The following is a 129,693-nucleotide window of genomic DNA, read 5'->3' on the forward strand; positions in this document are numbered from 1 at the left end:
CAGGAAATACAATTTCACAAAAAGCTAGCCACAGTGTTATGGTAATCTCACAACATAGCCATTTAGCCCAAGACAAGCGCAGATCCTTCCTAAGCATGTCCATTACTGCCTGCCAGGTACGTACTAAAATCACCTTATGCTGGATAACCCCTTTAAGTTCTACAACTCCTGTGGTATCCTCAGAGAACCCTCAGAGAACCTATTCTCTAATGGGTTTCTTATAAGCCCTTCTCTCCTCTAAAGGAACTTAAAGGGGTTATCCAGCATAAGGTGATTTTAGTACGTACCTGGCAGACAGTAATGGACATGCTTAGGAAAGATCTGCACTTGTCTTGGGGCTAAATGGCTATGCTGTGAGATTACAATAACACTGTGGCTAACTTTCTGTGAACTTGTATTTCCTGTTTTCAGTTTTCTTGTTTGCCTACAAATCCCATGATACCATTTTCCTCCTTCCCACACATCAGCTACCCCACCCATTGAAACATAAATGAGCTGCAGACCTGTGGTCTTCAATCAGGATGCCTACAGCTGTTACATTAGTTGTAGATTGATCCCTCCACCCATTGAAGCAGACAGGCTGCCTGTCATCAGCTGACTAGTGAGTCAGGTCTCGACCACATTGCAAGCTGGGAAAAATCCGAGACAGCAGTCATTCTGTATGCTGATAGAAATAAATACTGGGGTGAAAATCACAGAAGAATTGTGAGAAAACCATCACACACAGGTACAGACACTATATTATGAACTACACTAACTTTAAAGCCCCTGTAGCATAGTCAAATAAAAAAAATTCCCGAAATACCCCTTTTAGTAGTGTTGAGATCAAAGTTAAAAAACTTCTCTGGTGACATTGTATGAGGCTGTAAAAAAGAAAGTAAATACCAATTTAATAAAGCTTTATGGAGAAAATGTTTTGTACTATATAATACAGCGATCCATCAAGTAACATTGGCTTCACGTTAAATAATTTTCAGCATTGAATGATCTCTTGATAATTTCTTGACCTGTGTGATTTAACACCATACTCAACATACAATGGCAGAAACAGTCCAGATTGGAGGCTTGAGTGAATGGCTAGAAGATCTGACCAATCACAGTGGGCATTTCACTGGTAAAACCCCTGTATTAATGAACTGCATACACCGATTTACTGACTAGTAGCAACTCCTTAGAGGTGTTGAGCGCGAATATTCAAAATGCGAATTTTTACCACGAATATCGGCACTTTGAGATTTCGCGAATATTTAGGACATAGCGATGTATATTCGGAATGACGAATATTCGTTTTTTTTTCTTCACAGGACACATCACAACAATGATGTGTACTGTGTAAAAAAAAAAGTGATCATCCCTCCCTGCTTCCAGCTTGTGGTCCAAAGAAAGCTCCAATATTATTTACTGTGTGAGTCAGTGTGGAGCGCGAATATTTTGTTTATGCGAATACACAAATATTCGTGAATATCGGCACTTCCAGAGCACACTGATCCCTCCCTTCTTTTAGGTGAAAGATATAATCGCGCATGCGCACTATGCAAATTTCATTATGAATTTTCCCGTAGAAAAAAAAAGTTTACGAACATAGCGAATATGCGAACTTCAAGATCATAGGACAAATATTCCTCCATATATATATATATATATATATATATATATATATATATATATACGTGAAATATCGCAAATTCGAATATGGCCCCTGCTGCTCATCACTACTCCTTAGGATATGTTGACACTGCGTAATTTCAGCGGCAGAGAATTCCACCGCTGAAATTAATACGCAGAAAGAATGAACCTGTTGATTCTTCAAGCAAAATTCCGAGAGCACTGCATTGGCGTCAATGGTGACAGCACAGTGGCCGTCAGGTGGTATCTCTGCTTGCACTCACTGTGAACATACCCTTACAGTATAGAGAAATACTATACTACTCTTTACCTGTGCTAGGACTAGTTACTCCTTTGGACACCAGGTGAGGAGGTGGCTCCATTTTGTATCTGCAGTACACTGCATACTGTACAGGACACTGAAGGAGCTCCTATCCACTTTTGTATGTAAGGACTTCCTTCATATGTACAAGTTATCTTGTCATTTTTCTTTACTCTTCATTTTTTCTTATTGTGGAGGGCATTTTGGAGACTTTGGAACCAATTACAGTAGAATCTCCCAATAGCGGCACTCACAGGGAATAAAAAAGTGTCCACTATTGAGAGATATTCCTTATTGGAAAAAAGGCTCAAAAATCTTCCTGAATGACGGAATACTGTACTGTACTCACTCCAGAGTGTAATTCTCTTTAAAACACAATAAAAAGCAACATTACAGTAGAATCTCCCAGTGCTGTTTAATCACCCATTTTCACCCCCCCTTTATACCCTGTGCCACCTTATTATCCCTTATTATCCATAGCCATATTATCACCCCCTCACCCTCTGTGCCACATCATTTACCCTTGATCCCCCCTCTCCATGCCATTTCATTCCCCCTTCATTACCCTCTGTGCAAATTCATCATCCCCCTCTTAATAAAGTGGCACAGGGGAAAAAAGGGGGAATAAAATGGCACAGGGGGATCAAGAGGAAACAATGTGGCACAGATGGCAATAAAGGGTGGGGGATGATTTGGCACAGGGGAAATAAAGTGGCACAGGGGGCTCAGGGAAAGGGGGGGGGGTGAATTATATGGCCGGCGGCAGGGACGTGCACAGACATTTTGGAGGGCAGGGGCTCATATAAAAAAGGGCACTATAAAAAATAGCGTATAAAATAAAACCTATATAAATTAGGTATCCTTGTAACCGTATGGACCTACAGGATAAAAATAAAGTGTCATTTTTACTGAAAAGTGCACTGTGTAGAATCAGAAGCCCCCAAAAGTTACAAAATTGCTGTTTTGTTGTTTCAATTTTGCCCCGCAAATATTTTTCTGGTTTTGCCATAGAGTTTGTGGTGAAATGATTGAAGTCATTACAAAGTACGATTTCTGATGCAAAAAACAAGCCCTTATATGGGTATATAGGTGGAAAATTGAAAACTTTATGATTTTTAGAATGTGAAGAGGAAAACACGAACGTGAAAAAAATAACTTCTGTAGTTCTATTCTTCTTTTCTTTTCTTCTAGGAATGTTTGATTCAGAGTTTCCCAACCAGGGTGCCTTCAGCTGTTGCAAAATTCCAAGTATGCCCGAACAGCCAATGGTTGTCTGGGCATGCTGGGAGTTGTAGTTTTGCAACAGCTGGAGACACCCTGGTTGGGAAACACTGGTTTGGTTATAGGCCATTATATGCTTGATCTCCTCAAAATCAACCCCCTCCCTCCCCAGCTCCACCCAAAAATAGCTCAACTACAACCACCAGTATGTAAAGGAACATAACTCTACTACAACCACCAGTAAGTAAAGGAACATAGCACGACTCCAACCACCAGTATGTAAAGGAACATAGAACTACTACAACCACCAGTATGTAAAGGAACATAGCTCTACTACAACCACCAGTATATAAAAGAACATAGCTCTACTACAACCACCAGTATGTAAAGGAATGTAGCTCTACTACAACCACAAGTATGTAAAGGAACATAGCTCTACTACAACCACCAGTATGTAAAGGAACATAGAACTACTACAACCACCAGTATGTAAAGGAACATAGCTCTACTACAACCACCAGTTTATAAAAGAACATAGCTCTACTACAACCACCAGTATGTAAAGGAATGTAGCTCTACTACAACCACCAGTATGTAAAGGAACATAGCTCTACTACAACCACCAGTATGTAAAGGAACATAGCTCTACTACAACCACCAGTATGTAAAGGAACATAGCTCTACTACAACCACCAGTATGTAAAGGAACATAGCTCTACTACAACCACCAGTATGCAAAGGAACATAGCACTACTACAACCACCAGTATGTAAAGGAACATAGCTCTACTACAACCACCAGTATGTAAAGGAACATAGCACTACTACAACCACCAGTATGTTAAGGAACATAGCTCTACTACAACCAACAGTATGTAAAGGAACATAGCACGACTCCAACCACCAGTATGTAAAGGAACATAGCTCTACTACAACCACCAGTATATAAAGGAACATAGCTCTACTACAACCACCAGTACGTTAAGGAACATAGCTCTACTACAACCACCAGTATGTAAAGGAACATAGCTCTACTACAACCACCAGTATGTAAAGGAACATAGCTCTACTACAACCACCAGTATGTAAAGGAACATAGCTCTACTATAACCACCAGTATGTAAAGGAACATAGCTCTACTACAACCACCAGTATGTAAAGGAACATAGCACTACTACAACCACCAGTATATAAAGGAACATAGCTCTACTACAACCACCAGTATGTAAAGGAACATAGCTCTACTACAACCACCAGTATGTAAAGGAACATAGCTCTACTACAACCACCAGTATGTAAAGGAACATAGCTCTACTACAACCACCAGTATGTAAAGGAGCATAGCACGACTACAACCACCAGTATGTAAAGGAACATAGCTCTACTACAACCACCAGTATGTAAAGGTACATAGAACTACTACAACCACCAGTATGTAAAGGAACATAGCACTACTACAACCACCAGTATGTAAAGGAACATAGCTCTACTACAACCACCAGTATGTAAAGAAACATTGTAAAGGAACACAGCTCTACTACAACCACCAGTATGTAAAGGAACATAGCTCTACTACAACCACCAGTATGTAAAGGAACATTGTAAAGGAACATAGCTCTACTACAACCACCAGTATGTAAAGGAACATAGCTCTACTACAACCACCAGTATGTAAAGGAACATAGCTCTACTACAACCACCAGTATGTAAAGGAGCATAGCACGACTGCAACCACCAGTATGTAATGGAACATAGCTCTACTACAACCACCAGTATGTAAAGGAACATAGAACTACTACAACGACCAGTATGTAAAGGAACATAGCACTACTACAACCACCAGTATGTAAAGGAACATAGCTCTACTACAACCACCAGTATGTAAAGAAACATTGTAAAGGAACATAGCTCTACTACAACCACCAGTATGTAAAGGAACATAGCTCTACTACAACCACCAGTATGTAAAGGAACATTGTAAAGGAACATAGCTCTACTACAACCACCAGTATGTAAAGGAACATAGCTCTACTACAACCACCAGTATGTAAAGGAACATAGCACTACTACAACCACCAGTATGTAAAGGAACATAGCTCTACTACAACCACCAGTATGTAAAGGAACATAGCTCTACTACAACCACCAGTATGTAAAGGAACATAAAACTACTACAACCACCAGTATGTAAAGGAACATAGCTCTACTACAACCACCAGTATGTAAAGGAACATAGCTCTACTACAACCACCAGTATGTAAAGGAGCATAGCACGAATACAACCACCAGTATGTAAAGGAACATAGCTCTACTACAACCACCAGTATGTAAAGGAACATAGAACTACTACAACCACCAGTATGTAAAGGAACATAGCACTACTACAACCACCAGTATGTAAAGGAACATAGCTCTACTACAACCACCAGTATGTAAAGGAACATTGTAAAGGAACATAGCTCTACTACAACCACCAGTATGTAAAGGAACATAGCTCTACTAAAACCAACAGTATGTAAAGGAACATAGCACTACTACAACCACCAGTATGTAAAGGAACATAGCTCTACTACAACCACCAGTATGTAAAGGAACATAGCACGACTACAACCACCAGTATGCAAAGGAACATAGCACGACTACAACCACCAGTATGTAAAGGAACATAGCTCTACTACAACCACCAGTATGTAAAGGAACATAGCTCTTCTACAACCATCAGTATGTAAAGGAACATAGCTCTACTACAACCACCAGTATGTAAAGGAACATAGCTCTTCTACAACCATCAGTATGTAAAGGAACATAGCTCTTCTACAACCACCAGTATGTAAAGGAACATAGCACTACTACAACCACCAGTATGTTAAGGAACATAGCTCTACTACAACCAACAGTATGTAAAGGAACATAGCACGACTCCAACCACCAGTATGTAAAGGAACATAGCTCTACTACAACCACCAGTACGTTAAGGAACATAGCTCTACTACAACCACCAGTATGTAAAGGAACATAGCTCTACTACAACCACCAGTATGTAAAGGAACATAGCTCTACTACAACCACCAGTATGTAAAGGAACATAGCTCTACTATAACCACCAGTATGTAAAGGAACATAGCTCTACTACAACCACCAGTATGTAAAGGAACATAGCACTACTACAACCACCAGTATATAAAGGAACATAGCTCTACTACAACCACCAGTATGTAAAGGAACATAGCTCTACTACAACCACCAGTATGTAAAGGAACATAGCTCTACTACAACCACCAGTATGTAAAGGAACATAGCTCTACTACAACCACCAGTATGTAAAGGAGCATAGCACGACTACAACCACCAGTATGTAAAGGAACATAGCTCTACTACAACCACCAGTATGTAAAGGTACATAGAACTACTACAACCACCAGTATGTAAAGGAACATAGCACTACTACAACCACCAGTATGTAAAGGAACATAGCTCTACTACAACCACCAGTATGTAAAGAAACATTGTAAAGGAACACAGCTCTACTACAACCACCAGTATGTAAAGGAACATAGCTCTACTACAACCACCAGTATGTAAAGGAACATTGTAAAGGAACATAGCTCTACTACAACCACCAGTATGTAAAGGAACATAGCTCTACTACAACCACCAGTATGTAAAGGAACATAGCTCTACTACAACCACCAGTATGTAAAGGAGCATAGCACGACTGCAACCACCAGTATGTAATGGAACATAGCTCTACTACAACCACCAGTATGTAAAGGAACATAGAACTACTACAACGACCAGTATGTAAAGGAACATAGCACTACTACAACCACCAGTATGTAAAGGAACATAGCTCTACTACAACCACCAGTATGTAAAGAAACATTGTAAAGGAACATAGCTCTACTACAACCACCAGTATGTAAAGGAACATAGCTCTACTACAACCACCAGTATGTAAAGGAACATTGTAAAGGAACATAGCTCTACTACAACCACCAGTATGTAAAGGAACATAGCTCTACTACAACCACCAGTATGTAAAGGAACATAGCACTACTACAACCACCAGTATGTAAAGGAACATAGCTCTACTACAACCACCAGTATGTAAAGGAACATAGCTCTACTACAACCACCAGTATGTAAAGGAACATAGAACTACTACAACCACCAGTATGTAAAGGAACATAGCTCTACTACAACCACCAGTATGTAAAGGAACATAGCTCTACTACAACCACCAGTATGTAAAGGAGCATAGCACGAATACAACCACCAGTATGTAAAGGAACATAGCTCTACTACAACCACCAGTATGTAAAGGAACATAGAACTACTACAACCACCAGTATGTAAAGGAACATAGCACTACTACAACCACCAGTATGTAAAGGAACATAGCTCTACTACAACCACCAGTATGTAAAGGAACATTGTAAAGGAACATAGCTCTACTACAACCACCAGTATGTAAAGGAACATAGCTCTACTAAAACCAACAGTATGTAAAGGAACATAGCACTACTACAACCACCAGTATGTAAAGGAACATAGCTCTACTACAACCACCAGTATGTAAAGGAACATAGCACGACTACAACCACCAGTATGCAAAGGAACATAGCACGACTACAACCACCAGTATGTAAAGGAACATAGCTCTACTACAACCACCAGTATGTAAAGGAACATAGCTCTTCTACAACCATCAGTATGTAAAGGAACATAGCTCTACTACAACCACCAGTATGTAAAGGAACATAGCTCTTCTACAACCATCAGTATGTAAAGGAACATAGCTCTTCTACAACCACCAGTATGTAAAGGAACATATCTCTACTACAACCACCAGTATGTAAAGGAACATAGATCTACTACAACCACCAGTATGTAAAGGAACATAGCTCTACTACAACCACCAGTATGTAAAGGAACATAGCTCTACTACAACCACCAGTATGTAAAGGAAAATAGAACTACTTCAACCACCAGTATGTAAAGGAACATAGCTCTACTACAACCACCAGTATGTAAAGGAACATATCTCTACTACAACCACCAGTATGTAAAGGAACATAGCTCTACTACAACCACCAGTATGTAAAGGAACATAGCTCTACTACAACCACCAGTATGTAAAGGAACATAGCTCTACTACAACCACCAGTATGTAAAGGAACATAGCACTACTACAACCACCAGTATGTAAAGGAACATAGCTCTACTACAACCACCAGTATGTAAAGGAACATAGCTCTACTACAACCACCAGTATGTAAAGGAACATATCTCTACTACAACCACCAGTATGTAAAGGAACATATCTCTACTACAACCACCAGTGTGAAAAGGAACATAGCTCTACTAAAGGAACCGAGCATCTCCAAGAGTGCCAGCGCTATACCAGTGACCCCTGCAGAGAGGCTCACTTCTAAATGAAGGGCAGGGAGATGCTCGGTTAAAGGGCAGGGTCAGGGCAGAGGCTGAAGCCCCCTTTGTATCCTATGTGTGCACGTCCCTGGCCGGCGGACGTACAGAAGCAGGAGACCACTGTTTAAAGATTGGTCTTCTGCCTCTATGCTGGGGCTTCTGCAGGGGTCTGCAGTGGGGGCCCGAACCCCTTACTGGGGTATTGGCTGTACCCCCTGACGGCGGCCCTGTGTACAAGGTAGGGCCGGCACATAAGCCTGGTTGTCTCCTATTAAGAGTGTTTTGTCCCTTAATGGGAGTGTTTTGTTCCCTCTTGTCCCCTATTGGGAGTGTTTTGTCCTCTAATGGGAGTGTTTTGTTCCCTCTTGTCCCCTATTGGGAGTGTTTTGTCCCCTAATGGGAGTGTTTTGTTCCCTCTTGTCCCCTATTGGTAGTGTTTTGTCCCCTAATGGGAATGTTTTGTCCCCTATTGTCCCCTTTCAGGTGTGTCCACGACTGTTATTGGGAATGTCCCCTATCCGGAGGGTGCAAATACATTAAGTCTTATGGGACTCTGCTGGGGACTAAAAACTGTTTGCTATTAGGAGGTGTCCACAAAGGGAGATTTCACTGTAGCAGGTTTGCATAGAGTTCTGTCTCAAGATACAACGTTTTCAACATACAATGGTCGTTCTGGAATTAACTAATATTGTAGCTTAAGCGACCACTGTTACTGCACAGCCAGAATAAAAAATGCATTCAAACGTGCTTATAGCTTTTTATACATACACTATCGTCTGCTGCTGTGAAACTACTGTATTTCCTATCTTTTTCTTGTCAAGGTGTTTTGTTTTAGTCAAATGGTGCTAAGAAACTTCAAATCTAGATAGAAAATATAGCGATATGCAATATATTGTTGACATCCATTTTTTATATACTGTAGAACTTTCTTTTACCATTGGATATCACATAACAACTTCAAAGTGATATCAACATTTACATTTTGGTCTGTATTCAATTTATCCTGAGGAGCCAACAACATGCATGTGCCAAACCGAAGTATTCTTTAGGATAGACATACATTAAAAGCCCCTGATCACATGGTGCAAAAAAAAAGTGTCCTCTGGAAGTTAGGAGGTTAATATATGAATGTGACACTGTTGATAGTGTAGTGAAATAATTGACGTGATTTATTCATATGATGTAAGGGAACTGCTGTTGCTTTCACTTTTATCTATACAGTGATCCCTCAATTTACAACGGCCTCAACATACAATAGTTTCAACATACAATGGTCTGTTCTGGACCATTGTAACTTAAAACCAGACTCAACATACAATGCTATGGAATCTGCCAAACGTGTCAATGGCTGGAAGAACCGACCAATCGGAATGGGTATTTACTGGTAAAACCCCTGTATTACTGAAGTGTATGCACTGACTGGCTGTCTGGTAGCGCCCCCTACAGTACAGGGAGGTATTACATGTTCTGTACTACTTTTAACCTATGCTGCTTGGACACCAAGTAAGGGTGGCTCCATTTTACTTTTTTAGGACATTAGTTGTACTGTACAGGAAGAAGCTCCTGTCCTCTACATAGACCAGTGTTTCCCAACAAGGGTGCCTCCAGCTGTTGCAAAACTGCAACTCCCAGCATGTCCGGGCATGCTGGCAGTTGTAGTTTTGCAAAAGCTGGAGGCACCCTGGTTGGGAAACACTGAAATAGACAGTCGACAGCTCCCAGCAGCTCTTTCTTACTTTTATATGTAAGGATTTGCTTTATCTGTATTAGTTATCTACTTATTTTTCTTTAATCCTTACTTTTACCTATTTTTGGATGACATTTTGGTGGTTTCATAACCAATTACTAGGTTTCCATAGAGTTATGGGGGGGGGGGGGATATATCAAAACCTGTGCAGAGGAAAAGTTGCAGAGTTGCCCATAGCAACCAATCAGATCGCTTCTTTCATTTTTGAAAAGACCTCTGAAAAATGAAAGAAGCGATCTGATTGTTTGCTATGGGCAACTCAGCAACTTTTCCTCTGGACAGGTTTTGATAAATCTCCCCCCATGGTCTCTACATACAATGGTTTCAACATACAATGGTCGTCCTGGAACCAATTAATATTGTAACTTGAGGGACCACTGTACTTTTTGGTGAATGTATTGATCTTTATATAGGAATGCTGAATATCCATAAGCAGCCAGCCCCTTACTATAGTATAAACCTAGTGTTTACAGCACAAACCTTTAATCACAAAGCCACACATCTGCATTAAGAAAATGTTGTAATGTTTCTCACATAGCCATCCATTAAAATGTACATCACATAAATACAATATCCCAAGGTTGATTTCCTTCAGAGAAGCCTAAGCAGTTAAATGGCACAATGTGCCACCCCCATCTCTCGCCACTTCCCTTCTTTTCGCTGCCTCCCTATGTTACACTCTCCCTCTCCATCTATCCTTCTCTCACCAACACACAGAAGAGCACAGACTCTGTCTCTCTCCCTCTCAATCTCTCACACATATACGCAGCTCTGCTGCTGCTGGATCTGCTTGCTTTATCACAATCTCCAGGGTGAGAGACTGAGAGAGACAGACACATCACCACAAGAGACAGACACACCACCACAAGAGACAGACACACCATCACAAGAGACAGACACACCATCACAACAGACAGACACACCACCACAAGAGACAGACACACCACCACAAGAGACAGACACACCACCACAAGAGACAGACACACCACCACAAGAGACAAACACACCACAAGAGACAGACACACCACCACAAGAGACAGACACACCAGCAGAAGGGACAGACACTCCACCACAAGAGACAGACACACCACAAGAGACAGACACACCAACACAAGAGACAGACACACCACAAGAGACAGACACACCACCACAAGAGACAGACACACCACCAGAAGGGACAGACACACCACCACAGAAGCCAGCACAACACCAAATGGAATATCCAGGCAAGCAGGGAGGATAGCACACCCATTCCACATACACTGCATATGTTTTATATAGGGACATACATGGGGACTAACACATAACGGCTATATATATAGACTCTGCAATCCTCAAGGAGAGGACACACACCGACACATATTTAGAGAGAGATATATAACGCATTATAATATATACACCCTGTACACTACATAGAAAACTATACAGGATCGCTCACAGGGCTGCATGCAGCTGATGTTATGACAGAGCAAGAAATGCAGCAGCCATGAACCAGCTGTGTATGGAGCCCTGCAGAGCACTGCAAGGTGAGATTTATCTATCTATCTCCTATCTATCTATCTATCTATCTATCTCATATTTATCTATCTATCATCTATCTCATATCTATCTCTCTATTTATATATCTATCTCATATCTATCTATCTATTTATCTATCTATCTCATATCTATCTATCTATTTATCTATCATCTATCTCATATCTATCTATCTCGCTCCATCCTTTGTGCATTTATATTGTCATTATCTTATTTATTGTTTATTCTTATGTCGCTTAATAATCTTCTAGTATGTATGATTATCACTGTGTTCAATGCTTGTTATATGCTTAGATATATGTAGATTATTATTAACTTTAAAGATCCCAAAGGTTTTGAGCACTTTGTAAAATAATGAGCTAAATTTGACATTTAACGGTCATTTGGACATGTTGTAAATTGGAACTAGTTAGCATTATCCACACTTCTTTAAAGTGCCCTCTATCCTGTCTATCTGTCTGTCTATCTATCTATCTATCTGTCTATCATCTATCTATCTCTCTATCTATCTATCTATCTATCTATCTATCTATTTATCTATCTATTGTCTATCTATCTCTATCATCTATCTCTCTATCATCTATCTATCTATCATCTATCTTTATATCTTTCATCTATCCCATATATATCTCATATTTATCTATCTATCTATCTATCTCTATCATCTGTCTATCTATCTATCTTTATATCTATCATTTATCCCATATATATCTCATATCTATTTCTCTATCATCTATCTATCTCTCTATCATCTATCTATCTATCTATCTCTATGGTCTATCTCTCTATCATATATCTATCTATCTCTATCGTCTTTCTATCTCTATGGTCTATCTCTCTATCATCTGTCTATCTATCTATCTTTATATCTATCATTTATCCCATATATATCTCATATCTATTTCTCTATCATCTATCTGTCTATCTCTCTCTATAGTCTATCTATCTCTCTCTATCATCTATCTATCTCTATGGTCTATCTCTCTATCTATCTCTATGGTCTATCTATCTCTATGGTCTATCTCTCTATCATCTATCTATCTCTATCGTCTATCTATCTCTATCGTCTATCTCTCTATCATCTATCTCTCTATCATCTATCTATCTCTTTTGTCTATCTATCTCTATCGTCTATCTCTCTATCATCTATCTCTCTATCATCTGTCTATCTCTCTATCGTCTCTCTATCTATCTCACATAGCTATAAGGATTATGTTAGAGCATTGACCTCTGTAAGGTATATAATATGTAAATTGGGACAAGGTATAATATCTGCTTGTTTTATAATGTTTTAAATAACTATAAAATATATCAACGTGTCAACCGAGTGTTCACCCATTTTTGGAATTGCAACTGTTGCTGGTTAAAGTCAACATTAGCCATTTTTCCTCTAGCTGTAGCCTATACATTGTATTCCTTATGTGCATATACTGCTTTTCTGTGGCATTGGAATGCTTCCCAGTCCGAGGGAAAAAAACTAGCCCTACATTTTGCAGCTAGGCAGACATAAAATGATAGTTCAGATTTACTGCTGTTTTTCCCTTTTGGTATCTGAAATATCAATATGCTCACTGGATTGTCTCACATTGTCTCCCTAGACAGCATTAGACAGCTGCTGAGCCGAGCTGGAGGAGAGTTTCGTCTCCAGAGAGTGCAACTAGAGACCAGACCAAGAAAGCTAGAAGACAGGATACTGGTGAGTAGCAAATGTGTAGTCCCAGCACAGATGTACCTGTCATCTTTGGCTATGGCTTCATATTCTCACTTATAGAGGGATTGTTTACTTATTCTTATACTGGAATGTGTTTTAGTGCTGGGAAGCATTATCTGACTACTTTTAGAGCAGTATGGTTTACACTGTACACAAATAGATGTCTACTTGATCTATCAGAGTTTGTCTGCATATGTAACATAAGGATGTATTAGAAATGGGCATATTTTCCAATGCAAATAGCTTAGTTACATGCATTTTAGAATCATTAGACTTATTTGCTGCCAAAATGATGTATCTTGGTCTATACCTAGCTTTGTCCTAAAGGGCATTTGGCTCTAGGACCTACCCTCTTTATGTATATGATAAAAGTCCTAACCATACTGCTAAATCAGTTATTTAAGGAATGGTACTGTGTAGAAACAACTGGGTGCTTCATCTTGTAACCCCCAACTCAGGAGTCTAAAATGTATGTTTTGATGGCAGAAGTGTTTATTATTTATTATTGTATCATCTGTTTACAAATAGTATTTACTTTCTGAAAGTTGCTGAGGTTGGTTTTATACTGGATCTATAATGGAGCTCACTAATGTTTTACTTTTATTTAATATGTGTTGCATGGTATGCAGTTTGGTTCTGCACAATGTCTTTAATTTATTGTATTATTTTATGCCTGAAAAAAAGATAAAAAAAAAAATCATGATGGAATGGTGGAGATATTGCAATTTTTTAGCTGCCCCAGTTGTAGGGGGAAACATCTCTTAAAGTTTGTCACAGGCATGCGATGCTCTCAGTCTAGTAGAATACTGTAGCTTTGACATCATTCCTGATCCCTGTGACCACATGATCAGGAGCCGGGCCATTTTTAAATGTAAAACCATGTAAAAAGTGAAACCTTTGATAGCCTTTACGTCCTTTGAAAATGGGAAACATGTTTATTACCCAGTACAGTATTGGGTGTGCTTCAGTTGTCCCTTACACTACATGAATAAACATACACTCAAAACATGTATGAAAGGACATATATTCACATATTGACTCATGCATCCACATCACACACACAAGCTCAGACATATACCCCCTCACCACACTCGTGAGCACATAGAACCATGCTTACTATATTTCACAAATACAACATGGTAACTGGACACATACATGTATAGCTATATACCAAACAATGATTTACCTCTTACCTGATTCCTAGTCAACCATGAGTAAACGGCATCTGGGCAGAAGACAGAACATGGAAGGTGGTAGGAAATTGTAGCTGCTTTGGACCAGTCATCTGGGTTGGCACATAGCACATGCAAGTGACTTGTATGCAAATAATATTTCATAAATGGTGGATAGTAGACCATGGACAGGGATTAAATCGCACTTCTGCTTCTAGAACTATATACATTGCATAGGTGAAAATCAGTTTCTCCTTTACTAGGTATGCAGATGTCATTGTTATCTGCAATTGCACTGATTTTCACTCAGCCTTATTTCTGAAAGAAAAAAGAGACTTGCGTTTTTGCAGCATGATGGTACAGTATCCAGCCATATTTCTTCAGATGCCATTGTTTTGCTTGAATTTTCACTGTCGTTTGAAACCACTTTTTTCCAAGTGATAACTATGTGATTCCTAACATATTTGTAAATTACTTCATTAGCCAAAAATGATTCCTTACCCCAGAAAAAAAAGATCTAAAGTCTTGGTCACTAGGGGTCTACCTTCCTTTGAATATGCTGCCCATTGCTTGTTGCTAGGGGAAGTCTGTCTCTAGTAACAGACACAGCAAGACAGCACACAGAAAGTGAGGATGGAGCTTAGCATGTGATCTGTGAATGAGATAGAAAGAGAGAGGGCCTGAGAAAGCATGGGATGTATACTGGAGCCCTGAACAGAACAGTTTTTTTTTAATCCCTTCTGCTTGATTTCTGACCATTACCACCTACTCCCTCCATAGGTGTGTTTCACTCCCGCTTGCTCCTGAAACATATGTGTACAATCCCGCCTGCTCCTGCAAACATTTTGTAACAGCATTGAGAGATAGCCCTTGTGCCATTTCATCATCTCCCGTTGCCATCTCATCACCACTTGTGCCATTTTATCACTATCTTGTGCAATTTTATAACCCCCTGTGCCATTTCATCACCCCTTGTGCCTTTTTATCAACCCCATGTGCCCTTTCATCACCCCTGTGTCATTTCATCAGCCCCGTGTCATTTCATCAGCCCCCTGTGCCATTTCATCAGCCCCTTGTGCCATTTTAGAGGATGAAGGGAGTGTTCTGGATTTTGTGGTACCTGCTGTATTTTTGTGACCGCCTGCTTTGACCCGCTCTGAAAGCTGCCCTCTCCCACAAGTTATATATTGGGTCCCAAAGGATCCCAATCCCATTTCAGTTCTATTCATCCGATATACCAACCAGTAGAATACAATATTTCCATTTCCATTTTCCTAAAAGCGAATCACAAACTCATCAAATCTATTTAATGCGCACTAATGGGAACTGCCGGAAAGTCAGATGTAAATCTCAGATTAGTTGGATCTATTTGTAACAATTTTCTTTTCTTTCTTTTTCTATTCTTTTTTTTTGGGGGGGGGGGGGGGAAATAATCTTGAAGTCTTATAGTTTTCAATTTGGCCACTAAGCCTTTTTCTAAAATGACAATTATTTTTCTGTACAAATTACTTTTCAGCCTTCTCCTTACTATTGGTTACAGGCAGGATTATTTTGAAGAATGAGAAAAATTACACCTATAAATATATATCACAGGATTCAGCATTCACAATAGGTGTGGGTCACAGTTCTCCTACTAACTGCACAGTGACCACTGCAAAGGTCACAGAACATGCCTAGAAATCTTTTCCATAGAAGTCAATGAGGCAGGTCCAAATTATTTTGTCCTACAGTCCCTCTAGCGGCTTTAAAGGGGTACTCCGGTGGAAAACAATTATTTTTAAATCAACTGGTGCCAGAAAGTAAAACAGATTTGTAAATTACTTCTATTTAAAAATCTTAAACCTTCCAGTACTTATCAGCTTCTGTATGCTCCACAGGAAGTTCTTTTCTTTTTGAATTTATTTTCTGTCTGACCACAGTGCTCTCTGCTGACACCTCTGTCCATGTCATTAAATGTCCAGAGAAGGAGCAAATCCCCATAGAAAACCTCTCCTGCTCTGAACAGTTCCTGACATGGACAGAGGTGTCAGCAGAGAGCACTGTGGTCAGACTGGAAAGAAATTCAAAAAGCTGCCTCCATAAGGGTACGTTCAGACGAGCGGATTTCTGAAGGACTTCTGTATGCTGCCTTTACATGTGCCTGCTCAGAGCGGCAATACGCCACTGTGACCAGACACACTGCGATGTGCGAGTCGCCAAGTGCATGCGCAGTATACTCGCACATTGCGGCAGCTCTAGGCCTAGCTCAAAGAGCAGAGGGAGCGGCCGCCATGTGTGCGAGTACACCGCGCATGCGCCGCGACTCGCACATCGATTCAGTGTGTCTGCACGTAGCAGGGTATTGCCGCTCCGAGCAGGCACATGTAAAGACAGAGGTCCTTCAGCGGCAGATCCACAGCGTAAAATACGCAGTAAATCGGCTCGTCTGAACATACCCTAATAGAAGATTGCTGACCACCCAATCCATCTAGCCCACCCTTATATCATTTCCTTTTAATTTTTGTCTTAGGATTGGTTTACATTTATCCAAAAAATGTTTAAATTAGATAATTTAGAAAAAAGAAATAAAATTGAAAGTAAAAAATAATATAAGTGACACATTCCCTTAAGCAAACTGGCTATGGCAGGCTGTAAATGGAGATCTGTCCTGGCAGGGACTTCAGAAGGCTTTACGCTACCATGACAAAAGATCGGCTCCCTGTAATCCTATACCACCAATGATGTACGGTCATACTGTGTAAATGCATGATTTCAGTTTTGATAAACTCATCCTGGGTAATCAACAGGTTAAATAGGGTGAAAGTCTTGCTTGTGTGCTGCCGCTCCATTAGACTCTATGGGACTGACAGAGATAGCAGAGTATTTAATTTACAGTAATCATAAATTTCTAGGCGCAATAATGGCGCAGAGCAGAGTTCAAAGAGATGATGATGCGGAATTGTAATTTTAGCAGAAATTCAAGAATTTAATAAAATAGACATGTCAGAAGAGCTATAGGATATCAATTTCATAAGGCTGGATAACCTTTTTAAGGCTAAGTTTCGACTTGTTTTTTTTTTGTGCGGTTTGCCCCCCAAAAAAACAAAATGGCCCCATGGTGTTTTTTTCAGTAAAAAAAACACTGCGGACAGCTGTAAATCAATGAGAAATCACAAAATTCCTTTTCCACTTTGCGTTTTTCAGTTTGGCGTTTTTTGTTTTATCCTTTTTGACAAGAAAAACGCCATGTGGGTTTTAACTTTGGCATTTTTGCAGGAAGTTTTTATGTGGACGGGCAGGGAAGTAAAAATTTAGCCTGCAATTTAAAAAATTTAGAAAGGGGCCATTTGAATGTAAAAATAATATATTTTTAATAATTTATTTTGTTAAACTTTTTATCAGTAATGTATTTTAATAATGTGTTTAATAAAGTGTGTGTGTTTTTAACTACTTTATTTTTTTTAATTTTTTTAGGTAGTACTACCACTCCCAGCATGGACTGTTCCATGATGGGAGTAGTAGTACCTGTACTGATAGACAGATCGCCCCGGGTGTCTCCCTTCTGACACCCGTTGTGATCCTCCTATATAATGTATAGAAGCCGGCAGCACGGCCGCTTCTCCGCTCCTCTGCATTATATTCTGCGATATGAAGTTCTTTACATCACAGATTCATATTTCCCACAGAGAGCTGTGATTGGCCAGAGGGTTCAAGCCAATCACAACTCTTTGCGGAAAATATGAATATATATATATATATATATATATATATGTATATATATATATATATATATATATATATATATATATGGCATATAATACAGTGCAGTCCTTAACTGCAGGTACTACAGCTCCCAACATGGAGCACATTCTGCTCAATGCTGGGAGCTGTAGCACCTGCATTAATACACAGATCACAACAGGTGTCAGAAGTGACACCCGGGTGATCTGTCTATCAGTACAGGCACTACTACTCCCATCATTTAAAAAATAAAGAAAAAAGTGAAAAAAGTTAAATTTGTATTCTTGCCGGCTACATTTTTAGGTCCCTGCCCGCCCACATAAATTAATCCCTATTTAAAAATTAATAAAAATTTTGTTATGAAAAAATATAAATTTCATGAAATACATTTTTTTCCATCCCTAATGCATCTTTTATTTTTTTTGTATCCAACAAATTTTGAAAAAAAAAAACGCTAAATGGGCGAAAAATTTTATTTCCACTCATTTGTCATTTTTTCTTGCGTTTTTGTGGGCCAGAACAAAAAACAAGTTGAAACTTAGCCTAAGGCTGGCATCATCATTTTGCTATATAAGCTTTGGGGAGCGCCAAAAGTGTCCTAACCAATTTTTTGTGTTTCTTTATTCTTCTAGTTTCAGATGCGTGTATGCAGAGGATTCGGAGGACTATTAAAATGGCTAACAAGGGCTCTGGTGGAGTGTTTTTTAAAATAAAATAATTTTTCCAATGTGTTTTTTTTTTTTTTTAATGAATTTTCAGGCTTAGTAGTGGAAGCTGTCTCATTCATGGAATCCATTACTAAGCCGGGGCTTAGCATTAGCACCAAAAACAGGTAGTGCTAACCCCCAATTATTACTCTGGTACCCAATGCCACATGGGAGCAGGAAAGAGCCGGTACCAACAGGCCCGGAGTGTCATAAATGGCGCTTCTGGGCCTAGGCGGTAACAGGCTGGCTTTATTTAGGCTGGGGAGGACCAGTAGCAATGGTCCTAGCCCACCCTGGTAACCTCAGGCTGTTGCTGCTTGGTTGGTATCTGGCTGAGAATAAAAATACAGGGAATTATTTTTGGGCAAAAAAAAACAGGGTTCGCCGTATTTTTAGGGTTCGCCGTATTTTTATTCACAGCCAGATACCAACCAAGCAGCAACAACCTGAGGTTACCAGGGTGGGCGAGGACCATTGTTACTGGCACTCCCCAGCCTAAATAACGCCAGCCTGTTACCGCCTAGACCCAGAAGCGCCATTTTTGACGCTCCGGGCCTGTTGGTAACGGCTCTTCCCGACACCTCTGTGACGGAGGGTACCAGGGTAATAATTGGGGGTTAGCGCTAGCTGATTTTGGGGCTACCGCTAAGCCCCGGCTTAGTAATGGATTCCGTCAATAAGACGGCTTCCACTACTTAGCCTGAAAGTTCAATTTAAAAAAAAAAAACACGACACATTGGAAAAATTATGTTATTTTAAAAAATACTGCACCACAGTCCTCGTTAACCATTTTATTAAAAAAAATCCAGTTCATCCTCAGTAGTCCTCCGAATCTGCCGTAATCCCCTGCATACACGGATTTAAAACGAGAAGAAAAAAAAACACAAAAAATTTGTTAGGACATTTTTTTGGTACTCTCCGCTGGGGAGAGCGCCCATATTACAATGTCTTCCCAAACAGGCAGCTTCCAATTGTTGCAAAACTACAACTTCCAGCATCCCCAGGCATACTGGGAGTTGTAGTTTAGCAACAGCTGGAGTCTCCCTGTCTGGGAGGACACTGGCAGAAGGGTCTGTTCACATTATAGAAAACCTACAATGTGAACAGAGCCTAACACCTTTACCAGCCTGGTTCCCGTTTGTAGCTCCGCCCCCTAATGACATCATCACTAGGGGGCGGGGCTACACTGACCCAGCCTGGACTGGAGGGCGGTAGGGGGACTTCTTAATCTTCTGTATACACTATATACAGCTATCTATAGCTATCTATAGCTAGCTGTATATAGTGTATTTTGCCCAAAGGGTTAACCTACTGTGGTATGGGGTGTGATGCAGGGCAGATGGCATTAACCCCTTGTATTCATGACGCCAGGGCGTGGTTTATCCTCAATACCACCCGAAAGTATGCAGCTGGATCCTGGGCTAGGAACGGGGGCAATAAAGTCTATACAGTTCAGCCAGGCCCACAGAGGTGACCAGTGACTTTAGAGACCTTAAGGGCTTGCTGGGACTTGTAGTGGATGTGGACAATTTAGTGCAGGCCATGTTGACTAGACAGATGATTTTGACTTGACTTGTGACTGACAAGACTGTGACTGTGGCTTACTTGCAGGTTTGTAGCTTGTTGCTGCAGACTGGACTAGAGGCCTCCTATGACTCTGGACACACACTTAGGCACGACTTGACTGGACCTCAGCAAAGTCTAAGAGAGTGTGCAGAGGCTCCACCCAGGGCTTATATGGGGGAGGCTCTGGTGGGGTCCCATTAGTCACCCCTAGGTCACCTGGTCACTGATACTTCCTGGGTAACAATCACATGACAAATTACATGGTAAACAGTCTTAAAGATATAAAACTCTTACATATATAACATAGGGATTATTTACATATACAATAAACAGATGGGGGACAGGGGACACTGCAGGAGGCTACTTGACAGGGCAGCAAGGGTACGGGGTAACACCTCCCGTACTGGGCCACCATACTACACTGTCCAGCAGTGTAAGTTAACTCTTTCCTTTCAGGGCTGGTGCATAGCGCACAGCTCAGCAAGGGGTTAAGTGAACCAGCAATGTGTATACTGTATACACATTGCAGGCTCACTGTAAGTTCTTGCTAGGCAGTAGATATAGATAGTAGATGTAGCCGTGAGCACAGCTGAGTCCCAAAATTCACATCAGGATGATCGAAACAGGTGTCAGGAGTGACACTTTCTGTGATCTGTCCCTTACTGCAGGTACTACTGCTCTCAACATGGAGCACACTCTGCTCCATGCTGGGAGCTGTAGTATCTGTACGAATAGATGGCCCCGATGTCACTTCTGACATCCGTTGCGATCTGTCTATTAATGCAGGTAGTACAGCTGCCAGCATGGAGCAGAGTGTGTTCCCTGTTGGGACCAGTAGTACCTGCAGTTAAGGTCAGATCACAGCGGGTGTCACTCCTGACACTCGCTGCGATCCTCTGGTATAAGCTATAGAAGCAGACGGCAGCAGCACTTGTCTGGTCCCCTATACACTATACTCCTCTGTGATGTGAGGTTATCTTCACTTCACAGATTTGTATATGCCTCTGAGAGGTGTGAGTGGCCAACACTATCTGGCCAATCACAGCTCTCAGCAGGAAATATGAATCTGTGAAGTGAACTTCACATCACAGCGGAGTATAGTGTGGGCAGTGGAGCGGAGAAGTGCGGCCGGCTGCGGCTTCTAAAGCTCATACCGGAGGATCGCAGCAGGTGTCAGAAGTGACACCTGCTGCGATCTGTCTATTAGTACAGTTACTACTACTCCCTTCATGGAACAGTCTGTTCCATACTGGGAGTAGTAGTACTACCTAAAAAAATGTAATAAAAAAGTTAAACACACAATTTTATAAAACACATAATTAAAATACATTACTAATAAAATGTTTTACAAAATGAATTATAAAAAATATATTTTTATAATTAAATGGCCCCTTTCTAAAAATTTTTACAATGCTGGCTAGATTTTTTAGTTCTCGGCCTGCTCACATAAATTGATCTCTGTTTAAAAATGAATAAAATTTGGTTCAAAAAAATATAAATTTCGTTAAATACAATTTTTTGCATCACTACTGTATCTTTATTTATTTATTTTTTTAATGGTACCCTATGAAATTTAACAAAAAAAAAAAGGTATCTCTATCACTTTTTTCGAATCGCTAAAGTCCAAAAAAAGAATAAAAACCGCTTGCAAAAACGCTAAAGTTAAAACCCATATGGCGTTTTTCTTGCCGTTTTTACACTCCCATAGACTTCTATGGGAGGAAAAAGCGAAGATTATCCCCCAAAAAACACCATAAAACGTTTTTGAAAACCAGCCTCTGAACCCAAAAGAGCTCAAAAACATGCCAAAATGAAAAACTGGATCTGACCTTTTGCAGTTCACTATTGACTTACAGCTAACATCTGGCCTCGTTTTTATTGTCATTTTTGCATGGAAAAACCTCAGTGGAATTCTAGCCCCCCTTCCAGTACTTATCAGCTGCTGTATGCTCCACAGGAAGTTCTTTTTCTTTTTGAATTTCCTTTCTGTCTGACCACAGTGCTCTCTGCTGACACCTCTGTCCATTTTAGGAACTGTCCGGAGCAGGATAGGTTTGCTATGGGGATTTGCTCCTTCTCTGGACAGTTCCTAAAATGGACAGAGGTGTCGGCAGAGAGCACTGTGGTCATACAGTAGCTGATAAGTACTGGAAGGATTAAGATTTTTAAATAGAAGTAATTTACAAATCAGTTAAACTTTCTGCCACCAGTTGATAAAAAAAATGTTTTCAATTGGAATACACCTTTAAGGGGTAAAATCTGTAGTGAAAATTCAGAAAATGACGTGCTGCAGCAAAGCTGAATTCTGCCTCTATTCTGTCAATCACATAGCATTAATGAATATGCAAATGTTTCAGTAGAAGGAATATCCACCTATAGTTTCCTAGTGGCAAGCAGAGAAGGGAACTATTTATAGGATCTACCTGTTTGTCTTCTCTAAGATAAACAATTTAGTAGGGCACAACAAAACAAAGCATGGAAGTTTCCATAGCAATGGGTCCATTTAACCACTTTCGCTCTTTGCCATGGTTGCCTACATTCACATTCTCTTGGTATTGTGAATAGCATAAAACCTGTCATATTTATGTATTCCTTCTCAGGTCACAACATGCTGGAGATTTTACTTATTCTACATCAAATTGCCAGCAAAGGTGAGTAATCTATGGACTGAGGTTTTCCTAAATCACTGTAGTATTTTCTCTCAGGTTTTACAAAGGCTTTGGCTTTACATAAAATGCATTTTGCTTCATTATCTGTCTATTGAAGGCATTAGTTTTCCTTTTACAAATCATACATTTTCAATATAGGATTAAAATAATCCACAGAACCATACTCTCTAATAACTACATGAAAAGGCATAAAACAGATTTATTTCAGTGTGGAAGGTTATGAAAATTATCCCTGGTCTAGGACCCCCTAGTTTTTTTTTTTTTTTTTTACATACAGTACCATTCAGAGAGCAAACAACACACCAGGGGTCCAGCCAAACCAAGAGGCATAGCCATTCTAGCAAGCACAGGCAAAGGACACTTTACGATGACCCATCCAAAGGTCGAGATGCATTGCCATATACATTACAAAAATATGTCTGAACACACTGATTTCCACAGGACTGTCTGACTGTCCATTAGGTATGGGGGCCTCTTGACAGTCCAACGACAGATCATACCAGGAATTTTTTTTTTACTAATGTTAAATTTTAACTGCACAAATTTGGACATTTCTACTTAGGGGTGCACTCACTTTTGTTGCCGCGGTTTGGACAATAATAGTTTATTTTGAGAGGACACAACATTAAACACTGTTAGGCTGGGTTCACACTACGGTTTGTCATTACGGTTCCCGTATATGGCTGGGAGGAGGGGTGGGCGGGGCTTAATCGCGGCACCCGCACTCAGCCGTATTCGGGAACCGTAGTTAATGTATGTCTATGAGCCGACAGGAGTGAACCACAGCCTCCGGTCGGCTGCTTTTTCGGCCGTATGCGGTTTCCCGACCGCAAGCAAAAACGTGGTCGACCACGTTTTTGCTTGCGGTCGGGAAACCGCATGCGGCCGAAAAAACAGCCAACCGGAGGCTGCGGTTCACTCCTGTCGGCTCATAGACATACATTAACTACGGTTCCCTATACGGCTGAGTGCGGGTGCCGCGATTAAGCCCCGGCCACCCCTCCTCCCAGCCATATACGGGAACCGTAATGACAAACCGTAGTGTGAACCCAGCCTTATACAGGCTGTACACTCACTACTTTACATTGTAGCAGAAAGTCATTTCTTCAGTGTTGTCACATGAAAAAATATAATAAAATATTTACAAAAATGTGAGAGGTGGACTCATTTATGTGAGATACTGCATTACCACAGGTAAACCTGACACTGCACCATGTGTACTGCGGGGGGTCAAGGACTTTGACCTAGAACAAGACCCCCCCCCCATTGGCAAAAGTGTTTCATGGGCTCACAGGGGGTTCATCCAGTCAGTCAGACCACTCTACTCCACATGACATTACAAGACATTGCACCCGAGACTACTACCCCAGCTAGCCTGAACTACTAGTCTCATCCTTCATGTGGGCCCCACAGTACCTCCTACTTATTTCGTGTTCTTCCACTGTCTTCAATCTTTTACTATTTGCTTTTAAAAAATTGCTTTTAAAACTTGATAGCGCCTCAATGCTTTTCCCTTTTGTCTATATTATGTTCTGTTAGCTATTTTGATGCTTTTATATGGCTCATACTTTTTTTTTTTTAGATTGAAACCTCATTCAGTGTGCTGGAAATCCGAGCTCTTACAGCTATCAGTCTTAACCAGGTACTGAATATGTGTAACCTTGGTTAATATTAACGTATTATCAATAATGTTCTCTAAGATTTACCTTTTCTAATCGTTCACTCTAAGTATAGTGTATTATATGTATCAGAATCAAGGTTACACTGTCTCCTGTCTAGTTACTGATGAAAATTTGGGGTCCATGATATCTCAACTTCTATTCTACACTCAGAGATATCGGCCATTCAGGTACATATGGGCCTGTGCCTATGATGGCAGTGTGGAGAGGGGCAGTACTTCAGTGAGTTAAAAAAAGAAATAATAAATAAATACTTTTAATGCAGCTACTGTGGCCATGATCTTGAGAAGACAAAAATCTATTTCCTCCTTTGGTTGAATCCACATGGGTCAAAATCGGAGAAAATTCCTCTGCAAATTTGCAGCTGTAGCCGCTCATTTTGTTGTAGATTTGTGACTGATTTCACTGCTTTCTTTTAACTCTGACTTGTGCAGTTTTGGGACGGATCCACAAGTATAAATTCTTATATTATAAATTCTTATACTTGTGGAATCACCCCAATAAGGGTGTATTCAGTCCGGGTGTAAATCCAGCCCTCACTACACTGTTTGCCACTTTTCTCGGCATTTGTTGTTTCCATGCCACCATTAACTGGTGTTTTATCCATATGCAGATACTTATCGAAACAGAGAAAGGAAGCTTCCAGCTGACGTTGACTGCTCAGAATACAGATCAGCTGATAAGTGGGATCCAGGCCACACTGTCCAAGATATTTCCTACTCCAGATACAGTGTAAGTCCATATGAAATTCCATCAGACCATCGCTCTGTGACAAGAAATGTCTTAATAATTCCGCACAGTCGACTGGGAATTCTTTAGTTTCAGCCTGCAGGTTATTGTAGTAAGGAATCCATGAATAAGAATGAGCTTTTCCTAAGACTTCTAACACACAGCTAACATTATTGATTGGAACAGTATCCATCTATGGTTCTTCTGCAATTCCATATACTACAGATCCGTGCCACTCCATATATCAACTTATCTGTATCCTAGGGAAGAATAACTCCATAATACAACATCCGAGGGAGCATGTCACTATTTTTATTTCTGTTAGATTCATACAGTCCAAATACCTATGTATGAAAAACAGCATGTTTGGCCAATATTTATATCCAACACAGAGCTTGTCCTTCCTATATGTAGGCTCCAAAGATGTAGGAAAATGTAAAATAAGCGGGGATTCACAAGAACCAACAAATTCATATAAACACCTAAAGGTGTGTAAAACACACAAACATGTGAGACCCCAAAGAGTAAGACCAACTAATATGTATGGTTTAAAAATACTGCATTAAATAAAAAAAAAAGGTATGCATACAAAATCATCATTATTAGTATTAGAGATGAGCGAACTTACAGCAAATTCGATTCGTCACGAACTTCTCGGCTCGGCAGTTGATGACTTATCCTGAGTAAATTAGTTCAGCCTTCAGGTGCTCCGGTGGGCTGGAAAAGGGGGATACAGTCCTAGGAAAGAGTCTCCTAGTACTGTATCCACCTTTTCCAGCCCACCGGAGCACCGGAAAGCTGAACTAATTTATGCAGGAAAAGTCATCAACTGCCGAGCCGAGAAGTTTGTGACGAATCCAACTTACTGTAAGTTCGCTCATCTCTAATTAGTATTTATACATATATATAAATTAGATATCTTTAAGAAAAAAGAGGGGGTACTGGGGTGAGAAGACCTGTATGTATATATATATATATATATATATATATATATATATATATATGAGAGGGGACAAAGTAAAAAAGAAATATATATTGCTTAGAGGTATAACAGTGTAACAAAAGAGCCTGGTTCAACTGATTAAAGGGCTGGTGGTATCTAGGTGCAATAAAAAAGATAAAATGTTTAACAGCAGTGCTGAATGAATGAACAATTAACAATCATGTGGTATATGCATATAAAAACAAAGAATAAAGTGCAATATAGTGCTGGATTAATTCATAAAATTCATATAACACGTGCATAACGTCAAAAGACAAGTGACTAAGCAAAAAATAGCAGCTAAATATCGTGCAGATAGCAGCAGGTAAAGAACAGGCTCATGCAGAAGAGACAGGACTCACCCCAGCCCCACACCACAACTCTGACGCGTTTCGCCAGGAGCGTCTTTAACTTGGAATGGTGTGGACTGGAATGAGCATGGTATATATATGGTAAGTGTGCCAATGGAGGGGCAAGGAACACACCTGATCAGAAGAGAAATGTAAGAAAAAGACTGGACATATGCCACTAGTCATGTGATTGCAGCAATCGCGATCCCCTATGGGGATATCGTGAGAGCTGCAGTGTTAAAGGGGTACTCCGGTGGAAAACTGTTTTTTTTTTTTTTTTTTTTAAATCAACTGGTGCCAGAAAGTTAAACAGATTTGTAAATTACTTCTATTAAAAAATCTTAATCCTTCCAGTACTTATTAGCTGCTGAATACTACAGAGGAAATTATTTTCTTTTTGGAACACAGAGCTCTCTGCTGACATCATGAACACAGTGCTCTCTGCTGACATCTCTGTACATTTTAGGAACTGTCCAGAGTAGGAGAAAATCCCCATAGCAAACATATGCTGCTCTGGACAGTTCCTTAAATGGACAGAGATGTCAGCAGAGAGCACTGTGGTCATGATGTCATCAGAGAGCACTGTGTTCCAAAAAGAAAATAATTTCTTCTGTAGTATTCAGAAGCTAATAAGTAATAGAAGGATTAAGATTTTTTAATAGAAGTAATTTACAAATCTGTTTAACTTTCTGGCACCAGTTGATTTAAAAAAAAAAAGTTTTCCACCGGAGTACCTCTTTAATTGTGAGCCAGCGTGATGCTCGCGATCCCGCTGTTGCGATATCGCAAGAGCTGCAATGCTGGATATAAGCACAGCTTTCACGAGTGGGAATAAAGAAAAATGGCCGCTGCATGTTCAATTGCGCATGCGCGCATCATATATATATATATATATATATATATATATATAAATACAGCAGACAGGTGGAAACAGGGGAAGAATTTGACATGATGATATGGGTAGGTAAATAATAATGGAAAATACAAAACAATTATTATTATCTATAAGAAACGGAGAATTATAAAAAAAAAACTAATCTAAATATAAGAAATATTAATGGTGGTCAAAGAAGAAAAGTGGCTAGTGGAGGGGGGGGGTGTAATTGGTCATTAGCAATATAAATATGTCAGGGAAATATATACATGGAGTGATGACAGAGTATATAATGTGATATAGGTAATGCAAGTATAGTGTGCAACAAATTGTTAGAGTACAGACCAGGGGTCCTCAAACTTTTTAAACGGGGGGGCCAGTTCACGGTCCCTCAGACCGTTGGAGGGCCGGACTATAGATAACAAAACATGAACAAATTCCTATGCACACTTATATATCTTATTAGTGGACTACCACTTTAACCCCTTAAGGACCCAGGACGTATGGGTACATCCTGGGTCCCAGTCCTGCGATATAACGCGGGGTCACACGTTTGACCCCGCGTCATATCGCGGTGGGCACGGCGTCATAGTAAAGCCGGGACCCGCCTCTAATAGTGTGCGGCACTGATCGCGGCTAAAAACAAAAGTGAAAGTTGCCGGTTAGATCAGGGAGCTGTTCGGGATCGCCGCGGTTTAATCGCGGCATCCCGAACAGCTGTAGCACAGGAGGAAGGTCTCTTACCTTCCTTCCTGCAGTCCGATCGCCGATTGAATGCTTCAAGCCTGAGATCCAGGCTTGAGCAATCAATCGCCGAAAACACTGATTGATCCATTCCTATGGAGATGGATCAATCAGTATAAAAGATCAGTAAATGCAATGTTATAGCCCCCTATAGGAGCTATAATATTGCATAAGAAAACTGTAAAAAAAATCATTAACCCTTTCAATTATCCCTTCCCCTAATAAAAGTTTGAATCACCCGGCATTTCCAAGAATAAAAAAAAACACAGTGTAAATAAAAGTAAAAATAAACATATGTGGTATTGTCGCGTGCGGAAATGTCCGAATTATAAAAATATACCGCTTTTTAAACCGCACGTTCAATAGCGTACGCGCAAAAAAATTCCAAAGTTCAAAATAGCACATTTTTGATCACTTTTTTTACCACAAAAAAGTGAATAAAAAGTGATCAAAAAGTCTGATCAGAACAAAAATGGTACCGCTAAAAACTTCAGATCACTGTGCAAAAAGCACCCTGAACACAGAAAAATAAAAAAGTTATAGGGGTCAGAAGATGACCATTTTAAACGTATACATTTTCCTGCATGTATTCGTGATTTTTTTCTGAAGTGATACAAAATCAAACCTATACAAGTAGGGTATCATTTTAACCGTATGGACCTACAGAATAAAGATAAGGTATCATTTTTGCCGAAAAATGTACTGCGTAAAAACGGAAGCCCCAAAACTTACAAAATAGTGTTTTTTCATCAATTTTGTCGCACATTGATTTTTTTTCCCGTTTCACCGTAGATTTTTGGGTAAAATGACTAATGTCATTACAAAGTAGAATTAGTGATGCAAAAAATAAGCCAGCATATAGAATTTTAGGTGAAAATTTTAAAGAGTTATGATTTTTTAAAGTTAAGATGGAAAAATTGAAAATGAAAAAATGGAAAAAGCCCGGGTCCTTAAGGGGTTAAGTACGCAGCACAGTTCCCCCCACATTAGGTTGGCAGTATAGATCCCTCCACATTAGGTTGTAGTTCCCACACATTAGGGTTGGCAGTACAGTTCCCCCACATTAGGGTTGGCAGTACAGTTCCCCCACTTTTGGGTTGCAGTACAGTTCCCCCACATTAGGGTTGGCAGTACAGTTCCCCCACATTAGGGTTGGCAGTACAGTTCCCCCACATTAGGTGCAGTACAGTTCCCCCACATTAGGTGCAGTAAAATTCCCCCAGATTTGGTGCAGTACAATTCCCCCACATTTGGTGCAGTACAGTTCCCCCACATTAGGTGCAGTACAGTTCCCCCACATTAGGTGCAGTACAGTTCCCCCACATTAGGTGCAGTACAGTTCCCCAACATTAGGTGCAGTACAGTTCCCCCACATTAGGTGCAGTACAATTCCCCCACATTAGGTGCAGTACAATTCCCCCACATTAGGTGCAGTACAATTCCCCCACATTAGGTTCAGTACAGTTCCCCCACATTAGGTGCAGTACGATTCCCCCACATTAGGAGCAGTACAATTCCCCCACATTAGGTGCAGTACAATTCCCCCACATTAGGTGCAGTACAGTTCCCCCACATTAGGTGCAGTATAGTTCCCCCACATTAGGTGCAGTATAATGTTCCCCAACATTAGGTGCAGTATAATGTTCCCCCACATTAGGTGCAGTATAATGTTCCCCCACATTAAGTGCAGTATAATGTTCCCCCACATTAGGTGCAGTATAATGTTCCCCCACATTAGGTGCAGTATAATGTTCCCCCACATTAGGTGCAGTATAATGTTCCCCACATTAGGTGCAGTATAATGTTCCCCCACATTAGGTGCAGTGTAATGTTCCCCCACATTAGGTGCAGTATAATGTTCCCCCACATTAGGTGCAGTATAATGTTCCCCCACATTAGGTGCAGTATAATGTTTACCCACATTAGGTGCAGTATAATGTTCCCCCACATTAGGTGCAGTATAATGTTTACCCACATTAGGTGCAGTATAATGTTCCCCCACATTAGGTGCAGTATAATGTTCCCCCACATTAGGTGCAGTATAATGTTCCCCCACATTAGGTGCAGTATAATGTTCCCCCACATTAGGTGCAGGATAACGTTCCCCCACATTAGGTGCAGTATAGCTCCCACATTAGGTGCAGTATAGATCTCCAAAATTAGGTGCAGTATAGCTCCCCTACATTAGGTGCAGTATAGATCTCCCACGTTAGGTGCAGTATAGATCTCCCACAATAGGTGCAGTATAGCTCCCCTACATTAGGTGCAGTATAGATCTCCCACGTTAGGTGCAGTATAGATCTCCCACATTAGGTGCAGTATAGCTCCCCACATTAGGTGCAGTATAGCTCCCCACATTAGGTGCAGTGTTCCCCCACATTAGGTGCAGTATGTTCCCCCACAGACATACAGCCTCCAGTCATATACAGTGTATGGCTGGAGGCTGGATGCCTGTGTTCTGCTCCCTTCAGTGCTCCGACCACCGCTCCTCCGTTCCGGACATAGCAGTAGGTCCGGGACCGAAGGAGCGGTGGTCGGAGCACCGAAGCTGACGTGCCGCTGGTAACACTTACCTAGCTGGCCAGCGCACGTCCTCATCGCTGCCCTGCTCCTCCGCGCTCCGTAGTTTGAGGACCCCTGGTATAGACAGTAGGTAGTGTAATAACTAGTGATAATTCATGCATGATTTGATAAAGGTTAAGAAAGGTAAATATATACATGCAAAATAATGATACATTTAGATCATATAAATAGCTCATATACATGCACGAGTAAATTTAGAGTAATAAATAGAAATAAAATTGCATATATATGCACATAACATTGGGGTGGGGGGCCCTTATGATAATAATGGCGAATGTATATGTGACACATTCCACAAGGGTATGTACACCTATGTATATCCAATATACATATATATATACAGCCCAGGGGACAAATCAACAAGACATCATGAAAAAATATATATATTAAAAAACAGATAAGCCAAATGAAGTGAAGACTGAGGAAGCGGGGAAAAAAAAGGAAGGATGGAGGACAAAGAATTTTTGTAGGAAGTCAGTTCACATGTTCAAGTACCTAAAAGATGTATGTAAGAAATAACACATGAAAGAGAGAAAATGTCCAGTGCCAACTCATGGAAAAGGAACTTCTTTATTCTGTTGCCATGGGAAACAACAAGGACTCAGGTAACGTGACGAGTTTCGGCCCGCAGGGCTTCAGTCATACATATGACTAAGGCCCTGCGGGCCGAAATGCGTCAAGTTACCTGCGTCCTTGTTGTTTCCCATGGCAACTGAATAAAGAAGTTCCTTTTCCACGTGTTGACGCTGGACATTTTCTCTTTTTCATATGCTACATGGATGAGTCCTAGTCCAGTCCGGGCGCCTGTACAGGGGTAAGCTGGATACTACTGCTTCTATTTTCTAAGAAATAACACATTAATACCAAAGACGCACGAACACTACAAGAGACAATACATCGAGGACTAACTGAAAAATGGAAGAATGCATAGAAAATGCATACCTTCTCACAGACTGCAACAAGGAGATATAAATAATTAGAGAATTGAAGATAGGAGTAGTGGAATATATAAATTATTATCGACTTGAAAGCCCAATGTTTTATATATATATATATATATATATATATATATATATATATATATATATATGAAGAATGAGTGTGTGTAGGGAAAATGAATAAGAAATTATGAATAAAAAATAAAGAAAGTAAAAAATAAAAAGGTATATACATATATATGTAATAAAAGATGTAATTCAAAATATAGTTAAAAAAAGGGCGTTGTCCATAGGAGGTATGTGTATAAAATGGGTGGCCAGGATAAAAAATTAACTACTATGTAGGGAATAAAATGACAAAACGACGAAGGGAATCTGAAAACCAGAACAATTATATACTGTATATATCAAAAGACCAAAAGAAGAGAACCTGGATTAATCTGTACTTACAAGAAAGAGGCGAAGCAAATGATCTTGTTCAAGCCAGTAGGAATTTTTGTGCCCAATATTTCTATCCATTTGCATTCTTTTTGGGCCAAAAGATTTTTCCAATTCCTGCCCCATGCACCAGCATAGACTCGGTCGATACCCCGACCCTGTAACAAGGAAGAATCACTATTGTGGCACTGCTTGAAATGCCTGGCCAAAGTTTTCTGGCAAAATGGGTCATGGGCTTTAATGTCTAGCACGTGTTCTCTCACCCGTCTGCAAAGTTCGCAAGTTGTGAGACCCACATAAATTTTGTTGCATGGGCATTTAGCATAGTAAACGACATCTTTCGGTAACATGCCTGATGAAGGGACCTAAGAGGTCTTAAAAGCTTGCAATCTACATCTTCTCATCCAATAAAGGTATCATCGCTACTCCACTCATCTCCTATATTTCTAAGGCTAACACAGTACAAAGCCTCATCTATTATGTCATGTAGAAAAAGACAGTGTTTAAAGGGGAACTTAGACCATTATTGCTTTTTATGCCATCAAATGACTTTTTGGTTACGGTAAATACAAAATTACATGAATTAACATTTTTTTTTTTTTTTGCTGCCCTTGCTTATTTTTGTTGTTGATGTGTAACAGATGTCTGGTCAGGCGACAATATCCCGAGTCTGCGGACAGTTCACGAAATTCATCTCCGAATTCCGACACAGCTGGGCTTCCTGCTTCCACTGGGATCTGCGGTGAGGCTAGATAGCTTTGAGCTGACATTTTATTTGTATATGATAATGTATAATATAATATATAATTTACCCACTGAGTACAAGGCTTCCTTCCTAACTGATTTGTTACTATTGCACATGCACATTTTATTTAACTGTTTGTCATATAGCAAGACAATGTAGTTCATTGAGAATCAGGGTAACATTAGTAGTAGTAGTCAAGGAGAATGTTTTGGTTTAATTTAAAAAGCCAAAATGAAGAATAGCGGTTATCTGATGGTCAAGAGATATGTTTGTTATTAGATGTCATAGATGTTTACTGGTGGCATCTGTTATTTAATGTTAAAGGGGTATTCCAGGCAAAAACTTTTTTTTATCTATGAACTGGCTCCGGAAACTTAAACAGATTTGTAAATTACTTCTATTAAAAAATCTTAATCCTTCCAATAGTTATTAGCTTCTGAAGTTGAGTTGCTGTTTTCTGTCTAACTGCTTTCTGATGACTCACGTCCCGGGAGCTGTCCAGCTCCTATGGGGATATTTTCCCATCATGCAAGGGATATTCTCCCATCATGCACAGCTCCCGGGACGTGACATCAACATTGAGCAGTTAAGACAGAAAACTTCAGAAGCTAATAACTATTGGAAGGATTAAGATTTTTTAATAGAAGTAATTTACAAATCTGTTTAACTTTCCGGAGCCAGTTGATAGATAAAAAAAAGTTTTTGCCTGGAATACCCCTTTAATGTTAGTAATGTGTTTATGGATGTCAGATAGGGGTTGCCCTGCTTACAATTTTCCTCTATAAGTAGGAGCAGAGAGCCAATAAGTATTATCTTCGGCTCTAGTGGGCCTATTCCATTCATATATTAAATGGACAGCCATTCACCATCTACTAGATTGGGGATTGATGCGTCGGGCTGTCTAAAAGGGTCCTTAGCATTAACACCAGCTGTAAGGAGACATCTATGTTTAATCCAGATTGTAAAGAGTTAAGTCTTTAGATTTTGTGCCACTTTTAACTATGTGGGAGGAGGTGATGTATTCTGCAGTGCGGTGAAAGGCTGGCTTATGTAAAGACTTTTACTATTACATGAGCACACTATTTTTTGTCTTGGTCATCCAGACATTTTTTGCTCCATTGCTGCATATAAAGGAGACATGTTGAACAGAGTCGCCCCCTGTCTGTAAAAAGAAAAAAGGAAATAAGGTGTTTGTAATTTTACTGAAGTCAGAAGAGCTTGTGCATATTACCGTGGTTGTAATTGTCAGCATTTTACAATGTACAGGGCATGTTCATAGCAGGATAATATCATTGTCTTAAGCTTTATACACATAGGGGGAGATTTATAAAAACCTGTGCAAAGGAAAAGTTGCCCAGTTGCCCATAGCAACTAATCAGATCACTTCTTTCATTTTGCAGAGGCCTTGTTTAAAATGAAAGAAGTGATCTGATTGGTTGCTATGGGCAACTGGGCAACTTTTCCTCTGGACAGGTTTTGATAAATCTCCCTCATAGTCTTTATGGTCTTCCAATGTAGTGATCAGTGCTGACTATGTCATACCCTTTTGGCAGGGTAAATGGTAACATCCAAATTGTCAATTTATTCATAATTCATATTCAGAAGGAATGACCAAGGAATGGAACAACACACAGTTCTAAACAAAAATGCCCCAGAAGTATTTTATGAAGAAAACAAGTATTTAGTGAAATAGGCAAGCCTCTTTAACTCAAAATACAATGGCACAAAAATCATGTATTTGGGTACGTTCACACGTACAGGATCTTCTGCAGATTTGTGCTGCAGATTTTGTGCAGCTGATTTTGCTACCTATTGAAGTTAATGGGGCTAAAAATCAGCTTCACAAAATATGCAGCAGATCCTGTACGTGTGAACATACCCTTAATGTACATTCACAAACTCAAGTTAAAAAACAACAACATGTCAACATAGAAACAACCAAAGAGAGTATTGGCGTATCGGAGCCCTGAAATCTTTACCACTAGCAATGCAATTTATCCTTGCAGGAGTCCCATGTTAGGTGATATCACCAACATTCTTCTTCTTCTTCTTCTTCTTCTTCTTATTATTATTATTATTATTATTATGCTACATTCCAACCTTTAACATTTTTTGAAAAATGTATGTATTACATTTTTTGTTACATTATCAGGAATACTTACAATCTCCTTTTTTTTAGGTGGTTTTTCAGAGACGTATGCTGCTCTTTGTGACTATAATGGAGTGGGTTGCAGAGAAGAGGTACAGTGGGTAAGTAGTATACTGATATACTGGTTTTCAGGGAAGAAATAGCCAAGTAGAACTTATCAATTTTGCCAAAACTGTTGCAAAAATCGTGTGGGCTTGGACTGTGGCAATACACGCTGCCAGTTTCAGTAGTGAGCAGCAGTTGCCTTATCATAAACATATATTTTAATAGCTGATTTACCCCTCCAGCACAGAGATATCAGAGCTGAAAAATATATGCAAATTAGGCTTTGGAGCCCAGTGGACATTGCCCCAAAGTTAGGCCCCTTCACCAGTTAGCCACTCCCCTTTGTGCACTGGTCTCCTCCACTACCCCCCTGCTTGACAGCCACTAGGCTGTACTGTACTGTAGATAGAATTAATACAATGGCATATCGTTCAATAGAACTATAGTAGTTCCAGGTATTACATCAATATTATTGGCACTGACATTTCTAGAAATTTTAGTGATAAGTATGTGTGAATCTTACAGATGTTCACAGGTACTATAAATGCATGGTATTAAAAGGGCATTTTAAGGAGTATTTAATATGTATATTAATGCTCAGGCAATGGGAAAAAAAATAACTTATACTCACCTTCCCTACTCCCTTACTGCTGCCATTCTGACAGAGCTAAGTCACACTGCGTAAGACTTCCTGGTGTAGGTTTTGTCACAGGAATTGCCTGCTTACCTAATCAGTGGTGGAGGCAGGACACTGCTGCGACTAGTGATTGGCTGAGGGAACAATTTCCTGTGCTAACATTGACACCAGGAAGTCCTGCGCAGTTGGACTTGACTCTTTTAGACCAGCAGTGGGGGAGCAGGAAAGGTGAGTATAAGTTTTTTGAAACTTTTTTCTATGATTAATAAATTATGTTCCATTTTTCCGGTTAATGTTATATTTGCAAACTGATTTCTAGTACTTCAGAGCTTATGCTATTATATCTGATTTGCTCCTTTATGACATTTTATTGTGTCTCTTTTCAGGACGTGGATATGATTTATCACTCTCAGGACAGCCGGGAATTTAACTTGCAAGACTTCAGCCATCTGGAAAGCAGGTCAGGGAAAAGAGGTAAGAAAGTGCTGTCAGTACTCATTGGCCACTATATTGCTCACACGGTATCTTTCTGTTCCTCCATAGGGACCTGGCACTGGTTGTTGCAGCTCTGGCATATAATCAGTATTTTCTCAGGCTCCAGGCCATAAATATCAAACTGGTAAGTACTAAATTAACATTGTAAGCATTTCTATTGTGTTTGCGGGTTTTAAACGTATAAATATCTAAACATTCCTTCATTTAATGTTTTTTTCCCTACAGGGATCAGAGGTCACAGAGCAGATCCTACATTGCGTGGGCCGATCACAGCACCTAGAGGAGCTAATCCTAGAGGACTGCGGACTGAGAGCGTGAGAGAGGGAGACAGAGAAAGAGGGATATATAGATGGGATACCGAGATAAGGGTAGAGAGGGAGATAGGAGAATAATGGGAGATTATGAGACAGTCAAAGTTCTATATAGAGGGGGATGCTAAATAAATGGGTGATCAGGATGTGGGAGGCGGGTGGTTGATGAAGAAACACAACGGGAGTTACTGTGTTTGGACAGGGGTGTGCATGTGCTTATAAATGCTTGCAAATTATTTGTGTTAACAAAAAACTATCACATTACGAGACATTATATCTTACTGACTCAGTAAAGATGGGCAGGAATATAAAAAATAAAACAAAAACCAGGCAGCGACTGAGAAATTTATAATGGAGACTATGTTAGATCAGCTTTATTATCTCCAGCAGTACAGTGCCCCCTTCCCCTCACCTTCCCTCTCTCTCTCACCCCTTATCCCTCTCTCTCCGTTCCTCCTCTCTCTGTCCCTCTCTCTCCTGCAGTGATTTTGCTCTCCGCTTGGCCTCTGTTTTGTCAGATAATGCAGCCTCCTCTTTGCATTCGCTGAACCTGTCACACAACCCGCTGGAAGACCGAGGTAATCATCCACTACACTACCCGTATAATATATTCAGTTACTCTGTGTATATACAGCGCAGTATGTTATCATACATTAGTAATCCACTACACTACCCGTATAATATATTCAGTTACTCTGTGTATATACAGCGCAGTACATCATCATACATTAGTAATCCATCCACTACACTACCCGTATAATATATTCAGTTACTCTGTGTATATACAGCGCAGTACATCATCATACATTAGTAATCCACTACACTACCCGTATAATATATTCAGTTACTCTGTGTATATACAGCGCAGTACATCATCATACATTAGTAATCCACTACACTACCCGTATAATATATTCAGTTACTTTGTGTATATACAGCGCAGTACATCATCATACATTAGTAATCCATCCACTACACTACCCGTATAATATATTCAGTTACTCTGTGTATATACAGCGCAGTACATCATCATACATTAGTAATCCATCCACTACACTACCCGTATAATATATTCAGTTACTCTGTGTATATACAGCGCAGTACATCATCATACATTAGTAATCCATCCACTACACTACCCGTATAATATATTCAGTTACTCTGTGTATATACAGCGCAGTACATCATCATACATTAGTAATCCATCCACTACACTACCCGTATAATATATTCAGTTACTCTGTGTATATACAGCGCAGTACATCATCATACATTAGTAATCCATCCACTACACTACCCGTATAATATATTCAGTTACTCTGTGTATATACAGCGCAGTACATCATCATACATTAGTAATCCATCCACTACACTACCCGTATAATATATTCAGTTACTCTGTGTATATACAGCGCAGTACATCATCATACATTAGTAATCCACTACACTACCAGTATAATATATTCAGTTACTCTGTGTATATACAGCGCAGTATGTTATCATACATTAGTAATCCATCCACTACACTACCCGTATAATATATTCAGTTACTCTGTGTATATACAGCGCAGTACATCATCATACATTAGTAATCCACTACACTACCAGTATAATATATTCAGTTACTCTGTGTATATACAGCGCAGTATGTTATCATACATTAGTAATCCATCCACTACACTACCCGTATAATATATTCAGTTACTCTGTGTATATACAGCGCAGTACATCATCATACATTAGTAATCCATCCACTACACTACCCGTATAATATATTCAGTTACTCTGTGTATATACAGCGCAGTATGTTATCATACATTAGTAATCCATCTACTAAAGTACACATATACTGTAACACATTCAGTAACTGTGTATGTATACAGCCCAGTATGTCATCATACATTAGTAATCCATCCACTACACTACCCGTATAATATATTCAGTAACTGTGTATGTATACAGCCCAGTATGTCATCATACATTAGTAATCCATCCACTACAGTCATGTCAGACATGTCATCACAAATCTTAACATTATTACTCAGCCTCCAGCCCTGATTTTTCTTGGGATGCAGAGTTTTCTCTGTACCTGCTCCTCCAGTTAATGACATGAAATAAACTACTCAGCAATCTTTATTAACAAATACTGTCAAACCTTTCATACATGGCTGCACAGAATGACTACCAAGGACCAGAGGTCAGCACAAGTTAGGCTCATATTGCTATGGGTTATAATAATCTGCACTAAGATCATAGCAATGCTAACAAGGGGGAATAAGTAGAGGGTCATGCCACTTATATTCTCCAGGAAGAGGTGGGGAGAGCAAAACGTTTAGGGTGCTCCTGTTTTGGGAGGGAAAGATTTAAAGATTTCTCATAGATGAAAGCCCTAGTTACATAAGACATTTTTGCTGTTTTTAGGAATCTCTGCCCTCTCCCAGCAATTCCTGTATTTTCATGCCGGACTTCGCAGTCTCAATCTGAGCAAAACAAACATCACCGCTAGAGGTACAGTGATGTGGGATATTTTACTGCATGTCACTGTGGCACGATTTTATATTGTTACTGTGCTTGCCTAAACTGTGTTCTTGTTTGTGAGAAACTGGGAGATTGTTGCACTGTGGTGTGTGTGTGTGATAACCTGGCATGTGCAATGCTCTATATGTACGTATATTATTGTTGGGCTTTCTTTCTGTAGGAGCACTCTCTCTGTGTCAGTCTCTCTGCCAGAATGCTCTTTTCTCCTCCTCGTTGCACTCACTGACCCTCAGTAAGAACCCTGGACTTCTCGGGAGCGAGGAGACCAATGTGAGACTGACCCCTAACAACACAACCCAGATATTAGCATGCATTAATACCCCTCACTTAATCTGTTATTTATATTGTAATTCTGTACTGTCTCCACACTTTACCAGCATGCCGGTCATTCCCTACTTGTATCTAATATCATACTGCGTATATGCATCTTTCTATTACTCTTGTTTCTATTGGTCGATTATACATCGTATCACACGATAAATGCTGTTCACATCTCATTCACATCCACTACAACATCCTTATTTGTTCATTAGTATAGTTATCTCAGCATTTATATTTACACATATCCATATCCACAAGTATACATTTTTTATGTCCTTTTATGTAATGTCTGTGGTTTATCAACCCTTGTACACCTATATATAATTTAAGCGGGAAAAGGTTTTTGGGGCCCATTTGTCATATGTGCTGGGACATCATATTCACAAACCATTATTGGGTTTACATTTATAGCAAAAAAATGGAGTCTATGTATGACAGATGCAATTCTCATCATGCACACATCTGACAGACAAGGGACGATACAAAGGCACTTTTTTTACAGGCCAAATAGCGGGCAAATGGGTGTTCTAAGAAATTGGCCCTTAAAGGGGCCAACGATCAGCCAAAGAACAAGCAAACACTCATTCATCAGCTGGGTGGCCAACTATGATTTACCTGTCACTAAATAAACTTTCAGAGCTTATTTCACATAGTGAAATCTCTCAGGAGAAGAAAGTGGGCATTTCCTAGCAGGCATGACATCACTGAAGCCTGCTAGGGGACCACTTCCGCCCTCACATCGTTGCAGCGCTGTGATGAATAGAAGACCTCAAACTCTGTGCAGCAGCTTTCAGTCTGTGCTTCTTTCAGTGAGCCTCTGTTCAGCTTTTGTCTGTGCAGCTTAGTCTGTGCAGCTGTCAGTGAGGCTCTTTGCAGCTGTCAATCAAGCTCAGCGCAGAGAAACACTTCCTGAGTTTGGTCTACTGCCATTACAAGCAGGAGACCAAAATCTGAGATTTTGACCCCTGGTGGCCAGAAGTATACAGCAGAAAAACTAACATAAAATGTTTGTTTTTTTCTTTAATGGAAGCCAATTACAAAGGTTATTTATTTGGCATAAGGAATTAAATATTAAAAATCATATTTAATGACAGTGCCTATTTAATGGCCACACAAATGATCCAGTGATTGCTCATCCTGCTGCACTTATAACCAAGTTATGTAAAGGCTCAGTAAACAAGCGACATTCACAGAGATTGGCACTTGTTATCCTTCTGCCATCAGCCTGTCGAAAAGGGCCTATAGCTGAGGAGCCAACTCTAATGTGGACATTGGGGTTACCTGTTTACACCCTCCATTTCACAAGCATTTACTGTCTTCATATTTTACATTATAACTCACTTAGGGTGCTTTCACACCAGGTTTTCAGCCTATTGCTGTCGGATCCGGCTGGGGGAGGGGAAAACCGTGCACTCCTGTACCCCGGCTCTGAAATCCATTGACCTTAATGAGCCAACCGGAGTCACCGTTTGACTCAGGTCGGCTAATTTTCGACCCGTATCCAGTTTTGTGACCAGACCTAAGATCGTTGTATACTACGGTTTTAGGTCTGGTCACAAAACCGGATACGGGTCGAAAATGAGTTGACCGGAGTCAAACGATGACTCTGGTCAGCTCATTAAAGTCAATGGATTTCAGTGCCGATCCGGCTGGGGTACAAGAGCGCATGGTTTTCCCCTCCCCCAGCCGGATCCGACAGCCGTAGGCTGAAAACATGGTGTGAAAGCACCCTAAGTCTTTTCTGACAAGTACCACTGATATCTACTTTTTCATTTCCCTGCATGATTTCCCATCTTGACTATTTATATAGATATGGACTTTGCCTCCAGATCCCCACACTTAATATTCAGAAAACACATATTAAAAATCCCATTTTCTTGCTTTGTCCCACTGCTTAATAACCACTAAATCTCTGTTTTCTAGGCACTTTATACATTCTTGTCTCATCCAAATTCCTTGGTTTATTTGGATCTCTCAGGAACAGACTGTGCTGTGGACACTGTAAGAGAGCGATGGCAGTATATAAAGGATGTGAATGATCCTAGTGCGGGACTGGTGGGATATTAGTCGTGCATGATGTGACTGGGGATTTGTAAGAAAGTTGTTTGGAGAGAGTTAAATGAAGAGTATGAATTGTGTAGAGAAATGAATGCTATAGGTAAAACACTTAAGTGACTTGAGGATATTGCAGCTGTGCTTTCTCTTTCTTTAGATTTTTGGTGCATTAGCTCTTGGTTGTTGCTCCTGTCTTTCACATCTTGATCTCTCTAAGAATTCTCTATCGCATCGGTGAGTGTCCTAAGCATTTTTCAGTATCTCCTAGAGTACTATTAGGGAATCATAGGGATGGTCATTTTAGGACAATGAACCCTCCATGTAGTCATGCCTAAGACATTAAAGGGGTACTCCGCCCCTGGACATCTTACCCCCTATCCAAAGGATAGGAGATAAGATGTCTGATCGCAGGGGGGTCTGGCCAGCACCCTGGCAATCTTATCCCCGAGTGGGCACCCTGGCCACAGTCGGCCACCCGGTGTTCTGAACACAAATGTGGCCCAGGCATCAGGGGGGGGGGGGGGGGTCCCTGAGGTCGGAAGCCCTCCCCTCCTCCCCCGCGATTGGACATCTTATCCCCTGCACTGTTTGTATTCTGCACTGTTTGTTTTAGGTCAGCACTGGAATATTGAGCCATAATGTGTAATTTGATTTCCTTTCTAACAGGAGAACACCGGAGACACTGCCGTCGGTGGAGAAATTTTTTGGCAGCTCGTTGTCACTCTCCCATGTATCATTAAGTGGAACCAAAGTGCCCTCAGAACTATTGAGGTGAGGAACTAAGATTCAATTGGGGGTATTTATCAAAGGATTTATGTGTTTTTTTCACGTAACTTTGGCGCAATACTTTGGCGCAGTGTCTTTTTGCGCCAAAGTTTGGCGCATCTTCTCCACTGTCATTTTTACAACTTTCTCAAAATCACATGGTCCTGTGTGTGACTTCAACTTTAGTCAGTAATTCATCATTTGCGCCAATTGATCTTTTTGGCACAAATCCTGTTTTTTTTTGGTGCAAATCACCGCCAATAAATTTTGCACATGGAAAACACACTTACTAATGTCAGAAAATGTAAAGGCGTCAAAATACATTTAAAAAAATTATTTGTGAAAGCAGCGACGCCTCCAGGGCTGCTCAATACTATCCTGCGACCTTCACCCTCCGTTGAGCCAGCATTGGACATGGCCACACAGGTTCAGGAAAGGTAAGCACTAAAGCAGTGGTCTCCAACCTGCGGACCTCCAAATGTTGCAAAACTACAACTCCCAGCATGCTGGGAATTGTAGTTTTGCAATATCTGTAGGTCGGTAGTTTGAAGACCACTGCACTAAAGTAGCAAAAAAAAATAAAAAATACCCAAGTTGGAAATAAAATCCATTTCACATGGTGGCTATAAACCCCACAAAAGAAATAACTCATGTCGCTTGCTGATGTACTGCAGGAGGGACTCCGAAATGGCTGCTCTACAGGGTAAAATAAGCTGTCCTCTGTGGTGGTAAATTCTGTGTAAAAGGGGCTGTGAACAGCTGATTTCAACATTTGAGCCAAAATTACTAACAACTTGCACCAAATGATAAATTTGGTGCATGTCCACGAAAACCAAAGTAAAAAAAAAAGGGTAAAAAGAAACTGTCAACAGGCAAATTTGATAAATACCCCCCAATCTGTAGAAACTATACTTTAAAGGGGTACTCCGGTGAAAACCTTTTTTCTTTTAAATCAACTGGTGGCAGAAAGTTAAACATATTTGTAAATTACTTCTATTAAAAAAATCTTAATCCTTCCAGTACTTATTAGCTGCTGAATGCTACAGAGGAAATTCCTTTCTTTTTGGAACACTGATGACATCACGAGCAGAGTGCTCTCTGCTGACATCTCTGTCCATTTTAGCAGATGCATAGCAGAGGTATGCTAAGGGCAGCTTGGTGGCTCAGTGGTTAGCACTGCTGCCTTGCAGTGCTAGAGACTTGGGTTCAAATCCCACTAAGGACAACAATAAATAATTAAAGTATTATTATAATAATGTCAGCAGAGAGAACTGTGGTCGTGATGTCATCAGAGAGCATTCCAAAAAGAAAAGAATTTCCTCTGTAGTATTCTGCCTCTAATAAGTACAGGAAGGATTAAGATTATTTAATATAAGTAATTTACAAATATGTTTAACTTTCTGCCACCAGTTGATTTAAAAGAAAAAAGGTTTTCACCGAATACCCCTTTAAGTTTTGCCCATTGAAGGTGCTTAAATAGGAACTCAAGCGTTGTGGATATTACCTTGTAAAAAGGCAGACTAATATAAGAATAAGAAATCCTTTTGGTAAAGCATATGCTAAATCTACTTTTTTGATGCAGAGCCATGCTTCAGGGGTTGTGTTCGAACACTCACCTGCAGGATGTTCATCTTGACTTAAGCAGTTGTGAGGTAAGTGCGTCAAATAGTTCTAGAATGTTTTTGTGTGAGATATTTCCGTTATAGCACACCTGACAGTCAGATGACCGTGCTAAACACAACAAGTTGTCACTGAGACTTTCTATGAAACAGATAGACCCGAAGGTTGAAAAGAATGTTTTAGATTTTAATTTTTTTACTGTAAAAAAATGAAATGTTTCTGTTACTTTTCTGCTATTTTTCTAGCTGCGGTCTGCAGGTGCACAGATGTTACAGGAACTTTTTCCTCCAATCAGCAGTGTTGGGAGCCTTAACATATCTGATAATGGTGAGAAACAGATGCGCTCATGTTGCATTTAAAGGAAATGTATCATCAGGAAATCACCTATTGTTTAACCTTTTTCTGTGCCAAGCAGGTCATTCCTGTGAACCACTTTATTATGTCATGGTTATGGCATTGGCACAGGGGCTATGCTTTTGACATCACCAGCGTATGATGGCTGTGCCCAACAGCCGACATCCAGCTTTAAAGAGGTACTCCGGTGGAATTTTTTTTTTTTTTTAATCAACTGGTGCCAGAAAGTTAAACAGATTTGTAACTTACTTCTATTTAAAAATCTTAATCCTACCAGAACGTATCAGCTGCTGTATGCTCCAGAGGAAGTTATTTTCTTGTTGAATTTCTTATCTGTCTGACCACAGTGCTCTCTGCTGACACCTCTGTTCATGTCAGGAACTTTCCAGAGCAAGAATAAATCCCCATAGCAAACCTATCCTGCTCTGGACAGTTCCTGACACTGACAGTGGTGTCAGCAGAGAGCACATCCTGTAGTCCAGAGGAGTTCTGTGTGAGAAGCTGTCGGGTGTGTCTCTTTTGAGCTCCAGACATCCAGAGAAGCAGCATTTTACATCAAGGCTTTCCCAGGGGTGTGGCAGGCTCCCTGGGAGAACTTTCCTGCATGGAGCCTCAGGCCTCCATTCCCCGTTCTTCAAGGCTGGCGGGGGGTGGAGAGAAAACTGCTACAGCCATTGTTCCAGCCGGAGGCAGAAGATCCAGCAGAGTCTGCAGCAATGCAAGCTCTGCTCATCAAGCAACAGGTGCCAGCCAGAGATCTGGTGGTGGAAGGAAAACAAGGAGGAAGAGTTTGGAGATGTGGGCTGAAAGAGGCCCCAAAGAATCAAGTGAGACCTACTGCTCCCGCATGGCCGCACGCTTTGCGGAATACGACCGCTGCAGTAAAGAGCTCAGGCTTGCAAGAGAAGATCTGCGTGGGACTCAGAGTCTGGCAAACTCTGGGTCCAGGAGAAGCAAGCCTGAGCTGAAGAAAAGGATCACAGCCCTGAAAGCCCAGATTGCCAAGCTGGAGGAGAGGAAGGCAGAGATCCTGGAGGGCAGCGGTCTCCTAAGAGAGAAGCTGGCAAATGATGAAAGGTTTGCCGCCATGAAATCCCCAGGTAAGGTGGAGGTTGAGGTGGATGATGGGGAGAGTAGTGGCGGTGAAGATAGTGAGGATGGCAGTGAAGGAGTTAAGGAGAAGGTAGAGGAAGGAGCGCATGTGGTGGAGGATGCTGTGTCTGTTCCTATGCCCTGTGACACCCAGGACAGCTACATAGAGCCGGCCCAAGTGGCGCTCCCTGTGACTGACAGTGAGGAGGACGATGTGGAGAGTGAGGCTGGGGGTTTATTGAGGGCAATTGTCATGCAGGAATCCCCAGTCCACCTCCAGAATTTCACCTTCGGTGAAGATCAGTGCGAGGATGGAAAAGTCAGGCGTAAAGCAAAGAAGCAGAAGACCCAACAATCTGTGCAGTACATGTTCGTACCTTTCCAGCAGTCTGGGTCAGCTGCAAAGCTGGTTCAGGCTGCTGAGCCCCCCAAACTGCAAGACGCCGTTCCTGTGGTGGAGCGGGGCCAGCAAAGGGGGTATAGAATGGCGTCTGAAATGGCTATGGACGCAATAGATGTGAAGCCCACCCGTCCTGCCGGTAGGGAAGGGCAGGATGGGCTCATGTTGGGCAACTCTGGCGCTGCTGGGACGCCCCAGGGTGGCGGGGGGCATGTCCAAATGCCAGAGAAGAGCTATGCTGCCGTGTGCTTGGGGGGCGGTTCCCCGAGTGCTGTGGGCACTACCGACGCTGCTGGGTACTCTCCTGTGAGGGGGGGGAGTGTCCGGGCGTCGGAAGCAGAGAAAGGTCGGTCCGTGTGCTCGGGGGGCGGTCCCCCGAGTACTGTGGTTTCTGCGGGCGCTGCGGGGCACTCCTCTGTGAGGGGGGAGAGTGTCCGGGCGTCAGTGTCATCAGCAGAGCCTGAGCGGTCGGGCAAGCCTAGTGGTGGCATTATGGGAGGAGCTGGGGTGCGCCCGGTGGGGCAGCCCCAGACTCAGGTGGTAACATCGCCTATGAAGGAGGAGCCATCAGCGTTGACCCCAGCGGCAGCTAAGCCAGCAAGAAAACCTGTATTAAAACCGGCGGTACTACAAGTCCCAGCCAGCCCAGGATATGTTAGGCAGGAAGTGAGTGCAGGTTGTGAGAATGATGGGGGTGGTAGTGTTGTGATTGGGAGGAGTGCCAGTGGAGTGAATGATGGTGGGAGTAGTGGTGGTGTGAATGCAACATCTGGTATGGATGATGGGAGTTGTGGTGTGAATGGTGCTCCTGGGTCTGGGTCTGGTCCGGCTGCCCCCCCCGGCAGTGACTGCTCCTAGGAGCTATGCCAGTGTTGCTGCCGGGGATTCGGTGGGGTCCCCATCTCCGTCCAGCCCCGGGGGTTACTTGCAACAGCACCTCCTGGAGGCTCTGCGTAGGGGCGACAGGTCGATCCAGGTAGAGGGAAGGGGTGAGGTCGACCTGTCTTTCTGGATAGAGAGGCACGGTTTGGGGGCTTTCCGAGAGCAGAATGGGGAGGTGGTCTGGTCCCTCCCGACACCCGGGCAGGACAATAACCGTAGGAATGTGGTCCGTCTGATTTGGAGGGGCGAGGATGCGTGCCCGCCTCGCGCTAAAGTGGTTGAGCTCCTCCTCCAGATGGAATTCAGGGCGAGTGACATCTTTGCCCTGATCCACCCCTACGGTTCGTCTGAGTTTGACGTCAGTTTCGTTTGGCCGGAGGGTCTCGAACTCTTCTGGTCAAACTACGAAGTGGCGAACAACGAGCCCTACTGGCGGGATTTTGCTGTAAAGGCGATTTCCCGTCAGAACTCAGTCAAGAAAGTGACACTTTTGACCCGTAATGAGTCACTTTCTTGTTATGACATCATTACCTGGCTCGGTCGATATGGGGATGTGACGGACATGCCCAAGAAAAATTTGGATGAGCACGGGATCTGGTCCGGGGCCTGGACGTTTTCCGTCAAACTCAAACGTTCAGGTAGTACAGTTGCCCACATTCCGTCAGCCGCCTTCCTTGGATGTGACAGGATCCAGGTCTTCTACCAGGGGCAGCCTAAGGTCTGTCACAGGTGCGGCAGCCCCACCCATTTTAGCGCAGCCTGTACTGTACAGGTCTGTGCTTTGTGTGGTGGGGTGGGTCATCTGGCCGCATCCTGTAGGCAGATCCGGTGCCACCTGTGTGGTGTCCTCGGGCACCCTTTCAGCCGTTGTCCGAGTGCTTTCGCCCGTGTTGCGACTGCTCCGGCCGGGGAGAGCTGTGAAGTTGCCTCGGCTGGGGAGGGTACGAGCAGGGATGGGGGCACAACAGGGCTAGTGACGAGGATAAAGGGCCCCGCCAAACTAAGGCGGGAGGAAACTCGTAGGAGGAGTAGGGAGCTGGAGAGTGCCCAGGTGACTGGGGTAGCTCCGGCCCCTGGTCCTGAAGCTGGCCCTGTAACCACTGAAGCTCTGGGGGAGAATGTGCTGAATGAGGAGATCAGGAGGCTGCGCAGAGAGGAAGGCAATATGGCCGACCCTTCCGATTCCTCCCACTATGAAAGTGTGGATGAGGAGAGTGGGGAGAGGCCAAAAAAGAAAGACAAGGGCAAAAGGAAAGGGAGAAAGAAGAGGTCGGAGCCCTCTGTTAAGCCTTGTACTACGGGCCAGGTCCAAAACGGAAGCCTGACTGCCCCCCCCTCTGATTGACCTGTCAAACCGGTACCTCGTCCTCGATACCATCTCCTCCCCCTCCTTGGAGGGGGAAGGTGAGGGCGGGGTGCCTAGGGTGAGAGAGCCTCTGGGGGGAACTGGGCCCTGTCCTGCGGAGGCACCTTCCTCGGAGGGCAGGGCTAGACTGGGGCCGGACGGAGACGGGGACCCCATGGACCAATCAGAGTCTAAGAAAAGGTCGAAAAGTGGTCCTGCCCTTTCCTCTTCTTCAGGGGATGAGGGGGCAAAAAAGAAGGGGAAGCAGAAGTAAAGGTGTGGCCGTCTAACTCAATCACCAATGATGGCGGCACTCACCCCATTGACGCTGGCATCTATTAACTGTGCCAGTATAAAGTCGGATACGGCTAGATTCGCAGCCTTCGATTTTCTCGGCCGTGTTGAAGCCGACATTTTCCTTTTACAGGAGACCAGGTTGTCAGATCTAGCCTCTCTGGTGAAAGCCAGAAGAGAGTGGAGGCGCGGGCCCTCCCACTGGTCTCTTGCGGCTGAGCCGTATAGTGGGGTGGCGGTCCTTTTTACCGCTACGGTTGAATGCAGACGGGTTATTGAGTTAGAAATGGGGAGGTGCCTGATCTTAGATGTCCTCATGAAGGGACAAGAGCTCCGGCTCATAAACATCTATGCCCCACAAACAAAGCTGGGCCGTAAAAATCTCTTTATGAGGATTAAGCCCTTCCTTTTTACTAGCCGGCTGGTGATCTTTGGAGGGGACTTCAATAATGTCACAAGGTCCCAAGATAGGAGAGGCTCCAACGGTCCGCTGGATTGCGATAGTGTGGCCCTTAATAATATAGTTAGGGAAGCTCGCCTAGAGGATGCCCACATCCGGAGCCCCTCAGGCCACGCGGGTTTCACCTATCATCAAGGTAGTCGCAGGTCTAGGATAGACAGGTTTTATTTAAAGGAGGAAGCCTGCTCTTCCGCAGTGTCCGTGGTTGAGGTGGAGTTCTCTGATCACTGTATGATTTTGTTTTCCCTGAATGTTTCAGAGACCCCCCGGATGGGTAAAGGTTATTGGAAGCTGAATTCGTCCCTCCTGGAGGAAGCGGAGATAAGACAGTCCTTTGAGGATTTTCTTCAGAGTCAGGTACCTTTACTGGGCCTTTGTAGTAGTAAGTCAGAGTGGTGGGAGATATTCAAGAAGCGGGTTGCGGGGTTCTTCCGCCAGCTCTCGAGCCTCAGGTCCCTGAATAGGTATCGCCTGTATCAGGGTCTGAGGAGGAAACTCGAGTGTCTTGTCTCGACTGGAGGTAGTCGTGATGATATCTCCAGAGTGAAGTCCTTGCTGATGAGGTGTCAGTACGATAGGCACGCATCTTTGGTTTTTGAGAGGGATTACGGGAAGTACCGCTCACCCGACCCTTACAAGAACTGCAAGATGTCAGTGAGTAGTAAAGTAGTCTCAGGACTGGTTGATAGTACAGGATCTCTGAATCGGTCCAGATCAGGGATCCTGGAGGTCGTCAGATCCTTCTACTCACACCTCTTGGGGAGGAAGGATCTAGATCGAGACAGGATGTCGGTTTTCCTGGCTGAAACCATTCCTGAGCCAGGGGTAGACCCCTCTCTTGATGTTTTGGCAGAAGATATCAGGAAAGAGGAAGTGAGACTGGCGATCGAGGGGCTCGCCCCCAAGAAGTCGCCAGGTCCAGATGGCTTAACATCCGAGTGGTATAAGACCTTTAAGGAGTCTTTAGCTCCCCTCTTGACCAAGGTATTCAATGAGTGTCTCTCCTCGGGCACTCTGCCAAAGTCAATGAGGAGGTCAGCCCTGATTCTTCTCTCAAAAGGTAAAGATCCTAGCCGTGTTGAGAATTGGAGGCCCATATCTCTTCTAAATACGGACAGGAAGCTTCTGGCCAAGATACTGTTTAATCGGCTGGTGAAGTTTGCACCCCGGCTCCTTTCGGGGGCTCAGCACTGCTCTGTTCCAGGCCGAAGCACTTTAAGTGCTGTCCTTAGTGTCAGGGAGGCAGTGGAGCGGAGTAGTGCGGGTCTCTGGAAGGGGTACTTGCTGTCCTTGGATCAGGCCAAAGCATTTGATCGGGTGAACCACGAGTACCTCTGGTCCGTCCTCCTGAGATATGGCTTACCGAGTACTTTTGTGAATTGGCTTAAGATCTTGTATGCCGGGGCAGAGAGTTTCCCACTGGTGAACGGGTGGTCTGGCCGCTCTTTTGAGGTGGGGTCCGGAGTCCGTCAGGGTTGTCCTTTGAGCCCGCTTTTATACGTGTTCTCGATTGATCCCTTCGTCCGGAGAGTAGATCGTTGGCCGTTGGCGGGAGTCGGGATGAGTCTGGTGGAGCTGGATGTCACCCAGAGAGTGGTGGCGTACGCTGATGATGTCACTATTTTTGTCTCCTCGAGGGGGAGGTCGATGTGGTGATGTCAGAGGTGGAGCGCTACTCGGAGGCATCCGGGTCCAAGATCAACCGGGAAAAGTGTGAAAGTCTCTGGCTGGGAGGGGGGGATCCCACATTTGATCTCCCGGACACCCTCCCAGGGCCGCAAGACTCAGCAAAAATTCTGGGCATCACATTCGGCCAGGATGATTATCCCACCAAAAACTGGGACGGTAAGCTCCATGATGCCACTCAGAGGGTGAACCAGTGGAAGGGTTGGTCTATGACTCTCAGAGAAAGGGTACACCTGATCAAATCATACCTGCTCCCCTTGTTTATCTATCTGGGCAGTGTATGTATCTTGCCAGAGGCTTACTACACTAGGGTCTACAGCCTGTTTTTCCAACTGTTATGGGGGAACAGGTTGAACCTAGTCAAGAGGGAGGTTACGTACCGTACGAGGAGACTAGGGGGTTTATCTATGGTAAACCCTGTGGTGTTCTTAACAAACACCTTCTTGAAAGCTAACATCTCGAACCTCTGGAAAGAGAGGGCTTCTCCGTGTGTACTCTCCTGCAGGGAATGGTTTCGGCCTTTCTTCCAGGAATGGGAGAGAGGAGGGCAAGTGAAGGACCTCCGTACACCCCATGGATATCTTCCGGCTTACGCTACCCCGACTCTGAAGGCGTTACGTCGGTGGGGTCTGGGAGTGTGGGAGATCAGGACCCAGTCAAGGCAGTTCCTTGACAAACGGGTTCTGTTGACCCACTTCCAGAAGCCTCTGGCGCTCAGGGACTGCCCAGGTCGGGATCTGAGGGTGGGGTTGTATCTTTTAAACTTGAAAAGGATCCCCCAGAAGTTTTGGGACTTGGCCTGGCGCTGCTTTCAGGGGAAGCTAGGTGTAAGGGACAACCTGAAGTACAGGAACTCTGATGACCGGGGGTGTCCCCAAGAAGAGTGTGTGGACACGCTGGAAAGCATGGACCACTTCCTGCTTCATTGTCCCTTTAACGTAGGGGTCTACAACCGGGTGGGCGCTTCCATTGGCTGGAGTCAGCTTGCCGGCCTTACCTATCCGGAGTGGGCTTATGGGGCATTCAGGACCCTCGGTGGCCGAGATCGGGGCACTTTATTTTTAGTTAGCTTAGTGGTTAAGTATCACACGTGGAATGCACGGTGTTTAGTGTCAACCCAGCAGAAAGTCCTCTCCGAGGTGGAGGTCTGTAGGAACATCACCGGTGACCTCGGGAAGATCAGGTCTTTGGAGTATGGCAGTCTTGGCACCAGTAGGGCTTCTCTCCTATGGAGAGGGTTTTCTTTTGATGTGCCCTAGGTACTAGACCTTTTTGGTAGAGTACCTTTATTTTGGTTAAGGAAAGGCATACAGGGATAGAGATAGGGTGATAGTAGGGTCAGTTAGATAGAATTAGGGAGAATAGTAGGGGGAGTTAGGGAAAGAGCTTAAATTTCTTCAGTGTATCAGATCTGCCATCCTTCTCCCTGGTGGTGGACTGTTGCATGTGCACCATAGCTTTTTGTTTTGTTTTCAGCTGATATGGTATGAAGGGCTTACAGGCACTGAACTTGGGCCTAAATTGGGTTGTGGTCTTGTATGTAAGGTTGTATTTAGTTGGTTGGTTGGAGTGCTAGGTGGGGAGGGGGCATTTGTGGGTGTTGTTTTTTTTTTTTTTTTTTTAATAATATATATATATATATATATATATATATATATATATATATATATATATATTTTTTTTTTTTTCTCTTTCTTCCTTAAGGGATCTGACATGGGTCAGTTAAGGACTGGACTTAAGAACTGTACGAACGGTTATGGACTGGCCCATGTACAGGAGGGGTGGTGTGGGAGAGGGCACAGTTTTAGTGTAGGATTTATTTTTGGGTTTTTGTAGGTATTTTTGTGAGGCACATTTATTATATTTGTATGTATACTGTGCTATGTATATTGTTTTATATTATTGTTTTATTTTATTTATTTGTTGGTATATTGTGTCATGTATTTTGTTTTATATTGTTGCATTAGCCATAAGAAAAGGGCAGTCGGACCAGTTGTAGTTATGTAGTATTATTATTGTATATAGGTGTTTTTTGTCTGTGTATATATAACTTTTATTTAAAAAGCAGAGGTGTGCTTTTAATAATTTTTTTTTTGTTTTTTTTAATTTATTTATTTATTTTTTTTTTTTATTTATTTATTTATTTATTTATTTTTTTAATAAGCCAAGTTGTGCTGTTGTTATTTTCATTCTCAATATATGTGTGTGTGTGTGTGTGTGTGTCTTTCTTAGTTTTGGAGATTATGCGTGTGTTATGTTTTCTGTTGCTTTATTTATTTATTTATTTTACCAAGTATGGATGATTTTGAGTTATAGCCAGGTGGTGCTGAATTTTATGTTGGTTTATTTATTTCATTTAATTAGCCAAGTTGAGCAAATAATATTTATTTTTTATTTTTATTTATTTATTTATTTATTTTTTATTTTTTTTTTTGTTATGTTATGTGTGTGAGTGTGAATTTCATAGTTTGCTTAGGTGTATAAGTATAGTATAGTTGTAGTTTGGTATATTTTGGAATTTATTAAAGCTGGGCTGGCCGGTTAGGCAGGGTTTTATTTTATTTTACATTTCTGTTGTAGCTAGTTAAGCTTGTTTTGTGTTCTTGTTTTTTGGAATTGTTTTGTATTTTTACAATAAAAAAGAGTGTCAGCAGTGAGCACTGTGGTCAGACAGAAAAGAACAACTCCACTTCCTCTGTAGTATACAGCAGCTGATAAGTACTGGAAGGATTAAGATTTTTAAATAGAAGTAATTTACAAATCTGTTTAACTTTTTTGCCACCAGATGATTAAAAAATTTTTTCCACTGGAGTACCTCTTTCTCAGCTGAATCCTAAATCCTAAATACCATAGTCATCATTAGTCTATACCATAGTCAAGACATCACTAATAAATTAAATTTAAGCACCCCCACAATACAATCACATGGTGCTACATGTAGCTACCCTGTCTGCCATATGTATTAGTTTTTTAGGTCTTACTTAAAAAATTGTCCATCAGTAAAAAGCTAGAAGGCAAAAATGTACTGAATATTGTAAAATATGTAGAAAAATGTATAAAAGATAATAAATTATGTGAACATCAAAGTAGCACTATTGAAAAATATAACTTATCCCATAAAAAATGATTGGAAAATATATGTTGTCTAGCTCAAGCAATCATTCACATGGTTTAAAAAAAGGACTCTCTGTAAATTTTATAATGATTAATAATGGTTTTGGAATGCATAAATTTAAAATAGTTTTTCTGTATAGGGGTTAAATTAAGTGTTTATGTTAGTATCTACACTATATATTAAAGGGTACCTCTCATCAAAAAAACTTTTGATATATTATAGATTAATGTATGCAGAATAACTTTACAATTGCATGTTATTAAAAAATATGCTTCTTTCTATTTAATTTTTCCACTTTGAAGAAATGACCACTAGGGGTCTCCCTACCAGTCCTGGCAGCAAGCATTTCAGACTCATGCTGGAGTCCTAAACACTATGAGCTGCCAGTCTGCTTTGTTCACAAAGGAGAACACTCAGAGCTGCCAGCCTGCTTTGTTCACAGCCTGTTTGGCTGTGAACAAAGCAGGCTGGCAGCTCTGAGTGTTTAGGACTCCAGCATGAGTCAGAAATGCTTGCTGACAGGACTGATCGGGAAAAATACAATAGAAAGAAGCATATTTTTCATTAACATGCTATTGGAAAGTTATTCAACATTCATTAATCTAAAATATATCAAAAGTTTATTTGATGAGAGGTACCCTTTAAAAATAATTCTGACATCCTGCAGCTTTTACACTGGCCACTGAGCCTCGCAATATTCTGATATTTCTTCCTCCTGTTCTATTCAGTAGTGATCATATTAACACCACAGGCAGGATTACAATAATAGGAACACCTCCTATGAAGCAGGATGCAGATAACATAGGATCCACCACTGACATTAGGTAATGGTAATAATATAACTCCTCCCCCTTCCTGCACACTGATCTCTGCACAGGTCACAGAGCATGAGGAGCACACTCTCCCATAAAAGTCCATTCAATAATCATGTAAAGGGGGAAAAAATACCGTAAAAAACAGGTTAAGAAGAATATACATCAGTATGTGGTTTTTAATTAATACAATTTAAATCCAGATGATACATTCACTTTTATTACATGCTCTTTTCACTAGTCTTTATCTTCACCGTTGAATTGGTTTGATGTCTTTATTGTGTTCTATTAGGATTAGACTCTCATTTACTCTCCCTTGTCCCTGCTCTGGGCAGAAGTAGACATCTCAAACATCTTTCGATTGGCAGAAACTTCTCAGTTAAGTCACGGTGAGAATTTATCATATAGTGATGTATGACATTTGGGTTTAACAAATAATCATAGAATTGGGGACCTTCACGTCTTCCTATATTCAATATTGTGGCCAAAATGTTAAAAACAGGGCAAATTGTGACTAAAGAGGTAAAGTTTAGGTTTACTTGATAACAACGTAGTAGTCAAAGTAGAAGAAGAAGGATTCTACTACCTCCAAGTCACAGACAAAGCTGGCTAAGCTCCAACTCTTTCCCTAAATGTTTCCTTCTCATAGTCAAAGATTAGGAGGGGTAGAAGGAAGGGGACAAAAAAATTGTATAGTATGGAAAAATAGATAAGACTGTCTACCATCATTCGAATGATTGCCTTGACAACACATAGGGATGTACAGTACAGTGGCCTCTTAACACATCCACAAAATAGCATGTTATAGTGCAAGTAGACATTCTTTGGGGTATTGTTTCTGTTACAAGATAAATTAAAAAATACTCCCGGGACGGAAACAATTCATATGTTAAGGTAAAAACCCTTTGGGGTTAATTTGCGTTTAAATATTTTCCCTTCGTAGTCTATTGGGAATGTTTTAATAATATGAGAGAAAAATACATGGTAAGGGGAACCTTCTATGTTACAAGCTGTAGTATTTGTCATGATAGAAAAATGCAAGATAAAAATGCCAGATATATGCCATGTGGGAACATGCCAACAGAAAATTGGTGTTTTGTTATCACTGTGAAGTCTGTATCCCCTGAATATATTAATGAGAGGTTGTTGTATTCTCCAACCTTGCACATAGGGTCCTAGAGGAGATTCTTCAAAGAATTGTGAATGTTCTTCAGGATGAAGACTGTGTGAGTATCAAATGAAAATATGTATTATAAGTGGATAGAATCTTTAAAACAAGTGTGACATCTTGAGATTCCATCTATCAAGTTTTTATCACATCCCCTATGCTAGGGTATAAAAGCAAACTGATCACCTCTTCACTTCTCAGCCAAGTGTCAAGGGAGTGGAGCTCAGCTGCTCAGGTGCCACAGACTGGAATGTCTCCCTGCTTGCCCTCCTTGACTCATGTGATGACCTGTATATCAATCTAGAAGGGCTGGAAGGTACAGTAAGGTTGAGTAAGGAAAAATGCCAGGCTGTGGAACATTCTATAGCAACTTGGCTTCCCCTCCATGTCACTTGACTGAGAAATAAAAAGACAATTTTATAAGTTTGGCAACCACCATCTGCTCCTGGAAAGGAAGAGATTACTTTTATGCCCACTATCCAACAGTGTCTGGTGCTCTAAGCAGCAAATAGAGCTGACAGATTCCCTTTAAAGTTACTATTCATTAAAGTTATTTTAAGTGCAACATTATACATTTTAATGTCCTTGTTGAACATGATAAGAAAACAGAATCATATACTGATGTGTACGTTTACATACCCCAGGCAGGATTTGAAAAATCTTTACTAAATTGGCAATACTCCCACCATATACCAAGCATACACTACAGAAATGATGGGAATTCATCCTTGCCTCTACAGGATTATGTTGCTTTAAGTTTTCTATTTGAGTTTATGTTTTATACCTTTGTAGCAGTCTATTAAAAGGTACCTTTCATCAAATAAACTTTTGATATATTTTAGATTAATGAATGTTGAGTAACTTTCCAATAGCATGTTAATGAAAAATATACTTCTTTCTATTGTTTTTTTCCCGACCAGTCCTGTCAGCAAGCATTTCTGACTCATGCTGGAGTCCTAAACACTCAGAGCTGCCAGCCTGCTTTGTTCACAGCCAAACAGACTGTGAACAAAGCAGGCTGGCAGCTCTGAGTGTTCTCCTTTGTGAACAAAGCAGACTGGCAGCTCGTAGTGTTTAGGACTCCAGCATGAGTCTGAAATGCTTGCTGCCAGGACTGGTAGGGAGACCCCTAGTGGTCATTTCTTCAAAGTGGAAAATTAAATAGAAAGAAGCATATTTTTTAATAACATGCAATTGTGACGTTATTCTGCATACATTAATCTATAATATATCAAAAGTTTTTTTGATGAGAGGTACCCTTTAAGGATTTTAAGCAGTTTTATGCCAAGATTCCAGTTTCTTTTGCATACACATTTGCACAGATCATACGAAGACAAGGCTCTGACATCTGTATTGTAAGGCAGATTTCAGACAAGCATAATATGGGTGTATTTATGTGGCCATTTTATGACTGCAGATCTGAGACCACTGGGGATCTAATGACCTAAGAGAAGAGTATCAATTTGATCTAGGATGTTGCTAGATTAGGTACTTTATTATTCTACACAATTTGAAACCAGCTGTGGTACCCACAGGTATGTGAATATATGATGCCAAGAGAGGACTCAGTGGCAATGTCAGTAATGGATTGGTGATGAGGGTGGTAGTCCCTAATATGTCATGTGGCATGAGTGGTGCAACCATCTGTCTCCCTGTGGACCCACAATGTCCTTTTCAAAGAAGCTGTTCCCCTACACAAGACCCAGGCAAAGAACGACTTGTGTAGTGAGGCTTGTGTAAACTTTTTTTTTACTATTGAGGCAGATCAGTACAATATAAGTACACTGTAATGATGCATGAATTTGGCACAATACTTTGTAGTACAGCTTTTGGTTTCAGGATAATAAAGCATTTGGTCCCTGTCCCTCTTGAACAGTAGTTAAAAGCAAACTTGTAGTTTTGGGATATACTTGACTTGAGTGCGGTTCTGGCACTTGTAGTTCTACTTTGGTACTTTTTTGTAAATGTCTCTTGTAAATATCTACTCCAATACTTTTTCTGTGCATGGACTTCTAAATGTCCCTTAAAGGGGTGCTTCCATGAAAAACTATATTTTTTAAATCAACTGGTGCCAGAACGTTAAACAGATTTGTAAATTAACACAAGAGAAGAAATGAAAACAGGCCGAACTCACCAGGTAAGTCTTCAGTGCTTTATCTTCAGGTACGAATCATGGGGGTGCACAATAGCGGGTGCTGTCAAGAGGGGAGCGACACGTGTTTCGCGCTGCCTAGCGCATCCTTTGGCTCCTACAAGATTTGTAAATTACTTCTATTTAAAAATCTTAACGGTACAGAGCAGAATAGGTTTGTTATGGGGATTTGCTCCAGCTCCTGGCAGTTCCTGAGACAGACAGAGATGTCAGCAGAGAGCACGGTGGTCAGACAGAAAAGAAATTTAAAAAGAAAAGAACTTCCTCTGGAGCATACAGCAGCTGATAAGTACTTGTAGGGTTAAGATTTTTAAATAGAAGTAAATTACAAATCTACACAGTCTAATAGAGAGTAGCTGGGCACCACTAACTAATATCCTGAAAATGGAGGACCCATAGGAAACTGGTAATCCCCTCGCAACTGCTGGAGGTACTTCGTTGGTACTACCACACTTAAAGAGATAGTCGCAAATATGGTCTGGAGAAGCGCTTCGGCGCGCAACGGCCCGTCACCTAGAGGATACCCCCGCGTCTCACTGCCACACTCCCCTGTCTGTATCCCCCCGTTGTGTACCTGAGACCTGACGGTTGGTAACGGAACACTGAAATAAAAGCTGCTTGCAAGAGAGGATGCTGGTGAGTGCTCTGCTTTCTTTCTCTTCCGTGGAAATTTACAAATCTGATAAATGTTCTGGCACCAGTTTATTTAAAAAAAAAATATCGTTTTTCACCGAATTACCTATTTAAGGATGTAGACAGACTTAGTGTTGCAGTGGCTTATGTCCTATTAAACTGAGAAAAGGGACAAGGATCTTCATGGGTTGGGTCATGGCAAATGTGCAGAATTCCTCTTCACTAACTTATATGGACTATGCTGAAACACGACTCCTTTGGTGTATCCTGTAGGGACTCCCCGACTTATCAGTAAAGTTAACTGGACCAGGACTGGAGTCAAGCGTCACCCAGTTCTCTGTTGCAGTTGAGTCCACAAAATATATTTATCTTCAATGCTTCCTCTTTGGCTATCCTTGGAGCAGGACCTTTCACTAAGCAGATATGCTTGACTGTACACAAGACTAGGAAGGTTTTGACTTACTTGCATAAGGTATGCCTGACTCTAGCTACACCTAGGCTTAGTGTTTTGCAGTCTCATTATGAGGTGACAGAAGCTGCAAAGGATGTATGCTTACTGTTTCGAGCTACAGCTCATTCTAACTTGAGACTTGGTTTTCCACTTGGTATCCTGCGAATAGGGGTGGAGCTGGACTACTCTTAGCATTCATTAGCTAAAAGGTGAACACGTGACAGTATTTTTCTTAATTTGGTCTGCAGTACCACAGAAACAAAAAATATACATTTTCAATAAGAAACACAGAGATCTGTGTATAGGCCTTAGCACTCTAGACATATATTTAACTGTCAAGCAAACTTTATAAGACTACAGCCACCCGAACTAGATTCAGAGTAGCAACTAGTATAGCAGTGCTGGCCCACCACACAGCCTTACTCTAAAGAGCCAAACACCCGTGTGTCCATAACATGACTAGGGCAAATTATTATTCATTGGAAGTAAACTGATGAATGACAACAAATAGAAATAGTCTGAAAAAGTGGTAGCATGGGCAAACAGTCTGGAGCTGGATTAAGAAATAATCTGAAAACTGCAAGGAATAAGTACAGAAGTTATTCTGGAAATATAAAAGTAAAGCTTTTTATTACACAAAACATTTACTTGCTGAAACTGTAATACACCTTTTAAGATATAGCCGATTAATTAATATTTAAAATATTATGGTCGTATCTAAATATTCATAAGCAAAAATTATACCTTACTGAATATGTATGATTATTGTATTAATACAAGTATGGTCTCTGTGGTCATGTAATCATAGAAGTTCTGGTAATAACAGTGGGGCTCAGCGGATCATGTCATAAGTCTCATGCTGAGATTCTCAACTAAAACTGTAGTCCATGAATCATGATCCTTTGATGTGAAATCTGTGATCGGAATGAAGGAGACAGATGCAATTCCAGATTAGGAGATATTTATGCTTTTCTTTCCACTGTGCCTGTGGTCTCCCAGGGTGAGATTAGAAATATTCCACTTGCTACAAAGCATGTACATCAGAATTGCTGCTTGTAAATCCTGCTCTTATAGATCAAGTTACTTACTGAATCTTTTCCACCATTAGCTAAAGCATCAGAACCCATCCCATTGTAAAATGCCCAGATAGCTAAGGCTCGGATTGCTGGTCTAGCTTAACATATATTAGTAGTTAGCTGTGCATAATGAAATGTTATGCATTGTGTTTTAGTTTCTCACCATTTTCATCATTTTTGCTATCTGTCAATGAATGGAAATATTCAGTTTGTTATAAAGAATAATCATGTTATCAAGTAGGTGTTTAGATTGTATTAGTGGATATACTAAGTTAGTAAAAATAGAAATAAAATAAATAGAAAAATTGGTGGGTTATAATAATACGTAATATACAATATATACGTATAAACTTGTCTGAAGTGGGTATCAGCTTTGGGACACAAAAGTATTTAACATCTCACTAATATAAAAGATAAAAGAGCCTTTAAGTCCTGACAGTTTTTTTTTTTTTTTTTGTTTCTCTTAGTGCCTCCAGTCTCTGTCTCTCGCAGACTCTCGCCTGAAGTCTCGTACTTGTATTGTTCTAAATGCTCTGGGGAGTAACACATCTCTTCAGGAGTTGGATATCAGTGGTAATGGGATGTCTGACATTGGTGCCAAGATGCTAGGAAAAACCTTGCAGATAAATAGTACACTGCGGTAAGTACACAGGATGCATTTGTTGCATTACTATTACATTGCCTCCAATAAGCTGTATTTAAAGGAAAGAAAAAAATAAAGAGAATAATGCATTGGTTGGTTTGACGTATAAAAAGACTTAAAGGGGACCTGTAACCATGTAAACCTTATCTTATCTATTAGCATCTTGTTAGGCTGGGTTCACATATACTGTATCAGTTGTCTGGCACAGTTTCCCTCCGGTACACCAGAGGAAAACTAATGCTAGAACTGATCCTATTAATTTTAATGGGACAGTTCACAATCATCCATCGTCCCAAATTTGACGCCGGATGGTTGGACACACCGGACAGCATCGGACAGGAGACCGCAGCTTGCTGCACTCCCCCATCCGGTGCCAGAAACAAATGATGCCGGATGCCATACAACTGATTATAACTGATGCACGTTGTCATCAGTTGCGTCGAGATTTAGGCTGAGTTCACCTATGCCAGATGCCGGACGTATGTGAACCCAGCCTTATAGAGCAGGAAGAGATGAGCAGATTGATATATATATATATATATATATATATATATCAATCTTTTATGAAAAAGATTCAATTCAACTTGTAACTTATTGATTTTAATCCCTGCACTCTGTTCTTAGGAGTCCAGTGGACAGTGTCACTTATTGATAGGACCTCCCACTGGCCTACTAAGCATGGAAAGCTTAGAATTTTCAATCAATAATGTACAAGATATACTGAATATTTTTCCACAAAGATATATATCATTCTGCTCTCCTCCTCCTCCTTCTCTATAGCATGATGATAGATTAGATAGAAGTTTCATGGTCATAGATTCCATTTAAGGAAACTTACACTGAATGAAATAAAGACCTTTCCATAAACAATGGGGTAAATGTACTATTCCAAATTCGACAACATTTTGGATTGGTTTGTGCCAAAAAATACAACAACACTTTTTTCACCCTGTTCATAATAGGGCGTGGCTTGGTAGTAAGGGTGTGTGACTTAGCTAAAAAGGATGTGATTTATAATGCATACTGTGCATAAAAATTTCAACACAGTTTTAGCTCAAAATATTGTCAAAAGGAAAGCCAAACAATAGTTGGTACAAACTTAGACAACAGTGTGCATCAAAATAATCATATAGCATAACCCACTGTAATACATTTAGGGGATCTTTGGACTGGCAGTTTAAGTTAGAGATATAGCCTGCAGAAGAAAAAAAAACTGAAGAAGAAAATGCAGGATTTAAGTGTGGTTAAAGGAGTAGTGCAGTGAAATATAACTTATCCCCTATCCAAAGGATAAGGATAAGTTTTAGATTGCGGAGGGTCCAACCGCTGGGACCCCCCGCGATCTCCTGAACGGGGCCCCGGAAGTCTGCCAGAAGTGGCCGTTCCAACCCCATAGGAAACCACGACCGACACGCTCCCTCCATGTATCTCTATGGTAGCCACGGCTACTTGCGGGGGTTGGCATGCCCTCTTGCAGCAGACTGCCAGGGCCACGTTCAGGAAATCTATAACTTAACCTTTGGATAGGGGGTAAGTTATATTTCACTTTAGAGCTCCTTTAAGGCCACAACATATATATCCTAAGGCCAGGTTATAATGATTTATGGGAAAGACACAGGACACTCAAGTCTCTTAACAGTCTTTTTTCTCCTAAAGAATGATCTTGAAATATTCTTTGTTATCGTAAGCACTCACATAACTATGCCCACTTTTTCCCTCAGTATATATTCTTAGATGAGACTGGGTGGGTACTAGGTCCTCATTATCACATGGGGGCAAAGCCAGGCAATGTCCAATAGTGGTACAATGTCATCATAACACTGGCAACATTGGACATAGAATGTGGACTCAGAATACTTCTGAGATGTGCCAAGGGCAGAAGTGGAGCACCAGTCTGCCGAACAAGTAATATCTTTTCTGCTCCCCTGACAGCCCCTTTAAAGTCTAAAATCAGCTTCTCCCGGCTTCATTAGAATGTCAGTAAAGATGCACCCTAAGTTAGGCAATGAACTCTATATTAGAACAGCATAATACTGCACATTTGTGCTGTACATATAACATAGTTTCTTCCATTACTTTGCTTTTAGATCTGTTCTTTGGGACAGGAATGCTGTTTCAGCGTCTGGATTTATGGATGTAGCTCGAGCTCTTGAAAAGTAAGTAAAAAAAAAAAATATTGTCACTAACTTTTTATGCTTCCTCTTTTGAAATATTAATCACACAATGTAAATAATCACACAATGTAACTCTGATATCACACAGAAATAGGACCCTACGCTTTATGTCCTTCCCTGTTGGTGACATTTGCCAGGCTTACCAGAGACATCCTGAGAGAGCAGAAAGTGCCTGGAGGAAGGTAACAGACAGATACAGATTTAGACTTTTTCTGTGATATTGGTATTTAAAGACAATTGTGTGGACAAGTGTATATAACAAATGGTGAAATCTGAACACAATAAATAAGACTACAGTGGGGCATAAAAGTATTTAGTCAGCCAACAATTGTGCAATTTCTCCCACTTAAAAAGATGAGAGGCCTGTCATTTTCATCATAGGTATACCTCAACTATGAGAGACATAATAAGAAAAATCCATAAAATCACATTCTCTGATTTTTAAAGAATTTATATGCAAATTATGGTGGAAAATAAGTATTTGGTCAATAACAAAAGTTAATCTTGATACTTTGTTATATACCCTTTGTTGTCAATGACAGTGGTCAAACGTTTTCTGTAAGTCTTCACAAGGTTTTCACACACTGTTGCTGGTATTTTGTCCCATTCCTCCATGCATATCTCCTCTAGAGCAGTGATATTTTGGGGCTGTCGCTGGGCAACACAGACTTTCAACTCCCTCCAAAGATTTTTTATGGGGTTTAGATCTGGAGACTGTCTAGGCCACTCCAGGACCTTGAAATGCTTCGTTGCCCGAGTGGTGTGTTTGGGATCATTGTCATGCTGAAAGACCCAGCAACGTCTCATCTTCAATGCCCTTGCTGATGGAAGGAGGTTTTCACTCAAAATCTCACAATACATGGCCCCATTCATTCTTACCTTTACGCGGATCAGTCGTCCTGGTCCCTTAGCAGAAAAACAGCCCCAAAGCATGATGTTTCCACCCCCAAGCTTCACAGTAGGTATGGAGTTCTTTGGATGCAACTCAGCATTCTTTCTCCTTCAAACATGACGAGTTGAGTTTTTACCAAAAAGTTCTACTTTGGTTTCATCTGACCATATGACATTCTACTAATACTCTTCTAGATCATCCAAATGCTCTCTAGCAAACTTCAGACGGGCCCAGACATGTACTGGCTAAAGTAGGGGGACACGTCTGGCACTGCATGATTTGAGTCCCTGGCGGCGTAGTGTGTTACTGATTATAGCCTTTGTTACTTTGGTCCCAGCTTTCTGCAGGTCATTCACTAGGTCCCCCGTGGGGTTCTGGGATTTTTGCTCAAAGGTTCTTGTGATCATTTTGACACCACGCGGTGAGATCTTGTGTGGAGCCCCAGATCGAGGGAGATTATCAGTGGTCTTGTTTGTCTTCCATCTTCTAATAATTGCTCTTACAGTTGATTTATTTACACCAGGCTGTTTGCCTATTGCAAATTCAGTCTTCCCAGCCTGGTGCAGGTCTACAGTTTTTATTTGAACCTATAGATCACCTTAGTGATCCAACAAAACCCTTTTTTCCATATACCCAGTAAAATAGTGCTTTATTCACAATGGCACATAATAGGTGATTAAAAACCTAGTGCACATCTACTCCCAGTACATCATTGTACCATGCTGGTTACAGGATATAAACGCCTCATGCACTGCAGTTGCTGGGCTAATAACTGGGTAGATGTGACACTGTATTAAAACACACTACACCTCGGCCCCCCTCAACATGTTTTGCTGCTTCCGCAGCTTTGTCAAGAGGAACAGCGGGGCACCTTAACGTTTAATGCTTGTAGTTCAGCTAATGTCTAAACTTTGGATCCCCTAATAAAGGCAGTCCTAAAAGATATGGCAACATCTAAAACAGAATAACTTTAATGATCTGTTCAATGAGAAAGAATAACACCGGCACCTCCACTACTAGTAATCTCATGGGTCACCAGGATAAATTGCCGGACTTCACGCACCTCCCCAGGTTGCGGTGGTGCACAGTGCCAAACAAAGCAAGTAGTAACTATGCAGTAGAAGAAGAGTAGCCAACACTCACCATCCAGGGGTCTTTATTGTAGGATTCGGTGCAACAACATAAGTTGGCGGGCAGGGTGGAGAGAATAGGGTGTCTCGGGACAGCACTGTTTCAGGCGCCTCTTGTTTCGCGAGCCTATCGGCTTGTGTGACACATTGCTGTCCCGAGGCCCCTATCCTCTCCACCCTGCCCGCTGAACTTATGTTGTTATACCAAATCCTACAATAAAGACCCCTGGATGGTGAGTGCTGGCTACTGTTCTTCTTCTGCATGGTTACTTTAATGTTCTGTTACATAGAAGTAGCCAGAAATGTACAGAGTGTAAAAGATGTCGGTGAGATACAAAGGGTGAAAAAAATAGGTCAACCAACTGGCCACAAAACAATGGCTGGATTCACATATGTCTGGCAATCCAAAACTGTCTTGGATGGGAACACTAAATGTAACAAGTTGGATCTTTCCATCTAATATCCCATCTGTTGCCCCATACAATATAACTAGGGCCAGTCTTGGACTTTCATCACTGTTAACCCCTGGCGTGACTTAACTGGATTATAAAATGCTACATGCAATGTTTATGTAATCCAGCAACTGCAAGATACATAGCAACTATGCTGGATTACTGGAATAGAGGAAAAAGCTCTGAAATAGAACTTCATTAAATTATAGTTGGCACGAGCATGTGACATAGTACAAGCGGGCACGTTTTCAGTTTACTAAGGGCAGTGATTTCTATTTATCTGTGTTTGTCTTTTATAAAGGGGATATATATATGTTTATAGGTTATTTGATAATATAATAAAAATATGTCTATTCTCACAGATACATAGCTGTCTCCTTCGAAACTCTCAGACATTGGCTGTCTCTGACCAAAGAGCACTTCGGCTTCAACAGGGTGTGACAAGCAGTGCAGAACAGGTACAGTATGCTTGCTTTCGCCTTCCTCTGTGCTTACCAATATCCCTATATCTTCTTGACAACTCTTCCTACTCTCCTTCTTGAATCAATAGATGCTACAAACACTGTCCATGATGATACATGATCACATTAATGCTCTGCGCTCCTGTGACCTGGAAACTGTACAAGAAGACATCATATGTGCAAGACAGCTCCTCAGAGATGCCAAGAACTGTCGAGCTGTGAGTGTCTCAATTAGAAGTAACATGCCATAATATGTGCACATTCAGGCTGTATGTAAAATGGCAGTGCACAGCAATAACACAACAATGTGTAAATGTAGTGAAATGTCATATTCATTTTTGAGATCGTGAGAACCTTACGCTTTTTACACTAGTGGGAAATTGCGCTTTAGGATAATTAGCAAAAAAAAAGCAGATTAGCAGTTTATTGTCACATGCGCAGTAAATATGACCTTTATAAAATCTGCATACATAGCCTGATTTACATATTTTTCTTACTGAGCCAGCATTTCTGAATAAAATGCAGAAAACAACTACAAAGTGTAGGTGTTTTAAGTCCTTGAAAAAAAAAAAGAGTGCAATTATGAAAAATAGAGATAGTAATAGTAAAAACGATATCTCTTTTACCCAATATATATTACAAAATTTAGAAATTTCATGTCCATAAATTCATTTAGAATTTCCTTTGCATTTTCCCGAATAGAAACCCATATTTGTTCCTTATGCACTAATCTCCAGGGACCCATAAATACCTGGGGCTGACTCTGATCTATATCCCCAGACAGTCACTATATGGAACAATAATGCAGAATTTCCTGGCTCTTTTGTAACACTTGAGTATCTTTATGATTCATTGAATACCATTGTTTGTCCAGTAGCCGAACCATAAAATGATGTTGCTTTGTAAATGTAAGTGATGGATCACTTGTTTCCATTATGAAGTAACAAGTACTACTGCACTCAGATTGACATTACTGTCTAATATATAATACTCTATTGTATTACAATCTAAATTACCACTTCCCAAGAACTGCCAAATTCTTTATGACTAGTTTGCACATGAGGAGCATACTGAAAAAAGATGTCTTTAGCAGCTTCTGAATCCTCATGCTTGTCTGTATGGTTTACTAGACATAAAGGTGAAAACATGATCGGGTTATGGTGCAATTGTATTGTGTTTTGTATCTGCATCATGTCAATAACTAATGGAAGAATTTCGCAGCAGTATTGGAAACCAATACATCAATGCGTACTGAACTGTTTTCACCCTAAAACTATGTTTACACACAGTTTTTCTCCGTCGCTCTTCATTGGGGGACACAGAGACCATGGGTATATGCTCTTGCCACTAGGAGGCGCTGACACTAGAAAAAAAAGTCGGCTCCTACCTGGCAGGCTATACCCGCCTACTGGAAGTGAAGTAATCAGTTTTAGCTAGTGTCAGTAGGAGGCAAGGCACATGTCTGGTGCTCTCTACACCTGGTCTTTTTTTTTATTATTTCCTAGTAAGGGCTGTTTAGTTAGCTTTTTTCCTTCCATTTGTTTCTCATTTTCAGGTGTTTGTTCATGGCGCTATCTGTTCCCCCATATGCGACAAACGGGCACAGACATAGAGTATGTACTGTTAACCCCTTCTCGCCAACGGCCAGTGCCTGGAGGTTGTACCGTGGGTCCGGGTCCCCCACTGCCCCTGCTCGACCCACTATATTAGCCTGGTATGATGTAGCATGGCCATAAGCTGGTTGAAGCCGTCTGGGTGAGTGTATGAAGACCATGGGTGAGTATATCATCCCCTCCCCCCTCCACCCACCCGCCAGCCAGTGGACTCACAGTTACGGCAGCCATTTCTTTCTCAGGGCAGCCGCCGGTGTTTGCAGCGGCTCCCTGTACTTTCTGTGGACGTTGATTTTCTTTACTTCAGCTGGTCGGATCTCCTCCGGCGTTTGCTGGCTAGCGGGACCCATAATGGCAACGGGTAGCTCCGCCTTCCTTCTCCCTGTGCTCTGCACGGGAATCTAGAGACTAACTGAGGGAGGACTCTCTCCGGACAGAAAAGCCTTTCTGCGCCTCTCATGAACGGAGCTTGGCTCCGCCCCTCCTCCCGCAGAGAGTCCTACAGGCTTAGGGCACTGCAGTAGTTGTTCACACTACCAGGGATGTCAGAGGCTGTCTCCCTCCTCTGACTCCCTGGTTCAGGGCCATTTCTCCTCCAGCTCAGCGGGCATCACTGTCACCCCCCCACCCCTTGTCTCGGAGCGGCAAGCGCTCCTACAGCGCGCTGCATCACCGTTCCTGTTTAGTTTGCAGCTCCTTGTGCTTACAGTTAGAGATGAGCGAACTTACAGTAAATTTGATTCGTCACGAACTTCTCGGCTCTGCAGTTGATGACTTATCCTGCGTCAATTAGTTCAGCCTTCAGGTGCTCCAGTGGGCTGGAAAAGGTGGATACATTCCTAGGAAAGAGTCTCCTAGGACTGTATCCACCTTTTCTAGCCCACCAGAGCACCTGAAAGTTGAACTCATTTATGCAGGAAAAGTCATCAACTGCCGAGCCGAGAAGTTCGTGACGAATCAAATTTACTGTAAGTTCGCTCATCTCTACTTACAGTCACTGCTGGCTGTACACAGCTGCTATACTTAGTGCAGCTGTGCGGCGACTTGCCAGGGCACACGATTTACTGCTTAGGCACCGGCACAGAGTGCCGTTGGTGCTTGTCGAACCCACAGTTCCTCCCTTCTTCTGTCCTGACAGGCAAGGATTGGCGCAATTTTGCACCTCTCTCAGACAGAGTTTAGCTCCGCCCCTTTCCTTCCCCCGTAGCGCGTCCAGGCTTGGGCTCGGGGGTTAATGCCGGGAATTCGCCGGGCGCCTTGCGTCCCACGCCAGGCTCATTTAAAAAAATGTATAAAAAATTGTCTTCCCCTGGTCTCTTTGACTGGAAAATGCCCTCTAGCGGCTGTTAGGCTAGGTTCAGACTACGGAATCTCCGGGCAGAAAATTTCCGGCCGGAGATTCCGAGTTCCACCTGCACCAACTGAATTAGTCGGCGCTACGACTACGCGGACACTGCAGTCTCCTATAGACTGCTATGTGTTCCGCTAGGATTTCCGCCTGAAGAAAGAGCAACCCCTTTCTTCCGGTGGAAATTTTCTAGCGGATTTTTCATCCGGATTTTCCGCTTAACAAATTCCGAAGTGTGAATTTCTGAACGGAAAACCATTCACTACACTATGCATTATAGTAAGCGGAATTTCTGCCGGAAATTTCAAAGCGAAAATTCCGGCGGAAAATTCCGTAGTCTGAACCTAGCCTAAATGGTATTGTGTTTTTTGTGGCTCCCTCTGTGGCAGCTCATAGCTATAACAGTTTTTTGCCCGTAATATCTTTTTTTTCATCAGATTAATATCTGCTTTGACTGTATATGGGGTCCGCCTTTTTTTCCAGATAGCACAATCGGCACAATGCTTTTTGCCCTATTCCTCTGCCATACTTAATTCTGCAGAGTTCTCACTCTTTGTGGGAGCATATGCGAACCGCAGTGGCAGGCCGTTACGCGGTCCCTGAAGATTGCGGGGTTACATTCTGTTCCTGGTTTCCCCTTACACTGTCTACGATGCCATGTTTACTGTGCCCACGGCCGCTCCTAGTCCCTCCCTATCGGGGAACGGCTCTGGTCCGGTGACCTTACAGGGCTGTTGCGTTCCTGCCAGACGCCACGCGAGGGGTACCCACGGACAAAAGGAGTGTTCTTACCTTTATACTAATGCGATACTTAATCCCCTTGTGCTATTATTCCCCCCTCCATCTTAATCCCCTTGTGCTATTATTCCCTCCTCCATCTTAATCCCCTTGTGCTATTATTCCCCCTTCATCTTAATCCCCTTGTGCTATTATTCCCCCCCCTCCATCTTAATCCCCTTGTGCTATTATTCCCCCTCCATCTTAATCCCCTTGTGCTATTATTCCCCCTCCATCTTAATCCCTTTATGCTATTATTCCCCCTCCATCTTAATCCCTTTGTGTTATTATTCCCCCTCCATCTTAATCCCCTTGTGCTATTATTCCCCCTTCATTTTAATCCCCTTGTGCTATTATTCCCCCTCCTTCTTAGTCCCCTTGTGCTATTATTCCCCCTCCATCTTAATCCCATTGTGCTATTATTATCCGATATGGCAAAAGGGAATAAAATGGAGGGGAGAATAATAGCACAAGGGAATTAAGATGGAGGCGGAATAATAGCACAAGGGGATTAAAATGGAGGGGGAATAATGGCGCAAGGGGATTAAGATGAAGGGGGAATAATAGCACAAGGGGATTAAGATAGAGGGGGAATAATAGCACAAGGGGATTAAAATGGAGGGGGGAATAATAGCACAAAGGGATTAAACTGGAGGAGGAATAATAGCACAAAGGGATTAAAATGGAGGGGGGAATAATCAACCCCCTCCCATATTAATCCTTTTATGCCATTATTCCCCCCTCCATCTTAATCCACTTGTGCCATTATTATCCGATATGGCAAAAGGGGATCAGAGGAAGGGAGAATGGCACAAGGGGATCAATATGGAGGGGAGAAAATGGCGCAAGAGGATCAGAGGGAGGGAGGAATAATGTCACAAGAGATTAAGATGGAGGGGGGGGGGGTAATCATTACTCCCCCCACCTCCATATTAATCCCCTTGTGCCAATATTCCCCCCTCCATCTTAATTCCCTTGTGCTATTATTATCGGATATGGCAAAAGGTGATCAGAGGGAGGGGGGATAATGGCACAATTGGATTAAGATGGAGGGGGGATAATCACCCCCCCCCCTCCATATTAATCCCCTTGTGCCATCATCCCCCCTCCCTCTGATCCCCTTTTGCCATTATCCCTCCCCCCCTCCATCTTAATGCTCTTGTGCTATTATTTCTCCCCCCTCCCCCCGATCCCACTCGGCTAAGATATATATATATATATATATATATATATATATATACACACAACATACAAAAACCCTCCCTCCGTCCCATACACATATTTTCCCTTTTTTTTTTACTTTACCAGGCCTCCTGCGGTCCAGTGTGGCCTGTCCTTGCTTGTATCACGTCCCGTTCAGCGGGCCACACTGACGTGTGACGTCCTCCTGCGCTGTGCGGCACCTCCGCTCAACGTCAGGGGAGGTCACACGTCTCCCCGGCAACCACGCAGCTCCCTTACAGTAGCTTGTAAGGCCGCGCTACTGTACAGAGAGCTGCCGCGGCCATTCTCCGCTATGTGCTCATAAATACTGGCCAATGCATGGCCGGTATTTGTCAGCACATTGCGTACCCCCGAACAACCGGTGGCGTACCCCTAGGGGTATGCGTACCACCGGTTCAGAACCCCTGCTATACAGGGAGACGGGGATACCATCCATGGCTCCTCAGCATCCCCCGATCTCCCAGGGTGGCGGGGATTCTATCCCTGGCTCCTAGGCCTCCTGTCCTCCCACCTGCAACCAAGGGGGCACAGTGATCGACGATATGACTGTTGTTCCTTTTTTGCCAGCAACTGGAGGTGTACTCGTTCAGCCAGGCTGTTGTCTGCACGGTTTCCGATGCAGTCAGTCTCCCATCCCTGGGCGTGCATGGCTGGGGTTTCCAGTACCTCACTGCTGGTGGGAGAAATCTGGAAGAGGGTCCCCTGCAGGTGCACGGGTCTGACATCAGTCAGTCTGACTTTCTTCTGCTTGAGGGTCGCCCATCAGATCGTCCGCAGTACCCCACTTTCGGTGGGAGGGTTCACAGAAGTGACTCTGTGCATTCAGGAACCCTATACCAGTCAACCAGGCAGTGGTCTGCGTGGTTTACTACTACGTCGGGTCACCTACCATACACTTCCCACACCTTGGCGGAAGTTCAGGTATCCCACTGCTGAGGTGTAATTCTGAGCGAGGGACCCCATGTTGTTCCATGAGCCTTTCACAATGCACCACGTAGTGGTTCGACGGGTTCCCTACTTTCCCAGGTCCCTCTCCACAGGCTTGCTGCTATCACGGATAAGGGCTGGTAAACCACTTTCAGTGTGTGGTTCAAAGGGCGGGGAAGGTGTGTCCACAGTTCCTATGCCAATTAGCCAGACTGTCTGCATGGTTTTTGCATCCACTAGGTCACCTTCCCCATTCCTGCCGCTCCAGCGGCAGATGTCTGGTGACTCACTTTCAGTGTGAAGTTCTGAAGAAGTGGCTCTGTGGATTCATTGGACCTTTCTACTGGTAAGTCAGACTGTGTCTGCATATTTCCTGCACCTCATTCGTCCTTTATCTCTTTAGTCTGCAACTGCAGTTCTGGTGTGTAGCACCATTAAGAGATGGGGTGTGGGTGTTTCCTGCAGGGTCTATGAACTTCGCAGCAGCAGAACTCTTGGTTCCCCTTTCTAACAGCGTAACATTAGTCTTCTCAGGGCATGGTTGTGGCACGCTGTTGAGTGCTGAGACTAGTTGCCATGCTTCCAAACATTAGGATGTCTGTGGTGCCCTTCGTGATGGCAGTCTTAGTACCCCTCAACTATCATGAGGTACCCATGCCTGTGCCCCTACATATGCTCTGGACACCCTGCTCATGTAGAGCCTCCCCTCCTTTTCAGACCTTCCTGTGTAATTGTTTCCACAGGTCTGTAGTGGTTGAGCACCTCTGTTCGGGCATGGGGCTTGCTGGGGCGATGGCCTGTTCAGTCAGAAACCCCGCCCCTCCATGCCTCCTGGTATCTTCCTGGGTTCCTGTACGGGGTGGCTCAGGTGCTGCTCTGTTGCCTTATTCATCGGCCAGGATGGCTCCATGGCCGCACCATCTGCCCCCCCCCCTTTTTTCACAGGGTCCAAGGTTTCGCCACAATGGGGTGTTTGCTCCCAACGCTGTACATTGCTACGTGTGCTTCTTACTTGGATTCGTAGTTATGTCTTTGTATCTCCCAGCTCCAGTATACAGGATTCAAATCCCTCTGGGGACACAACATGGCTCCTCCGTGCATCAGCATGTTTTTGCAGGATCCCTGGGGGCTACATCCACCCAGTGCTTTGATACGTTACCGTAGAGCAGCATTTCCTTGCTCCTACAGTACATGGCGCTCTTTGGAAATTCCCTTCCACAGGGGGTACTGGGATCAGGAAGCTTAGCACGGTCAGTGCCTGGGTTTCGTCTCCACATCCCTTTGTTTTCCCCTCCACTAGGGGGACTATTTCACTGAGCATTTTCTTCTGCCAAGATGGAGCCATCTCGCACTTCCCCCTACATGGTGGGGTACCCTGCTGGGCCTTTGTTTTTTTGCTGGGAGTGATGGGAAGTGCTTTTCGCCGGCTCTGCTTGTGTGCTTACTGCTCACTATTGCAGCCTGGCTCTCCTCCTGTTTCTGGTTGTCTACTGCTGCTTATGCAGCTAGGGCATTTTCCTCTGTAGGAGGGGTTTATGCAATCGTGTACAGCTCAGCGACAGACAGTCTGCCATTGCACTCTTCCTTCCTTGGCGCAATATCCGGGAAGGGTGTGCTCATCCTTCCTTTTGCCAGTGTCAGTGGCGCTACACTGCCACTCCGATCTTTTGGAGTAACCTTCTTGTGCCCAGAGCCTGGGAGTCCCAGCTGGGTCCCCTTTCGCTTTTCCCTCCATTTCCGTCCTGACGAGAAGTTGCTGGGAGTTGCTCCTGGTTCGCTCCAACTGCTGGGTCTAAGACCAATTAATCCTTGTTTTGGGCTCTCTCTAGACTGCTGTGCTGTACCTTGTTTTCTGGGTCCTTCCTCCTGGTCCTTCAGGCCTTCGTGATGATTGCGTTCCCGGGCAACATGTAGTGCTCCTGCCCAGGCTTCTTCACAATTCCATTGTGGGGCGGTCGTTCTGTACCGCTCTTCTTCTTGTCCCGACTTAGCAGTATGTTTCCCGGAGCGTTTTGTGGTTTTTTGTCTTGCTCCTCCTACAGGTGGGGCACCTCCCGGTGTCTCGAGAGTCTCCAGTTCCATGTCGTAGTTCCGGTTTTCCAGGTCACTCCTTACTTTCCTTTTCCTCCTTCGGGGTCCATTTACTCCGGGGTTGGACGGCAAGTCTGTCTACTGAGTTGTTCCAGTCGGGCCATTTTTCAGCTGCAGCATTGCTGTGGTTTCTTCCCGCTGTTCAGCCTGTGTGGTGTCCTCTCTGAGTCCGCTCTTCTCCCCAGGTGTTCACGCTGTGCCCCTGGGACAGTGTTTTTTGGCGCCTACATCTTTTTGGATCTTCTGCACTATGCCTCTCCGGAGATAGTTCCCATCTCTCTTTTCCAGAAGTTTATGGTCTTCATCTTGACTGACTCGCCTTCGGCTCTCCCTGGTGTTTTCTCACCAGGTTCTCTGGTTTCGGTTGGTCCTCTGTATGGGTTCTCTTTTTGTTCCCTTTTCCTTTTTTGTTCCCAACCGGGCTCTCCCTCCGCCTGGTTCTGTGTTTCTTGGAGTTGGATTCCTACCTCCTTCCAGGTTGGTTCGGCCCATCGGGTCTCTGCATCGCCCCTTCTTGTCTCTCTCTGTGGCTTGTTGGTTTAGAGTCTCTTCTAAGGACGGTCCCTTCCTTGGTGTCCAGTGGGAACTGCTGGAAGCTCAGTTCCAGGCCTCAGTTGCCTTTTAGCCCAGGGTCTCATCCGTGAGTGTTACGGCCGGCTGTGGTTCAGTCTCCGTACTGACTCCCTTCCTCTGGTGTTTTTCTTCCACCCCAGGGACTGTTTTGGTATGTCTCTGTGTCCCCCAATGAAGAGCAACAGAGAAAAGGAGATTTTTTTGTACTCACCATAAAATCTCTTTCTCGTAGCCTTCATTGGGGGACACAGCACCCACCTATGTCTTCATTCTTGTCAGGATAGCCTTTTCCGGTTCTTAAGTGTTTCTCCAGGATTCCTTTGGACTTGTCTCTTGGTTTGCTCCTCCTACTGCTTTGTAACAAAACTGATTACCTCACTTCCAATGGGTGGGTATATCCTGCCAGGGAGGAGCCGACTTTTTTTTCCTAGTGTCAGCGCCTCCTAGTGGAAAGAGGATATACCCATGGACTCTGTGTCCCCCAATGAAGGCTACGAGAAAGAGATTTTACGGTGATTACAAAAAAATCTCCTTTTTTTGGATTTTTCTAGCTGTACAAAAATTGTCCATTTTTGTAATAAAACAGAAAACAAAACAATGTTATAGCTATTGGTTTTAAAAAAATAGAATTTTTTTTTTAACCTCTTAAGGATGTAGGGCATACCTGTACGCCCTGCGCCCGGTCCCGGTGTTTAAAATGGAGTCACGCCGTGACCCTGCATCACACCGGGTCGGTCCCGGCTGCTAATGATAGCCGGGACCCTGGCCTAATAGCATGCACGCTATTAACCCTTCAGACGCCGCAATCAAAGTTGATCGCCGCGTCCAAAACGAAAGTAAAAGCTTCCCGGCAGCTCAGTCGTGCTGATCGGGACTATCGTGATAAAATCGCAATGTTCTGATCAGCTAGGACGTGAGCGGAGGTCCCCTCACTTGTCTCCGTCGCGCCCGATTGGCGTTTGATTGCTCCAAGCCTGTGTTAGCTCCAATTATTAAAACTATAGCTTAAGGTTATATGTTAACACACCAGAATTTCTGCATGGAATTCTGCATGAAAATTCTGCATGAATTAATAGCCAATAGAGGGATTCCGCTGTCCCATTCACAAAACAGAATTTCTGCTGCAGAATTTTCACTGCAGGAATTCCATTGAAGTAAATGGGCAATTAATTTCTGCGGAATTTACTGCAGATTTTTCATGCAGAATTCAGTGCACAAATTCTGCTGTGTGAACATAGCCTTAGGGTGCATTCACGCCATGTTTAGTCAATACGGGGACTAGATACGGATGGGGGAGTGAAAACCGGACACTTCCGTACCCCAGTCAGACCCGTAGTATACCACGGTTTTAAGTCCGGTTACAAAACCAGATACAGGGCAAGAATGAGCCGACCGGAGTCACTATCTGACTCCGGTTGGCTGATTCAAATGAATGAGATGGGAACTGGGTCCTGGGGTACGGGAGCGTCCGGTTTTACTCCCCCCAGCAGGATCTGGTCCCCGTATTAACAAAACGTGGTGTGAACAAAGCCTAAGATTTTTTTTCCTGTCTAGGTTAGAGTGGGTTAACACTTTGCTTTTGTCTCTGTTTAACTGTTTCCTTTACAGTAGTTCTATTTTATGTATATAAAAACTTTGCTATATAATAAGCTATTGCGTATTTGTTTTTTTTCTTTTTTCTTCTTTATAATGTAAGTAAATGGAGAATGGATTCTGCTGTATGACATACAGCAACATTAACTTTCCGTTAATGTAGTATTGTTTTTACTTGCCAATTGTATAAAACATATATGTTATATGGAAACAATACTGCTGTGTGAACCCACTCTTATTCTGCTTCACTTTAATTCTACACTTGCTATTGTTTCCTTTAGTTATTACCACGTCTCCTAGAAGCAGGCAGCTGGCTGTCTCCTTCAGGCCCTGCTCAGAGGCTTCTTGATACAGTCTCATATGAACTCTCTCGAGCAGTGGACAGGGAATTGCAGGTATTTCCTTTTTTAAGCTTTATTAGTTTTTTATGTTATTAGTATTTATTATGCTGGTGTGATATTGCCTTCTTTAATACTTTTGTGGCAGAGCTGAATTCAAATTGCTCATAGATTTAGAAGACGTGGTACATCTGTGTCTAGCACACCTGATAGAAAACTCTCAATATTCTTGTCTACATGGTCCAATCGATAGGACAAGCAATTCAATAAGCCATGTGGACAGTGCTCTTGGCAGGGAGTTGATGGTTTCTGAATTTGCTGACTCTTTATCCACAAATAGTGTGTGTTGGCCAGAGGTCAGAATTATTGTACACAATAAATCATTTATTTTTTATTATGTAAAAGGAATGCTTTCACATGTTATAATAATACATTTTTTATATGTTATAATAATAAATGTTTTCTTATCCTGCCTTATACTAATAAATAGAGGTTTTGCAAGCCTCCTGTAAAGGGGGGATTGAAAAATTGTTACACATGTCTGATAAACGTTTCCATCAGTGCAAACATTGTAAGCATAGCATACAGCCATTTTCTAATGCAAGTATGATAAAACCTATTATGTATTGTAAATGTGGAAAAAAACATTTAGTGGTAACAGTAATAATAATAATAATAATAATATATATATATATATATATATATATACATATATTATTTTATTTTTATTTTTAAAATTTATTTATTTTTGGATACAAGATGAACTTTGATCCAAAATAAAGTAAAGAATTATTAGCTTTCAGCATCATGGATATTTTCTGTCTTCTACTCAGAACATTGCAGACACCATGTGGGAGGCTACTCAGGATCTTTTCCCTGGAGCAGCACGAGATGCACAGCGTGGAGGAGCAATGCTCTGCAGACTTCGAGAACAACATGGACTTAGCCCACCACATATACGTGATATGCTTAGGCAGGTGGGGAGTGAAATACATAGTAAGCTGAGGTAAGTGATTGACAGTACTTACTACAGATTGGAAAGGAAGACAAAAAAAAAAAAAGTGAATTGGAAATGCTGGATTGGAAATGCTGCCGTAACTGTGATTATAACTTATTTAAAGAATTATAAATTCTTGACAAATGCATGAACATTAGTGGTCAGAATAAACATTAATAATTAAAACTTCTAGCAGAATGGGTATTGTGTATCACAGATTGACCATTAAAGATTTACAGTAAGTTAAAGAACATTACCATAAAAATTAAATGACCCCGGTTAAAAATAAGAAAAGACGAGAAAGTGATTCCAATAACTGGACAAGGAAAAATGGAAATATGATTTGTTTCTAGGGCTCTTAGCAGTCATTTAAGGTCACACACAATGGGGTTTATTTACTAACGTGATGCCGACTCTTTTTTGTCGGATTTTGCCCCCAAATTGTGTTGCACGTTCCATGCGACACAATTTGCGACCAGAAAAAAACAAAACCCTCCATTTTACAAGAAAAACTCGAAAAGGGGGCATGGCTACGGGAGAAAGTGGGTGTGGCCCTGACAACAGGGGTGTGGCCCCAACAGTTTTGAAAAATCCCAACATATTTACTAAGGTTTCCACAGAAAATGTGGTGGATTTGAGCTGGGAAAAACCAACAGATCAGAACAGTTGTAAAAAAAAAAGCAAAACGTAGGGAAAAGTGCAAAATGTAGGGAAACCTTAGTAAATATCTTGGGAAAATACCTGTCGGAAATCAAAACCCAAAAAGAAAACTACACTCCACTCTTAGTAAATAAACCCCAATGTGCGAATAGTTATTACAACTATCTCTCTACTAACTTCATTCAGACAATACTGGCCCTGTAGATGCACTCTGCTCATGATGTTGGGTGGGTAGCGACAAGGAATTGGAATTCCCCCCCATCAGCCCTGCTCTAACACAGTTTGAGATATATATATATATATGTATACACCGTATTTATCGGCATATAACAAGCATTTTTTAGGCTAAAATCTTTAGCCTAAAGTCTATCTACGTGTTATACGCCGATAAACTGTTTCTGACCCTGCAGAAGCCGCTCTGCCGCTGCCTGCTTCTCTGCCCCTGCCTATCCTGGGGTCCAGAGACCGCCGCCGCCACTGCCCCATTGCCTCCCCCATCCCCGCTTTTATAATTACCTGTTCCCGGGGTCCACGCTGCTTCTGGCTCCGGTGTAATGAAGAAAACTGTGTCTTGAAGCGTTGTTGCTATGCGCTGCGCAATGATGAGTGACGTCTTCAACGCGACGTCACCGTCAGTGGCCCAGTGCACAGTGACAGCTAAGAACGCCTCCGGAGCCAGAAGCAGCGTGGACCCCGGGAACAGGTAATTATAAAACCGGGGATGGGGGAGGTAATGGGGCAGCGGCGGTGGCAGTCTCTGGATAGCCAGGGGGAGAGAAGCGGCGGCAGCAGGGCTCTAGACCCCAGGAAAGACAGGAGGAGAGAAGCGGGCAGCAACGGCCTCTCTCCCCTGCCTTTCCTGGGGGCTTCTGCGGGTTCAGAAACAGTCTATCAGGGTATACACATGCACACACACACCCTCATTTTACCAAGGATATTTGGGTAAAAAACTTTTTTTATCCAAATATCCTTGGAAAAATGAGGGTGCGTGTTATAGGCCGGTTATAGGTGGTATACCCCGATAAATAAGGTATATATAAATATATTTATTTATTTAAGGTTTTATAGTTGCTTCAGAGGAAAGCTTTACAGTTCTTAAACATCTCAGGATATTAACTATGACATATTTTTAATAATTACTAACAGATTGTCACTAGCAATGTTTCCTTAAAGGGGTACTCCGCTGGAAAACATTTTCTTTAAAATCAATTGGTGCTAATCAACTTCTATTAAAAAAAATCCCAATCCTTCCAGTACTTATAATACACAGGAAGTACTTCAGTTCTTTTCTTTTTGAATTTCCTTTCTCCTTGACCACAAGTGCTCTCTGCTGACACCTCTGTCAATTTTAGGAACTTACCACATAGCAAACCTCTCTTGCTCTGGAAAGTTCCTGAAACTGAGGTGTCAGCAGAGAGCACTTGTGGTCAGGCAGAAAGGAAATTCGAAAAGAACTTCCTGTGGAGCATACAGCAGCTGATAAGTACTGGAAGGGTTGGGATTTTTTAATAGAGGTAATTTACAAATCTGTTTAACTTTCTTGCACCAGTTGATTTAAAAGAAAATGTTTTCCAGTGGAGTACCCCTTTAAACAGATCAAGAATGTAGCAGGTGTCAATCAGATCTGCAAATTATCAACGTTTTTATCACCCAGCTCTAATGTGTGGCATGTGGGAGGGGCTTCAATGGCATAGGAGCCAGAATGGAAGCAAATTTTTTCAGCCACATGAGACCTCAGAAAGTAAACACGTCAGTACAGTATGATTGTGTGATGCCTCCTGATCGTCAAAGTGCTAATTACTGCCCCTTGTCGCAAACTGAGAGGAACTGTATACTCGAACTGAGAGACCTTGGTTTATCCCTACGGCAGATCACTGTTCAATTTTGAATATCTAAATGGTTGGAAGACCTATGAAAGAGCTGGAATTACAGAGGTAAACCTCTGCATGGCCAGATATTCAGATTAGAAGAATAGCGCGTATTGATCAATTCTATACTGTGAGTGAAATGGGGCATCACATACCAAGCCGAGGGTATCGAACACTGTCTACACAAACCATCAGAAGGAGCTTGCACTAAATTGGGCTATGAGCCAGGGGTTTAGTTACAGGTGTTTCATTGACTTACCAACACTGCTCTCAAAGGCTTTCATCCGGACCCCTCTAGCCTTCATTTCAGGTACACTAACAGCTCTGCATTACATTGACTTGGTTGTGGAACCAGTGACATAGCCATTTTATTGAACTGTCTGAGGAGCAGTTTTTCAACACAATGCCAGTGTAATGACTCGTCCATGTTTGGCCTAAAGGGTTAAACTATCTTGAGGTTTGGCTTGACCTGGATGCTTGGCTATGCTCTAGCCAATCTGGGCTGTTAGCAGCTTATCAGGCTGAGCCTGCACCTGTGGGAATAGCTACTTAAGTCCAGCTCACTCTGTTTGGAGTTGCCAGTAAAAGAACTTAGTTTGCGTAACCAGCATTGTTTGTTCTCTGTAATCTGGATATTGATCTTTGGGTTTTCCCTTGACTCTTTTCTTGCTTTGCGTTCCTTTACTCTGTTATTTCCTGGTACCGACCTTGGCTAGTTTGACTACGATTTGACTGTGTGTGTGTCTTAGTGTATCCCTGTTAGTTTGTGTGCCTTGAGCAGTTCTCCGACTGCGACTGTTTCGTCTTTTATTATTTTGACAACGCTGCCCCAGCACTTAGCAGGGAGGGGTTCTCATCATGGTTGTCAATCCGTCACTTATAGAGGATAGGCAATAGGTAGGGACAGTGTCTGTGGGTGAGTTAGGGATTCACTGTTCCCTGCCCATATGTGACAGCCAGGTTGCATGTTGTGCATGCTACTATGAGCAACCTGAGTGGCCTAAGCATGTTACCATGGCCTGCAGTATCTTTTGGCTCACATCGAGAACATCTGATACATCCTTGGTAGGCAATTGCAAAGGTGGATCTTGATAATTTGCATGCTCAAGTGCAATTACAGTGGCAGAAAATTCCTCAGACAACCATTAATGACCCCCTTATAAAGGATACTGAATAAATCAAGATGTTTTTAATATTTTGTTTTCATTTTTTTTTTTTCATTTGCATTTCATGAATATGTCTATCAATCCTGTAATTTTCATAGTTCCACAAATTTTTCTTTTTGGCATTGTAGTTTCAATGTTAAAGGGGCATTCCAGGAAAAAACATTTTTTTTATATGTCAACTGGCTCCAGAAAGTGAAACAGATTTTAAATTACTTCTATTAAAAAATCTTAATCCTTCCAATAATTATCAGCTGCTGAAGTTAACTTGTTCTTTTCTGTCTGACAACAGTGCTCTCTGCTGACACCTCTGTCTGTCTTGGCAACTGCACAGAGTTGGAGAGGTTTGCTATGGGGATTTGCTTCTACTCTGGACAGTTTCCGAGATAGGTGTCATCAGAGAGCACTTAGAAAAGAACAACTCAACTTCAGCAGCTCATAAGTACTGAAAGGAGTAAAAAAAATTTAATAGAAGTAATTTACAAAACTGTTTAACTTTCTAGAGACAGTTGATACATAATTTTTGTTTTCCTGGATAATCCCCTTAACCACTTAGGGACCCAGGGTGTACAGGTATGCCCTGACACCCTGGTACTTAACCCCTTAACGACCACGGACATAAATGTACGTCCTGGTTTGGCAGTACCTCACGCACCAGGACGTACATTTACATCCTGTGTATGACCGCGAGCATCGGAGCTGTGCCCGCGTCATGCACGGCAGGTTCCGGCTGCTATCAGCAGCCGGGGACCCGCCGTAATGGCCGACATCGACGATAGCGCGGATGTCCGCCATTAACCCCTCAAATGCCGTGATCTGTATAGATCATGGCATCTGCGACAATGCGCATGATAAAATAGATGATCGCCCGCAGTGCTGCCGCGGCAATCCAATAATCTGTAATGGCGGACGGAGGTCCCCTCACCTGCCTCTGGCCATCTCCCGGCATCTCCTGCTCTGCTCTGAGATCGAGTAGACCAGAGCAGGAGATAGGTGATAATACTGATCAGTGCTATGTCCTATGCATAGCACTGAACAGTATTAGCAATCAAATGATTCCTATAGATAGTCCCCTATGGGGACATAAAAAGTGTAAAAAAAAAAAAGTAGAAAAATGTAAAAAAAAAAAATAATTGAAAAATCCCCTCCCCCAATTAAAATGAAAATGATCAGTTTTTCCCATTTTACCCATAAAAAGCGTAACATTTTTTTTCTACAAATATATTTGGCATCGCCGCATGCGTAAATGTCCGAACTATCAAAATATAATGTTAATGATACCGTACGGTGAACAGCGTAAACGTAAACATTTTTAAAAAGTCCAAAAAATTTTTGTCACATTTTATTCAAAAAAAATGTATAAAAAATTATGTAAAAGTTTTATATCTGCAAATGTGGTATTGATAAAAAGTACAGATGACGGTGCAGAAAATGAGCCCTCATACCACCCTATATATGGAAAAATGAAAAAGTTATAGGTGGTCAAAATAGGGCGATTTTAGATGGCTGATTTTGTACAAGAAGTTTTAGATTTTTTTTAAGCTGTACAAAAATATACAGTGGTCCCTCAACATACGATGGTAATTTGTTCCAAACGACCCATCGTTTGTCAAATTTATCATATGTTGAGGGATTCGTGCAATGTAAAGTATAGGAAGTTATACTCCCCTGTCCCCGCCGCTCCAGACCGCGTCCTCACCGCTCCTGATGCTGTCCCAGGGGCTTCGGTGTCTTCTTCGGGATCCTCCGGCTTCTTCCGCCTCGCTTTCTGGTGACGTTATTACGTTGGTGCGCCAGGACGGCGTGCGCACGACGTAATAACGACGCCGGAAAGCGAGGCCCGGACCCCGGAGAAGATGCAGAATACGCTGGAAGATCGCGAAGTGGACCCTAAGCAGCGGGGATAGGTAAGTGAACCTGTCCGGGATGCTTAAACTGCTATCCGACAGCAGCTTAAGCATTTTGCGCTGTCGGATAGCAGTTAAAGTGATGGCCCCAACATATAAAAGCATCGTATATCGATGATGACATCGACATGCGATGGCCTCTGAGAGGCCATCGTATGTCAATTTGATCATATGTCGGGGCCATCGCATGTCGGGGGGTTACTGTAAATGTATCCAGCCATGGGTATCATTTTAATCGTATTGACCCACAGAATAAAGAACACATATCATTTTTACCGTAAATTGTACAGTGTGAAAATGAATCCAAAATGTGCAAAATTGTGGTTTTCATTCAAATTTTCTCCCTACAAAAATATTTTTTGGGGTTCGCCGTACATTTTATTGTAAAATGAGAGGTTTCATTACTAAGTACAATTGGTCACGCAAAAAACAAGCCCTTATATGGGTCTGTAGATGGAAATATAAAAGAGTTATGGATTTTAGAAGGTGAGGAGGAAAAAACGAAAATGCAAAAATAAAATTGGCCTGCTCCTTAACCCCTTAAGGACGCAGGACGTAAATGTACGTCCTGGTGAGGTGGTACTTAACGCACCAGGACGTACATTTACGTCCTAAGCATAACCGCGGGCATCGGAGCGATGCCCGTGTCATGCGCGGCTGATTCCGGCTGCTGATCGCAGCCAGGGACCCGCCGGCAATGGCCGACGCCCGCGATCTCGCGGGCGTCCGCCATTAACCCCTCAGGTGCCGGGATCAATACAGATCCCGGCATCTGCGGGAGTTCGCGATTTAAATGAACGATCGGATCGCCCGCAGCGCTGCTGCGGGGATCCGATCATTCATAACGCCGCACGGAGGTCCCCTCTCCTTCCTCCGTGCGGCTCCCGGCGTCTCCTGCTCTGGTCTGTGATCGAGCAGACCAGAGCAGGAGATGACCGATAATACTGATCTGTTCTATGTCCTATACATAGAATAGATCAGTATTAGCAATCATGGTATTGCTATGAATAGTCCCCTATGGGGACTATTCAAGTGTAAAAAAAAATGTAAAAAAATGTAAAAGTAAAAGTAAAAAAAAAGTGAAAAATCCCCTCCCCCAATAAAAAAGTAAAACGTCCGTTTTTTCCTATTTTACCCCCAAAAAGCGTAAAAAACATTTTTTATAGACATATTTGGTATCGCCGCGTGCGTAAATGTCTGAACTATTAAAATAAAATGTTAATGATCCGGTACGGTGAACGGCGTGAACGAAAAAAAATTTAAAAAGTCCAAAAGTCCTACTTTTTTAATACATTTTATTAAAAAAAAAATTATAAAAAGTGTATTAAAAGTTTTTTATATGCAAATGTGGTAGCAAAAAAAAGTACAGATCATGGCGCAAAAAATGAGCCCCCATACCGCCACTTATACGGAAAAATAAAAAAGTTAGAGGTCATCAAAATAAAGGGATTATAAACGTACTAATTTGGTTAAAAAGTTTGTGATTTTTTTTAAGCGCAACAATAATATAAAAGTATATAATAATGGGTATCATTTTAATCGTATTGACCCTTAGAATAAAGAACACATGTCATTTTTACCATAAATTGTACGGCGTGAAAACAAAACCTTCCAAAATTAGCAAAATTGCGTTTTTCGTTTTAATTTCCCCACAAAAATAGTGTTTTTTGGTTGCGCCATACATTTTATGATATAATGAGTGATGTCATTACAAAGGACAACTGGTCACGCAAAAAATAAGCCCTCATACTAGTCTGTGGATGAAAATATAAAAGAGTTATGATTTTTAGAAGGCGAGGAGGAAAAAATGAAAACGTAAAAATTAAATTGTCTGAGTCCTTAAGGCCAAAATGGGCTGAGTCCTTAAGGGGTTAAGGGGAAAATGGGCTTGGTCCTTAAGGGGTTAAGGACCCAGGGTGTACCTGTACCGAGGACTGGACGGGGATGCCTGGTGAAATCGTTCAGCAGACACCTGTGCAAACCCCTAGGGGGCTCCTGAGACCCCTACATGTCGTCGATCACTGCAAATCATCAGTCAATTCAGACTGGCGATTAGCGGCGATTCCAGGTCAATCAGCAGGAGTGAGGTGGCATGGGTTCCACCTCACAATCGCTTGATTGATCAGTCTGGACAACCGATCAATAACCAAGCCTGCTGGGAGATGATCAGGCGGCGATTGGGTAAGTCGGAGGTCCCTTACCTGTCCATCGGGGCAGGCGAGGGTCCCTGGCATCGACGTGAAGGGTGGGGACCAGACCAGGATGCCTGCTGAAATCGTCCTTAGTGGTGTCGGCAGGATACAGAGTCCTCAGTGGCGGCGGCAGGATAGAGCACGAGGTGAGTTGTTCTTGCTGTTGCTAAGCAACAACTCCCAGCTTGCACAGCCAAAGGGCATGCTGGGGGTTGTAGTTTTGCAGCAGCTGGTGGCAAAACTACAACTCCCAGCATGCCCATTGGCTGTTTGTGCATGCTAGGGCTTGTAATTATGCAACAGCTGGAGGCACTTTTTTCTATGAAAAAGTGTGCCCCAGTTGTTGCATAACTGCAACAACCAGCATGCACAAATAGCCAAAGGGCATGCTGGGCGATGTAGTAGTGTGCCTCCAGCTGTTGCATAACTACAGCTTCCAGCATGCCCTTCGGCTGTCAGTGCATGCTGAGAGTTGTAGTTTTATAACAGCTGATGGCACACTGGTTGCGAAGCACACAGTTTGTTACCTAACTCAGTGTTTTGCAACCAGTGTGCCTCCAGCTGTTGCAAACTACAACTCCCAGCCTGCACTGACAGACCGTACATGCTGGGAATTGTAGTTGTAGGCACACTGGTTGAGGCACACTGGTTGAGACACACTGAGTTAAGTAACAAACTGTGTTTTGCAGCCAGTGTGCCTCCAGCTGTTGCATAACTGCAACTCCCAGCATGCACGAACAGCCAAAGGACATGCGGAAAGTTGTACTTTTGCAACAGCTGGAGGTTCAGGGTACATTCACACGGGCGGGGGTTTACAGTGAGTTTCCGGCTGCAAGTTTGAGATGCAGCAAATTTTCCACCGCAGCTCAAAATCCCAGAGGGAAACTCACTGTAAACCCCCGTTCATGTGAATGTACTCTAGAAACACTACACTACACTACACCTACACAAAATAAGTAAAACACTACATATACACATACCCCTACACAGTTACCCCCCCCCCCCCCCCAATAAAAAAAAAAAGTCTCTTACGGCACTGCTTCCAAAACGGAGCCTCCAGCTGTTGAAAATCAACAGCTCCCAGTATTGCTGGACAGCCACTAATTGTCGAGGGATGCTGGGAGTTTTGCAACAGCTGGAGACACCCTGTTTGGGAAAAACTGCCGTAGAGTATTTTGGTGGCGGATGCAAATCCCCAATTTAGGTTTCAAATGCGCATGGTGCTCTCTCGCTTTGGAGCCCTGTCGTATTTCGACGCAATAGTTTAGTGCTTTTGGGTACTTTTTCTCTTTTTACCCCTTATGAAAAGGTAAAGTTGGGGTCTACACATTTTTATTTATTTTTTTACACTAACATTCTGGTGTTGCCCCATACTTTTAATTTTCACAAGCTGTAAAAGGAAAAAAAAGACCCCCAAAATTTGTAACACAATTTCTTCTCAGTGCAGAAATACCCCATATATGGACGCAAAGAGCTCTCCGGGCGCACAACATGGCTCAGAAGTGAGAGCGCACCATGTACATTTGAAGCCTAAATTGGTGATTTGCACAGGGGTGGCTGATTTTACAGCGGTTCTGACATAAACACAAAACAATAAATACCCACATGTGACCCCATTTTGGAAACTACAACTCTCACGGACCGTAACAAGGGGTATAATTTTTGTTAAATTTGGATGTGAAAATGAAATAAAAAATTCTTCTCACTAAAATGTTGGTGTTACCCTACATTTTTCATTTTCACAAGGGAAAATAGGAGAAAAAGACCCAAAAATTTGTTTCTTCTTTTCTTCTGAGTATGGAAATACCCCATATGTGGATGTTAAGTGCTCTGCGGGCGCACTACAATGCTCAGAAGAGAAGGAGCGCCATTGGGCTTTTGGAGAAAGAATGTGTCAGAAATTGAAGGCCATATGTTTTTACAAAGCCCCCATGGTGCCAGAACAGTGCCCCCCCCCACACACACACACACACATGTGACCCTATTTTAAAAACTACACCCCTCACAGAATTTAATAAGGGGGCAGTGAGCATTTACACCCCACTGGTGTCTGACAGATTTTTGGAACAGTGGTTCTTGAAAATGTAAAATATTATTTTTCATTTGCACAGTCCACTATTCCGAAGATTTGTCAAACACCAGTGGGGTGTAAATGCTCACTGCATCCCTTATTAAATTCTGTCAGGGGTGCAGTTTCCAAATGGGGTCACATGTGGGGGGGGAGGTCCACTGTTCTGGCACCACGGGTGGCTTTGTAAATGCACATGGCCCCCGACTTCTATTCCAACCAAATTCTCTCTCTAAAAGCTCAATGGCGCTCCCTCTCTTCTGAGCAATGTAGTTCACCCGCAGAGCACTTTACATCCACATATGGGGTATTTCCTTACTCAGAAGAAATGGTGTTACAAATTTTGGGAGGCTTTTTTGCCTATTACCCCTTGAGAAAATGAAAAATTTGGGGGAACACCAGCATTTTTAGTGAAAAAAATCTAATTTTTAATTTTCACGTCCAACTTTAGAGGAAATTTGGCAAACACCTGTGGGGTGTAAAGGCTCACTGTACCCCTTGTTACTTTCCTTGAGGGGTTTAGTTTCCGAAAAGTATTCCATGTGGGTTTTTATTTTTGCTGTTCTGGCACCATAGGGGCTTCCTAAATGTGACATGCCCCCCAAAAACCATTTCAGAAAAACTCACTCTCCAAAATCCCATTGTCGCTCCTTTCCTTCTGAGCCCTCTAGTGCACCCACAGAGCACTTAACATCCACATATTAGGCATTTCTTTACTTGAGAGAAATTGGGTTACAAATTTTAAGGTGATTTTTTTTCCTTTTAACCCTTGTAAAAATAAAAATCTGGGTCTACAAGAACATGCGAGTGCAAAAAAATTTTCTCCTTCACTTTGCTGCTATTCCTGTGAAACACCTAAAGGGTTACTGAATGTCATTTTGAATACTTTGGGGGGTGCAGTTTTTATAATGGGGGTCATTCATGGGGTATTTCTAATATGAAGGTCCTTCAAATCCACTTCAAAACTGAACTGGTCCCTGAAAAATTCCGATTTAGAAAATTTTGTGAAAAATTGGAAAATTGCTGCTGAACTTTGAAGCCCTCTAATGTCTTCCAAAAGTAGAATATGTCATGAAAAAAAAAATCTCGGAATCAGAATAAAAAGTAAAATCATCCCAGAGTTCTTAATGCTTAAAGACACAGTGGTCAGATGTGCAAAAAATGCTCGGGTACTTAAGGTGAAAATGGGCTGGGTCCTTAAAGGGGTACTCCGGTAGAAAACTTTTTTTTTTTTTTTATCAACTGGTGCCAGAAAGTTAAACAGATTTGTAAATTACTTCTATTAAAAAATCTTAATCCTTCCAGAACTTATTAGCTGCTGAATACTGCAGAGGAAATTATTTTCTTTTTGGAACACAGAGCTCTCTGCTGACATCATCACCACAGTGCTCTCTGCTCACATCTCTGTCCAATTTAAGAACTGTCCAGAGTAGGAGAAAATCCCCATAGCAAACATATGCGGCTCTGAACAGTTCCTAAAATGGACAGAGATGTCAGCAGAGAGCACTGTGTTCCAAAAAGAAAATAATTTCCTCAGTGGTATTCATCAGCTAATAAGTACTGGAAGGATTAAGATTTTTTAATAGAAGTAATTTGCAAATCTGTTTAACTTTCTGGCACCAGTTGATAAAAAAAAAAAGTTTTCCACCAGAGTACCCCTTTAACCCCTTAAGGACCAGCCCATTTTACACCTTAAGGACCAGAGCGTTTTTTGCAATTCTGACCACTGTCACTTTAAACATTAACCCCTTCAGGACCAAGCCCATTTTGGCCTTAAGGACCAGAGCGTTTTTTGCACATCTGACCACTGTCACTTTAAACATTAATAACTCTGGAATGCTTTTAGTTATCATTCTGATTCCGAGATAGTTTTTTCGTGACATATTCTACTTTAACATGGTGGTAAATTTTTGTGTTAACTTGCATCCTTTCCTTGTGAAAAATCCTAAAATTTGATGAAAAATGTGAAAATTTTGCATTTTTCTAACTTTGAAGCTCTCTGCTTGTAAGGAAAATGTATATTACAAATAAAAAAAAAATTTATTCACATATACAATATGTCTACTTTATGTCTGCATCATAAAAGTGACGAGTTTTTACTTTTGGAAGACACCAGAGGGCTTCAAAATTCAGCAGCACCCAAAGTATTCAAAATGACATTCAGTCATCATTTTAACCCTTTAGGTGTTTCACAGGAATAGCAAAGTGAAGTGAAGGAGAAAATTCACAATCTTCATTTTTTACACTCGCATGTTCTTGTAGACCCAATTTTTGAATTTTTACAAGGGGTAAAAGGAGAAAATGTATACTTATATTTGTAGCCCGATTTCTCTCGAGTAAGCACATACCTCATATGTCTATGTAAATTGTTCGGCGGGCGCAGTAGAGGGCTCAGAAGGGAAAGAGCGATAAGGGAATTTTGGAGAGTACGTTTTTCTGAAATGGTTTTTGGGGGGCATGTTGCATTTAGGAAGCCCCTATGGTGCCAGAACAGCAAAAAACCCTCACATGGCATACCATTTTGGAAACTAGACCCCTTGAGGAACATAACAAGGAATAAAGTGAGCCTTAATACCCCACATGTGTTTCACGACTTTTGCATATGTAAAAAAAAATATATATTTTTTCACTAAAATGTGTGTTTCCCCCCAAATTTCACATTTTTCCAAGGGTTAATAGCAGGAAATACCCCCCAATATTTGTAACCCCTTCTCTTCTGAGTATGGAGGTATCCCATAAGTTGACCTGAAGTGCACTATGGGCGAACTACAATGCTCAGAAGAGAAGGAGTCATATTTGGCTTTTTGAGAGCAAATTTTGCTCGGGGGGCATGTTGCATTTAGGAAGCCCCTATGGTGCCAGAACAGCAAAAAAAAAACACATGGCATACCATTTTGGAAACTAGACCCCTTGAGGAATGTAATAAGGAATAAAGTGAGCCTTATTACCCCACAGGTGTTTCACGACTTTTGCATATGTAAAAAAAAAAAAAAAAAAAAAAAAGATTTCCACTAAAATATGTGTTTCCCCCCAAATTTCACATTTTTGCAAGGGTTAATAGCAGGAAATACCCCCCAATATTTGTAACCCCTTCTCTTCTGAGTATGGAGGTACCCCATAAGTTGACCTGAAGTGCATTATGGGCGAACTACAATGCTCAGAAGAGAAGGAGTCATATTTGGCTTTTTGAGAGCAAATTTTGCTCGGGGGGCATATCGCATTTAGGAAGCCCCTCTGGTGCCAGAACAGCAAAAAAAAACACATGGCATACCATTTTGGAAACGAGACCCCTTGAGGAACGTAACAAGGGGTACAGTGAGCATTTGCCCCCCACTGGTGTCTGACAGATCTTTGGAACAGTGGGCTGTACAAGTTTTCATTTTCACGGGCCACTGTTCCAAAGATCCGTCAGACACCTGTGGGGGGTAAATTCTCACTGCACCCCTCATTACATTTCGTGAGGGGTGTCGTTTCCAAAATGGGGTCACATGTGGGGTTTTGTTTTTTTTGCGTTTGTCAAAACCGCTGTAACAATCAGCCACCCCTGTGCAAATCACCTCAAATGTACATGGTGCGCTCTCCCTTCTGGGCCTTGTTGTGCGCCCCCAGAGCACTTTGCGCTCACATATGGGGTATCTCTGTAGTCGGGAGAAATTGCGTTACAAATTTTGGGGGGCTTTTTTCCCTTTTACCTCTTGTGAAAATGTAAAGTATAGGGCAACATCAGCATGTTAGTGTAAAAAATTTAATTTTTTTACACTAACATTCTGGTGTAGACCCCAACATTTCCTTTTCATGAAGGGTTAAAGAAGAGAAAGCCCCCCAAACCTTGTAACGCAATTTCTCCCGAGCACGGCGATACCCCATATGTCGCCCTAAACTGTTGCCTTGAAATACGACTGGGCTCCAAAGTGAGAGCGCCGTGCGCATTTGAGGCCTAAATTAGGGATTTGCATAGGGGTGGACATAGGGGTATTCTACGTCAGTGATTCCCAAACAGGGTGCCTCCAGCTGTTGCAAAACTCCCAGCATGCGTGGACAGTCAACGGCTGTCCGGCAATACTGGGAGTTGTTGTTTTTCAGCAGCTGGAGGCTCTGCTTTGGAAACAGTGGCGTACCGGACGTTCTTATGGGGGAGGGGGGCTGTGTAGGGGTATGTGTATATGTAGTGTTTTTAACTTTTTATTTTATTTTGTGTTAGTGTAGTGTAGTGTTTTTAGGGTACAGTCACATGGGCGGGGGGTTACAGCGAGTTTCCCGGCGCAAAATTTGCTGCATCTCAAGATGCGAGAAACCCACTGTAAAAGCCTCGCCCATGTGAATGTACCCTGTACATTCACAGGGGGGGGTGCACCAGCTGTTGCAAAACCACAACTCCCAGCGTGCATGGTCTGTTAGTGCATGCTGGGAGTTATAGTTTTGCAACAGCTGGAGGCACACAGGTTAGGAAACACTGAGTTAGAAACTGCCTATGTTTCCCAACCAGTGTGTCTCCAGTTGTTGCAAAACTACAACTCCCAGCATGCCCAGACAGCTGAAGGGCATGCTGGGAGTTGTAGTTCGGCAACATCTGAAGGGCCAGATGTTGCTGAACTAAAACTCCCAGCATGCCTGGACAGTCAGTGCATGCTGGGAGTTGTAGTTTTGCAACAGCTGGAAGAGCCCAGATTGGAGACCATTATACAATGGTCTCCAAACTGGGGCCCTCCAGATGTTGCAAAACTACAACTCCCAGCATGCCCAGACAGCCAAAGGCTGTCTAGGCATGCTGGGAGTTGTAGTTTTCAGACTCCTAGAAGCAGCAGTGAAGATCTTCACTGCTACTTCTGAGGACCATATACTTACCTGCCGGTCCCGTCGCTGCTCGTCCACGTGGCCGGTCCTGCCACTACTCCTCGGTCCCGCCAGATAAGGCCGCCGGTCCCCTGATGTTCCCCCCCTATGCCGCAGGTCCCCGCGAGCCCCCGCAGCCATCGTCCCCCGTTCTGCCCGACTTCCAGGGGCGGGCAGTGCGGGGGATCTGAACTTTCACCCCAGATCACTGTGATTGGTCCACAGGGACCAATCACAGTGATCGCTGACCAGGACCATCAATGGATGGTCCTGGGGGTAAAGCAGAAGTTGTCCCCTGCTGGAAACAGCGGGACTTCTGCCAGTTAACCCGTGCGATGCTGCACATCGCCGGGTTAACTGAATGTCATTTATGGACGCCGGGATGCGCGAACGCACTGCACAACCCGGCGTTTATATATGCCATTCTGCGGGAAGGGGTTAATAACTCTGGAATGCTTTTAGTTATCATTCTGATTCCGAGATTGTTTTTTCGTGACATATTCTACTTTATGTTATTCTAACTTTTCTAACTTTGAAGCTCTCTGCTTGTAAGGAAAATGGATATTCAAAATAAAAAAAAATTCGGTTCACATATACAATATGTCTACTTTATGTTTGCATCATAAAATTTATGAGTTTTTACTTTTGGAAGACACCAGAGGGCTTCAAAGTTCAGCAGCAATTTTGACATTTTTCACAAAATTTTCAAACTCACTATTTTTCATGGACCAGTTCAGGTTTGAAGTGGATTTGAAGGGTCTTCATATTAGAAATACCCCATAAAAGACCCTATTATAAAAACTACACCCCCAAAGTATTCAAAATGACATTCAGTAAGTGTATTAACCCTTTAGATATTTCAAAGGAATAGCAGCAAAGTGAAGGAGAAAATTCAAAATCTTCATTTTATACACTCGCATGTTCTTGTAGACCCAATTTTTGAATTTTTGCAAGGGGTAAAAAGGAGAAAATTTTTACTTGTATTTGAAACCCAATTTCTCTCGAGTAAGGACATACCTCATATGTCTATGTAAAGTGTTCGGCGGGCGCAGTAGAGGGCTCAGAAGGGAAGGAGCAACAAATGGTTTTTGGGGGGCATGTCACCTTTAGGAAGCCCCTATGGTGCCAGGACAGCACAAAAAAAACACATGGCATACCATTTTGGAAACTAGACCCCTCGGGGAACGTAACAAGGGGTAAAGTGAACCTTAATACCCCACAGGTGATTCGCGACTTTTGCATATTTAAAAAATATATATATATTTTTTTTACCTAAAATGCTTGGTTTCCCAAAAATTTTACATTTTTAAAAAGGGTAATAGCAGAAAATACCCCCCAAAATTTGAAGCCCAATTTCTCCTGATTCAGAAAACACCCCGTATGGGGGTGAAAATTGCTCTGCTGGCGCACTACAGGTCTCAGAAGAGAAGGAGTCACATCTGGCTTTTTGAAAGCAAATTTTGCTCTGGGGGCATGCCGCAATTAGGAAGCCCCTATGGTGTCAGAACAGCAAAAAAAAAAAAAAACACATGGCATACCATTTTGGAAACTAGACCCCTCTGGGAACGTAACAAGAGGTAAAGTGAACCTTAATACCCCACAGGTGATTCACGACTTTTGCATATGTAAAAAAAATAAAAAATGTTTTTTACCTAAAATGCTTGGTTTCCCAAAAATTTTACATTTTTAAAAAGGATAATAGCAGAAAATACCCCCCAAAATTTGAAGCCCAATTTCTCCCGATTCAGAAAACACCCCATATAGGGGTGAAAAGAGCTCTGCTGGTGCACTACAGGTCTCAGAAGAGAAGGAGTCACATTTGGCTTTTTGAAAGCAAATTTTGCTCTGGGGGCATACCGCTTTTAGGAAGCCCCTATGGTGCCAGAACAGCAAAAAAATAACCACATGGCTTACCATTTTGGAAAGTAGACCCCTCGGGGAACGTAACAAGGGGTAATGTGAACCTTAATACCCTACAGGTGTTTCACGACTTTTGCATATGTAAAAAAAAATATTTTTTTTTACCTAAAATGCTTGGTTTCACAAAATGTTAACATTTTTAAAAAGGGTAATAGCAGAAAATACCCCACAAAATTTACAGCCCAATTTCTCCCGATTCAGAAAACACCCCATATGGGGGTGAAAAGTGCTCTGCTGGCGCACTACAGGTCTCAGAAGAGAAGGAGTCACATTTGGCTTTTTGAAAGCAAATTTTGCTCTGGGGGCATACCGCATTTAGGAAGCCCCTATGGTGCCAAAACAGCAAAAAAAAATAAACACATGGCATATCATTTTGGAAACTAGACCCCTTGGGGAACATAACAAGGGGTAATGTGAACCTTTACACCCCACAGGTGTTTCACGACTTTTGCATATGTAAAAATATTTTTTTTTTTTTACCTAAAATGCTTGTTTTCCCAAAAATTTTTAAAAAGGGTAATAGCAGAAAATACCCCTCAAAATTTGTAACACAATTTCTCCCGAGTACGGCGATACCCCATATGTGACCCTAAACTGTTGCCTTGAAATACGACAGGGCTCCAAAGTGAGAGAGCGCCATGCGCATTTGAGGCCTAAATTAGGGACTTGCATAGGGGTGGACATAGGGGTATTCTACGCCAGTGATTTCCAAACAGGGTGCCTCCAGCTGTTGTAAAACTTCCAGCATGCCTAGACAGTCAGTGGCTATCTGGCAATACTGGGAGTAGCTGTTTTGCAACAGCTGGAGGCTCCGTTTTGGAAACAGTGGCGTACCAGACATTTTTCATTTTTATTGGGGAAGGGAGGGGGGCTGTGTAGGGGTATGTGTATATGTAGTGTTTTTTACTTTTTATTTTATTTTGTGTTAGTGTAGTGTTTTTAGGGTACAGTCACACGGGCGGGGGTTCACAGCAGTTTCTCGCTGGCAGTTTGAGCTGCGGCAGAAAATTTGCCGCAGCTCAAACTTGCAGCCGAATACTTACTGTAAACCTCCGCCCATGTGAGTGTACCCTGCACGTTCACATTGAGGGGGGGGGGGAATTACCTCCAGCTGTTGCAAAACTACAACCCCCAGCATGTACGGTCTATCAGTGCATGCTGGGAGTTGTAGTTTTGCAACAGCTGGAGGCTCCATTTTGGAAACAGTGGCGTACCAGACGTTTTACATTTTTATTGGGGAGGGGGGCTGTAGAGGGGTATGTGTATATGTAGTGTTTTTTACTTTTTATTTTATTGTGTGTTAGTGTAGTGTAGTGTTTTTAGGGTACAGTAGCACGGGCGGGGGTTCACAGTAGTTTCTCGCTGGCAGTTTGAGCTGCGGCAGAAAATTTGCCGCAGCTCAAACTTGCAGCCGGATACTTACTGTAAACCTCTGCCCATGTGAGTGTACCCTGTACATTCAAATTGGGGGGGGGGGGGGAACATCCAGCTGTTGCAAAACTACAACTCCCAGCATGTACGGTCTATCAGTGCATGCTGGGAGTTGTAGTTTTGCAACAGCTGGAGGCACACTGGTTGTGAAACACTGAGTTTGGTAACAAACTCAGTGTTTTGCAACCAGTGTGCCTTCAGCTGTTGCAAAAGCTACAACCCCCAGCATGTACGGACAGCGGAAGGGCATGCTGGGTCTTGTAGTTATGCAACAGCTGGAGGTATACTTCTTTGGCTGAAGATGCTGGGGATTGTAGTTATGCAACAGCTGGAGACACACTGGTTTGCTACTTAACTCAGTGTGCCTTCAGCTGTTGCAAAACTACAACTCGCAGCAGTCACCGACAGCCAACGGGCATGCTGGGAGTTGTAGTTATACAGCCAGCAGATGCACCACTACAACTCCCAGCATGCACTTTAGCTGATTGTGCAAGCTGGGAGTTGTAGTTATACAACAGCTGAAGGTACACTTTTCCATAGAAAAAATGTGCCTCCAGCTGTTGCAAAACTACAAGTCCCAGCATGCCCATAAGGGAATGCTGGGAGTTGTGGTGGTCTGCCTCCTGCTGTTGCATAACTACAGCTCCCAGCATGCCCTTTTTGCATGCTGGGAGCTGTTGCTAAGGAACAGCAGGAGGCTGTCACTCACCTCCTGCTGCTGCTCCGCTGCAGGTCAGTCCCTCGCCGCCGCCTCTGCTCCTGGGGCCCCGATCCCAACATTGACGCCGGGGATCGAGGTCCCCAGCTCCCGGGGTCTTCTTACCGCACCCGCTCACGTCCTCCGGAAGAGGGGCGGAGCGGTTGCGGGAGTGACACACGCAGCGGGCGCCCTAATTGGTCGGCCGGTAAACTGGCCGACGAATCAGGGCGATCGTGAGGTGGCACCAGTGCCACCTCACCCCTGGTCAGAGACGACCCCTGGTCAGAGACGGCCCCGATCAGCCAGTAATTCCGGGTCACTGGGTCACTGGAAACCCGATTGACCCGTAATCGCCGCAGATCGCTGGACTGAATTGTCCAGCGATCTGCGGCCATCGCCGACATGGGGGGGCATAATGACCCCCCTGGGCGATATGCCGCGATGCCTGCTAAACGATTTCAGCAGGCACCGGCTCCCTTCTGGCTAGCGGCAGGGGGCCGGGAATGGACAGGACGTACTCCTACGTCCTCGGTCCTTAAGGACTCGGAAATGGGGGCGTAGGAGTACATCCATTGTCCTTAAGGGGTTAAAGGGGTTATCCACCATGAGGTGATTTTAGTACTTACCTGCCACACAGTAATGGACATGCTTAGGAAGGATTTGTGCTTGTCTTGGGGCTAAATGGCTATGTTGTGAGATAACACTTGGCTAGCTTTTTGTGAACTGGTATCTCCTGTTTCAGTTTTATAATTATTTTTTTTTTACTACAAATCCCATAATTCCATTTTCCTCCCTCCCACACATCAGCCACCCCACCCACTGAAACAAAAATGAGCTGCATCCATTCAAAAGACCTGTGGTTTTCAATTAGGGTGGCCACAGCTGTTGCATTAGTTGCAGATTGATCTCTCTCCCATCAAGCGATCCCTCCACCCATTGAAGCTGACCTGTCATCAGCTGACTAGTGAGTCAGGTCTCGGCTGCATTGCAACCTGGGAAAAATCTGAGACAACAGTGATTTTGTATGCTGTTAAAAATAAATATTGGGGTGAAAATCACAGAAGAATTGTGAGAAAACCATCACACACAAGTACAGACACTATATTACATAGTTACATAGTTAGTATGGTTGAAAAAAGACATACGTCCATCAAGTCCAACCAGGGGATTGAAGGGAAGGATGTAAGGGGATAAGGGAAAGGGATGTAGTTTTATAATTCTGCATAAGCATTAATGTTATTTTGTTCCAGGAATGTATCTAACCCTGCTTTAAAGCTGTTAATTGTTCCTGCTGTGACCAGTTCCTGAGGTAGACCGTTCCATAAATTCACAGTCCTCACGGTAAAGAAGGCGTGCCGCCCCTTTAGACTAAACCTTTTCTTCTCCAGACGGAGGGAGTGCCCCCTCGTCCTTTGGGGGGGTTTAACCTGGAACAGTTTTTCTCCATATTTTTTGTATGGGCCATTTATATACTTATATACGTTTATCATATCCCCCCTTAAACGTCTCTTCTCAAGACTAAACAATTGTAACTCCTTTAATCGCTCCTCATAGCTAAGATGTTCCATGCCCCATATTAGTTTAGTCGTGCGTCTCTGCACCCTTTCCAACTCCGCAGTGTCCCTTTTATGAACAGGCGACCAAAACTGAACAGCATATTCCAGGTGAGGCCGTACCAATGCTTTATAAAGGGGGAGTATTATGTCCCTGCCCCTCGAGTCCATGCCTCTTTTTATACATGACAATATACTGCCGGCTTTGGAAGCAGCAGCCTGACATTGCATGCTATTTTGTAGTCTGTGATCTACAAGTACACCCAGATCCTTCTCTACCAGTGACTCTGCCAGTTTAATCCCCCCTAAGACATACGATGCATGCAGGTTATTAGTACCCAGATGCATAACTTTACATTTATCCACATTGAACCTCATTTGCCAAATGGATGCCCAAACACTTAGTCTATCCAAGTCATCTTGTAACTTATGCACATCCTCTATAGACTGTACCGTGCTACAAAGCTTGGTGTCATCTGCAAAGATAGAAACAGAGCTGTTAATACCATCCTCTATATCATTGATAAATAAATTAAACAGCAGCGGGCCCAGTACTGAACCTTGGGGTACACCACTAATAACCGGGGACCAATCAGAGTACGAATCATTTACCACCACTCTCTGGGTACGATCCATGAGCCAGTGTTCAATCCAGTTACAAACTAAAGTTTCCAAGCCCAAGGACCTTAACTTACCTGTCAGATGTCTGTGAGGGACAGTATCAAACGCTTTGGCAAAATCCAGAAACACTATATCCACAGCCATTCCTCTGTCAAGGCTTCTACTCACCTCTTCATAAAAGCAAATTAGATTGGTTTGACAACTTCTATCCTTAGTAAACCCATGCTGGCTATCACTTATAATACAATTATCCCCTATGTATTCCTGTATGTAATCCCTTATAAGTCCTTCAAACAATTTACCCACAATGCACGTTAGACTTACCGGTCTATACTTGCCTGGCGAAGACCTAGAGCCCTTCTTGAAGAATGGTACCACATTAGCCTTGCGCCAGTCCCTTGGCACAATACCAGACACCAGAGAATCTCTAAATATCATGAACAGGGGTACAGATATTACTGAACTTACCTCTCTAAGAACTCTTGGGTGTAGTCCATCCGGCCCTGGAGATTTGCTTACATTTACTTTACTTAACTTACCTTGTACCATCTCTACATTAAGCCAGTTCAATACATTATATGATGTGTTACCAGCACTGACCTGACCAATGTCAGCTCCTTCTTCCATAGTATATACAGAACTAAAGAACCCATTCAGTAGCTCCGCCTTCTCTTGATCGCCCGTGACAACCTCCCCATTATCATTATTAAGGGGTCCTACATGCACTGTCCTTGGTTTTTTTGTATTTATATATCTAAAAAAATATTTAGGATTAGTTTTGCTTTCTTTGGCCACCTGTCTCTCATTTTGAATTTTTGCTGTTTTTATTACATTTTTACAGATTTTATTAAGCTCCTTGTACTGTTTAAATGTTATAGCTGACCCATCAGATTTGTATTTTTTGAAGGCTATTTTTTTGTTGTTTATTGCTCTTTTAACCTCATTTGTCAGCCATGTAGGATTTAGTTTTAATCGTTTATATTTGTTCCCCTTTGGTATATATTTAGCTGTATAGTTATTTACAGTTGATTTAAAGATGTCCCATTTACCTTCTGTATCAGTATTTGAGAACACCTCCCCCCAGTCTATGTCCTGTAGTGCAGCTCTCAGCCCAGGGAAATTTGCCTTTTTAAAGTTATATGTTTTTGCCTTCCCCGCCTGTCTTTGTTTTCTACATTTTAAGTCAAAAGTAACTATATTGTGGTCGCTATTACCAAGGTTTTCCCGCACAGTTACATTACCAACCAGCTCTGCGTTGTTGGAAATGATCAGATCCAACAAGGCATCACTTCTTGTTGGGTCCTCCACAAACTGGCCCATAAAATTATCCTGCAATAAATTTAGGAATTTTCTCCCCTTTGTAGTTTTAGCCAGCCCCCGGCCCCAATCTATATCTGGATAGTTAAAATCTCCCATTATTACCACTGTACCTGCCCGGGCGGCCCTCTCTATTTGTTTATGCAGCCGACCTTCTATCTCTTCAGTGATATTAGGGGGTCTGTAGATTACACCAAATATTATTTTTTCAGTATTTCCCTCCTTTTGTAATTCTACCCACAATGATTCCACATCCTCAGAATCATCACACACTATGGCATCGTTCACACTGACTTTCATACCACTTCTTACATACAGACAGACTCCACCACCTTTTCTGTTCATTCTATCCTTGCGAAACAATGTAAACCCCTGCAGATTAACAGCCCAGTCATGCGAGGAGTCCAGCCATGTCTCAGTGACCCCAACTATATCAATATGTTCCTCCAGTATCAAGGCCTCAAGCTCCCCCATTTTATTTGCTAGGCTTCTGGCATTTGTGAACATACACTTTACATTTCCATTAAGTTTTACACATATAGTCTCACTAATGGGATTTTCAGAGTTATTGGGGTTAATGTCATTTTTTGAGTTATAAGGGCTAATTGTACTATTTAAGTTATTGGGGCTAATGGGATTTTTTGAGTTATTGGGTCTAACGTTATTATTTAAGTTATTGGGGCTAATGGTATTTTTTGCGTTATTGCGTCTAACGTTGTTATTTAAGTTATTGGGGCTAACGGTATTTTTTGAGTTAATGGGGCTTATTGTAGTTATTGAGTTATTGGGGCTAATGGAATTTTTTGAATTATTGGGATTACAATTTTTCGGGCTACATTTATTTTTACAGCTGGTTTGTAACGCATGAATCTCCTTATCCACTGTTCTTAACCTCCCCCCACAGGACTCCTCTCCACCCGACATTATGTCCTGACCCCTCTCTAACCTATCCATCCCACTGTCTGCTTTCTTTGCTTTATTATCCTCCCCCCACTCACCTAGTTTAAATACTCAGCCACCCCTTCCAGGATTCTCTCCCCCAGCACAGCAGACCCCCTTCCATTCAGGTGCAAATTATCCGTAGAATAGAGTTTGTACCCCAATGAAAAGTCAGCCCAGTGCTCTAAAAACCCAAACCCTTCCCCCTCACACCACGACTTAAGCCATGCATTTAACTCCCTAAGCTCCCGCTGTCTTTCCTGCGATGCGCATGGCACAGGAAGTATTCCAGAGAACACAACCTTAGAGGTCCTTCCCTTCAGCTTGGCACCTAGTTCCTTGTAATTATTCTTCAAGGACCTCCACCTACCATGTATTCTGTCGTTGGTTCCCACATGGACCACGACAGCTGGGTCATCCCCAGCCCCCCCTAGTAATTTGTCCACCCTTTCCACCACATGCCGAACCCTGGCACCAGGGAGACAGCAAACCATTCGGTTGAGGTGGTCTTGGCGACAAATTATTCTATCCGTCTTCCTGATTATAGAGTCCCCTACCACAACTAACTGTCTTGGCCTACCTGCGTTACCATCCCCCACACTACTAGTTGAGCTGTTCCCCCGGCTGTTAGGGAGACCAGTATCCACTAGGGTTGCCATCTCTGATACTGAGGCCCTCGCCTCATCACCCAACTTGGCAATTTTACTTGGGAGATCAGAAGCAGAAGTGACCTTCCTTTTCCTTGCCCCCTTTCCAGTCCCTCTAACTACATTAACCCAGCTCCCTACTTGGGCCTCCTGGCTAGTTTCTCCAACCTCCATTTCTACCCCACTAACTGCTTGCTCTGTAAGATTGTCAATCGCCCTCAATGTTGCATTTTGCTCCTCTAGATCTCTAATACGAGCTTCCAGGTGGGCAACATGCTCACATTTGTCACAGCGGTATTCACCCTGAAGCTGCTGCTCCAGAGATGTATACATGTGGCACAATGTGCACTGAAGAAAACCTCCAATCCTGCTGTCCATATCCTTGGTGACAAACAGCTGTTATTAACTATTAAGAAAAACTACTTTTATCAAGGGAGTGTAATACTTACAGTTACAGTGGGTCCTGCTTACACTTCCTGCTTTTTAAACTTCTGCTTATAAAACTTCTCAAATGTAACACTTAATAATACCACACTTTAGAATACAGACCCAGCTTCAGCTAGACTACACTAACTTTACAGCCCCTGTAGCATAGTCAAATAAAAAAAAAATCCTAGAATACCCCTTTTACCCCTTAAGGACAATGGACGTACTCCTACGCCCCCGTTTCCGAGTCCTTAAGGACCGAGGACGTAGGAGCATGTCCTGTCCATTCCCGGCCCCCCACCGCTAGCCATTCTCGGCCGACCAATCAGGGCGCCTGCTGCGGGTGTCACTCCCGCAACCCGCTCCGCCCCTCTTCCGGAGGACGTGAGCGGGACGTGCACCCCGGGTGCTGGGGACCCCGATCCCCAGCGTTAATGTTGGGATCGGGGCCCCAGGAGCGACGGCGGCGGGACTGACCTGCGCGGCGTGGATCAGTAGGAGGTGAGTGACAGCCTCCTGCTGTTGCTTAGCAACAGCTCCCAGCATGCAAAAAGGGCATGCTGGGAGCTGTAGTTATGCAACAGGAGGAGGCAGACCACCACAACTCCCAGCATTCCCTTATGGGCATGCTGGGACTTGTGGTTTTGCAACAGCTGGAGGCACATTTTTTCTATGGAAAAGTGTACCTTCTTCTGTTGTATTACTACAACTCCCAGCTTGCACAATCAGCTAAAGTGCATGCTGGGAGTTGTAGTGGTGCATCTGCTGGTTGCATAACTACAACTCCCAGCATGCCCGTTGGCTGTCGGTGACTGCTGAGAGTTGTAGTTTTGCAACAGCTGAAGGCACACTGAGTTAAGTAGCAAACCAGTGTGTCTCCAGCTGTTGCATAACTACAATCCCCAGCATCTCCAGCCAAAGTAGTATGCCTCCAGCTGTTGCATAACTACAAGACCCTACATGCTGGGAGTTGTAGTTTTGCAACAGCTGGATGTTCCCCCCTCCCCAATGTGAACGTACAGGGTACACTCACATGGGCGGAGGTTTACAGTAAGTATCCGGCTGTAAGTTTGAGCTGCAGCAAATTTTCTGCCGCAGCTCAAACTGCCAGCGAGAAACTACTGTGAACCCCCGCCCGTGCGACTGTACCCTAAAAACACTACACTACCAAAAAATAAAATAAAAAGTAAAAAACACTACATATACACATACCCCTACACATCCCCCCTCCCCAAGAAAAATTAAAAACGTCTGGTACTGTTTCCAAAACGGAGCCTCCAGCTGTTGCAAAACAACTACTCCCAGTATTGCCAGATACCCGTTGACTGTCCAGGCATGCTGGGAGTTTTACAACAGCTGGAGGCACCCTGTTTGGGAATCACTGGCGTAGAATACCCCTATGTCCACCCCTATGCAATCCCTAATTTAGGCCTCAAATGCGCATGGCGCTCTCACTTTGGAGCCCTGTCGTCTTTCAAGGCAACAGTTTAGGGCCACATATGGGGTATCGCCGTACTCGGGAGAAATTGTGTTACAAATTTTGGGGGGTATTTTCTGCTATTACCCTTTTTAAAAATGTAAAATTTTTGGGAAACCAGAGCAAAATTTGCTTTCAAAAAGCCAAATGTGACTCCTTCTCTTCTGAGACCTGTAGTGCACCAGCAGAGCACTTTTCATCCCCATATGGGGTGTTTTCTGAATCGAGAGTAATTGGGCTTCAAATTTTGGGGGGTATTTTCTGCTATTACCCTTTTAAAAAATTTAAAAATTTTGGGAAACCAAGCATTTTAGGTAAAAAAAAAATTTTTTTTTTACATATGCAAAAGTCGTGAATCACCTGTGGGGTATTAAGGTTCACTTTACCCCTTGTTACGTTCCCCGAGGGGTATAGTTTCCAAAATGGTATGCCATGTGTTTTTTTTTTTTTTGCTGTTCTGGCACCATAGGGGCTTCCTAAATGCGGCATGCACCCAGAGCAAAATTTGCTTTCAAAAAGCCAAATGTGACTCCTTCTATTCTGAGACCTGTAGTGTGCCAGCAGAGCACTTTTCACCCCCATATGGGGTGTTTTCCGAATCGGGAGAAATTGGGCTTCAAATTTTGGGGGGTATTTTCTGCTATTTTCCTTTTTAAAATTGTAACATTTTTGGGAAACCAAGCATTTTAGGTAAAAATTTTATTTTATTTTTTACATATGCAAAAGTCGTGAATCACCTGTGGGATATTAAGCTTCACTTTACCCCTTGTTACGTTCCCCGAGCGGTCTAGTTTCCAAAATGGTATGCCATGTGTTCTTTCCTGGCACCATAGGGGCATCCTAAAGGTGACATGCCCCCCAAAAACCATTTGTCGCTCCTTCCCTTCTGAGCCCTATACTGCGCCCGCCGAACAATTAACATAGACATAGGAGGTATGTCCTTACTCGAGAGAAATTGGGTTTCAAATACAAGTAAAAATTTTCTCCTTTTTACCCCTTGCAAAAATTCAAAAATTGGGTCTACAAGAACATGCGAGTGTAAAAAATGAAGATTGTGAATCTTCTCCTTCACTTTGCTGCTATTACTGTGAAACACCTAAAGGGTTAATACACTTATTGAATGTCATTTTGAATACTTTGGGGGGTGTAGTTTTTATAATGGGGTCATTTATGGGGTATTTCTAATATGAAGACCCTTCAAATCCACTTCAAACCTGAACTGGTCCATGAAAAATAGCAAGTTTGAAAATTTTGTGAAAAATTTCAAAATTGCTGCTGAACTTTGAAGCCCTCTGGTGTCTTTCAAAAGTAAAAACTCATAAATTTTATGATGCAAACATAAAGTAGACATATTGTATAAATGAACCAAAAAAAATTATTTTGAATATCCATTTTCCTTACAAGCAGAGAGCTTCAAAGTTAGAAAAATGCAAAATTTTAATTTTTTTCATCAAATTTGGGGATTTTTCACCAAGAAAGGATGCAAGTTACCATAAAATTTTACCACTAAGTTAAAGTAGAATATGTCACGAAAAAACAATCTCGGAATCAGATTGATAACTAAAAGCATTCCAGAGTTATTAATGTTTAAAGTGACAGTGGTCAGAATTGCAAAAAACGCTCTGGTCCTTAAGGTGTAAAATGGCCTGGTCCTTAAGGGGTTAAGAGTTTAAGGTGTGTATTTTTACACACAAAAAATATGTTCTATTTGTTAACATATATATATATATATATATATATATATATATATATATATATATATATATATATATGATGAGCCACACAGGACATTACTCATAGGCTTATGTGATACAGAAATGTATACCATTTTTTTAAGTATAGTTGACTATATGTTTTGTATTGAGAAAAAGTGCAAAGAAGACAACATTTTATTTTATATTGTAAAATGTTATAAAATGTACATATGTTCTCATTCCAGGGCTGCACAACTCTCCCTTATGACACGTCTCAGTAATTCTGTTTTGGAGCAAGTTCTGCAGGAAATGCAAAGAACACATAGAAAGCTGGTAATAAGACATAATAAGAGGGTCGTTATGGGAATGGGGAAGAATAGTGGACCACAATATGGACTGCCATTAATCATTGCAAACCTGTAGGCTATATCCACTGTTACAATTTTCTTTTCACCAATGCATCCTAAATGAAGAATTAAGCAATTTTGCTAATGATCATAGTTAAAATCTTCTTTTTTTCATAGAAGACCTGCTGCACCTATGCAAACCATTGCACCTCCATGATAGCAGACTACAAACAGACCCTGTGTAGTCAGATCCTGCAGTCATCTTGCTCCCACTTCTTGCTATCCAACTAAATGTATGTCAGGAACAAGTAGGGGACAGAAGGAACTGCAGGATCAGACTACCATGAAGCTGCGAATGTCTGCTACTCAAACTCAAACCCTACTGCATGATCGCATCATTTGACATGCATTGGGACAGCTACACAATGCAATGGACTATACTCTGGACTGCATTAGGAGAACAGTGCACTTGTTTTTGACAGATAACACAAGGACAAGACACAAAATCCATCCATGTGGTACCCTTGTGACATACAAAAAAAGTAAACCATGTCCTTAATCTGACCCGTTACTCACATACATTATTCAAGGGTAAAATGTCCAGTGTTATGTGTTTGCATGGATCACCAAAAATATCTACTTGTTTATATACTAGTTGTCTCTTTATTTCCTAAACTTGACAGGCCCGTCATAGATCTCAGTTGCAGGCTCTTATGGAGGAGGAGCAGAGAATTATGGGATACCTTCCACAGACACCACCCAGGAATAAACAGGAAACGCATGAGGGAGAGATGTATTCTAGCATTGTAAGTCATAAATATTAAGACTTTAGTTACGCAGGATTTATTTCACTTATGTACTCGAGTGTACATGTATGGTTTAGTATTTTATTATTACACCCATAGTTGGGCTAGGCCCAAGTAACCAGGCATTAAGACTATTATATGTCAACAGTACTGTGTAAACAGGAGATCTGCTGCCATGAATAAAGCAGTATAGGTGCACACACGATCATATGTTACGGAAAATCCTTTAGGCAGCTGTAAACCTTCAAGCAACCTCACTGTGTGAAGGTTCCATTTAATGACCATTCATGAGCCTGCTATATCATCGATTGGCACTCATAACAGGCAACTGTCTGCCCATGTAAAATAGTCCTAATTTCTTCTCAACTTATCTCATAAAGACATAAAAGATTGCATGCAGAAATAAGACTGTATCAGATGTATAATTTAGTATCCGAAAGTTTACTAACTTAAAAAAGTATTTAAAAAATCAGGTTGCACATCTGAGAATATTGTCAGTGATACAATGTTTCAGAAAATGACCTAATCTACTTCTAGATACTTGTTTTATGACTTTGTCAAATAATCCTTTATTCATACCGATTACTATCCAAAATATAAATTTTATTTTATTTTCACTTGCTTGGTTAGATCTAAACACTGGTTTAACACTATTTTTTCTTATTTTGTAATGTTGTTTTCTGCCTACAGGATACCATGGTAATAAAGAAACGTCTTCAAGGCAGGAAAATCCGACCTGTGTCTGCGTTTATCAGTGAGATCTCTCATATGTACTATTTTCTCAAATTCATGCACAACTTCAACCTAAACTTCTTCATTCTGTATGCTTTGTGGAAAACATCCCTTTACTTTTCTCTTATGGCTTAAAAATACTAACTTATTAATACATTATTATGATATTATAATATTAACTAAAACCATATGCCCCTCATTTGGTAGGTGTGAGTGAGCAGGAATTAAGCCCCAAGACCCTAGATTTGGGTTCCCCTGGCTCCCGTGAACTCAGTTCTCCACCCGCGCTCTCCTCATCTGCTAGCAGTCAGCTCTCTCGCTCTCTAAGCGTATCTCTAGAAGGTCTTTCTGAACTACCCACAGAAGGGAGTAAACTGCAGCACCAGACCCGGGACAGGCCGAAACAACAGTCACGCAGAGCACCAGGAGGAGGCAAGGTGAGTATGGTGATGAATATACATAAATTACATTGGATAGTCATTAACAGGGTACATGACAATTTGTATATATTCCTGAGGTCCGAGGTCCAGTGTCTGACTCAGAGCGCCCTGATCCTGCTATAGATGAAGGCTTGGATGAATTTTTCCATCGGACAGTGTTAACACAATCAAACAGGTATGTAAATATAAATACAATAAAATATTTCATACAAATTCTTTAAAGCAATGTGATGTGACTTAACCCACCATATGTTCATCAGTGTATCTTCAGCTCCACAAAGTGATACTGATGCACCACCAAAAAGAAGGCGTAGGAGCTTGTTTCATTTCAGAAGAAGTCGAACCCCAAAGAGAGAGCGAGACAGAGGGAGACCTGTTCCTCCACCGTCCCCCGGCCCAGAACCTTCAGATCACATAAAACTGGAGAACTTTCCAATTGCTAATGGAACACCAGTGAGCAATGGTGCTGAAATCCACAGTATGGGAGGAGTGCGGGGGTTGCCAGGCAGAGGGACACCGGTACGTGCTTAAAATTATCCTGCATACAGGATCAATAAACAGTCCAAAACTGTAGAGACATAACAAAATCAAAACTAGACAATAACTAGTTCTGACAATAATCCATAAAATTATAGATTGCTTTTATTTTTTTTTGTCTTCAGTCTTGTGAGCAGCCACTGGAAGAAGTGCAGCCTGCAAGAGTACGAGGAGTACCCCTTCCTGGAATGGATGGAGTTCGTACATGGAAGGAGGTATGTAGTAGAGTAGTCATGGACAGTACTAGGAAAAGAAACATCCTATTAAATGTAATAATTGGCCTGATTAGAATACGGTGATCTGGTGAAAGTTATCTACCTTGATTTCAGATGGAATCGGCAGGAGGAACTAATTGTGTTCCAGATGACAGGAGGCGCTCCTCTGGGGATGGGGGTAAGTATTTACTTAGTGCCATCTTTTCCATCCCTTCTTTTTTCTATTTCTTACATTTCACATGTTACACGCCATATCTCTGACCTCTCTTAATCTCATAAGCAGTTCAATCCATGCTGGCTCTTTGTCTTTTTCTGATACTCCTCCCAATTTTTTCCCTACTCTGTGTGCTTTCTATGTGTATCGGCTTTGTCCCTCCTATTCCCTACACCTTGCTGTCCCTTCTCTCTCTGTCTCTCGCTCTCTCTCTCTGTCTCTCAGAGGAGGGTGCTACGTTTGAGGACAGACAGCCTTGTTTCTCCAACGGAGACAGAAACAGTCAGAAGAATTTATCAAGAGAAGAGGTAATAACACCATTCATAGCTTTTAAGAACCAGACTCACTAGGGGATGCTATAGTTACAGTAACAATAAATATATAGTAACATATAAATCGGGATTTATGCACATTACACTATAAAAAAAATGACACTAAAATAGGACTGTTTATCCATATTTACTGACTCATCGCTGTGGGAAAAAGATCCATAGAAGAACATTTGGCCAGACACAACTGAAGACTTGTACTATACAAACTATGACACTTATACATTGAGAGTATTGTATAATGTTCTGCCTATTAAACCATTGCAGTATATCTCACATATGATACATTTTGTTTGTTTGTTGGGATGCATATGGAAAAGCTTGTTTCATTTGGTGGTGAATTAGGTTTGCTGCTGTTGTTATAGGAGATATGGCATACTGGGTTATTTAGTTTGTATGTTGAGCTGGATTATGGTAACACTGGTTATGGTGAAGGAAGGAATTACATGCGTAGTATAATGACTTTAGTTTTGGTGTATTAAAAATTATTTATTTGACCAGTTTATGTATTGTCCAGTTTGTCCAGATTGTCCAGATGATGTTGTCTTACCTGAAATTAATAAGGTTGTTTAAACCATATGTCTTGAAAGCTTTCTTAGTAAATCTGGTGGGTGGGAAGAAAGAACTTATTGATAGAAAAAATATCAAGATGTACATTTTACATGTAAAACTGAGCTGCCAACGTTGGGTTCAAATGTCAGTAGAAGGCTAGGCAATTAAATATGTTGCCACCAGTACTTCTGTACCTCCTCGCTGTTGATAAATGAAATATTTTCCAATACATATATATGTTATTTCTACCACAATTTAGCACAAATCAATTTTCCTCCATGGACTGTTTACCTCCAATTCACTGCACCTTCCCCTCCCTTGTTTTTCCAGGGGGGTCTTACTGATTCCTGCCCCCCTTCTGCAGAACTACGGCCAGTTGCTGCCCCACGAGGTAGGAAAGTGTCTTGTGGGGGAGGGCACAGCGAGACCGAATATTCAGAAGAGACGAGGAAGGAAATCCCAGTGCCCAAACCTCGAATCAGAGAACCTGGGAAAGAGGCGGCCCCCCCAGTGGGAGGTGGGAACTGCCCAGTGCTCACTGCAAACACTACACACCATACACTGCACCCTCTCACTCACCATAAAGACCCAAGAGTCTCTAGCTGCATCTGTTTTCGCTTTTTCACATTTCAGTTAATAACTGCATGCTTTGTTCTACCTGACGTTCCTAATGTTTATTTCTCCATTCTGCATGTGTTTTAATCCTAATGTTCTCAAACCATTTATTCAGTATACTCTTTACTGTTTGCTGTCAATAATCACTCCTCAGGTCCTTCTTGCCCCCATCTCTCTATTCTACCTAGTTAAATAACTTAACATTCCTATAATTCCCAGATGGTGCACCCCCAGTCCGGCGGCCTCCTTTAAAGCCACAACGCTCTCGGAGGATGCAGTCATGTGATTCAACAGAAACAACAAACTCTGGTAAGAGCTATTTTCAATGTAGTATAGCATAGTAAAAAAAAGTCCCTGCTGGCCAAAAAGCTGAAACTAACCTAAATATTAAAGGAGTACTCCGGCGTGCACTTTTTTCCTTTTATCCCGTCCGGGCTGCAAAATAAAAGAAAACACACTTTCTCTTACCTGCCAACGAGCCCCCGGAGCTCCGGTACACTCCGATACAGGTGTTCGGTCCCTGGGCTGTATTCTTCTTACTTCCTGTTAGCCCGGCCCGTCACACGGAGCTTCAGCCTATCACCGGCCGCAGCGATGTCCCGCCTCGGCCGGTGATAGGCTGAAGCTCCGTGTGACGTGCCGGGCTAACAGGAAGTAAGAATACAGCCAGGGACCAAACACCTGTACTGGAGTTTACCGGAGCTCCGGGGGCTCGTTGGCAGGTAAGAGAAAGTGTGTTTTCTTTTATTTTGCAGCCCGGACGGGATAAAAGGAAAAAAAAAGTGCGCACCGGAGTACTCCTTTAAGACAAGAAATCAACACTTTTGGCTTAAAGGGGTACTCCGCCGTACACATCTTATCCCCTATCCGGGGGCTCCGCTGCTAGGGACCCTACAATCTCCAGGCCAGCAGCTGCGGCATCCAGAACACAGAAGGTTGCAGCTTCCACGTTTGTGACGCCACACCTCCTCCATTCATGTCTATGGGAGGGGGCGTGACAGCTAGTACACAGACTTGAGTACCTCCCATAGACTTGAGGGAGGGGGCGTGGTGGCCTGCATCGCCAGTCATCAGGCACGGAATGGAGTTCGCTCCATGCCCCAAAGACAGGGGTCTTTGGATAGGGGATAAGATGTGTGTGGCGGAGTACCCCTTTAACATTGTACATATACCTAGAGAGTTCTTACATAGATTGAGCGAAATAGTCATCAGTTGCTATTTTGTTTTGTAGTGGCTGGCACCAATTTAACACTTCATACAAATGAACAGAAAATGCCTCAGACAGGGGATGCCTTGCACCGCGGAATGCGACACACGGCTGGTAAGAGAAAGAACCACAGCAGACAGAGTAAAGAGTATTTCTGTTAGCTACACAACACATGTATGTTTTATATCATGGTATTCTGTTACAAATTTCTTGAGGAAGGAGGGTTTCATTATACACTGCTCAAAAAAATAAAGGGAACAATTAAACAACACAATGTTACTCCAAGTCAATCCACTCAACACTGATTGACAATCAATTTCACATGCTGTTGTGCAAATGGAACAGACAACAGGTGTAAATTATAGGCAATTAGCAAGACACCCCCAATAACGGAATGGTTCTGCAGGTGGTTACCACGGACCACTTCTCAGTTCCTATGCTTCCTGGCTGATGTTTTTGTCACTTTTGAATGCTGGCGGTGCTTTCACTCTAGTGATAGCATGAGACGGAGTCTACAACCCACACAAGTGGCTCAGGTGGTGCAGTACATCCAGGATGGCACATCAATGCGAGCTGTGGCACGAAGTTTTTCTGTGTCAGCGTAGTGTCCAGAGCATGGAGGCGCTACCAGGAGACAGGCCAGTACATCAGGAGACACAGAGGAGGCCGGAGGAGGGCAAATACCCAGCAGCAGGACCGCTACCTCTGCCATTGTGCAAGTAGAAGCAGTGCCAGAGCCCTGCAAAATGACCTCCAGCAGACCACAAATGTGCATGTGTCCACTCAAACGGTCAGAAACAGACTCCATGAGGGTGGTATGAGGGCCCGACATCCACAGGTGGGGGTTGTGTTTACAACTCAACACCGTGCAGGACGTTTGGTATTTTTACAGAGAACACCAAGATTGGCAAATTCGCCACTGGCGCCCTGTGCTCTTCACAGATCAAAGCAGGTTCACACTGAGCACATGTGACAGACGTAACAGTCTGGAGACACCATGGAGAATGTTCTACTGCCGGCAACATCCTCCAGCATGACCAATTTGACGGTGGGTCAGTAATAGTGTGGGGTGGCATTTCTTTGGGGGGCCGCACAGCCCTCCATGTGCTTGCCAGAGGTAGCCTGACTGCCATTAGTTACAGAGATGAGATCCTCAGACCCCTTGTGCAACCATATGCTGGTGTGGTTGGCTCTGGGTTCCTCCTAATGCAAGACAATGCTAGACCTCATGTAGCTGGAGTGTGTCAGCAGTTCCTGCAAGAGGAAGGCATTGATGCTATGGACTGGCCTGCCCGTTCCCCAGACCTGAATCCGATTGAGCACATCTGGGACATCATGTCTCGCTCCATCCACCAACGTCACGTTGCACCACAGACTGTACAGGAGTTGGCGGATGGTTTAGTCCAGGTCTGGGAGGACATCCCTCAGGAGACCATCAGGATCATGCCCAGGCGTTGTAGGAAGGTCATACGGGCATGTGGAGGCCATATACACTACTGAGCCTCATTTTGACTTGTTTTAAGCACATTACATCAAAGTTGGATCAGCCTGTAGTGTGGTTTTCCACTTTGATTTTGAGTGTGACTCCTTATCCAGACCTCCATGGGTTGATAAATTTGATTTCCATTGATAATTGTTGTGTGATTTTGTTGTCAGCACATTCAAAATCAAAGTATTTCATACGATTAGTTCATTCATTCAGATCTAGGATGTGTTATCTTAGTGTTCCCTTTATTTTTTTGAGCAGTGTAGTCTACATAGAGTGAACCTTATAGAAAGTGACTTCCGGATTACACACAAACTCATGTGTAAAATGGCTGGTCACAATGCGACACGTCGGGCCCAAAGCCAGTTAATAAGCAGGGAAAGCAGGGTGGCTTTCAGTTTTTTTCAACAGCAACCAATCCCAGCTCAGCTTTCATATTATAATGAGCTCTGGTAAAGTGAAAGCTAAGCTGTGATTGGTTGCTCTGGACAAAAGCAGTCAGTTTGGGATTCAGATGGATTGATAAATCTGTGCCACTAGATCTCATGCTTTAACATAGTCCAACCATTGCATGGACCTCACCTATAATACAAAATAAATATGTGACCAAAAAAATATTAGCAGATTGTAATCCCTCGCTCACATCTATTATATATGTCTTATATGCACAACAGTAGAAAATAGAGATGACCTATTAATTTTAGCAAACATCAGTACAGGACAACATTTTACCTTCATAGCCATAGTTATATTTATGCTGACAAAGTAGTTTGGGTGAAAGCCATAGTTAGGTGCTCTAGACTACAAAGGGTGCTAATAAAATGTGGTCACACTTACATCTTATTTTCAGATGTTTTGGCCCTAAATTATTAGTTTTTTATTTAGCATTTTGCATTTATGGATCCAATAGGATTCCACTAAGTTACACCTGAAAGAGGTACTCAGCTGGAAAACATTTTTTTTCACTAAATCAACTGGTGCCAGAAAGTTAAACATATTTGTAAATTACTTCTATTTAAAGAGTACCTGTCATCATCTAAACTTTCCCTGATCCCCCTTCCCATCTGTCCCTTTCTCTAACTATGCCTATCCCTGTGTTTATTGAGGTTTAAAACGCTGTGGAAATACCTTTTTTTTCCCCTCTTCATTAGCTCAGGAACAGTCTTTCTGAGGGGTGGAAGGAGGCGGGTCCCGGCAGGCATGATGTCACATGAAGCTTGGCTGGGACTCTGCTTCTGCCAGTCTTCCTGTATGCTGCTCTCCCTCTGCAGCAGTGTTTCCCAACCAGGGTACCTCCAGCTGTTGCAAAACTACAACTCCCAGCATGCCCAGGCAGCCAACAGCTGTCCAGGAATGCTGGGAGTTGTAGTTTTGCAACAGCTGGAGGCACCCTGGTTGGGAAACACTGCTCTGCAGTGTGCATACAGACTAAGTACAGGGAAGGGACGGCAGCCTGTCTCTCTCTCTCCTGTGTCTCTCTGCACTAAAAAGTCAATGCTGAGAACCAGGGGCTGAGGGAGCAATTACAGAGGCAGTGATTAAGATGAATGTCAGGGGGGGGGGGGGGGTAGGGGGGGCACAGAGCAGGGAGTGCAGTGAGATAATACAATGTATAAGATAACGTGTGGTGAGGGGCAGGGAGAACACAGAGCAGGGGGGATGGGGAGGTGACTGGCTGTTATATGAGAGGCATGTGCAGGCTTGTAGCTCACAGTACTGAACTTCCGGTGGAAGGACCAGAGCCCTTCAGCATTAGTCCTAAAAGCTGTACACTTACTATGAAAAGCATAGGATGCTGCTTGCAGACCAGGCATAGAAGAGTGACCCCTAGTGGCCAAAAGTATAAAATGAAAAAACTGGTATAAATATTAATATTTTTTAATGAAGATATATTACAATATCTATTCATTAATGATTATGAACAACATATTAAAAGTTTTTGTTGATGACAGGTACTCTTTAAAAATCTTAATCCTTCCAGTACTTATCAGCTGCTGTATACTACACAGGAAGTTGAGTTGTTGTTTTCTGTCTGACCACAGTGCTCTCTACTAACACATCTGTCCATGTCAGGAACTGTCCAGAGCAGGAGCAAATCCCCATAGCAAACCTCTCCTACTCTGGACAGTTCCTGACATGGACAGAGGTGTCAGCAAAGAACACTGTGGTCAGACAGAAAGGAAATTCAAAAGGAAAATAACTTCCTATGGAGCATATGTAATGGACGTATATATGTGTGAATATATGTATGCAACATAAAATGGCCATTTTTGGGACAAAAGCTTCCATTCTCCTCATGCTACTCTGCTCGTTCCTGTTTGGCCTCCACCATCAAATAGAGGAAGTTGTTGGTCAACACCCAAGAGGACTTGAAGCCCGATGAAGTAAGTTCAACAAAGGACTATACCTTATATGGTATGCTAGGACTAAGAACACCCTCCTAGTGAGGGTGGGAACTTATGTTAATTGCAATGGGGATGTAAGGTTGAACGGTTTGCAATAAAGCTCAGAGGAAGCAGAACTTTGAAGTATTAACAAACTGACATGGCTCCGTTTGATTTACTTTGGTATACTTCAGTATACACATTCTGTATACAGATTTGACTGGGAGTAAGATAGTTACAAGGTATCTGATAAAATCTATATTACAAACAGTAGCTGATAAGTACTGGAAGGATTAATATTTTATTATAGAAGTCCTTTACAAATCTGTTTAACTTTTTTGGCATTAGTTGATTAGAATTTTTTTTTTCCAGTGGAGTACCCCTTTAAAAATCTTGTTGGTGAGGGCCATCAAGTAGTTTAGGACCCTGGCCAACCCTATGAATAGCATTTTTCAAGAATATCCAGACTTCTGTTTGTGACTAAAGACATGTGAATCATGTAACACAGTTGAAGCCCTCAATAGCTATTTTAGTAACAATGATAACGGACAGGTATTGGAAGGTACACTATGGTGTGCCCACAAAGCCTACATACGGGGTCATTTCATTAAACAGGCATCCCACTATAAAAAACACTTTCTCACAGCTGCCAGAGCGGCAGTGGCACTAAAATGGAAAAGCGTAGAAACACCTGACCTTCAGTATATTATCAATAAAATCCACTATAATCATAGTATGGAAAAATCCATTGCTTCTGCTAATAACCAATTGTCAAGATTTACTTCTATATGGGAAAAATGGCTTGAATTTCGATCTCAATAACTCAATAACTCCGCCCCCCCCCCTCCCCCCCTGCCCTCATCCTTTCTTTTCTTTAATCTTTTGTTGCCCAAATTTGTAAATTTATAATCCTATAATTCTATGCTAATATGTTTATGCTTTATGTATATACGGTACTATTATATAAAAAGAAAAATAAAGAATAAAAGAGTGTTATTGCTTTAAGAGATGTAAAAAAAAAAAAAATCTTGTTGGTGAGGGCCATCAAGAAGTTTAGGACCCTCGCCAACCCTATGAATAGCATTTTTCAAGAATATCCAGACTTCTGTTTGTGACTAAAGACATGTGAATCATGTAACTGATTTAAGTGATACTGTCTGTCTTAGTGTTTTTGTCCTGTCTTCTTTCTGAGCATAACTGTATTTCCATCTCTAATGCCTCTCTTTACTATGTGTTATAATAGAAGCCAAAGAGAGAGATGCTAAGAGTCTGCCATCGTCCGCTTGACTCTCATCTGGAAAACTTGAAAAGTGACTTACTGGAAATCTGCCTGTGAATACACCATATACAGTGTGCTCAACCTGAATATTGGTTGCACTGAAAGGCCTATAACAAATGATTGTGCATTTTCAGCACCTAATAAAAATAATAAACCTTAACGATTGTTTCCTTTATTCTTGCTCACACTTTTCCAATTTTCAATGGGGGCATAATTAAACTTAGTAGAGAGCGTTTCAATGCCATGGTGTTTTACCAATATTTTTTGGTATCAGACTGTATTAAGATTATCTCAACATAAACAAAACCAGCAGAAAAGAAAAGAACATTTGTGTGTAACTGCAACCCACCCTTTCCACTCAAGTCTAGAGTCCTTCAGAACCAGAGCCAGACTGGCCATTTGCCCGGTGGGCTTGGCTGTCCAAAAGGGTCTGTCGGTCTGGGACACATATAACTATAAGCACTTGTTAGTGACATGCCTATAGTTAAATGCAGCGCTCGGCTGTTGACATAGCAAAGAGCCACTGGCTCCTCGCCCTGTCAATTACTCTTGTGCAGAAAGCCACAAGAGGCCACGCATCTCTTCAGCTGCAGTCCGGCGCAAGAAGAGCTAGGTGAGTATGTCTCTTACAGTATTGTTGTTACTTTGTTACTCTGATTACTTAAGGGGGCTGCTATTACTACCTACAGTATAGGGGGTCACTAAAGGGGCTGCTATTACTACCTAAAGGGAGTTACTAAATGGGGCTGCTATTACAGTGGTCCCTCAACATATGATATTAATTGGTTCCAGGAGAACCATCATATGTTGAAACCATCATATGTCGAGTACATATGTCTATGTAAAAATGGTAATTGGTTCTGGGGCCTCGGAACCATTGTATGTTGAATACATATCTCTATGGGAAACTGCTAATTGGTTCTGGGATGACCATTGTATGTGGTGTGTATGGGGAGTGTTTAACAAACCAGGGTGCCTCCAGCTGTTGCACAACTACAACTCCCAGCATGCATGTACAGCCATTGACTGTCTGGGCATGCTGGGAGTTATAGTTTTGCAACAGCTGGAGGCACACTGATAGGGAAACATTGATGTATGGGGTGTATAGTGTGTATATGTATTGTATGTGATGTGTGACATCACATACAATACTGTACAGTTCTTTAAATACCTTCAGGGGGGACAGAATGTCCTCCATTACCATCCTGCCGACTACAGCTCTATAGGAAAGGAAGGAGAGGGCAGCCAGCAGCTCATTGGATGCCTGCAGCAAGATGCTGCAGGCTATTGGCTATGGCTGCACTGGGGGGGCGGGGCTTACACGGAGCTCACAGTGGAAGCCTGCGTGAGTTAGCAGGACAGCATGTGAGTAACAGGAGGCAGAACGGGGCACACGGGGCACATTAAACAACTATCTGTCAGTTGCTGAAGTTGTCAGCGCTATCAGATAGCTGTTTGTACGATGGCCCCGACACACAGCAGCATCATATGTCGAGGCTGCCTTCAACATACGATGGTCTCTGAGAGACCATCATATGTTGAAATGATCATATGTCGAGGCCATCATAAGTCGGGGGGTCACTGTACTACCTAAAGAGGGTTACTACTACTAATACCTAAAAGAGGCTCGTCGCAAAGACACACATGCAATAACTGCAGGGACAGCCTTTTTGTCACCCAAACATATACTCATTTTTTAACCAATGTATATTACAAATATACATATAATGGCGGAGGCACATGACTGAATGACGTAAGCCGTCGTCCCCAGATCCGGGTCCACCTACCTGTGACCGCTGCGCCCGAGATGGAGCCGGTCCATATGCCCTGCACTTCCTGTGGTCCCTGACAGCCCCCGCGGTTCCCCCCAGTCATTTTAGGGGACCACTGGGATGGAGGATGGAGTGGAGTGCTTGGCTGCCCTGGTACAGGATGGATGCCGGCTGCTGTGGTGCAGGAGGTATCCCGCTGTTCAGGGGCCTTGCCAGCCGGTGGCAGAGGCCGGGGAAGGTCCCGGGTGATTCTCGTGAGAGACTGGAGTACAAGGGGAGTGACGCAACCCCAAACAGGGTGCCAGGTATAATTGAAGATGCAAGATGCCACGGTGAGAGCGGCTGCAGCTCTGTACCCTGACCGCACACCTGAGTGATGACTGGATGGACTGTAAGTTTTTAAGACATATTGATAAACATAAGTAAGGGGACATTGCTGCTCTGTAATTAACGGGTGACGGATGAAGGGAGCCTCCAGCAGTTGCGAGATACAAAGCAGCAAAACCGCTTCATTATATATCATTATGGTCATTGTAATCTGAGGTGACTAACAGTGATTAGACTTTGAGGGTGGCTGGACAATGTGCGTGTGGTAGGTGTCACGAGCTACAATATATATGGGGTATGTCGCCCTTATGGAACGGCAAGGTTTAAAAGGGGGAGGAGGAATAAATACGGTGGGGTTACAACTTTGAGACTGTCCTTGGTGAAGATCTACTACAAGTAAATGGCTAAAGGATGCATTGCAATGTGAGAGACAGCAGCCGCCAAAGTTTATAATATATTATCCATTGAAGTTACAGAGGGGTGCTGCTATAATGTACTAGGCGTTCCAAGTGAAATAACTGAAAAATGTTGTTTCTTTTCTATGAACAGAATTATACACAGCTGTGACTCTGAGCCAAGGAATATAAAAAATAAATAAAAAAGAGAGGAAGCTAAGAATTCCAAAACAACTAACCGTGAGTTAAAATGGATGCCCCCTTTGGAATGTCTATTTATATAGTACACAAACATAAGAGGATAGCTGGTGGCACCGATATGTCATTATATTATCTTGTAGATCCTGAAAGGGGCATGTTGAAAACAGCAACACGTAACTAAACATTACATCCTTAAAGGTGCATTCCACTGGAAAACATAATTTTTTTTTAAATCAACTAGTGCCAGAAAGTTAAACAGATTTGTAAATTACTTCTATTTAAAAATCTTAATCCTTCTAGTACTTTCAGAGGAAGTTGTTTTCTTTTTGAATTTTCTTTCTGTCTGACCACAGTGCTCTCTGCTGACACTACTGGAAGGATTGAGATTTTTAAATAGAAGTAATTTACAAATCTGATTAACTTTCTGGCACCAGTTGATTTAAAAAAAAAAAATGTTTTCCAGGGGTGTACCCCTTTAACTCAAACATCTGATATCCCCTGAAACTGTGTTTATAATGCCACCTAAAGCCAACACTAGAAGGTCTGGAGGAGACACGACTGAAGGCACCTCTTTAATGTGCCACAGGTAGAAGAAGAAAATAAGGAAGGTGGGAGAGAAGTTAACTCACAAGTATTATCAACAATACTCTTAGAAGTGTAAAAATGCAATACATTTTTAAGTGATCTTAATGTTCAAACTGGGGGACTAAGCATGGACATTTCTCTTATCAGAGATGATATTAATAAAATTAAGGAAAGAGTAAAACAAATAGAACAGAATACCCCGTTGATGGAGTTGAATCTGAGGTTAATAAAGAAGGACTGGGAGGTGTTGAAGCGGGATAATAATACTATGAAATATAAGATCTCGGAGCTGGAGGATAGATTCAGGCGCAATAATGTGCAAATTATTGGTTTACCACAAGGAGAAGAGAACCCAGTTACATTTATCAGCAGTTGGTTGTTAGAAATAATAGGTGTTGCGGGTTTGTCATCTATGTTCTGTGAAGAAAGAGCTCAAAGGGTCCCAATGAAGAAACCAATCCCAGATTCCCCACCGAGAACTTTTTTGATAACATGAATGTGCTCCAGGGACAGGGACACTATACTGAAAACATCAAGAGAAAAGGGAGCAATTGAGAGAGGCACTGCAAAGATTTTTATTAGGGATGAGCGATTCAAATCTGACGAATCCGAATTTGTTACGAATTTCAAGAAAAATTTGATTAGTAAAAAATGTGAATACCGCCGTGATTCGATTGCGCAGATCGCTTCATTAAACTCTGTTTAGTGCGGTCCAGGCTCCAGAGGCCGGGCATCTAAAATGGAGGATTCACGTGAGGACATGGTGCAAGGAATCCTGGGAAGGCAGGATGACCCTGAATCACATGCAGCATTCAGCCTATCAGCAGCCAGCCACCCCTGTGATGTCACAGTCCTATATAATCGGCAGCCATCTTAACGCCAGTCACATCAGCATTCTATTACAGAGAGAGAGGAACAGGCAGCAGTGTGTTGCACAGAAAAGCATTTTTACAGCAGTGATTCACCTCCCAGTCACATCAGTGTTCTATTGCAGAGAGATGGACAGAGAGCAGTGTGTTGCACAGAAAAGCATTTTTAGAGCAGCGATTCACCTCAAGCCCAAATCCAACCTAGAAGCACTAATAGGGAAGGGAGTGAGATTGAGAGAAAGAATGCAATTTTTGGTGTAGTACACAGCAACTGTGTGCTGCAGCACTGGTGTGTATAACAACTGAAAAGCTAATAGTAGACAGCCAGTTAGGGTGAGCAGAGCACTATTATCCTCTGTTAATAGAGGATAATAGTGCTCTAGTATTGTCCTCTATTAAGTGTAACCTGTGTGTACATCTAAGTGGTGTACCATTTTGTTCCTGTTAAAGTCTTAGGAGCCTAGATAATGTGAAAGACCAGGCAAAAGTACACACCTGCTGGTGTTGTAGACAAATACTGTTTTAAGTGTGTAGTGGAGCATATTGTACTCCCCTCATATACACACTAGTGTCAGGCAGAGAAGTGCCTGGACTTGCACAGAGGGGTGGCAGAGGCCTAAATTTATCAGACAGAGGTCATAGCAGACTAGGGTTGAGTGCCAGCAGGAGCTCCAGCGAGAGGCCTGAGCTCAAAGTATCAGCTAGCGGTCGTGTCTCGACCCGAAACCCATCTGCCGTCATCGATTGGTTAACACAGTCATCCACTCATCACAAGTGACATCTGACACCCTCAGTTAACCGGGTGGATTCCTCAGACACAACCCTCAGTTGGCATGACCCGGGAGCAGTACATGTCTTCCCATTGCCTCTGTCCTATGTTGTTCCCTCCCCCACAGAAGTATCTTATGCTGTGGGTTCAGCTTCACTATTTAGTGAGGACGATCTACTAAAGGACAGTCAGCAGTTACTGGCCAGCCAAGAAGTGGAGGAGACATCCGCCGCTTCCTCCGCTAGACGGACAAGTAGTGATGAGGAGAGTGGCGTGGGAGGTGGTGTTGCGAGCGTTGAGGCTCTGGAAGCAGACACTGTTGAGGAACCTGAGAAGGACATCAGTGATGTGCAGACACAGCTCGATGATGATTAAGCCGATCGCACTTGGAAGCTTGGTGCAGAAGGGGCTTCATTATCATCAGGAGAAGTTGCAGGTTGCCCGTGAGGCAGCAGCTGAGCCAGCAAGGTGGTAGCATGGTGTGCAGTCAGCATGGTGGCAGAAGTGGAAAGTCTGGAGCCAAATGTGCCTGGGGTAGACCACCTGCTTCGCGGCAGCCTACCTTCCTGGGAGGTAGTGGAACAGGGGTTCTTGGAGTCGGTGGCAGTAGCATTCAATCAGTGCGGACTGTTGGTGGGAAAATCAGCTACTCAGCGGTGTGGCAGTTTTTCATCAAGCATCATCAAGATGTGTCGGCAGAAGGTGAAGCGTGGCCAGGGTCCCAATGTTGGCACCACGGCACTGCGTCAACATATGCAGCGTCACCATAATGCGGCCTGGGAGAACCGTGGCTCCGATGTGGTGGTCCAGCCTGCTGCATCCCCCAGTGGAACGCCGCTCCCTGTTTCAGCCAGCCAAGGCTCCACCCCCTCACCTGAAGGGAGCTGTGTGTCATACCCATCTTCTGTCGCTCCAAATGCTCCTGCTCCTCCTACTTTTAGTCAGTCATTCCGCCAGCAATTCATTGGCGAAGCCATGTCTAAGAGACAACAGTATGCGCCCACTCATCCAACGGCACAGAAGCTGAATATGCTCCTGTCCAAGTTGCTGGTGCTGCAGTCCCTCCCTTTTCAAGTGGTGGACTTTGCACCTTTCAGAGAACTGATGGCTTGTGCCGAGGTGAAGAGTCCCAAGCCATCATTTCTTTGCGAAAAAGGCAGTACCTGCCCTGCACAATTTTGTGGAACAGAAGGTGGGCCAGTCCTTGAGCCTGTCGGTGTGTACCAAAGTACACGGCAGCGCCGACGTGTGGAGCTGTAAGTATGGTCAGGGACAATACATGTCCTTTACGGCCTACTGGGTGATTGTGGTTCCTGCACAGCCACAACAGCAACTTGGACAGGTCACTCCGCTTCCGTCTCCACGCTCTCAGGCTGTTGGTCCTTTGACAGTGTGTGGCTCCGCCTCCTCATCCTCCACCGTGTCCTCAGCCTCCACTGCACGGACAAGTCTCAGTGCCCCTCCAGCATACCATGTGTGTAGGGCACAGCGGTGTCACGCTGTTCTTCACATGGTTTGCCTTGGCAAACTGAGTCACACAGGGGAGGAACTACTAAAAGTAATTAATCAAGAAATCGAATCATGGTTTACGCCACGAAAACTGGAAATGAGAACCATGGTGACCGAAAACAGTAAGAACATCTTGTCTGCACTGCGACAAGGAAGCCTGAGCCATGCGCCCTGCATGGCACACTTGTTCAATCGGGTTGTCAAGTGGTTCCTGAAGTGTTCCCATCTGCAAGGCTTCGTGCGGCGGTCAACACCTGCTATCTGGCCGGAGAGCCTGGCCCCCGTACAGAGAGATTGCAGGGGGCCCCGGCGGTCAGACCCCCCGCGATCTCAAACTTATCCCCTATCCTTAGGATAGGGGATACGTTTTTCACCACTGGATTACCCCTTTAAGGGGTATTTTGATTTAAAAAAAAGATAGCAATATTCAAAAAGAAATGTAGAGAAATTGAAATGAATTTACAAAAAGAGGTAAAAATGGCAGAAAATAGATTAACCCAAACTAATGAAAAACAAGATTGGGAAAAGTTAGTCACTGCACATGACAGTTTTAAGAAATCTATTTAAGAGAAAGCTGAACACACATTATTTTTTCAAGAGCAAAAACACTACATTGAGGGTGGAAAAACAAATAAATGGCTCAGGGGTATTATAAAGAATCAGAAAGAAAATAAAGACATCAAAGTATTAAAGGGGTATTCCAGGAATTTTTTTTATTTGACTATGCTACAGGGGCTGTAAAGTTAGTGTAGTTCATAATATAGTGTCTGTACCTGTGTGTGATGGTTTTCTCACAATTATTCTGTTATTTTCACTCCAATTTTCAGCATAAAAAATGACTGTTGTCTCCGATTTTTCCCAGTTTGCAATGCAGTCGAGACCTGACTCACTAGTCAGCTGAATACAGGGAGCCTGTCTGCTTCAATGGGTGGAGGGATCGCTTGGTGGGAGAGGGATCAATCTGCAACTAATGCAACAGCTGTAGGCACCCTGATTGAAAACCACATGTCTTTGAATGGATGCAGCTCATTATGTTTCAATGGGTGGGGTGGCTGATGTGTGGGAACGAGGAAAATGGAATTGTGGGATTTGTAGTCAAAAAAAGAAAAGTCAAACAGGAAATACTAGTTCACAAAAAGCTAGCCATAGTGTTATTGTAATCCCACAACATAACCATTTCGTCCCAAGACAAGTGCAGATCCTTCCTAAGCATGTCCATTACTGCCTGCCAGGTGCGTACTAAAATCACTGTATGGTGGATAACCCCTTTAAGGGATGAAAAGGGAAAACTGGTCTATTCAAGAAAGAACGGATCACGGATAACTTTCATTAAAAAAAATTATATACTAAAGAGGGTATCAAAACTCAAGAGGAAATAAAACAATATATTAAAGGATTAAAACTTCCCAAACTCTCTGAAGAACAAAACAAGAAATCAATAGAGAAGTGACCCTCCAAGAACTTAAAAACATACTTAATTCCATTTCAGGGAACTCAACCCCTGGGTGTGACGGTCTGGTCTTATACGCGAACGTTGTGCTTCTTTTTGTGAAAAAAAAAAAACAGTAGAGAAAATCCCAGGTATTGTGACAATTTTGGAAGAATTTGGTAAATTCTCGGGGTAAAAAATGTACTGGCCAAAATATGGGTTGTTGCCATTCGAGAGGGAAATCAGATCACCAATAGAAAATATAATAATATCGAACTCAAAAGACTCACTGGAATATTTAGGTATTAAAATTTCAAAAAAAAGTGGAGGATTACAATAAATTAAATTTATTACCAACACTTGATAAAATAGGGGCAAAGATCACTATTTGGAACAGGCTGATCGGATAGCCCTTATTTAAATTGTTATTCTGCCGACCCTTTTTTAGCTGCACAATTTAACCTGTTAATTACAGAGGAAGGAACAATTAATACATTCATTGAGAGATTTTTTGGGAGGAAATACTCAGTTTGGGAAATTCTAGAAGGGGCGGAAGGGAATACGGAGTGGAGGAAAACACTTTCCTAAATAAATTCAACAAAATTTGGTACCACACCAAGGGACGGGTTTGGGTATCGGGGAGTTTGAGTATAACTAGGATATGGGGTAACCAGCACTTTACTGAATTTTATAAAGTAAGAGAATATGTGAACTGGGAGGCCTTTGGAATTTATAGGGTTGGACAACTAGTGGAGGGAAAAGAACTTATTCCGCGGGATATCCTCAACTCTAAATATAAATTGGGTAAAGAGTGTAAGTATGCATATGTACAGATTCAGAATGCATTTAATAAAGAAAAAAACAACCCTAGGTGGGAAATTGGTGAACACGAGATCCTTGAATTTTTGCTGAATGCACAATCCAGGCTAAAAAAAGGGGTGGAAATGAAGTCAAGCGGGAGAAATGGAAGCTGGAATCGTGCTGTTGAGGAAGGAGGTAAGATGGATCCAAAGTAATGATAGCAAACTGTTTATTCTTGTACAAAGTGCATGCAACGCGTTTCAAAACACATCCGTTTTTTTCATCAGACGTAAACGCACTAAAGACTGGATACAATTTATACAGGATGTGATCAGGGCGTCATACACGGACGTGACGTCCTGATCATTGATAAAAGATGGAGAAGCATGATAAAACATGGAAAAAACGGGGAACATGAAAAGCATGATAAAATTACAACACATAAATATTAACCAATATAAATAAGTTCTAAAAGAGTAAGATTAATAATTATTCAGAACATAAATCTAAACAGTAGTCTTTCAATCAATTCATTCAACTGGATCTCGAAATTTTTAAGAGAACCAATTTTAACTTCCTGTGTACTCGGACACATTTTAAACGAGTTGATGTGAACAGTTTTCTGTCCTTTGATAGCTGCCATTTCCCTAAGTGGGTAAAGAATATACCATATGGGCAGTATCAGAGGATACGAAAAAACTGTTCACTCGACGTAGATTTTATTAATTAAGCTAAAACCCTTCAAAGTCGTTTTTTGGAAAAGGGCTACCCAAAAAATTATTAAAAATAGCGTGCAACGGGACAAAAGTTTTAAAACAAGACAATCTAGTGTCCAATAATAACTCAAAAACTAATAAAAAAAAACTGCACAGAAGAAAAATACCATATATTCGAATGACAGAAGAAAATAAAATTTTATAACGAATTTTAACAGTTCCACAACTCAAATTCACAATATTCTAAAAAAAAAACATTGGGTGGTATTGTTAAGTGACCCTATACTTAAACATAAAATTCCCACTAATGAATTGATTGAAAAGACTACTGTTTGGATTTATGTTCTGAATAATTATTAATCTTTCTCTTTTAGAACTTATTTATATTGGTTAATATTTATGTTATAATTTTATCATGCTTTTCATGTTCCGTTTTTTCCATGTTTTATCAATGATCAGGACGTCATGTCTGTGTATGACGCCCTGATCACATCCTGTATAAATTGTATCCAGGCTTTAGTGTGTTTACGCCTAATGAAAAAAAACAGATGGGTTTTGAAATGCGTTGCGTGCACTTTGTACAAGAATAAACAGTCTGCTATAATTACTTTGGATCCATCTTACCTCCTTCCTCGACAGTGCGATTCCAGCTTCCATTGCTTTCATGCTCGTTGCTCAGCGTGGGAAGCCGCTGCAGTTCCTTGGAATTATAAACCCTTCTGAGCGTTGTGCCACTTTAGCACAACAAAACCAGATGAGCGAGTTTCCTACAAGATCTCCAGCACTGTGATTCCACCATTGATTCCACACAGGGAGCGCTCTGTGTTCTTTGATAAAAAAAAAAAAAAAAAAAAAAAAAGGGGTGGGGAAAATATATAAAACTTTACTTGATGATTTTGTTAAAAAAAAAATATCAATAAGTGCGAAATGGGAAAAAGAAATTGGGGTAATGAATGGGGGAAAATATTCAAAAATATTGATAATTCATCCCTAAATTTAAATCATAAGATTTCACAAATTAAAGTGATCCTTAAATTATGTTACACCCCTGAGGCCCTGTTCAGAATAGGTAAAAGAAAAGATTCAAACTGTCCTAAATGTCAACAGGGAAGCGCAGAACTTTATCATATGATATGGGGCTGTAAAGAAATACAAAAGTTGTGGGGAAAAGAATTCAGCAAAAGTGAAGTGGTTTTTGGCACCAAATTACAGTACAACTTTCTTACGGACATTTTTGGCTTTGGTATAGAAGAGCAAAAGAACTTAATGCTAAAATTACTAGGATTAATGAAAATTTTAATTTTGAGAAAATGGTTCGCACCTGTGTCGCACATATGAGAGAATGGTATCATTTAGTCAATAAAGTAAAAAAAACATATGAGGTCATATATTATCAAGGGAAAAAGAAAGGCCCAAAAAAAGAAAGAGAATGGGAAAAATTGAAGTGAAAGGAACTCTGTAACAGCTAACTGTAACAGGCTGGTTGAGAAGGGGGGAGAGTAGTAGGTGGGAGGGGATAGATGGTGTAGGTTAAGGGAGTAAATAATTGAAGACAATAATTGGAATTTTTTTAATGATTGTAATGTAATTGTGAAATTAATAAAGAATAAAACAAAAAAAAACAGATATACATATAATGGTAATATCTACGTTATATAAAAAGTTTTTGCTAACAACAGGTACACTTTAAATGGGCAGTGTCAGATACAAAAACTTTTGATATGTTGTAAAGCATATATAACCAATAGGTTTTGCAATTGCTTTCATTTATTTCATACTGAAAAAGCCAGTCAAACAACTGCCCCCCCCCCCCCCTGCCTGCTTGGAATATACTAGTCCTGCTGTGTCCATGCATCATCACCTATGTCATGGACACACTTCCTTGATTGACAGCTGTGAACCCAGGGCTCACAGCTGGAGGAAAAATCCTTCCATGGTCAGGATTAGGTACTGAGAGATATGGTGGATGTGGGCTATGTTTCTCTCTTTGTGTTGTACATTTGTAGTCTCTCCCTTCTTCCACAGCCTGCACTCCACTCCACCCATTTGGCCCAGGTGTTTTTAACTAGCAGGAAACTTCATAAGGATTTCCTCCTACCATTCTCCCAGCCCTCTGGCAGTGAGCACATGGTAGGTTTCATACTGGTGTGGTTCTCTGTGGCGACCATTGTTTCTGTGATGCTTTGTCTGTGGGGTGGAGTGGCCCAGAGCCAGGGGCTTGGTCGGGCAGTAGTGGGACTGCCTGGCCACTTGGTCGCTCCCCCATTGGGCAAGGGGTCTAGGAGGCAGTGGTCGCCGCCAGGGGCTACGCCAGTGTCAGGTTAGGGACCCACTCTAACGAGGTGGCCTTGACGTGGCGAGTGGTCTTGTACTTTTTGATCAAAATGTATACTAACAACCTGTTAGTTTTTTAAATTATGCTGAGAAGCAAGTAGATCAAATTACAAATGGTGGATGTGCGGCTGTGTTTCTCTCTTTGTGTTGTATTTAAGAAAAATCTTTTGTTGGATCTGATGCGTATGCTTTAAGTAAAATGAGCTGTATCAAAAACTGGTATGAAACTGGGCAGTCTGGCAGTTAATCCTAATTTCCTAAACTGCTGTTTTCAATGGGTTAAATACACTTGGGCCTCTAATCTCACACCACCAACACAGAGAGGAATGTCCCACATCAAACTCAGTCAGGTATAGCGTGGCCCAGAGCTGTTCTGGGTATAAAAACTGGTATCAAAGGGGGCAATTTGTTTCCCCCTTTTTAAATAATTAACTGGTTTTCAAAGGGTTAAAAGACTTTGGGCCACTAATCTCATACTTCTAAACAAAGATGGATACCCCACATCAAACTCGATTGACTCCAGCCTGGCCCAAACCTGTATTGGGTATAAAAACTGGCATGAAAGTAGGCAGACATGCTTTTTTTTTTTTTTTTTTTAAATAGGTAAAAAAAAATTCCCATATGCCCACTTTGATACCAGTTTTTATACCAAGAACAGCTTTGGGCCAGACTGAACCTGAAAGAATTTGATGTGAGGCCTCCCTCTCACTGTGTCTATAGGATGAGAACAGTCATTTAGCTCTTATTCATATAAGGATAAAATGCCTGTCTGCTCACTTTGAGACTGGACTTAATTGGTTTTTATGTGGGGCACCCCTCTCTGTGTGTGCTGGCAGTGTGAAATCAGTGGCCCAAGGTCACTTAACCCTCTAGAAACACCAGTTACTTATTGAAAACAAATAAGAAATAAGGCCCCTTTCACACTATACATTCTTCCGTTTTTAAAGAACAGTTATATGTTCCGGTATAAAAACCCTGAAAATCGGCCATTAAACTGCCGTTACAAAATCCCATTATAGTCTATGGGATTTTTATGTGGTGTCCCGGTACAGAACATGGTTCTGTACAGTCCTAAAGTCCCCTCAGGTAGAGACCCTCAGGTCCACAGGGCTCTCCTGCAAGGTCCCCCCTAAGTCATTATATGGTATTGTCTTGTATATTAAGTATGTACATCTATTATATGTATTGTACAGTGAATGTAAGTAATATATGAAGGTTGTTAGGACGTTTACCCTATATAGGACCTTCCTAAGGTCATGTGATATGTCATGTGCTATGTGATCACATTATATACCCAGAGTTCCATGGGAACAAGTAACCACAAGCAACCAGCTACCAATGGGCTTTAGTTCAGCCCCTGATATATAAGGGGCTGTAGTCTCCACATTCTCTTTCTTAGTTCCTGCTCTTAATACCTGGACCCAAAAGCAAGCACAAGTCCTGTACAAGTCAAGTGCAGAATATCTAGGCCAAAGCCTATAAATCTGCAGCCACATCAAATCTGTGAGTACAAGTCTAGTCTCTACTGTCCCTACCAAAGTGATAACAGTAGTACAGTGGCCTTCATCATCATTATAATAACTACAAGTCCAAGCAAGCCTGAGAGGTTCCCTGTGTCCCGGTCACCTCTGTGGAAGTTGGCTATCTGTAAGAAATGTCATACTGCCTTCTTCAGAAAAGTTCCAGTTTCATTAAAACCTGCTTTGGACTCTCATTTGATATATGCCGTTTTGGGTTGGTTGTCGGCGGTGCCCTACACCAAACAACCACATCCTGGCGTCACGAACACTAGGGGTTAATAACATCTTGCCCCAGGGGTTAATACCATCTGGCCCCGCTACCTACACCGCTACACCCTGTGGTCCCGCCAT

The 129,693-nt window shown here is 42.4% G+C and overlaps 1 protein-coding gene across 3 annotated transcripts; it reads left to right on the forward strand.

The window, feature by feature from the left end:
• Positions 1-11,055: 11,055 nt before the first annotated feature.
• On the forward strand, positions 11,056-116,275 carry CARMIL3 (capping protein regulator and myosin 1 linker 3). Of its 3 annotated transcripts, none has more exons than XM_056526656.1 (40): positions 11,056-11,850; positions 13,459-13,556; positions 23,337-23,387; positions 24,988-25,047; positions 25,698-25,816; positions 33,364-33,464; positions 35,647-35,717; positions 36,685-36,758; positions 36,842-36,917; positions 37,019-37,107; positions 37,588-37,682; positions 39,526-39,612; positions 39,803-39,912; positions 41,887-41,964; positions 42,176-42,252; positions 42,685-42,789; positions 44,366-44,435; positions 44,649-44,730; positions 55,136-55,232; positions 56,015-56,069; positions 60,791-60,963; positions 63,054-63,122; positions 63,229-63,322; positions 65,977-66,072; positions 66,165-66,293; positions 76,503-76,616; positions 77,393-77,565; positions 105,218-105,305; positions 106,003-106,125; positions 106,816-106,879; positions 107,221-107,294; positions 107,375-107,472; positions 107,558-107,816; positions 107,960-108,049; positions 108,164-108,227; positions 108,489-108,571; positions 109,475-109,661; positions 109,979-110,068; positions 110,991-111,080; positions 116,080-116,275. In XM_056526656.1, exons 1-40 carry the CDS (start codon positions 11,811-11,813, stop codon positions 116,121-116,123), a joined length of 3,837 nt encoding a protein of 1,278 aa, XP_056382631.1. In that variant the 5' UTR covers positions 11,056-11,810; the 3' UTR covers positions 116,124-116,275. The 3 variants fall into 3 exon arrangements, with proteins under 3 accessions (XP_056382631.1, XP_056382621.1, XP_056382639.1); XM_056526646.1 differs by having other exon boundaries at positions 11,058-11,850; positions 107,065-107,294; XM_056526664.1 differs by lacking the exons at positions 108,489-108,571; positions 109,475-109,661 and having other exon boundaries at positions 11,059-11,850; positions 107,065-107,294.
• The last annotated feature ends 13,418 nt before the right edge of the window (positions 116,276-129,693 follow it).

Source organism: Hyla sarda, chromosome 1 (assembly GCF_029499605.1).
Source record: "Hyla sarda isolate aHylSar1 chromosome 1, aHylSar1.hap1, whole genome shotgun sequence".
In the NCBI taxonomy this organism is placed as follows: domain Eukaryota; kingdom Metazoa; phylum Chordata; class Amphibia; order Anura; family Hylidae; genus Hyla; species Hyla sarda.

Excerpts from the sequence above, each read along its gene's own strand:
- CARMIL3 (XM_056526646.1), top strand. The coding sequence starts at position 11,811 with ATGAACCAGCTGTGTATGGAGCCCTGCAGAGCACTGCAAG. Across the intron at positions 25,048-25,697 it reads CAGCTATCAGTCTTAACCAG|ATACTTATCGAAACAGAGAA; the intron begins GTACTGAATATG and ends ATCCATATGCAG. Across the intron at positions 109,662-109,978 it reads GGCGGCCCCCCCAGTGGGAG|ATGGTGCACCCCCAGTCCGG; the intron begins GTGGGAACTGCC and ends TATAATTCCCAG.